The sequence below is a fragment of the Parasteatoda tepidariorum genome, chromosome 1, assembly GCF_043381705.1.
Source record: "Parasteatoda tepidariorum isolate YZ-2023 chromosome 1, CAS_Ptep_4.0, whole genome shotgun sequence".
Classification (NCBI taxonomy): domain Eukaryota; kingdom Metazoa; phylum Arthropoda; class Arachnida; order Araneae; family Theridiidae; genus Parasteatoda; species Parasteatoda tepidariorum.
In genome coordinates this window covers 32151860-32296038 of record NC_092204.1, presented here as the reverse complement: position 1 = coordinate 32296038, position 144179 = coordinate 32151860, and the positions used below count along the sequence as shown (strand labels likewise).

At 28.7% G+C, this 144179-nt stretch overlaps 1 protein-coding gene across 1 annotated transcript; it reads right to left on the bottom strand.

Moving 5' to 3' along the window:
- Positions 1–31804: 31804 nt before the first annotated feature.
- On the bottom strand, positions 31805–142095 carry LOC107443562 (integrin alpha-PS1; the record flags this gene model as incomplete). The annotated part of the gene is given in 26 exon segments (XM_043041376.2): positions 31805–33699; positions 35769–35897; positions 36662–36760; positions 37671–37790; positions 38328–38444; positions 38539–38598; positions 39074–39193; positions 40098–40194; positions 40277–40357; positions 40599–40678; positions 41429–41509; positions 42770–42917; positions 45057–45136; positions 46354–46503; positions 47779–48007; positions 49650–49754; positions 50347–50489; positions 51558–51649; positions 52357–52462; positions 52542–52626; positions 54395–54599; positions 56628–56781; positions 59050–59232; positions 60799–60878; positions 61713–61834; positions 141783–142095. Coding segments are annotated over 26 exon segments (3120 nt in total). The 3' UTR covers positions 31805–33630.
- Positions 142096–144179: the final 2084 nt, after the last annotated feature.

Here is a 144179-nt window from a genome sequence, read left to right as displayed (position 1 = left end):
AGTAATTGAATAGAGGCTCAGTTCCAGACACCAAATTTATTATGTGTTCATTTTGATAAGATTCTCAAAAGATTCCCCCCATCCCACTAAAACTCGTTGTTTACAAGTTTCACAACCGAGTAATTTCATTCGCACCGAATTAAATTTGTAATTAAAAGAAGGGAAATTGCAATTCCCACTGAAAGTGGAGAGACTAAAAAAAAATGGCGCAAAGCTCCGTCGCAGTTAATTTTATATAATTCGTTTTCTCTATTCTGGAAAACCTTAAACAGGATGCCATCTAAACTTAATAAACAGTTTTGGGAAGTTATAATGAGAAAGAGCCGATTCAATTACTGCGTCTGTCAGGCTGATTGGGAAAGGGTGTAATTAATTTTCCGATTTAACGGGAACAAGACTTATTCAAATTATTCGGAAAGCTATAGGTGCGTGAGAAAGGAGCATTTGAGAATATTTCCACGCGCGCGCCAACGCGTCAGAATATCCCAAGCGTTCGCAGGATTTGCATGAAATTAAAAGCCTTCTTTCTCGCGTAACAAATCGTTAGTAAATAAAAGATGAAAGTTAAACTTTTGAGAATCTTCGAATAGACTCCAGGGAATTTGGCGAGATTTTACGTTCGAGGAAGTGAAAAGATGAATTCGGATTCTTTTGATGCCGTATACAAAAATTTTGATTGGAAATTTCGATTTAAAATGCTTCAAACGCTTTACAGCAAATACATATAATAAATAGAATATGATAAATTAAATAAATTAAATTATACGAAACAAATAAAAGTTTGTAATAATGTTTAGAATAAAAGATAGTGTTCACATTTTCGTGTAGCGTCATATTTTGAAATTATATATTCATAAACAAATGATTACTTTATAAAATTAAATTTCTTTTGCGGCTGTTACAAGCCTATGTGGAAAATGAATTTTCCTCCGTATTTAAATTCGGGGAATATTTTTCTTCTTCTATTAAAGAAAATGTAAATTTTTTTCTTAATGCATGCAAATTTCTTATATAAATATTTATATATTGTATTATTTTAGTACAGTATACAATTTCCAAATCTTTACAAGAACTTTAAAAACTAAGATTGATTTTTCTTTATTTGAATGTTTTTTTATTGGGCAAATTTTTCCCCAATAAATATTTAAAGCAATATTTTAATTAATTCTAATGTTGAATGACAGTTAAGTGCCATATATAATGGTCGTTGAACAGCCTACCTAATTTTAGGTTTACTACTACCAATGTTCAACTCCGTAGCTTTGCATTATTGAACCCAATCCAGAAGACAAGAAAACTCCTTGTTCAAGTATTGGGGAAAATTGCCTTTCTGGAGGACTTTTTCATGGAACTCATTTGAATTTGCGTTACATGAAGAGGAAAGCCATGAAAAAATCCCATGGTTAACCTGTCGGCAAGGGGACTCTAACCCATAATCCATCTACCATTGAGGATACTTCAAGTCAGCACTGTGATTGGTGTGAGCAGGTTGCGACCTGGATCAGCTCATTAGAAGGCAAGTGCTCCATCCCCAAAGCTATGGCAGCTCTCTTAAATGCAATAGATCATTTTTTAAACCAAGATTAGAATGAAGTCTCAAAGCTGGTAAATTACTTTTTTAGTTTCGTAGCAATAATTTTAAATCAACACTATTTTTATTATTCCCTACGGCATATCAATTTCAAATGCGTGGCCCAATATTGACAAATACAGGATGTTTTAAAATTCAGGAAAGAAGTAACTTCGACTGTAAATACAGGTTTTTAACTAAAAGCGTTTATTTTTTAATTGATTCGTAAAGTATAAAGACATTGCAGGTAAATGGCCTGCCCATATTTACACTCTTATGGAAATGTTCAATGACCATTTTGCATGACAGGGGCTAAATTTCATTGATGCAGAGCCTTTTTTTCCTCCTTCTATGTATTTTCTTCATTTATCTATAATAATAAAATGGAGAGTTCGTCTGGCTGTGTGTACGTGTGTCTCTCCCTTATAATTCCATAACCATATGTTGTATCATCTTGAAATTCAGACAGCGCCGGCAAATTTAGCCCCTTGTTCTAAAATTAGTTCGAAAACTTCAACTAGATCATTCGAGAGAGATCTTTGAACAATGGTATGGGTCGTTTGAACATTTTTGGCGTAAAACTTTAGACTTAATAAAAATGAAGGGAAAAAAATCCATTGGTGTTAAATCGCTTGACCTAGGTGTCTTATTTCTATCACAGAAACCGGAAATTGCATGGATAGGGAAAGACAATGCCTAGCTGAAAATTTTCCTCAGTAAAGTAAAACCTTTTTCTTTTTTCTGTGTGTGTGTGTCGTCCTCCAATTTAAGTAGCCTAGAACTGGCAGTTATTATGTTATTATCTTCTCTTTAGTAACATTTTATCCCGAAAATGACGAAAAATTAAAATCTTGCGCGAATTTAGGGACAATCTTAATAAATGTATTCAGACGGACAGCAACTTATTAAGTATGTAATATTTTTTGTTATACATTTTCTTCATTTATCTGTGGGGAGTGAGTTGTTATCGACAATGTCAACCTTCATCTTTAAAAAGGTACCCCATCATAGAATCGGGTTAACATATCTTATATACTAGTGAATTGTAATTGTAATTTTGCAGTGGTAGATATACCCTACAGTACTCCCCCACCAGAATTATATCTGTGATAGAATTCGAGTTGATTCCCTGCTGTTTTTTGTGAGAAGCCGGGAGAGCTGTATTAAGATCACCGTTCTTTTTGAGTGCTGAATGTGAGAGGTGCATTAACTTCTCGGTCGTAGTCGCTCCTCTGTTGCCGTTAGCAGTCGAGTGTATGCAAGCCGACGTTTTGTGTGATCGAGATGAAACAGAGTAGCAACAGTGCTAGGAGGTGGATAATGTTGCAGTCACAAGTAGCAAGTCAACTGTTCAATGTGGACCATCCATCGAAGTAGGCGTGTTCAAATCATAGTGGGCGTTTCTGCCAAAGTAGGCGTGTCCACATCACGTTCGAAGGTCGCCAATGTGGGGAGTGAGTTGTTATCGACAATGTAGACCTTCATCTATGAAAAGATACCCCATCATAGAATCGAGTTAACACGTCTTATATACTAGTGAATTGTAATTGTAATTTTGTAGTGGTAGATATACCCTACATAGCTATTATACTAAAATGAAGAGTTCGTGTGGCTGTGTGTGTGTCTCCCTTATAATTCCATAACCATACGTTGTATCATCTTGAAATTCAGACAGCGCCGGCAATTTTAGCCCCTTATCCTAAAATTAGTTTGGAAATTTCAACTAGATCACTGGAGAGAGATGTTTTAAAAATGGAATTTTCTCATTGGTTTATAACTAGAAATTGATATAAATAATACTGCAGAAGATTGTAATTTTTCAAATATTTAAACGATAACACGAATGATGTTTGCTAGCTTAAACCCTTCATTAATCAAAAAGGAATTTGTTACGTTGTTTAACATTTATTTATTTTTTATTCGTTATGACAGATAAATTCAATGATCAGCATAAACAGGTAGCAATGGTGGTTTACGTCGACAAATTGTATTTCTACAGTTATCTGAAATCACATATTTATTTTGTTTATAGTAATACTTTTAAAGCATGTTTCTATAAAACTAATATATTAATAACAACGGTAATCGAAATTAAAAAAACTATGTACTAAAAACAAAACTAATTAATAAATGTTACTAATTCTCTTAGAAGAAACGGAAAAAATCGCCAGACTACTTTGGGTGCCAGTGATGCTTGATTAATTTTGGAAATAGGATTAGTAGGAAAAAAACTAAAAAGTCATATTAATGGAGAAATGATAATAATTCAGTCAGAAGAAGAGTAAAAAGTCACTTATCCAAAATCGATTGTCACAAAATTTACGTAATGTTTGAAGTAAATTTCCATCATTCACAATAAATATTACCACTCAATAAACTAAGCCAATGCCACGGTTTACGTGACAAAACACGACTCGTCCGCAATATATCTCGTTAAATATCATTTTTATGGTTTCAAAAGCACGCCAGGTATAAATGCTTACAAAACCATATAGTTCATTCACGGTTTTTTAAGCATATCAGTTGTAAACGGTGTCAAACCCGTAAAGGTTAATAAATGCTCCAAGCTGTAAACTATATAGTTAATCGGTTGAACTGACTGATATAGTTTATTTTACCGTAATTTCAGAAGGAAAATTCGGACAGTACCGTTGAAATGTGTGATATTAAATTAACGCGGAAAATGAGTATTAAACATGTTTGATAGTCGAAGGAAACTAAAGGGAGGTAAATGGCGATTATTATGAAAAGAACGTTTTATCTGTCAAACACACTGGTTTTTATAGTATCTCCATCTTTCGTTGTAATTATTTGTCTGATTTTGATAAAGACTTTTACTTACATTTGCCTTTTCCCAGTTAATTTTTGGGTTAATTGTTTTGCTATTTTTGATAATTTGAGTCTTTAAATGTGCTTTTTTTCAATTTTTTCTTTAAAAATATTTTCAATAAATATTATGATTACAAAACACACCGCATAGTCTATTGAAAATTAAAGAAAATAATGTGCATAATTCTGTGATCTAATATTATGCAAAGCGATAATTTAACCATTTAAAATAATCGTAAATTCATCTACAACTAATAATTTTGCATCATCAAATTAATTTTATCATAATGTAATCATAATTTTTATGATATTAGATACATTATTTTTAAATTTATATAGAAAAAAATTACGGTTAAATGACCGTAATAACATTTTATTAAAAAATTCCTAATTCTGGTTAATAAAACGAAAATATAGGGAATTAAAAATCACTCATTTGGCAATTTTTTTCATTCATATGGTAACGGTTAACACACACTTAGTAAAAATACAAAAAATAAAATAAATTGAATTGAATAAATTATTTTATGTCAAACTGTGAGCTATCGTGATGAAATTACCGAATTTTATCATATTTACCAAAATTGGCCTCATAATATAAAACTATGCTTATCATTAATTTCACTAAAATCATTAACAAAGCCCTTCAGTAAAAATTATCGATCTTTTTAGAGTTCTCATCGAGGCAAAAAATGAGCTAAATTTTACCATATTCTGATAGTTTGACCATACATTTTTCTCAGAGTAGATATTAAATAGTTAATAAAAATAGCCCAAACATTAAAGGAAAGTTAAGTTTAGTTTTTTAAGTTTACTTTCTTACATACCATAAACATTTTTTTAATCAGAATTCACTCTACTTTTTTCATAATTTTCATTTTATATTTTTATTGTGACGTAATTACCATACCTCGTACTTACAGATTGGTAAGTGCTGCCAAAATCTAAAACTAGTTTCATTGCCTAGAAAACATTTCCTTGGTCATAAATTATTAAAACAGCTTTAATTAATTATGTTTCATTAAATGCAGTTTTAAATATCGACAACCAAACGCATATATTAATAAACTGAAACATGCATCACCTTTTGATTTCTGAACAAATTCTACTCATAATTTCCGTTCGCGAAATGAATAAATGAAAAGAATTCTCTATCTAACTTCAAACAAATTGAAATGAATAAATTAGAGAAAAGTAAAGCTATGTTTCCACCATAATCTCAAGAAATTGAAAGAACTATAGCTCAGAAAAGTTATCAAAGGCCCTTGTTACAATATACCTTTTCCCCGAATAAGAACAAAGCCATTGTTTCCTTCCTTTATTAACAAATTTATTTATTTTTGCATCCCCAATATGCGAGCCATGAGCAAAAAAAATTCTTTTCATCAAGAGGCAAATCTCAGTGTCTGTATACCTAAAATCCTCACAATCAAAATATAAGGAACCACCCGTTAAAACACTAATATACTTCTTACATTTCCCGAAGACTTTAGTTTATATTCTTCGATTTTTTTACTTTCTTTTCGAATATCCACCTGCTTTTGGCAGATGAATTCCTTTGTTCTAGAATGAAAAGATAAAAGAGAATAACCCGGGCATTAAATAATAGTTCGAGCAACCGTCTTTTACAAGATGATGAAAGAAAATATGCAAATGTAAACCCTATGAGCTTTACCCAATAATTAATATCGTATTCCAAGATGTTAGGCACAGACTCGAAAAGCGGATACTGGATTTTGAGGGTATTCAAATTTGAAATATTAAAAAAAAAGGGGAAAAAAGTTATTTCTTTTTATTGAAAAGAGCTTTTGATAGGATATTCAGTCTTTTTAATTTACGCTATGAAAACTTTCTTTGTTATTTGCTTTTATTGTTGTTGATTTTTGTTTTAAAAATAATTAAAAAAAGATGATATATCAATAGGTTAGAAGGGTCATTCTTTGTTAAGTTTTGTGCTACATTTATTTAAAACTCATTTTTAATGAATATTGGAAAAACTGAGTGATTTATTAACAAAATAATATTGCTCAGATCTTCAAAGTGTTATGAAATATAACTTTTCATTTACATTATTTTGACAATCATTTAACTAATCAGATAGTTATTTTGCGAAATCAGATAGATATTTAGCGAAAAAAATTATTTTACGTGTCATGACTCTTAGTGCATTATTTTAATGCTGGGTTGGGTTGAGTTGGTTGGACATAAACAAACATACTTTAACAAACTTTAAACAAACTTTAAACAAACATAAAAATGAAATTTTAAAATGTTAACATATTATTGCGTTTCTGAAAAAATATCTATGTAAAACAAATTAATGTGAGCAGTTTTATGCTAAGTCATAACGTTTCTATAAATGCTTGATCACCATCAACTCTGTTTAACTTTTAAAATTGGCTCAAGTAAGAATTTAAAGAGTTTAGAATTACACATCACCATGATACAGCAACTTTTATACTGGTTATGGCTGGTGTGCATTGAAATATGTTTTAATAACTGTTTAGTTCGACAAAATAATTCATAACTTTTGAATTTTTTTTATATTTGTTGTACCTTTATGTTCATTTAATTTAATTTTTTTAATTAATTTCCATAGTTTTAAAAGGCATTTCATTATGTGAGGATCACAACTGGTTAACATTTAATTTTTTTTTTAGTTATGCATATTTTAAAAATGCTCTGAGCCTTTGTAGCAATCAAAATGTGTTTAAATTTGTTAAAATTATTGCCTATCTTAAACATTATTTATTTTGAGTGTGTGATGTTTAGTCCATTTTTCAACATTATGGCATGTCAAGGGGTTCTAAGACATTTTTGTGCTCGGGGGCCCTACGTGCTATTAAGACTGCCCTGAGAGTGAGTTGCCTAAATCGTATCTTTCTCAAATGGTACTGATTCATTTTTTAAGGAAATATTTTATATAGAACGCTCCAGCAGTGATCGCGGAAGTATCAAAGCAGTGGGGCGTCTCTAGAAGCTTTCCCCATGAAAATTTTAAAGCTAGCTTGAAATAGACATTTTTCTTTTTTTGAATTCAGACACAAAAAGTTATCCATTTTTTTAAGAAAATTGTAAATTTAATTACACAAATAGTAAGTGAAAAATTTGAATCATAGAAGGGGTTAAGTCCCCTCATTCATTCCCCCTTCTTTGGTTCCAAGGTCCCCGGAATGCTTTACCATATAAGTTAGGAAGCGTATTTTACGTAAAGGTCAATGCAGAAGAATAAGTTAATGTGTACTTGCCTTAAGTTTTTATTTAAGTTAATAGGTTTCACAAGTTTTTAATGTAATTTTAGAGCATTCTGTACAAGGATATAGCATACTAATGTACTGAAAACTAATGTAATGTAAATTTGTGAAGAACTTTTTGATGGAACTAACCCGCTTTAACTATAGCTTTCCATGTAACTTTTGAGTTGCACGGAAAGGAAAGCCACGAAAACCACCCATGGTTATCCAATGAGATTCTAACTCTTGATCAGCCTGCCACTGAGGATATTTTACGTCAGCACTGTGGTCAATGTGAGCCAAGGGCGGAATTTGTATCAACCAGCCACCGCTGGGATTCACGTCAATGGGGGCAGAACACTCCTTTCTCTGAGCCACTGCGACTGCTATCGGTACGATTTGGAAACAAAGGATCAACTTCAACTACTGAACTAGTCGAGTTTCAAGCCATTTACGCTAAACTTCACCAAAACTGTCGAAAAATGGCTAAGAAATATTTCAAGACTAAGGTTCACCCAATACCAAAGTTCTCATCTCCAAAGTGAGGCTTAAAATAAAACTACAACAATTGAGAACTTTATCTATTCTGGTGAGTCAAACTTAAAATTAAACTGCCTTTTTGACAGCTGAACGCCTCAGTCTAAATGAAAATCAATTTGAAATTTAGCAAATTCAATGAGATTTAATATCCTTACGATAAGATTTATTTTCCTTATTCCCAAGAAGGAAGAAAAAGTGGTAAAAAAAATCTAAGTTATTAACCTTTTATGGTTCGTCAAATAATCATCAAGTAATTATTAATAAATTCCGTAATTTCAGCAATCCCAATACTTTTTATGTCAAAGGCTTCAATCAAACTAGTTTCCACACTTCTAAAACCTAAGACGAAGAAAGTTGATTATAAATCTCCAAAAGACGATGCAGCTTCAACAAGCAGTTTTACCTTACAAAAGTCACGCTTGAACTTCGTAGCAATTAGGTTTAATTAAAATTTCGTAGGGTTATACTATACTTATGCTACTACACTTGTAAAAATTCAAAACTTGGATATTTCATTTCTTATTATGCTATTAAACAATTATTTGGAGTTACACTTATTCCCTCAGTCATGAATACTCAATAGTTTCGAGGATAGTACGGCTTAGAAAGCAGGTGGTACGAATTAGGCAGCCGGTTTTCTAAATGATACCATTTGCAGACCTTGCAAAAACCATTAATTTTAAGATGTGAAAGTCAAGTATAACCAATAAAGTAATGTAAGTAGCTGAATAACTGCGTTTTATTATTAAAATATTTCTTAGGAAATTGTCAGAGATTTGTTACTGATAGAAATTCGAACATTAAAAGTGGTACGATTTAGGCAACTTTCCTATATAATTATTAGATTTGCATGGATCTGAAGATTTTCAAAATAATATTATACAAATCTATCTACTTTTTTTTCCCTTTACACTGAAAACTTAGTGACTATCTCAGTGACTTTAAAGAATTTTTTTTTTGAAAAACTCAATCGATTTCTTAAAAAAAAATATGCATAAATATTGAATCTCTTAAATCAGGAACAAAAATATTTTATATAAAAAAATAATAGATATTTCTATTCCTTTCCAAAATTTTAAATTTAAAATATGCTTCATTAATCATTAATTCTGACAATATTCCTATTTCTCCCTGATCTTCTTAAACTTTTTATAGCGACCGTTTTTTTCCCCCCAAACTTTCGCTATCGAATCGCCGATTCGATACGCTTATCAAAAAGTTGATAAATGTCGCATTTTCCCCCCATACATTTCACAGAATCTATTCTCACGGGTGTACCAGGAGAAAAGTGCGAAAACCACTTCGGCGTATATTTAGCGACGAAACGATGAGAAAGTATCGATTTTGGAAAGCCAAAGCACCTGCAACTCTATAATAGATAATCGATTTCGCTTTATCGGATTCAAGCATATCGAAATACCCAGTTCCAACAGAAATAAATCATACACTGCATCGGATCAAAGTGCCAATACACTTTAACGGCCATGTGGTTGAATTTTGAAAATGAACTTTTAAAGGACAATCATTATAGTAATTTCTATTTACCTAATTAAGATGTTAAATAATAAGTAATGAACTGAGAGACAAAAAGACTGATATCTGTTTTTAAAGAACTGGATAATAATATAGATTTATTGAAGGAAGATAATGATTAAGAATTATTTGGATATAATTCAACTTGTTTCCGAGAATATTAAAAGTCATTTTACCAGATTCAAGGACTTCTGGGAGTTTTTATTTTAAATAATATTGAAAAAATTGCTGAAATAAGTATTGGTAAGAAACTTTTTTGTCTTTAAGATAGAGCTAGTGTCGACATAGGGCAAAAATGAATGACAGGAATAATTAATTCTGTTATACTGATTAAAGTTTCTCTAATTTTAAGGAGATTAGCAAAACTGTTCATATGGAAGAGAAGAACAAAGCACTTGATTGTAAAACAGCGAGCGTTTTTAAAGTGAAAAAATAAATTCTTCATTTGCTTTCAATTGCCACTTTAACATTTTGTTTTGTTTTTTCAATTATTAGGAGGAAGTTTATAACCTGTGAGTTTGATTATATTATTCAATCATATCGTATTACAAAATTCCAACAGAAATAAATCATGCACTGCATCAAATCAAAGTTCCAAAGCATGTGGTTGAATTCAAAAATGACCTCTTGAAAGGGGAAATATTTAATAATTTTTATTTACCGAAGAATTAAAATGCTAAATAATAACTAATAAACTAAGGGATAAAAGGACTGACAACCTTATTGAATGAAGATAATGATGAAAAATTATAGGTATACAATTCAACTTGTTTACGGGAATACAAATATAGTTATACCAAATTCAAACTTTCCAGTGTTTTGAAAGATAATTTTAATGAAATAAGGTTTGGTCAAAACATTTTATGTAGTTGAAAAAGGAGCTAATATGATATTAATTTTGTTAGTCATTTGATAAAATTCTCGGTAAATTTAAGCAGATTTACAAAGCAGTTCAAGACTTTCATATACAGTAACATGATAACACATAAAATTGTTAAATAGCAAATAATAAAACATTTTTAAGCTTAAAAAATAAATTTTTTATTTGCGCTTAAATTGTGACTTAAGACAATTTTATTTTGGTATTTTATTTGGTAATGTTATTTATATATAGAAGTAATGTTATTTACATATATGATTATCAGATTTAGGCATCTTGAGCAAGGCAGTTCCAAAGGAAATAAATCATACTCTGCAACAGATAAAAGTGTCAATGCACTTTAACGGCCATGACGTTACATTTCAAATAACCTTAAAAAGTATAATTTTTATAATTATTTCGATTTATCTAATTAATATGTAATAAACTAAGCGACGAAGATAGTGGAATCTCTTTTTAAGGATCCTATTGATGATATTGATTTATTGAATGAAGATAATGATTAAAAAAAATCATCTGGATAGAATTCAACTTGTTTTCAGGAATATTGAATGCAAGTTTACGCAAATCGCAATCTTCTATATTGTGGAAAAAGAGAATTTTTTTTTAAACAATTGTTAACTGCAAAGATTTTGAAAAACTTTTTTGGCTGCTTTAAATATAGCATTGCAGTCAAGGTATGCTAGAGTAGGCATACATTATAAAATAGACCAATTAAAGTGTCACTTGGTGAAAAAAAGCAAAGTTAGAACTCCAATTTTTATTTTAGGTGTACAAAGCTTAGAGAAATTAATATTTAAAATAACAACTTTTAATAATGTTTTCTAATATCTAACTTATAAAGCATAATGCTTATGTGCATATGTATAGAACTTATACAAATCCATACCGATTCTGATTTCGAATTCTGAATCAATTCACCCTAAAGTTGATGTAAATGCGTTCGAAGACACGGTGGCCCTAACTGTCTATTTTAAAATGTCCTCCTATCACCAATTCAAGCGTAACATCATATGAAAAGTGTTCTTTATACAGTTTGATATGTATTTCATAATATGAGTGATTTGCAAGTTTTCAGCTCGAATGAATCAAAAATTAATTTATCGCACGTTTTTATGAAATATTTAGCTCTTGTATCCTTCTTTTCCTTTTTTTTTTTTTTTTAATCATAAGTAAAATCAACATTAATAATTTCATGTCATATTGTGATGACGCGGCTGAAATTGTTTCAAAAGGTGGATGAAACGACGTGGTTTCTTATAATAATATTCCTTAAATTTTTAAAGCTTGTTTCTATGAACTCAAATTAGGAAGTCGTAACAAGAACTAATAAAAAAGTGAGTAAGACTTAAGCCATGGAAAAATTGTGGTAAATTCTGAATATTAGATTTTAAATTAGACTATGCTTCATCATTCTTTTAAAGAGTTGAACTCCTGACTCATATTATAGTAAATCTAATTGTATGAAACCACGCCGGAATGTACAGAGCGCAAAACAAAAAACGGACCAGCCAGAATAACTTATGATTTAATGTTCGGATCTTCTCATTCCAGGACTCAATCTTAAGGATTCTAGGAGGTGACCTTAAATATACTATTTAATTAGCGCAGGCTATATTTTAAGTTACGAAATCAGACAAAATACGTACTTTCCCCAAATAAACATAACTTTTTTCAACGGATTTGGACTTCAGACCCCCTAAGGTATGGGGGGGGGTAGTCGCAATCTGAGAAATATGGTCCCCATAGTTTGATTGTCTGATTAGAAGAGCAGTCCAAAGTTTAGAAGAGAGTTAATTTTACTTTTTACTTATTCCTCCATAATTAATAAAATTCGTCTATTCAGAAGTAATTCTATGGAAAAACAACTTTTAGTTACATGTATATTATTTTTTTAAATTTTATATAAGAATAGTAGAAAATTTTTTGAATGGGGCATAAACTTTTTCATCATTTTAAAGAATGTATATTATAAAATACAATATAAAATACAAAATTTGAGTAAAATCGGTCAAACAGCTCCTGAAGAAATAAAATTTTAATAAAGCCGTCTTTTTAAAATTCGATTTCTCACGTACTATCCAACCGATTTTCCTCAAATTTCGCATTCTGTCATGTAAAATTACAGCTTTTAAAATTATGTAAAAAAATATGAACTTTAAATTCAAAATTTCTTCGAATTGCTATTAAATAAAATAATAAAAAAATATAAATATTTACTAAAAGTTATATTTTGCATGGATTAACTTTCGATAAGCGAATTTTATAACTCTATGCATACATTTTTCAATTCATTCAAAAAATTCTTGAGATATGGCGAAATACGCGAAAGTTAAAATTAATATTAAGGGGTCCAAACTTTGACTTGCTCTCCTGGCCAAACTATAGGGACCATATTTCTCAGATTGCAGCTATTCCCTATATTTTGGGGATCAGAAATCCGAATTCATCAAAAAAAAAAGGTATGTTTATTCAGAGAAAGTACAATTTTGTGTCTGATTTCGTAACTTTAAATATCGTCTGCATTAAGTAATTAGCATAATTGAGGTCATCCCCTCAAGCCGTTAAGATTGAATCCTAGAACGTGAAGATCCGATCATTAGATCTAAAGTTATTCATGGTGGTCCGTTTTTCCTTTTGTGCTCTGTATAATAAATAGTAATAAAATTTAGGTCGTGTATTTTTCTGCAGTACGATTTCTGCATTAGGTACCTATATTGGCATAATGGGCTTGCACAGCACTTATAACGACAATATCAGCAATATTTAATAACACTTAAATTTAGTATCGCTGGCGTCAATAATTATTTGGCAATCTTTTGCGACTACCGATATTAGTATTGTATAAGTACCGATATTATAAAAATATTGATATCTTTTCTAATTAGTTTCGAGAATTAAAATTAATTAATTTCGTTAACAGGTACAAAGTGAAATACCAAAAAAATATGTTTTGCATTTAAAAGCTAAATAAATGGAGAAAGGATAGTCGTACATAAGAACCATAAAAATGTGACTCATTGTTTTTGACGCCAGTGAAATTTAATTAATTATGGTAATAGGTACAAATTAAAACAAAAAAAAAGTTTTGCACTAAAAAGATAATCTAATAAAAAACAGGTTTTGGGAAAAATAGCTGTACTTTTTAGACTTTTTTTTTTCCGTAGCATCAATGAACACATCTGTGTCCCTTACATATTTTTTTCTGACTCTAAAGTTATAAGCAAAAATATATTTTGGTATTTTTAAATATAAAAACAGCCTAATAGTTAAAAATCTGTTAAATCATTGGAATTATATTTGTACTAAAATTTAAAATCCAATAAAAGTAAAATTTGAAAATAAGTTCTTTTTTATTCTCATTCAAAAGTTTATCAATAATTGATTTTTTAAATTAAATAATCTTGAATGATGAATAACTGTGTCTCTTAGATCTAAATAACTGAAAATAAGCTCAAATTTGAAAAATTATTGTTTGGTAATGAACCCTGTTAGGAAGATTTTAAAGTTAATGCAGAAAAAGGCACCGGTGTTTCATGTTTTATTTCTTACCATAAATTATTAAAAAAGCCAACTATAATTTTTTTTACTTATTTTTACCTAAATTAATAGAATATAACGAAAAAATATAAAAAATATGTTTAATAAAAATTCTGCGTCAAAAGATTAAGACTACAAATAACATCGGTTTAACATAAAATGAAAGTAGTAAATGATTTGAATATGTGTTTCTTATACGTAAAATTTGTTAAAAAATTCTTCATAAGGGAAAAAAAAGCATAGGAAATAAAATCTTTCATTGAAAAAGGGTTCAAATCTACAGTTTCGATATAGAAAAAATCAGCAAATCAGCAAATCATTTTGCGTTCCTCTACAAAATGTTTATTCTAGCATCAACAAAAAATTTTACAAAATTGGACTTACTAATCCCAGTTGATGGTGTGTTTAAAAACTAGCTGGAAGTCAAAACCTAATATCCTAATGATATGAGAAAATTATAAATAAAAAAGAAACTCTCCTAAAATTCTGGAGAGTTGGCAACTGTATCTTAATCAACCTTCACTAACAACTTTGTTGCTAAGATGCAGTTACTATCAGGAATAAAGAATGCAACAGTAACTTGAATAATAATTCATCCGCTAATAAACACACTATTCGGCTTAAAACAAAATTCTCTCTAAAAGATGCTTAGCTGTATTTTTAGACATTTTTCAAGAAAGACGAATGTTTAGCTAGAAAACTAAATGAATCGATGGACTAATGAGTCTCACAATAATTAATCTTGGATGAGTTTGAAGTGGTGGGTTTTCTGGAAAGGAAATCTTCTTTCCAGTTGTTTTGCCTAATAAGCACCTTCCCTTCGAGGTATTTTGTGAGAAAGGAAGAATTGCTCACTTGTCTGAGAGACTTTCTATACTGCTTCGCAAATAAAAGAAAGGGAATAAAAATTAATTAAATAAGATTGCTAATAAAACTTGAACTTCACGAGTTAGTATATACTAAACTGAATATTTTCAAATTATATAAATGCATTATCTATGTATAATATTTAAAAGTACATTAACTAACTATGCTCAAATTTGTTCTGAAATGGATTCCTATTGTGTTCCTTTAAAATAAACGCTTCAAAAATTTGAATTTCAAGCATTAAAAAAATTGTATTTTAAGAAAGGTTAATTTACTCCCTCTACTCCGTAATGTATGTTTCGGTATTTTATGTTTTTTACATCAAAGCAAAACTACCTGCAATTTAGAAAAGAATATATCTGAAAGAAGGCGAAATAAAATTTGTGAAGTTTCCCATTTAAACAAAGAAATTTTCAGTAAAAAGTTTTCTACTCAGCTACTAAGCTATTTAGCACGGTACCTATTTCGTTGCAGTCTCCAAAAGACATGAACCCAGTGCCCTATATATATATATATATATGTCACGGCGAAAGACCGAAATCGGTAGTTGTTGACTTTCAACGGTGAATGTCGACAAACACCAAATACGTCGGTGAAAGATCGAATATTTCATTACATTCTTGTACACTCGGACCCTCACCGGTGTATGTCGACAATCACAGATATGCTTTGGTGAATGCTCGAAATATTTATTACATTCGATTTGATATGAATTTATTCGAGGATATAATTACATTTATTCGATATTTTAACCCCACACTGATGTTTTTTTAAGGTTAAGTGCCACTGCCCGGTTGCCTACACTGATGTAACTTTAACCATGGCCACTGCCTACACTGATGTTTTTTTAAGGTCAAGTGCCATTGCCCGGTATATATTTGCCCGATACTCCAAACACTGATGTTTCTTCTAATCTATCGTCAGTAAGTATTAAAATATAGAATAACTATCTATACAGGGTGTCCCAAAAGGTCGTTTACAAACTTAGCATGCTGGTCTGTTATATCATGATGAACAAGATTTACATAGGAACTTGTGTCCAAAAATTAAAATTGAGACCGCTAGAGGGCGATAAGTGCAGGTTTGGATGAGGAGAATTAAAATGATATCGATAGCGGTGTTAATATGATTTTTATTATAAAACATCATTACATCGCCGCAAATGCTCAAAATTCCTTCTATTCGCCACAATGCACGTTTCACAGCGTCGGCGCATGGATTCACGAACCCGTTCAAATTGGCCAGGAGTGTCACGGACACGTGCTGCCGCTTCCGCGATCCTGACGATAAGATCCATGTCCAATGTTACAGGTGTCTCGTACACTATGGACTTCATGTGTCCCCACAGGTAGAAATCCATGGGAGTCAGGTCGGGGGATCGCGGCGGCCATGGGACTGGTCCGCCTCTACCGATCCAGCGATTAGGATAAATCCTATCGAGGTATTCTCGAACAGCGTAGCTAAAGTGGGCAGGCGCTCCANTGCGTTTATATATATATATATATATATATATATATATGATACTACGAATGACCGAAATTGGTGGTTGTTGACTTCCATTAGTGAATGTTGACAGTCAGTTTGATAAAAGTCTGAAATATATGCTGGGTCTAAATTAGTGCCACTGTCCGATATACATTCGTTCGGCATGCCCTACATCGATGCCTTTTTAAGGTTCGGTGTCACTGCCCGGTTTACACTTGCCCGGTATACCCTACATCAATGATTTCTTTTAAGATCAAGTGCCACTGCCCACTATGAATTTTAGCTGGTACTTTGAGCACTGATGTTTCACCCGATCTATCCTCAGCAGATAATAAAAAATCAAATAAAAATGACAATATTAACGAATAAACTAATATCGAACTGGATATAACAAATATTTCTGACATTCACCAAAGCGACTAAGTGATAATTAACATTCACCGGTGAATGTCGACATTCTCTTGATTTCGATCATTCACGGTAACATTATATATGATATATGTACATATATTCTCCTTGGTTTTTGTTAATGTTTATTTTTATAAATTTCTTGTTTATTTCTCTTCTTAATCACCTGTACAGGATATATCCTCTGCTAACGAATATATGCTTATTTTAATTATTTTTGAGCTTGTTCATTTTTTGTTTCGTTCAATAAAGCTTGTTTGTTATATTACATTATGTACTCAAAATTTATTAGTAATACGACGTCAACAACCAAACGAAAGCATGTTCAACTTAATTTTATTCTGCTACAAAACAGAATGCAATATAATTTTCATACATTTCAAAGAAAAAAAGTGTTGTTTTTTCAAAGCAAAAAAATTAGTCTTTCAATCACTTATTCACTCGCTATTCTGCTATTCATTTTCATAGCGAAGAGCCTTTCTAGTTATGGCTACTACTATGGCACGCCATTCCTTGTTGAAAAATATTAAAATATAAAATAACGATATCCTATCTCCTGAAGCTTTTATTGGTTTTTAAACTTATTAGAAAATTCTAGGCGAAAAACAGCTTTGTATGTAAATCTCCTGTTAAAAAAACCTGTTAAGAGAAGTAAAAATGAACTAGAAAATTTCCTATAAGAGTTATGGGGATATTTAATTTATATGTATATCAATTAAATGGGTGAGAAATATGTATACTTAGACTTCAAATTCACTTTTTATGTAGATATGTTTTATTTTAACTAATTCTGATTCAGATCTTCCGAATTAGAGAGGGGGGGAGCATGTACACTATAATAATCCAAGATCAAATTACATTAAAATATACCGGCACCCAAAGTGCCGATACTTTTTACTGCAAAATGCATTTTACTGTAAACTTTTACGGAACAAAAACTCTCATATATCGATATTTTTACAGTAATATTTAGTGTAAAATCATTGAATCACTGTAGTTAAGTAATTATTACTGTAATATATACGTTATAAAATTTTATGCTAAAAATGGATTTTGCTGCAAAATTAATTTTGCGGATAATGTATCCAGGGTACCGATACTTTTTACCATATATTGATCCGAAATTTTCAACAGTCTATGCGATGCTTTGAAATGCTGGTTTTTATAGATTAAACATTGCAACGGTTCAAAGTTTTGTTATTCTAATTGTATTTCAATATAACACTTTTCTCCTCATATCTTTTCAAAGATTCATTAATTTAAAACAATTCTTTCTCATCATTAATTTAAAACAATTCTTTCTCAATATGTTATAAGCCCCTACCCCGAAGACAAATGTTTATGAAATAAAAAATCCAGAACTTTCATTTTTTTTAAAAAAAATTTGAAAGATAAACAGCAAATTGCGTCTGTTTAGAAGTTTTATATTCTTTATTCTTCAATATTGTTATAATCTAGTTACCTTTTAATTGTGACTTCTGTTTAACAAACAAATGATAAAAAAACTCTCTAAGAAATTAATAATGAAGGAAAGCCAAAATGAATGAAATGGTATTCTATTTCGTGATTACATCGCAAATATGAACCATAAAATCCATTTTTACCGGATTTTTTATATAACAAAAAGTCTGATAATGTAATGATTAAAGCAATTTTTATTGTAATAACAATAAAAATTGCCTTAAAATCACTCTAAATAAATAAATACAACTGTGAAAATTACGGTACAATATTTTGAGGCAAAAATGGATTTTAAAGTAAATTAGATTTTACTGATGATGCACTAAAATGCCGGTACTTTATACCGTAATTCAATCCGCAATTTTATACCCTGTACTTTCTGAAAATGTTTTTCCTTATTGTAGCATAATTTATGAATTAAAGATAATATAAACGTTTATTATCACACATAAATAATTCAAAAACATGTAAAAAAGGTAAGATAGACAATCATTCATGTTCCTAAGTTCTGATAAAATTTTATAAAAATTCTTTTTGCTTAATAAAAATTTCTGCTTTAGTTTATTGCTTCGGGAAAATATTTTTCAAAAGCCTAAATTAATCGAGGGCATGCCTATAAATGAACCTCTTAATCCTTTCTTTGTCGAATTCTCGGCCATAGATGGCGCCACTGAAAAACGAGAACAATCGTACACCCCCTCCCTTAATGACCGATAACAACAACAACAACAGTCCTTTTTTTTTAATCACTTATTTATAAAATTAAGAAACAACCATGTTTTATGCAAATTTCCTAATAAAAACAATTCGACAATTCTCAATATTTTATTTGAAATATTTTTTTATTTTATTTAGAAAGTTAATTTCAGTTTTGAAACATCACGCCGAGCTTCTTCGTTAACCTTTGACTCAGATTCATTCAGACATTTTATGTATACTCAATAATGCTACTGCTTTTAAATTTTAAAGGACACTGATACACAAGCTCAGATTGAATATAACTGATTTTAAGAAAACGGATCAATTGCATTTCTTATTATAAAATCCTTATTAATTCGTAATCAGTCGAATTTTTTTACGTTTTAAATTAATTGTTTTAAAAGATTAAAGAAAGCTGTATATAAATTGCTTTCAAATAAGTTATTTTTTTAAACTTTTATCGAAAAAGTAAAAAATGTTTACATGTTACTTTTTTGTACTTTAGGTGCCAGCTGTCACACTTTTAAAAAAAAAAATGTTTCTAAGTGATACAAAATTTAACTCTTTTGGTTGTTTGCTTAATTAATGAGTCTTTAATAGATGTTGTCTGCTAAAATGCATAGACAAATCAAACATGCATATAAATAATTTATTACTATATAGTGATTATATTTGATTTAAAAAATAAAAGAATTTCAGTTATCCGTATTAAAGAAATTTAGTAATATTATTGTTACTAGTATATGTCATCCATGTAAGCGTTAAAATAGGTAACTATGCGTTTTTAAAGAGCAAAAACACAACGTGGATAAAGAACAAATGAAATTTCATAATGGACATACTATTTTAATTACTTAAATGAACACTTCCTCAGTGTCTAAACGTACTTTCATTGTGCTTTATTCACGTTTTTTCTTCTTTTTTTTGCGTTAGTCTGCATAGCACTAAGTATACCCTATCACTAAGAATGCCCTATCCTATTACTAAGACCTTGGGACTGTGTTTCCCAGATTGCGGCTAGTTTGGGGGATCAGAAATCTGATTACCTCAGATATCAGGGTCAGATATTTGTTTTCGTAGTTTAAAATATCGTCTGCACATATTAATTAGTATATTTGACGTCACCCCTTCAAACCGTTAAGATTGAGCCCTAAAACGTGAAGATCCGATCATTATATCAAAAGTTACTCAGAGTAGTAAGGGTTTTCTTTTTTCTTTTTTTTTTTTGCGCACTGTACATATTTACGCATTTTATATTGTTATCAAGACGATTTAAATAATGTTCCTAAAGAATTTTTTTCCACTGAAATGAATTAAACAACCCATAAATCGATAGAACAAATAATTTTCTAAATAGTAGGGGAGAGTGGGGTCAATTGTAACAGGGTACGATTGTAACAGAGCAAAAATTTCGAGTGTCGGGTTATAGATTTGGTTCCTAGGTGGCGCACAAGGTGTATTTAATAAATCTACATGTACACCCCTGATGGCAACCATTTTTTTGTACTTTTGAAAGAGTTACATCACAAAAGATATTTTCACGCCACGCAAGTACTTTTTTTGGTATTAGAATATTATATTGTAACAAAGTAATTTTGTTTAAACAAATAAAAATTAGTAACCGAATATGTAAGTGGACACCTTAATTAACATTTCAATAAAAAAAAGATTAGTTTTGCTAATTAACTAGCATTGTTTTTAACAAATGAAGCTGAAATGGCGTCTTGGGGACAATTGTAACAATAAGTAAAGGGACGATTGTAACAGCTGAAAATAAATAATCTTATGTTTACAAACCATTACTTAACTCTTTAAGAACCACCAATAGTTTCCTATATCATTTATATTATGTTGCATGTGCATTATTTTATTTGTCACCTTTCACAGCATAAATTAAAATTTTTAACCCCTTAAAGTTAAAAGTTTAACCCTTTAGGTCTCTGCTCATTATTATTTTTACTCCTAAAATATCACTACTATTTTGATCAATAAAAAAATATATCACAACTATGATAATATGTATAATTAACTATGTTTTAGTTGAATTTATGAACTGTTACAATTGACCCGTAAGTGGGGACAATTGTAACAAGTGCATGACTGTTATAAATTGTTAATAACTAGTATAATAACATGTAAAATAAGGTATTTATTTTTTTTTCCTTGTAGAGGATAGTCTACTTTACTCGTCTGTCGTACTTTCCTGATAACCACATGGATTTTTTGTTAGTTAAAAATAGTTAAGTAAAAAATGTTACAATTGACCCCACTCTCCCCTACTTCCTTTGTCGTGTACTTATGTATACTCTTTACATTGTTACCCAAGAGCTATCTGAACGTGCTTTTCAGTATTATGCAACTTGAAAGTTAGTAAAAAAATTTAGTTTTTGCCATTTTTCTATTCTGAATTTTTTTTTTTTTTTTTTTACTGGATAAGAAATTTCCCTAGTAAGACAAACTATGTCAATTAACTCTTAAATGTGTTATTGATGCTGTTAGCAGATATAACCGCTAACAGTTTAAAAAAATGCGAAGTCCGTAGCTCAATACTTAAAAAATTGTATAATTATGTAATTTATGTTTAAAATAGGCCTTTCTTAAGAAAATACCATCATCCAAAAAGTGTTTTTGAAAAGGACTGTGATCTGTATTAATTTGAAAGCAGTTATATTTTTCAAAAGAAAATTATATTAAATAAATACTTATGTTTGGAACTTTAATTTAAAATTTATAGAGTTTAAGGAAAAATATTTAAAATAAGATAAACTTTATTTGACGAATGTTAAACATAATGCTTTCTGCTATAAGACAACATTTAAACTTGTCAATACCTGTAGCTCATATTGTTATTTTTATTTCCTAGTTTAAAAGAAATTGTAAGAATTGTTGGCAACAATATGAAAATAAACCGATTTTAAACTTTTTGACCTTATTATTTTCGGATTAATAGAATAGTTAACACTTGAAATAAACAAATGTGTGTAAATCCTCGAACAAAAGAATAACTTCAAATTGAAATTAACTGAAAAAAAAAAGATTTTCTCCCCTTTGAGTTTTGAATTTTGACTAAATCTTTTTCTACCGACTAGACTGATTTTTTAAAACAATGAACAGACACTGAGCAAACAAATAAGGATTACTTTAACTATGAAAAGATCAAATTTGTAAAGATTTATTTTTAATCAGATTTAAAAAGCAAGAACTTTAAAGAATTTTATTTCTTCTATTCGACATTTTCTTTTAAAATGTTATTCAACATTTTCTTTTTCGAAACGATATTGCGAAATGTGTCTCTCTTCCTTCCGAATTAAATCTTAAGAATAAATCCTAGTAGCAGTTTTGTAAAAAAAATTGGATGAAAACATTTCTTTGCTTAAAAAAGATTTTTTTTACAAATGCTATTAAATGGTCTTTCTTAAATGAACAAGAAAGATTAAACAAATGAAGAAATGCAACTTAATTTTAAAATTTAACATATATTAGCTATAGCATCTTTTTCTTGGATATATATATATATATATATATGTTATAAGTTGTGAAAAAAAAAGAAAACAATATCAATTATTTTTTTTTAATTTCATCCTTCAATCGCTTGACCAGGAATTACACTATTTTTAAAAAAATTACACTGTTTTAAAAAAATTGCGTTTAAAAAAGTTACACAGTTTTTAAAAAAATTTCAACGCATTAAAAAAAAAATTTTACTTCGCAACAGTTTGAAATTTTTGATTATTTTCTTATAAGACAAAGCAGTTTCGTTCCTAATTATTTAATCGAAAAGATTGGTACAAGAACAAACATTTGATAAAAATGTATCCATATACTATCTGTTAATGGGTTAAACTATTTTGACTAGTAAAATGTTTCGTTTTTTGATTTCAACAGGTTAATATATTTTGGCCAGTAAAATGTTTCGGGGTTTGATTTCAACTGGTTAAAATATTTTGGACAGTAAAATGTTTCGTGGTTTGATTTCAACAAGTTAAAATATTTTGGCCAGTAAATTTTGTTTCGTGGTTTGATTTCAACTGGTTAAAATATTTTGGACAGTAAAATGTTTCGGGGTTTGATTTCAACAGGTTAAAATATTTCGGACAGTAAAATGCTTCGTGGTTTGATTTCAACAGGTTAAAATATTTTGGACAGTAAAATATTTCGTGGTTTGATTTCAACAAGTTAAAATATTTTGGCCAGTAAAATGTTTCGTGGTTTGATTTCAGCAGGTTAAAATATTTTGGCCCGTAAAATGCTTCGTGGTTTGATTTCAACTGGTTAAAATATTTTGGCCAGTAAAATGCCTCGGGGTTTGATTTCAACAGGTTAAAATATTTTGGCCAGCAAAATGCTTCGTGGTTTAATTTCAACAGGTTAAAATATTTTGGCCAGAAAAATGTTTCGTGGTTTGATTTCAACAGGTTTAAATCAAACCAACCAACAAAACCGATTCCTGGTCACTAATTTTAACGTTAGTTTAGAAAATAAACACGGTTCAAATCCAACTATTTTTAATTTGATGGGTACTAATTTTCGCTGGTTCGTCAAATGGATGCAATGAAAATGACCCTTTAGCTGTCAAGCTTTAGCAGAAATTACGTATTTAAAATCACGTAAAACTAATGTTTAAACGAGCCATTACGAAAAATAGATAATTAATCACTTTAGTTACACTTTCAAAGGCGCATTGATGTTTCAAAGGAAGGGCACGTATTTTCGATGTACTTAATTTCTTAAAGGAAATGAACGAACATTCAACAATTAAAAATTACATATGTTTGATAATTTCGCATTTCTTAAATTAAATATTCTTTGACGAAAAAGGTATAAAAAGTTGAAGGTTAAATGAACAAATTCGAAAAGAAAATGTTTTGAAATAACAAACTGAATAAATATTTGAACATGAATAAATATTTCTTAATTATTCCTTATATTTCATGTAAAATAATTTCTTATTCAAAACATAGGTGTAAATTAAGTTCTCCAGCAAAGTTCGTTTCCTTAAAATAGTGAAGTAGCTTCTAAATTCCTAAGTAGTTTGAAGTCATTATATTTAAAAAACAAAATAGTTGTAATTGTAGTTAACTAAATTTATAACATAGTAGTTGTAGTTTACAAAAATAATGCAGTTTTTCCGACCACTGCATAAAGTATATTTTATTTTAATTTTTATTTAATTAATTTTTATAATGAATTTTTTATAATGAATTTTTTATAATTAATTTTTTATAATTATTTTTTTATAATTATTTTTTTATAATTAGTTTTTTTATAATTAATTTTCTTATAATAAATTCTTTTGTAATTAATTTCTGATAAAAAATAAAGCATGCTTTCAAATTATTCAGGATTAATATTTATGTCTGTAGAGGTATTTAAGATTGTTCAAATCCTACGGAGAGATACATGAAACACCTGAAGTCATTTATAGGGCTTAAGATGTTATAATACACTCAATACAGGATGTTCCGTAAAAACAACAATTAATATATATTTTTAGAAACCTTGACAAAAATATATACACATTTACAGATAACATTAGCTTTAAGCTAGATCGAAACGAAAACGGGTTGTGAGTTTCCAGAGCAGCCACTTTCTACGTTTTGGTTAGAAATTTCTTCCAGTGGTAACTAAGCTAATATATTAATTATTAGATTTTTGTTTAGTAAATTTAGTTTAAAGTCAATTTCCACAGCATTATATGTAAATGATTCAAAAGTTCTTATAAAACACCACTTTGTTCTAGCTCTCTCTTGGTGAGACTTTCAAAATGTGGGCAAAATTTCCAAACATTCAGTTTTTAATTGTTTACCACTCTATAAAATATTTTGAAAAAGCTCAGTAGCAGGCAGCTCTATCAAAATCGAGAAAGGTGAAAGGAAAAGCATCAAAACCAGTTTTATTGCCTGATTACATTTTAAAAGTATAGAAATGATCTCCCTTTACAATAATACAGTATTTCATGTTTTCAGTCTTGTCTTCCTCAATACCTTTCCTCTGAAATTCAGTAGCATATATCTGCTACCCCTAATATCTAAATAGTTTGAATTTATTTTTTCAAGGATTCTAAAATATATATTAGTCCAGTGCGGGCTTGCATTGTAAAAATTACTTAAGAAAGGCTTGTTAAAATTAAAATGGTGGTAAGGCATTTATGGTTAAACAGATTTGTTACTTTTTTAGTACATGCTAGCACTTAAGTTTTAAAATATCGCCGCTTCAAATTTCAAATCAAGATATAGATATTTGTTTTAAAAATAGATTTTGATTAACACAAATGTCTCGTTTCTCTAAAATAAATTTCAAGAATGAATTAATTGAGTTACCATTCTTTTAGTTTTTAGAATTATTTCATGGGAACAGTTGCCCTTAATACGTTGAGGATGGCCACTATCAAATATTACCACTTGGAACTTTAATCAAACTAGATTTGTATGTTTCGGTATTATATAAAACAGCATTTCCTAACATACCAAATATTACCCCTAAACATCACTTATGATTAACGCAATTTCGAATACCAGGTGATAATCACCATATTTACGACCGACCTTGGAAAGAGGGGATCTAACCCGAATGATCGATAGATGGACGATTGCACATCCCTGGATGGATACAGCTCATGATATGATTCGTAATCTCTCCTCACAGATATAGAAAAGGGGGTTGATACATGAATGGGGGGAAAAAGGGGGTATATAGGGCCTGCCGTGAGAAGTTAAGTAGTTGAGAAGGATCAAAATTGCCAACGCACTGCTGAACTTGTTCGTTAGTGATTAAAGGGTTCTGAATTTACTTGAAGTAGAATTTAATTAATCTTTGAACTTAGTCTCCTTCTATTATCTATTCTTTAAAGACAGATAGCAGCTGCTAAACAATATGCCTCAATAATTATACGCAGAGAATAATGTTAATCAATTTTGAACGAGAGTGACAGGTCATGAAAAATTGCTATATCGTTGGAAAATCGTTATAGAGATGTGGAATTATCATTATTTTGATAAATAGCGTTAAAACGAGCTTTAATCTTTAATACAATACTGGTGCAAATAATGGAAATTCATTAATTAAAACTAACTAAATTCCTTCTTATTCTTACTGTGCTGCCGGGCAATAGAAAAATCAAAGTATGAGCCAAAAAATTCAAAATTGAGATTTTTATATATATGGCATTTTTATATAATCAGCTACATATAACAAAAAAATTTTAAAAATAAACTTTGTTTTATCAGTTCTTTAATATTCTATTTTAGCCATCATAACATTAACAATAGAAAGATAATAGCTGTCAAGTCACTTTTCTCGAAAACTATCGAGAAGTACTCAACGATGTTTTTTCAATTGCACGACAGTATGATAAAACTACATAATATCTTTCTTCCAGTAACCAGAGATGATAAATTATTTTCTATCTCTTACCAATGAGTAAAAGCTAATAATTACCTATCTTTCTTTTACTGACCAATAAGAACTACTTGCTTTCTATCTTTTACTAATCATAAAAGATAATCATCACCCTGCTCAATTACTATCTATCTTTTACTAATCGTTAAAAGCTAATCATTAACTATCATACTTTTACTGATCAATTAAAACTAATAAATATCGATCTCTTATCAATCATTAAAAGCTAATCATTACCTATCATACTGTTACTTACCAATAAAAACTAATATCTATCTTTAACTAATCATTAAAAGCTAATCATACTTTTACTGATGAATAAAAACCAATTACTATCTATCTTTTACCAATCATTAAAATCTAATACTAATCTATTTCTAATCTTTCTTACACTAATCACTAAAAACCAATGAGCTTCGCTTGAGTTAATATAAGTAACAAGAGCAAAAGAAGAAATAGAGAGATTTGATTATGCCAGACAAAAATTTCACATTTTTATTGAAATTTTTATAAATAAAAATTAAAAAAACATGATACAAGAGCAATCCATTCCATTTTTTAACGATTATAAATATAGTTAACGAAAAAAATTACTACTAATTTACTACTGATTAAAAAAGTTTCAAGTACAAATGATTAGTTAGGAAGTCTTGGTAATAGTTCATTTCTTGACGATTCTGAACTACATTGTTTCCAGACTGATTAACATTTTTTCAAGTACAAATGATTAGTTAGGAAGTCTTGGTAATTGTCCATTTCTTTACGATTCTGAACTACATTGTTTCCAGACTGATTAAAAAAATTTAAAGTACAAATTATTAGTTATGAAGTCTTGGTAATAGTTCATTTCTTTACGATTCTGAACTACATTGTTTCCAGACTGATTAAAATTTTTTCAAATACAAATGATTAGTTAGGAAGTCTTGGTAATAGTCCATTTCTTTACGATTCTGAACTGCATTGTTTCCAGACTGATTAAAAAAATTTAAAGTACAAATGATTAGCTATGAAGTCTGGGTAATAGTCCATTTCTTTACGACTCTGAACTACATTGTTTCCAGACATTTTAAAATTTTTTCAAGCACAAATGATTAGTTAGGACATCTTGGTAATAGTCCATTTCTTTACGATTCTGAACTACATTGTTTCCAGAATGATATCACAATGTAATGGAAGGTATGTATAGATGTAAAAAAGAGCCTTGCTTCCTATGGATCTTTCAGAATCTTTCTTTTTTTTCATTTGATTCTGTGACCACAGCTTCATACTTACCAATTCTGATGAGCGTCAAGCTCTGTCATGCCAGTATATTACAACTTTTGAATAGTGATTGTTTATTATAATTACTATTATAATTACTATTATTATTTTATCAACCTACTTATGTTCATACCGAATTTCACTAAAATCTGTTCAGAAGTTCTGGAAGAAAAAAAATAGACAGCACCTCTTTTAATTTTGAATACTTTTGTATAAAACAGAAAACTGCATCGCGATTTCAAAATGATTGAAAGAAAATCAATTCCGTCTCATTCATTGGTTAAATATTTTTACTGAATCCTAAGAAAATAAAACAAGAAACAAAACGAATATATTTTAAACAAAGCATGTGTATTTAAAAAAAAATCATCGATTTCAGAAAAATTAAAAAGAATATTTTTCAATAATAACCGAGTAGCGGATTTCAAAGAAATTATTTTTCTTCTTCCATCAACGATGCAAAATAATTGTTATTGGAAAAATTCAATTATCTTTTTCCATTATGATACCTTAATAAAGACATAATATTGTCAAATTAAATTTTCAAGAAGAGAAGAAAATCACTTTTTTTTTTGTTAACTAAGACAGAATTATTGGTTTTAAAAAATGATAATGCGGCGTATTACTTTCTACATTTCTCAATTGAATAACATTTATTCTTGTCATTTATTTTCTTAGATTAAATTCAACATTTGTCTCGCTTATATATTTGAGTAGTGTTGAGCTGATTGTTTAGTGATTCAATTTAGTTGTAGCCTTAAATCTCGCTTTCTTTTCGTCTCGACAATTTCTAAATAAATTTTAGGGAAAGTGATTTTTTTTTTTTACTTTTATTCATTTTCTAACTACAATTGTTTAATAAACACTTGCAAAATAAACATGCCCAAAAATTCACTCAAGATCTCAATTTTACTTTGGTATGAAATGGTGCAAAAAAATAAAGAATGCAAGCGGATAGTTAAGAATTTTAAAAAATGGAGCACTACACAAAAAATATCAAATTGCTAACACCTTACCGAACATTCCGACATCGTTGGTCGAATTTGCTACAGCAAAAAAGTGCCCGGCAGCTGGAGTTAACAATATCAACGCTTCCTGGTCAGCATCGGTCACGAAACACATTTTTATCGTATTCATGTATTCTCTATAAACTTGTACTTTCAGACAAACAAAGAAAAACGAAAAATAATCATTTTGTAAAAATCTTCAGCTCTCGGAAGGGAAAAAAAACTCCAGATTTGAGATCCCCCCACACCCGAAAGTTAAGATTAAGTACAAACAACCACAAAAAAATTTCCCCAGTGTTATGTAACAATATATCAATAAATTAGAATTAAAAGAATTTTGTCCACCTCTACATAGAAATAATTTAAACCGATATATTAAATGTCGGATCGAGAAATAGTCATGCTCTAGGTCTTGAAAAATATTTCACACAAATTTTATTGGTTTTAAATACTTTGAATTTAGTTCGTTTCCACAAACTGAATTGTTCGAAGGTATATTGACCTCTTTTCAGTTTAAATTATTTTAATATAGTGGTGGGCAGAATTCTTTAAATTTCTGATTATTAAATTACTTTTGTTACCACAGGGAAAAATGTTTTCGAAAACTATCTAGTAACTTAGTATTATTTCCATAGTTAGTATGGGATACATCTAGACAAAACTAAATTGAAATGAGACATTTGCTTTGAAATAAAAAATATGATTTACCATGCTTAAAAATTATTAGTCTTTAAATTTAGCTTTAAAAATTCCCATGAGAATTTAGAAAATTATCTATTCCCATTTTTGTGAGTTAGAGATGATCTAATAAACAATTTTGCACCTTTAATTTTCTATTATAATGATGCAATCAATGAAAACATTTAAAGAAATAAAAGGAATTTGAAACAAGTGTTGCTTTATCTAATAATAACTATTCTATTATACTGAATAATTTACCACATCAAAATCCAGAATCCCATTCCAAAACTGCTAATGATGCTTATCTAATCCTAATATAGCCTAGCACATTGTACAAAGCGCCAAAAAAAAGAAATGGACCACCCAGAATAACTTTTGATCTAATGATCGGTTCTTCACGTTCTAGGACTCACTCTTTATAGTCTCAAATATACTAATTAATTAGTGCAAACGATATTTCAAGTTACGAAATCAGACACAAAAATGTACTTTCTCTAAATAAATATACCTTCTTTTTTGACGGATTCCGATTTCTTATCCTCAAAATGTAGGGGCCGCAATCTGGGAAATATGATCCCCAAAGTTTGGTCAAAAGAGTTAACAAAAGTTTAGACACCTTAATGTTAATTTTACTTTTTGAGTATTCCGCAATATCTCAAACACTTTTAAAGCGAAATGAAAAATTTTTCACACAATTATAAAATTTGTTAATCCGAAGATAATTTCATGCAAAAAATAAATGTTAGTCAATATTTATTCTTAGTATATTTAATAATAGACGAAAAAATTATAAAAAGTAAAGTATACAAAGTGTTTTTTTTTAATCATTAATGAATTGTGTCAACGATGATATAAACCAAAGAATCATAAAAGCTAGAACATGCTTCAGAAGTCTTCACAAATTTGAGAGCTTCTAACATAAAAATCACCACAAAAATATTTTTAAAGCTGCTGTTCACTCCTTACTTTGTATTTACTGAATGTTGGAGCCTCCGCAAAACAGAAATAGAAATACTGGAGGCATTAAAGACTAAATGTTGAAGAACTATTTTAAGAATTTCCTGATCTATCATTATTTTAAATAAAGATCTACTACAAACTCTTCCTTTAAAGCTGTATAGCCCTCCTAACATCGCATGTAATTGGGCACCTGATGGAAAAAGTAAAAGGCTGAGACTTACTTGGCAAAGATACATGCGCTAGGATCTGTGGAAAGCAAAACTAAATGGATGGGAGGAGGCAAGAGGACTGGCTTAAGACAGAGGTGCCTGGAAAAAGAGATTTGAGGCCTTATGTCCCAACTGGCGCAAAGAGTACAGATAAGTAGGCAATGTGCCATGAAAAATGTGCTTGGTTCAATATAATGTACCTTGATTTTTGGATACTGAAGTGTAAAGTTCTCAGTTTTGATCAGTCAATACACTCCTTATTGATTCTCACTTACACCAGTTACTGACCATATATTAAAAGTAAATGAAAATGGGGTAATTAATTTTCAAACTTTGTTTTACTATACGAACTCAATGATCAAAACTAAATGGATGGGAGGAGGAAAGAGGACTGGCTTAGGACAAAGGTGTCTGGAAAAAGAGACTTGAGGCTTATGTCCCAACTGGCGCAAAGAGTACAGATAAGTAGGCAATGTGCCTTGAAAAATGTGCTTAGTTCAATATAATGTACCTTGAATTTTGGATACTGAAGTGTAAAGTTCTCAGTTTTAATCAGTCAATACACTCCACATTGTGCTCACATAGTAAAATAAAGTTTGAAAATTAATCACCCCATTTTCATTTGCTTTTAATATATGGTCAGTAACTGGTGTAAGTGAGAATCAATGAGGATTGACGGATTAAAAGCTTCATACGCCTCAAAAATATAAAAATAGGAAATAAAAGGCAACATGTTTTAAGCGCTCAAAAACAGGGACCCCATTGTCAAGACTTGCCAGACGTGAATGAGAAGAAACATAAGTGATTTAAAATATTTAAAAAAAAGTTGCCACTGAGAAATTTAAAAATATAGATGAGAAACAAAACTAGAAAAACCGTAGTAGCTGAGAGAGAGGAAAAAGATGAAAAACAAAACAAGAAAAAAAAAGAGGGGCATCTGTTTTAGAGCACTTGAAGCATGTGGATTGTTATTTCCGATTTATATATTTTTGGTGGGAATTAAGTTTTTAATCAGTTAACATCTTGCCATTTCATTTTCCTTCTTATTTATTCAACATGGAATGTACTTGACTAAAAGACATTTTTTCCGCTATAAAAATAACAAATGTTAAATAAATATAGATTTTTCATGATATTTAAAAATTGGTGATTTCTAATTTTGTCTTAATAAGGATAAACTGTATTTTATTTTTAGAAATATTATGAATTTACACATCAATAATTAATTTTATGAGCGCATCAAATGTATTGTATAAAATTTTATTAAATGCACGGAGTGAAAAAAAATGAATCATATCATACAGTACATATCAAATTTAAGTATCAATCTTATTAAAAACATTAAAAAAATAGTCGGTATGCTCAGTCTTAAATATTTAAACATTATCAACTTAATTACAATCACAAAACATTGATAAAATGCTTATTAAAATGCTTAAAAATATGTTACTTAAAATAGATTAAAACTTTACAATATTAAATCATCTACCTTTTCAAAATAGCACCAAATATGGTTGTTTGGGCCTTATGTTAATACTTGGAAATAATAACCACATTTCTTGGCACACATAGTTTACACATAAATTTTTAAACTGAAAAATTTTTAAAACTGTACACATTTATGAACATTACATGTGAAAAAAGTTATCTACAAAGTAAGGCACAAAAGGTTATTTACAGATGATCAACTCAAAATGTATTATACAAAAACATCAATTCAAAATAGAAAGGAGGGAATATTAATTAAATAAACTAATGTATTTATAACGAAAAAAACACATATAACTATAACAAAAATTATGAAATAGTAAGATATAGAAAAAAATTATAAACTGTACAACTTAAACTAGTTTTTTAAACAGTTTCAATCACCAGGAGAAACATGCAGAAAAGTATTATATAAATCTATAAATTAAAATAATAAATTTTATTTGACAATCAAATTAACAAAGAAAAATAAATTAAAAATTGGTTGGGAAGAAAAAATTAAGTCAACTCTGTCCTTATTATTATTATTCTATAATAGTTTATCTATTACTCTTCTATTATAGTTAATTTTACATGAATTTTTAAATTGATTAAGCTAAATTTAAATGTAACTTAGCTATAGAAAGTGTGAGTTTGGTATGCACTCACTTTCAGTCTTAAACATTATTTCTAAATAATAAATTTGAAAAAAATATAAATAATTTTTTAAAAAATTAAAATAATAGAGTTTTTTAAAATATAAGTCATCAGATAGTAAATAGAAATGCTGTATACAACTAGAAAAAATTGAAATTATAAAAAAAATGTGTAAAAATTTGCAAAATGAATAGATATTTTTTTTTTAAAAATTTACAAACAACAATAACCTATCTCATACAAAAGCGAAGGAGAGAAAAATATAAATTTTACGCATTTAATTACATTAAAAATATATAATATGCAAATTTTTTATGCTTTAAAAATTAGTATCTTTTAAAATTATTAAACATCTGCTTTTTTTTATGCATTAAATTAGTTACTTTATTATTAAATGTAAAGTATATGTCTAGTTTAGTAACTAAAAATCTCAAAATGTTTACATACTTAATAAAAAAATTATTAATAAATTCAACACTTTAAAAATTTATTGTAAAAATATATTAAAAGTAATTTTTTTAAAATTCCTTATTTCACAATACAGCCATACAAAATTTCTAAAACCAGTTATTTTTCATGAACATTTTACACAATATATAAATGCTCTCCAAACTGGTTCTTTAATATCACATTTTCAACAACAGGTTCAACAGGTTGAGCATATTGGAAATTGGCTAATTATTGTGGTCTGCTTCAAAACAGGAAAAAGTACTTCACGATTTCAACCAATCACAGCAAGAGAAAAATTCCTCGAAAAGCTCAAAATTATGGCAGCCATAAATATACGTATGGTATCACCTTACACACATCACAGTTTTGAATGGCAAAATCTTGTTCGCCCTGATGTGAAGGAGTGACGTTTTGTTCTATAAACTTGAACACAACATGGGTTCCATTTTGATTATCGCACAATGCACAACCTTCATTAAAAAGCACATAAGAAGTTTTATATATATTCCTTTTCAGATGTGGGAGCCCGTTCATAACCAGGCTTCTTCCTTTTAAAGAATCCACACTACAAGACAAAATATATACATTTAATTTATAGTAATAGCAATAGCCTGACAAGTAATAGCAATAACCTATCAAGTAGTAGCAATAACTAGGGCTGCAAGTTTGTCGTGGGAAAAAAGACCCCAAATTCGCGGAAAAATCGCGGGAAATTTTGAAAATTACACAAATTCTAAACATAAAAAAATTTATTACATAAATGATGCAAAAGACAGAAATTGTGCAAATAATAAAAAAAGCTTAAAAATATACAACAAACATTTAAATGAACATACAAACATTTAAATGAACAGAATTTTGGTACAAAGTATTGTACATTATCAGATTATTCTCATTTATGCTTCGTCTTTCATCACTTAATACATTTATATACTTAGAAAACGATCTTTCTGCGTCAATGCTGTTTTTAGGCACTGACGAACTTCGAATTGCCACTTTTGCCAATTTTGCAGCGTTCGAACTTTGATTTCCAAAACTCTATCAATTTTCCTTCACCAACTCGCAATTCCTTGACCGTTGCTTTGTAAGAAGTAATTGCTGTGAAAACTCAAACATTCTACATTCAAACTACTAGTTACAAGTCCCTACTAACAACTTCATCTAAGAAACTGATCCATATTTAAGAAATCACAAGAAGACGCCTAGGAAAAATTAACTGGATATGTAGAAAGGCAGTAGAAATTTCATTGCCCAGTGCAATAGCATGTATAACAATTTTTCTGTCAAAGATTTGATTTATAACATTTTCCTTCTTTTGTGATTCCAATTTCTTTTGTACTCTTACTGACTTCAGGAAGGTAATTACCCTCCCTAAGTGTAGAAAGACCACCTTAGTTGACAAGATTGCGATTATCTCTTATCTCTGAACTATTTTCATGTCATTTTGCTATTGATTCACTCCCCTAAATATCTAATCAATTTTACATGTTCAATTTAAGGTTCAGGAAAATAAAAAATTCTGTTTAATAAAGATAATAAATAAAAAATGAAGAAGAAAAATTTAAGCAATTTTCGCGCAAGTCAAAACATATTGAGAAATTCGCGGATTTTAGGAAAAAATATGACAATTTCGCGGAAATTCGCACCGCGACAGACCTGCAGCCCTAGCAAAAACCTATCAATTAATAGCAATAACCTATCAAGTAATAGCAATAACCTATCAAGTAATAGCAATAACCTATCAAGTAATAACAATAACCTAACAAGTAATAGTAATATCCTAATAAGGGAATCCGCTATAAGAAAGGTTTATTCACAACAATATAGAAACATTCCCTAACAACAATGATTAATTTAATAAAAAGGAACTTTACACAGCTGATATAAAATTTCACCTCATGGTTGCTGAGCAACAGACATCATTGATACTGCCTCCTCACTAGAGAGCATCAAATATGCCAAAAACTGTAGACAGGACACGAAAATAAAGTTAGCATGCGTAATTTATCATTCCAGAAAAATAAATAGGACCCTATTTGCTTTGGTTTCAGTAAAATTAACAAAAGTAATAATAAAAAAAAATTTTTTTGCAAAATTTCATCTTATTAAAATTAGAAGAATAAAACAATTGCATGAGTATCAAACTATAATGTTACTTTTCTTCAAAGCAAGTGTTTGAGTAGTTCCACATAATTTAAAGCCTCGATTCTTCAAATACAATCCCTTTTTTTGTCTATAAATAGATAGAATATCTACTGATGTGCATAGAAATTAAATGGATAATAAGATAGATAATTTGTTGCCTGCTCACTATGACAGAACATTTGTATCATTTTACTTTAAATCCTGGTGATTTCCTCCTCCCTATTCTAATATTTTAAATATCATTTAAAATACAAATTTATTTTATTTCACTTCTATCACAATATTGTACTTTTAATTGCAATCATTATTAGTAAATTCATTTTTAAAAACTTTGCTTTGCCAAAAACCATGAACACTAGTTACATTTTGAAACTTTAAATCTAAAATATTTAATTTTTAATAATAAATTATTTATATTTAAGCATATTTAAAGTCATTTGCATGTTAATAAGATTTAATAAAAGTACAAAATATGAAAGAAACCCATACCTTCCATAAGATGATGATAAGTAAAATGAGCAAAAGTATTCCAGCACAAGCTGCCAATATAATGATCCATAAAGCAACTTCTTCAGTTTTTTGAAACAACAAGATATCAGGATAAGCTTTTGTTTCAGCCTGAAATTAAAAAGGAAATTATGGTACGATGTAATTGAATAAAAAAAAGCTCTAACATATTATATTATAATAATTTGGGCAATGTAAGAAAACATTTTTCAGAAATTTCTAAACATATAATTTATGTTTAAATTATTTTGAGAACAGAAAATCTCTTCAGATATTGGTTAACAAGTAAAATTCAACACTATTTTTCCAATAAATACTTGATCTTAATTATATTTTACTATATAACTGTCATTAAACAGCCAACCCAATTTTTTGGGTTTATAACTACTAATGTTCAACTCTGTAGCCTTGTAATTTTGAACTGAATCCAGGAGACAAAGGAACACCAGGATCAAGTATTAGGAGATATTTGTCTTCATGGAGGACTTTTAGATGGAACTAACCCGCATTTGGGTTACATGGAGAGGAACACCATGAAAACCTCTCAGGGTTAGTCTGACAGCAAGGGCTAACTTATGATCTGTCCACCACTGAGAAGATTTTATGTCAGCACTGTGGTTGCTGCAAGCCGTGAGCGGAGTTTGTATCGACCAGCCATCGCTGGGATTCAACGTGATTCCAATCGTTGGGAAGCAAACGGTCTATCCCCTGAACCATCACGGCTCTAGACAATTATAGACAAGACTACATATTAATTTTAAAAAATCTTAACTGCATTTAATCTATTTTCACCCTCTCTGATTTGTACTAATGCCATGGATAAAAATCAATATTGAATGCTCAATGCAATTTTAACAATCGCATAAGATACTTACCAAAGCAAAATCATTACTATCTTCTTGTTTTATGTCTTCAGATATAGTTCTAATAAAAGCTCTAGAGACTATGCTCACCCAATCAACATTTGGATAATCCTGTAAATTTAATTAAATATGTTATTCAATTTGAATTGCAAATATAATATCTTCTATAAAATTTCTGACGACAATATATATTAAAAAAATTTATATTTATATTAAACTGCTGTTTGTAGAAAATGCAACACCATGAAAGAATCATCAGAATCAAATGAAATTCGCAGCAAATGTCAATTATAGGATATTANAAAAAATAATCACAATGAAAAATATAAAAAAGTCAATTTTTGTAGAAAAAAAATTTTTAGTATTTAATGTATCATCATTAGCAATAATTAATGGCTACAGTCAAAACAGCTGCAATAATAAGACAATTTAGCATTTTTTTTCTACTTTTACATCTTTGAAGAGGTTTGAAATAGTAAAAACTTTAAAACTTACTGACAAAAATTAAAATTAAACATTAAATATAAGCTATTATTTCTCTCAACTATAAAAAAGAATCATTTACTATAAACTAATATTATTATAAAATTAAAGAATTTATACATCTTAAAACATCTTTCAAAACAATTACTTTAATAACTTAAAAATAAATTTTTAATAAAAGTAAAAAAAAACTATTATTTAATTATAAATAAATATAGAAGCTATTATATAAAAATATTACAAGTATTCCTTAAAATATTAAAATAATAATTACTTTATATACAAAATGTTACATTAGTGTGGCAATGTTTCAAAGAACCCAGATACACTAATCAGAAATACTAATGACTACCCCATTAAAATTAATAATAATTTCACGTCATTCTAAATTTACAAGCATTCTTTCATAACTTGGCTTTCAAATGCTAAACTATTTGCACATATTTTTATTACAAAAATTTGACTTCAAAATGTTTTTTCTAAGCTAATAATTAAACTAGATACAAGTAATGAAAAGTTATGATAATTAATAACTCACTTGAACAAAGGTGCTGTTCCATAACCTTGCTTTAATCCTTATAACAGCAGTGCTATCTCTCTCTAAACTTCTAAACATACAAGTGAATTGAGAACATTTTGCAGTACCTGCATCACAATCCTAGAACATGATATATTGCATAAATAAACAAAAAAAATATAAGTATAAAAAATTTGAGTTGTACACTGAATTTGACTAATTATTTTGACACAAATTCAAACAAATAAAAATTCGACATAACAAAATATGTTAACAATATGCTATTTTCTAAAAAAAATTAAATTTAAAATTAATTCTACTTTAAACATTTTTTATAACATAGAAAAAAAACATACATTGATAGAATTATTTTCAAAGATATTACTACATTTTGCACCCTTAAATTAATTAAAAATTATATATGTCAACACAATTTAAGAATATAAGCAAAGTGTAAAATTAATTGTTTTCCAACACCTTGTTTCAGTACAATATTTCTTTTTATAATTTAAATATAATATATTTAAATTTTAAATAAATAATAAATATTAGTAAATAAAAAAAACTAGAAACAAAAATCAAGAAAAAATTTCATTGAAAAAAAAATAATTTAAAAAAAAAAAAGCAAACTTTTTTATCTGACATTTTAAAGAAAAAAATTTTGAAAAATATTTTTACCAAGTTAACAACTTTGACAATTTTTCCATCCATTCTTAATTCTTGGGGTTGAACTTCACGTTTTGATCTTTTCTTATATGAGCGGTAAGGAGCTAATCTCAACTCTTCAGGGTGTCTCTGAAAGACAAATATTTTTATTTATTAAGATCTATTACAAAAAAATGACTGTGTGCAATTAAATTTAATAAAATCTAATTAACAATTAACTTACTTTTAATTTTAAAGGGTTCAACAGAGAATCATCTAATTCACAATAGCCATTACCAATAACCTACAAACAAATAAATAAAAAAAATTATACACTTCCAGAACACTAAAAAAGCAGTTAATATTTTACACTTCCAGAACACTAAAAAAGCAGTTAATATTTTACACATAAATTTTACTTACATCTTTGCACATACAAGAATATTTCCTTACAAGACATGGATAAGTAATTTTTGTCAACAAATTTAGGCACAGATATGTAAGTAAAGAAAAAAAAAAACATTTTTTTTCTTAAAACACAAAAAGGAGACCATGCAGCTCTGCCATGACAAGTTACGTAACTCTGGGCATTTCATAAAACTATTTTCACTTTTTATAAAGTGAATGTTATAATTGTAAATTATTTTTGCTTTAATTTCTTTGGTTTGATTGATTGATTGATTGAATGTAGGGTTTAGTGGCACAAAGTCCAATTTCTTTGGTTTGAGGCAAATCAGGAACTATCATATAAACAAGCCAGAAGAAAGAAAATTTTCTACCTCTGGATTTTCAACAATGTATAAAAGTCTTTTGCCTTGTTGGTAAGAGTCTGCAGCTTCAACTGGCCAAGATACTACCACTTCAACTCCTGTTGCCAACCAAGGGCCATGATTTATAACCTAGAAATAAATAAACTTCAATTATTTGTATTTAAAAAACAGAATGTTCTATTTTTTTAAAAGTAGATAGTAAATAAAAATATAAATATATAGTAAGCTAATAAGTTTTCAAACTATGTCTAGTTATTTTTTTTTAATTCTACAGTAGTTGAGAGAAAGTGAAGAAAGACAAAATATACATAGAATATATTTAATTAAAGATCAATATTCCCCCAAGATTCGATCTTCCATATGAAGATGAATTAAAATAATAGGTGTGTTTCACAAGTTGATTATCAATTTTCTCATTAACTTATTAACATATTTGAAATTAAAGCCAAAGATTCGAAAAGTACTTTAAAAAAGAAAAATCTGAATAATCATTAAAGTAAAAGTTTATTAAATATCAAATTCTTACTCTAAGTATAAAAAAAAACATATATAATAGACATTTTAAAGCCAATTTTTAAGTACTTGAAAAAATACAAAAGTATAGAGGACAAAATTCTGATAAAAATTCCGTTAGTTTTACGGCAATAAAACCTTAAATCACTTCAATAATACTCAAATTCAATAATAATCAAAATTTTACAAAATTATACCACTAATTCAATTCCTACATATAGAGCAAAACCTTACTTTAAATCATATTTTTTTAAAAATTAAGTAAAAATGCATCTGAAAAGTTCAGGTTGTTTACCAACTAATGAAATCAATGTTTTTTGTCAATCAAAAATATTTTTAAAACAATATTAAGTGCAATTTTCTTGCATCCGATAAAGTTCTATGATTCATAATTAATATTCATATCATAAAAGATCAATATTATAGAGGAAAAAAAGAACTATCGACGATAATTACCTCATAATATAATAATACACGAATATAATTACCTCATAATATATTAATACATGAATATAATTACCTCAAATATGTGGACAACTTCACTACCTACATCATCAATATAATTTGGCACTCGAGTAGTGTCCCCTCCATAGAAAGCTTGCTCAGGTTGAGATGCCCTGGAACACAGCAAAATTAGCAATTTTTATAAATAATCGAAGCATGATAGTTTTTCTTTTAAAATAAAGTCATCTTTCTTACCCTCTGATTTCTAATTCAGCAACTTTCACTATGCCGGCTTCAATTGTGATGTCCTCTCGAGGTAAATCCTCTACGCTTGTCCTAATAAATATTCAATAGTTCAGAATTCAGATTAGAATTAAAAGTGTTTATGTTAATTTCTACACATTTTGATAAAGATATTGAATAATTTAAAAGTTCAGAATGATATGAAACAAAATGAAAAGAAAATGTTATTTTGATACATAATTTTTTAATTTTTTTTTACTCATTCTGATAAAAAATAATGCGTAATTAAAAATGCAAGTCAAGATTTATTGCTTTTAAAACAGAAATAACCTACGTGTTGACTTTCACGCTCATTTTCAAACTTCTTTCATCAGGACCAACATCTTTTGGGTTGAATCTAACTTGTAGTTCCACCTTTAAGAATATAATAATAAATATAAATAACCATAAAATAATGTAATAAAATAATAATTAAAATAAGTTTCCATAGATAAACCATCAAAAATTTTACCATAAATACTTTATTTGAAATAAAAACATTATAAAACAATTATATCAAAGCTAAGGTGTCTTGATTTGAATGCAAAAAATTTTCTATGTATTAAAAAATATAATATTCTTTTCCTTATAATAACTAAACAAAAATATCTATAATCCAAATTAGTATACAACATTTAAATTTAAATGACAATTTATTACATTTTTGAAACAATTTCAACAAGTTTTACAATTGAAAACTAACTTTTCTTGTATTTATTGCTGGCTCTTTAATTAGTATTCCTTCCGAAAGAAAATATTCTTCTAAACAAACATTCTTAACACTTTGTTGATCATCCTTTTAAAGTTTTCTGAGGTCCGTTTTCCAATCTATTTTACATCAAACATACAGTTCCTACTACTACGATTAACTTATTTTGATAATAAATTAATTTTAACAAACAATAATTTAACAAATATATTGGTGTAAATTCTTGAATAGTCTACAGTGAGGTGTAGAAATATAGAGAGTGGCGGTAATTCATTCATGTGAAGCCTAACTTTCAAAAAATATCTCTAGATTATAAACTGACTCAACTATACACAAACACTTCAAAGAGTTCACATTTTTGTAAAAATTTAAGATAGATTAGCATAAATGAGATAACACTAATTAAATTTCCTTACCTCATTATCTTTAAGAGGATTTCCTAATTCACATTTCACAGTAGTTACATTAAAAGGAACACATTCTATCTGATCTCCTTTCTAAAAATTAATATTCCATGAATTAATAAATTCATAATAAACTAAAGTGAAAGTAAAAAAAAAAATGAATATTTAAAAATTAATACCGTATATTCCGGCGCAAAACGCGTCCCGGCGTATAACGCGCACCCGTGATTTCTAAAAACTATTTTTAAATTTTAAGATACACTCTTCGTATAACGCGCACGAAAATTTGGATTGTACATGTGCAATATCTCATCTAGTATCAATAGAAAACCAGAAAGCCTTTTAGTGTGGGACATGTTTTTGTTCCACCTCACAAATACAAAAAAAATTGTCGAAAGAATGTAACACCGATATGGCAGTTATTCCAGGTAGATTAACACCATTTCTTCAGCCCTGCTTAAACAAACCATTTAAAGCCAATTTAAGAAAACAGTGGAACACTTGGATGTAGGAGGGCGAGAAAATCTTTACTAAAGGAGGACATATGCGCCATGCAAGTTTGGAAACAGTGTGCGAATGGATATTAAAGGCATGGGATGAAATTAAGCCTGAAATGGTTAGAAAATCATTCAAAAAATGCAGCATTTAAAATAATCTGGACGGATCAGAAGATGACTGTTTATTTATGGATGAGGATAACACAGATGATGAAGACGAAACAGATTGTGATGACGTGCCTGAAGAACTAACGGAAGACGAATATAATGAACTATTTATGTAATAACGAAAATCAATAAAGTATATAGGTAAAGGTATGTTAGTTCTTTAAAATAAAAGTATTTTTCTATATTTAAATATTTTTTTAATCTATAATTTTTTATATTCGGCGTATACCGCGCACCCGTACATTCCAATGTTATTTTTTGTATTAAAAGTGCGCGTTATACGCCGGAATATACGGTATTTAAAATAAATATTTAAAAATGAATTCCAAATCAATTTATTACAAGCATTATTATTATATTTGCTTAGATTCTGATTTTAAAAGAGAAAGCAAAACTTGTTACGTAATATTAATATTTTACACCAATATTCAAATTTTCACATAATTAACAAAAAATAATAAAATTTAAGATTTAATTTAAAGACATTGATAATTAACTGAATTTAAAAGGACTATCAGACTTATTAGCCAATTGTTAAGAGAATTCCCAAATATTATTTTAAATTTTTGATAGTTCCAACCCATATTTGATGTGAAAAACATAATCTAGCTTTTTCATAGTATTTTCTAAAATAAACAATTGATAATTTTTTTTTATCACAAGAATTAGAGAAAATACAAACACTTACAACCACTTTTTTTCCGACAAAGCTAAGGCTAGGTGGATGAAAAACATACAGCATAGCATCATAGGCAGGTTCTCGGGTATTCATTACTTTGACTGATAATGCAAGTTGCTTTTCACCCAGGAACAATATTGGCTTTCCTTCATCATCTCTAAATCATAAAAAAGCAAACATTTTTAGAACGTAAGCTTCTTAGATTTTAAAATGAATTTCTGTAAAATTGAAATTACTCGCGCAAAATGAAATACGATATAAAAATACACTTTTGAAACAAAAGAATATAACCAGTGGCGGATCCAGGTCACCCCCCAAACTGAAAAAATAAGTAAATAAATAATTTTTTTAATAGTTTAAAAAAGAAATAAAATATTTTAAAAATTTGTTAAACTGTTTCAAGAATCATAATCCAAAAGAGTAATAATCCGAGTATTTTTACCTCGTCAAACTGTTACAGAAGAAGATCTTGTAGTCATTCGTAAAACTGCCGAGTTTTATAAGAATCTCTTAAATGCTTCCGTAAAAGTTGTCGAAACAGAATTTCGTCCTTGGATGGCAAAATGGCAGCTAAAAAAGAAGCAGAACTAGAAGTGCCCAATGATCTTTCCAAGATTATTAATGCTTGTGACATTGATTTGTATCCATCAGTCAATATGTTGTTGAGAATTTTAATAACACTGCCAGTTAGTGCAGCAACAGCAGAACGCTCCTTTTAAACGCTGCAACGTCTCAAAACTTGGCTTAGAGGAACTCAAAATCAAGAACGATTAAATGGACTCGCATTATTAAACATTCATCGAGAAATTGATTTGGATGTTGAAAAAATCATTGACAGATTTGCCAAAGTGTCTAAAAAACACATTACATTTATTATTTAAAGATTTTGAATACTTGAATTATTTATGTATTGTTCAGTATGAAAAAAATAAATGAGAAGACTAGCATTAAAAACCCCAGTTTTTTTTTTTTTTTTCAAAAAAAATATTTAAAAAAAAAATTTTGTAAAAAAAATTTATTGTGGGGGGGATCTGAGTCTATAACCCCCCCCCCTAGAAAAAATTTCTGGATCCACCCCTGAATATAACATATACTACTTTTATAACATAACATTCATAATTTAACTAACAATTAAAATCTTAGTTCTTAGATTAAGACTGAATAAATAAAAAAATTTATTATATATAAATCCATATATGGCAGCTTAAAAAAGAAGGGTTTATTATTTCTTGTCAATGAAAAATAACATTCCAAAAAAATACAACTAATAAAAAATAAAAAATTTTAAAAAAATCCCTTATTTTTTTACAGTAAAAGTATAACTAAATTTATTTCCTGAAATAAAAAAATTTAAATATATACTCTGTTCAGCGAGAGCCAATGGTGAAAGAAAATGCAAAGGTTTTCAGCTTATCACCAACCTTACCTAGATCTGCTAGTTCTTTGCTGTCTAATTCTTTTCTTACTTACCACTGGTCAGGTTAATGCTCCTTGTCTTAACTTAGACAACAAACAGCTACAGCTAATGCCAAGTATTTGGTGATTTCGCTATCAGTTCTCATTGAACTAAGTATAGTATGATAATTTTGATATTGGCAATCATCTTAAATTTTTTATATAAAAATAAAGTTCACTATTTTTTTTCAGATGAAAATTATATTCTTAATATTATTCTGAAAAAAAAACTCAATTTATTTTATTATTTACTTATATCTTTCATACTTAATTTTAAAAATTTAAATATTAATACAAAATTTTAGAAAAAGAAAAGATGCAAAAAACTGTATGGAAATTATAGGTATTTAGAGCTTTATTTTTTCAAACTCTTTCATTTAGAAAATTATTCAGTAATTTTTACTTCTAATAAAAGATTGATTAAGTTCTTGTATTTTCGTTAAATTTTCAATAAATCATCTCATTAGTATACAAATGTTTAAAATTATTTAGAACAAAAAATAGTAAACAATTTAAAAACAAATACAACCAAAGAATAAAACACATCCTATAGTTGCAGTCACCAATCAAAAAACATTTAGAGGTATTTGCGAAAATATTCAGCTCTAATTTCCATACATTTAAAATTAAATAAAGAAGTTTAAAAAAATTCTTGGATATATACCAAAATTTTAATATTTTATTAGTTTTTGTTTTAGAAGATTTATACTATTGTTTCTTGCCTTAACAAAGATTTAAGTAACATTAATTTAAACTACATTGAATTCATGTACGTTTAAATAGGAATTAATTTAAAGGAGAAAAAAGTTAGAACTTATTACTTTGAAATGAGATTACTTACTTTGTTAGATTTATATCAACAATAACATTCAGGTCACTTTCACAAATATCATTTGAGCCACAATCTTTCAGGAATTTAGCCTGGAAAAAATCCAAAAGAAATTGTATTAAAAAATAATTAAGCTTATTTTTCATGAAAAACAGTTTCTCTTAAAACAAAAACTTCTTACTTTTTTTTTCATTTTAAAAGTAAGAATAAAATTAAACCAGACATTAAATCAAAAATATTTTTTACAAATATATCTTTTGCCTAATAATAATAACAATAATTTTTAAAAAAGAAAACAAACTAATTTCCAAACTAGAAGGAAATCAACTACAAATTTAAGAAACAAACTTTTACAAAATGGTAGCACATATTTCCAGAAATTACATTGCAGTTGATTTCTGCAGGTTTCAAATTAGGGGATTTTAAAACTTGCTCAGTATAGTAAAAATTTTATATTAAGAACACTCAAATCAACCACAATAATTTATGTTTTTTTGTTATTAAATTTGTGAATAAAAAAAATTACAAGCAATTTTTTTTTACACTTGAGGATGGTTTAAGCCCTGTTAAACTATGTACTTATGATTTGTAAATTCTTATTTTCACAATATGTTATAATTTAAACTACAACTTTAAATTATAAGAAATATAACAACTCCAGATACTTTCTTTTGAATTCGAGTGACATAAATATGCTAACTACAGGAATGAAAAACAATTTATGACATAAACATAATACAGTTGGGAACCGATTATCCGGAACGGTCGGGACCATCGCTATTCCGGATAACTGATTTTTCCGGTTTTCCGAATCGCTACAAAAAGCCGTTTTTTTTATTGTTAAATCCAAATAAAAAAATAGTTGGAAATAATCTTAAAAATAAGAAAAAACGATTAAGTAATACAATAATGATTATTTCCAAAATGGTAAGGTAAACATCTTTAAAAAAAGAGAGAAAAATCGTAAAATCTTCTGAGTAAAAAAAAAAAATTTTTTTTAAATGGCGAGAAATTTATCGAATTTTGTTCCGGTTTTTTGGTTCTCCAGTTTTCTGATTTCCAGATAACGGGCTCTGTACTTCACTTCAAAAAAAATTTAATATTTCTTTAAGGAAAACAAAAATAATTAAATTAAATTGCAAATATGTTGGTGAACTTGTTTTAAAATATGTTTAATGCTCGGATGACTAATCCACAACACAATGTGACCACAAAAGGTGATATAAAAGTTTCAAAGGTGATACAAATTATTTATTTCAAATTTAAAACATACCGAAAAGTAAAAACAAATAAAAATATAAATATTTACTTCAAAAATTTTGGATGCTTCTTGTTGATTAAGAATAGGATAACCATTCAAATCTGGCAATTCTAAACTAAATGAGGGCTGTACAGGATCTTTTTGTATCAGAGAATACGTCAATTTGAACTGTACTGGATTCTGTATATCACTTTTTTCCTATAATAATAATAAATGATTAAAAATAAGATAAATCAAAACATGTCACATATACTTTTTAAAATAAATTTTGCAATTTTTCTTTCAAATTTTAAGTTTCTTAAATGATTGGTTTAATAACTTTTGTTAGAGGTCATTTCATTTTTTACTTAGTTACATCACTTTCATTTTTTAAACCTAAATAATCTTTTTCTTATAAGTTTTTCTGCTAAAACGAAAAAGCATTTTTTTCCACTTCATAAAATAGTGTTTTAAATTTTTTACACAAAGGCAATATATTGGTTCTACTATGCCTAAAACTAGGTTCTAATAAATATAACTTAGTTCAAATCAAAATAATTAGTATAAAATTTTGGGCATTTCATTTAAAAATACTCTAAGTTCACTTAAAAGCCAATAAAAACAATTTAACATATTCATTAAACTATAGTATACACATAAAAAGATTTGCATAATATAAAAAAACAAACAAAGGAAGAATATAAATTTACAAAAAATTAACATGTTATCAAATGTCCATTCAAAAATGGTCATTTTGCCACAGGGTGACACTGACATAAACCCTTGTTATCTCATAGAGCAGTGTTTCCCAAAGTGTGGTAAGCATACCCCCAGGGGTACGGGAACAGTTTAGCCGGGGTACATGTTCGTATGCGAAATATCTTTCAACTAACGAAAATTTCAAAAACTATTATTTAAAAACAAAGTTAGTCATGAAAATTTATGATTACATATTTTTCTATTGGCTATTTTTTGCAGAGTTAACAATTAATAATTAATGGTGTCAACAGTCAGTTGTTATTTTTAACTTTTGTGCAATTTTTTACAGTAAAAAATACATTAATTTTTTATTAGTGGTACACAGCGTTACGAAAAATTTAGAAAGGGTACAAAAAAGTCGTGTTTGGGAAACACTGTCATAGAGGGTTGGGAAGCAAAGTTAATGGAGAAATTTTCAACCCACTGAGTCAGTGATAAATGATAGAAATATGAAATTTTTTATATTTCAACAATGAAAAATTTAAAAGTTTAATTAAGAATAGATTAGTTTAACAAAACTTTTTACACATATCAGCAAAACACAATACAAAAACATAAAACAAAATACAAACATAAAACAAAAGCAATTTTTAACTGTATAATTCGCACTTACAACTATTTGAGTATTTTTTCCTTTCTTTTTTTTAAAATAGCCTACGAAGAAATGTATTAAACTCTTCAAGTGTGACTAGAATAAAATAATGCAATTAATTTAATGTTATATCATATCCTCACCTTTAGATAAACAATTTCCTCAGAACAATGCATTCTACCGACAGAGCTGCCTTTTAAAACAATTTCTTTTTCAACAATGTTTGGTGTGTCACTACTCAAAGAGGATTTAAAACGAACCCTGTAATATTTTCGTCCAGTGAATGTTTCAGCCTCTATTTTGTATTTAAGCTGTTGTCCTTGAGAAGACGATATAGAAGAATTGAATTGAAAACAGGCTTCAAAAGAAAAGCTGGAAAAAAATATATTATTCAGTTACAAAACTAATTTAAACTTTACACTAAATCATGAACATTAAATTAGAAATTTTAATTTTCAATTTTTACCTCAAATATACAGGATAATATTTTATCGCCTACATTTGTTTTTCTCGTGTACGGTGATTGATTACACATTAGAAAGTCGAAAATTTTATTTAATCTTCTGTCTCAGTTTCTTAGAACTCTCAGGTTGTGGCTTTTCCTGGAACTTAAAACTAGTTTCTTCACAATTACTATAAGAAATTAACTATAAAAAATTAATAACTTGATAAAGTTTGTACAATTTGGCTTAGAGATAAAATGCTTAGTTGAAAAGTCAAAATGGTAGCTAAAACAGTGCGCAAATTTAAACTTAAAGTTCTGAAATTTTCAACAAAAAGACAAATTAGGGAAACAGCGTCTCTTAAACAATTCTCCTAAGAATTTCGAAAAGGGGCATACTCTATTTTACTCTATAGAAAATCTTTCTTTTACTGTGAATGTTTTAAACTAAACTATACGCTAATAATAAAATCATTCAAATATGTGCATTGATCAGAAGTCAATATTTAGTGTTTTTTGCAGTTCAATATTTTTTTAAAAACACTTACTTAGATTTGTGGAGTTTTTTTTTAACTTTCAATAGAAGCATGGTAATAATTATACTTGTAAGAAAAAAATAATAAAATTAACAAGCATAATTTTTAATAGTATTGATAGTAACTGTAACTCCTTAATACAATTTACAGTAACCCTATAAAACAAGAAAAAGCCTGACCAATTCACCTGGTGAAAATTGAACATGTTTATAACCTTTGAAACATTTAAATATTGGACTGAAATTGACTACTGTGAAAAGTTACACCTTTTTTTCTTTTAATTTCAGGTGTTTAACTTTTGTCAAATGATAAAATATGCAATCCTCCATGTATGTTTCAGCATATTCTATATATAGAGAGTTCAGCATATTCTAAATTTTCAAAAAACTGGTCAAAATGTATGATTACACATTAAAATTTGGCTTCCTTAAATAGGAGAAGGTAGGGAAAAGATTGCAATTGTATAAAACTAAACACTCAATTTATTAATATAAAAAATGAGAATTTTTTTGTAAGTGTGATTTAGACAAATTGAGTTATTTAAATAAAAACATTAAAAGTTTGCTTACAAAACATAAATACTAAGACACATAATTCTTGACATGAACATTGCTTATTATTATTATTGTACTTTGATTGCATATTCATTATTTTTGTGTGGAACAAACAATTCATGGTAAATAGAGATTTAATTTGTGTATTTATTTATTATTTTTTTAAATCTTATTTTAGCATTCACAGCTGAAAAACATTGTGTATGCATGTCAGACAACTGTATGGCATCTGTGAATGCTAAAATTAAAACAATAAGAAAATAATAGTAAGAATAAAAACTATTCTTATCATTCTTTTTAAATTTAAAATAGAATGCAAGAATAAAAATTATTCTTATCATTTTTTTTAAATTTAAAATAGAATGTAAGAATCAAATAGATGAAAATGCTACTTTAATCTAGGTGTATATATTTGAATCTTTTACCAGTAACGAAGATCAAAAGCTTTACTATAAACAGTACTTAAAAAAAAAAGGTCATACCACACATTAGGTGAGCTTTTGTCCCTTTCACACCCTTTTTCGTCTGGATCGATATTTTGGAGTTGGCCACTTACTGAAGTCACTATGTTTAACACTGGCCTAGATCTAAATTATTAAGAAATATTATTAATTTTTCTTAATAAAAAAAAACACATAATGAACAACACAGCTTTAATAGTTAATTTTTGTTATGAATGTATCCTTCAAAACAGAGAAGAGATTCTACTTCCTCTGTGCAAATCTACAGATTATCATGATTTGCAATCTACATATTCATTAACTAGCTACTTAAAATTTGTGAACATTTTTTGTAACACATTATTTATGGAAATGTGTTCCAATAAACCTAATTACCAAATTTTAGGGTTGAAAATATATCTGGAAATTTGAACTTCGAAGCTCTTGAAAAACCACATGATAGAAGCGAAATTTTAAAAATAAAATTTTAAATATCTAATAATTTCCTAACAGCTTCGGGCATATGGAGTCAAACATTAGCATTAATGACATTACAAAAAAGTAAACCATGTCATATGAAAAAAATATAAACCATATAAAAATATAAAAACCATCTTAAGAAATTAACAAAATACAAGTGAGATATAGACACAAAATAAAATAAATAAAAACAAATATAAGCAGTTGAATGGAAGGAGGTAATATTAAAAATCGAAATATAATAAATTATTTCTTTTACCTTAACATAACTGCTGTATCAGCTTCATAGCATCCAATTAATAAATCTGGATAACCATTACTATCAATGTCCATCCTCCCATTTAGTGAATAACCAAAGGTGGTTAGTCCACTAGCTTCGGCAACGTCTTTAGGGTGAATAACCTGAAATAAAATAATAAATTTAAAAAACTTCTAAAATCGAATAAAATGAACACAAACATTTTGGAATTTTATTATAGCTCATTATGCAAACAATATTCATAATATATTTTTTTTCTTTAAACTATAGTTTGACTTCAAAAAATTTAATTGTTAATTATTCAACCTTTAATTGAGATCTAGTGATATATAATAAGTTGTAAAATGATGCACTCTGTGTGCCCATCAGATATTCAATTTATAATTTGATTGTGTAATTGATTATAAGAAACACTTGAAAAAGATTATAATCAGGTAGAGATGCAATATTCTGATAACTTTTTACCTAGAAAAAATAATATTTTTCATTTAATGCTTACGTTATTTTAAATCAACAGTGCTTACTGCATAGAAACATACACTTGAATATGCAAAAACTTAATTAGTTTTAAAAAAATTATAGTGGAAAAAGTTAATTTTTGAGCATTCAAAAACAGGGGACAATCCTCAAGACTCACTAGAGGTGAATGAACCTTAGGATTATACAATTCATATAAAAGACAATATTTAAATTTAGTTAGAATTAACAAAATTTTTAATTCAATAATACAGAATAATGTTACATTAAATTCGTTATTATTAGTATTGAAATGCTGCAATAACCAAAATTCCTTAATATAAATCCCTTTTTTATAATAAATAAAAAAAGTTATTCAAAAATTTCAAATGGTGTCACATTAAAACATAAACCACTTAATTATTTATACAAAATCCTGTAATACTACTTTTTGAAATCCTACAGGATTTGTGACTTAAAGGTAAATGCCTAATTTGTAAGATAAAAAATTTAAATTTTTCTAACCTTTATTTAAAGAAATTGATAATAAATTAAAATTAACCAGCAGTTTTTATGCTTTTTCCCCAACATTTTAAAATTCAATTTTAAAACTGTCACTACATTTTCCATCTCTAAAATTTTTATAAATATACTTAGAACAAACAATATGCTTACAAACTTAGCTTGTCTTTTTTTTTAAAAAGCACACATGTAAACATTTAAAAAACTGAATAACTTTAAATTTATATAATCACCTGAGATGGAGTAAGAATAACACCTTCAGATGAGCCTGAATAAATATAAACAGCTCCACCTTTCTCTTCATATGGTGCTCCAACCGCCAGATCTGCACAAGAATATTACACGCTTAAAAATTATGAATAACAACATAAAAAAATATAAGTATTTTGATATTGAATAAAGTAAAGAAAATAGATGTAGAATTTGTGGCAATAAAAAAAATATATATATACTTCAAAAATTAATGTACAAATATTAGAGAGGGATTTAATTATAAACACTATTAATATTTTTTTTCATTTTGTTATTTATTGTAATAACAAATTAAAATTTACAATGCAGAATTAAAATAAAAATGAATATTTCTTTGGTAAACTTGTACTCATAGACTATATTAATTTTTTAAATAAATCCTCCAAAAATAGATAATTACTTAGTATAGGTACTTAAAACATAGTTTTTAATTATTAAAACTCATGAATGCATATTCCCTGGTATTTGGTAACTCGATAAACAATTTATAAAAACTAAATATGGTCAAGGTTGAAGTTTGTAAATGTATTGTTTGTAAATTTAACTTAAACAAATATTATTATTGATAAGCAGTGGTTTTTTCTTGCATTATTACTATCATTGTGCTCAGTTCAAAAATTGGATTTAACATAAACATTACAATAGTTTTAACACACACTATAAAGTTTGTTAGAAAATTATTTACAAGTAAAATTGTCAGTTAGATTAAAGAATAAAGAAAAATTTAAAAAAGTTAAGACAATAGTTTTAAATAAAATATCACATTAAATATTAAAGTACCAGGAAATCCATCTTGATTTAAATCACCAGCATTTTCAACAGAAAAACCAAATCTTGATTCGGGTTTCCCAGTAATCTTAATTGGTTCCGTTAACTCTGATAAACCCTGAAAAAAAATAATAGTTTTATAGCAGACGATTTTGTGAGGGATTTTGAAAATAACATTTTAAAAAGCCCTGATTTACCTCAGGAGAATTCATGTAAATATAGACAGCACCACCTTTGCCCTTCTTAAAGTAAAAAGGTGCTCCCACCACTAAATCTAAATACCTGCAAGAATGAAACATTTAAGCTTATTGAAACAATATCGAAATTTATGCAATGTTGCATAAAGAAACACAGAAAAAATAATTATGTATCTGAAGATGTGATATAACAACAAGAAAGAGTTCAAAATAGAAGAAATGAAAATCTAAACAATTTTTAATGTAATGAGTGTTTGCAATTGGAGAGTCAAACAATGATATTCTGAACTCCGAGAGAGATACTAATTTTGTAATATTGAAAATTCAGGATATCAAAATTCAAATATATTTCTTGAATATTCAGTCAACATTCATTCCTGACATTTTCAAATTAGAGTAACATGCATTCATTTCGAAAAACAGTTAACAGTTACTATAAACAATGTCAATACCTTTGCTTTTATGCTTGATTTTAGGTCATGCTGAAATTATTTTGTTTGTCAGCTTCCCTTTCTGGTGCAAACCCAAATGCTGTAACCTCTCTTAATATTTTTGATTCGTCCAAAGCACCACATACCAAAGCAATATTATCCATAATAATCAAAAATAAATATTTTATAAATAACAGTTTCTTTTGGATTCAGTAAATTTGTAAGTTCTTTCCTATTTTAAGAGCTATTTTATTTTATTTATTTCTTATCTATTACTATGTTTTAAAAGTCTACTTCATCAGAAGTGGATGATTCAAGCAACTTCTTTCGAAACACGGCAATCTCCTTTTTATTAGAGTTTTAAGAACTGGTTCATAAGATTATCCAAGAAAAGATCTTGAGAATTGAATTTCAAGAAAGCATTTAAAATTTTTCTGAATTTAAGAAAAATAATTTATTGGCGATAAAAATATTTCACTAAATCTAGTCACTGATAAATGCATTAAGCTGAAAAAGTTTTTTTTTTCTATTAGCAAAGCAAATGCATAAGGTATTTAGATTTTTTGCTGTCATGGAAAAATTTATGTCAACAAAGCTCATGATATCAAAGTTTGACTGCACTATGTTGCAATATAAACCCAAAAAAATGTGCTCAGTATGGATCCAAAGTAATCTAAAAATAGATTTAATTTTCTGTTAATGACTTAGATTTCAATTTTCTGTTAATGACTTATATTCAATTTTCTAGTTATGAGAACTTTTTAATCCCTATCAAGAGTCAGAAATCGATTTAAGTAATTTGTTTTATAACAAAAGAGTTGTCATGTCCAGAATTATAGCTGGACCCCATATGCTTTCTCACATCGGTACAGCTGCATTTATCTACCATCTGCAGTTATATCAAAAAAAAGGAAAATACATGGTTTTGCTTTCTTTGATACACAATTGGCAAATTAACACAGAGGAAAGAAGAATCAAGAAATCACATCAGTTTATAAATGCTCATAATGATTGTACTACATGAGTTACACAATTTCTTACAGGGCATATTATTTTTTTTACAGTGGAAGAAACTTAACAATCATCAAATAATTTTAAGTATTACACAAGAATACAAATAATTAAATACAAATAATTAAACTGTAATAATTAAATATAAATAATTAAACAAGAATACAAATAATTTTAAGTATTAAACAATCATACTTAAAATTAAACCATAACAAATAGTAATTTTTTTAAAATAAAATAAAAATAATTTTAAACCTGATTATATTTTAAAACTGAGAATAAAATACATTGTTTAAATAATTAAGGATTTCAAAAATACAATACTCAGATATATAAACATGAAATCAAAGTAGTGAAAACTTTCTTAATAATTATCAATCATTAAAAAATCACTAAAAAAAATTAACCTACCCATCATTATTTATATCAATTGAGGTAAGTGAATATCCAAATGAAGAAGCAAAGTTGTCTCCACTCAGAATCAGTTGAACATCAAATATAACAGCTTTATTTATTTTTGTGAAGAAAACAACTTGTCCTGTACCATTTGATCGAGGAGCACCCGCAACATAGCTTTGTTTACCATTGAAAAAGGCGCCGGAAGTCACAGCCATACCTAGAATTCAAAATATCTCATTAGAATTTTTTTAAGTTACAATAATTAAACAGAAAACTAATACTCGAAATTTCCTTCAATGAGAAAGATAAAAAAAAAATTTAAAAAAACTGAATAGTATTGAACAAACAAGAAGTAGTTTGAACATACAATTAAATCATTCACCATACTTTTTGGACAAATTCATTACATACTTTTTGTACTTGAAACTGAAAATTCAGCTAAAGAACAAAAGTTTATCGATTTTTGAATATGTTAAGATTATCAGATTTGAAGGATTCAAAAAGATGATGTTACAAGTTGTTTCAGAATTTTTTACAGCTAAGTAAAGAAGTACATTATTGCAGCTAGCTTAAAATAATTAATAGCTGCATCTTATAAAATTAATGTTAAATTAGTTAATACAAGGGGTGATCAAATGAAAAGGTACGAAACGACAAGGTGGGTACAAGTGTAGACTTTATTCAAAATATACACCATAGGCCTGAGCACAATGATCCCACTGATGAACAAGTCACAGGATTCCTTGTTCTCAGAATTCCTGTGGCCGTGACGAGACCCAGTCCTTCACAGCATCCTTGAGTATGTCGTCCGAGTTGAAGCACTTCCCTTTCAGGCGTTTCTTCAGTGGACCAAACACATGGAAATTGCAGGGCGATATGTCCGGACTGTAGGGCAGATGCTCCAACGTCTCCCACTTGAACTTGGCCAGTTCCATGTGTGTGACTCTCGAGACATGTGGACGTGCGTTATCATGGAGCAGAACCACATCCTCTGTGAGCAGTGGACACCACTTTTGATAAGAGCCTCTGCTCTCTCCTGCGCATGCGGGAGCCCGTGCATGCTCCGATCCCAGTCAGAGACTCCAATCGCAGCCCGAGATCTCTCGCTACGCTCTCCCATGGCGGAATATGCAAATACATAACTGTTACGTTTTCATGTTGTTTCGTACCTTTTCATTTGATCACTCCTTGTAACAACAACGCCAGCACATGATCTACGCAGCAACGACACACCTATGCCTCCAACAAGACACATATCGGGAATATGGTCGTGGCCGCAGAGACAAGTTACAAACAATATTTTTTTCCACTGCCCTTCAAGACATACAAACAACACAAGAGTAAATTTAATATCAAAATATAATATTTGATTAAGCCAAAAATTCTAAGACTAGCAACTGAATTCAATGTTTAAAGTTAAATGCACAGCAATGTTTTAAAAAAAATTGATAAAATTTCAACAGTATTTTGAAAATATTTAAATCTTTACGCAAATGGTGATGAAATTATGAGCAAACAGCGTCGTACCTTAAGCTGATTTTGGGATTGAAAATTAAAGGATTAAATTTCATGTCAGTTATCCTAAAACTGAGAAATTATTCAAAAAATCCTTTAAAGAACAACAGGAAGAGAAAGAATGGTTTGCTGTGTTCTGCTTAACAAACTAAGATTCATTCTCATCGATTTTCTATTCAGTTACTAAGTAAATCATCAGATGGCACTGGGGAAAAACTACAAAACAACATTTTCGGCTGCAAGTCTCATTATTTTAACTGAAATAATTGCTCAGACATCTGTTAATTATGTCCTCAGACTGCTTACATTGTTGTTGCAAAGGGTATTTGTTTCAAAAATATTGTTTTATAGGTTTTTTTAATTAACAGTATTGTCCGTCAATAAACTTTTTAACTAAATTTGAAACTTGGTGAGAAAAACTATCTTGTTTTACTAAACAGAATGCACCAAAACATGTTTCTATTTTTGTCTTCTAAGTGAAATTTATACAGGTTGGCAACTTATGCATTAAAAAATTTTATTTTATACTTCATTAAAAATTTATTTCATTTTTTTTTACATCAGTTAATTTTTTTAAACTTATAAAGTGATCTCACTATACATGCATTTAATTATAATAACCCACAATAAAGTATAGATCAAAAATTAAAATTAAAAAGTCTAAAATTTACAAAGCAGATTTATTAATAATAAAATTAACTTTAAAAAAATCAAAGTCTATTTTACTCACCGAGATAGCTGTACTTATCAACAGGAGAAGCATCTTCCATAATTGGACCATAATACCAACGTTTATCATCACGAATTTTAAATGAAATGCTAGTGGTAAATACTGTACCCCGCCATGTAAAAGGACCAGGTGTACCAACTACTATAGTGTTCCCCTGTAACAATATAAAATAATTTTAATATAAATACAAAGAAAAAGAACACAGTTTTAGGACACTTTTAGCAACTAAATTATTAAAATCAGAGATTTCCAGAAAATTAAATTACTGGCTGCGAAATCAAAAACAGGAAATACTCCAAAAATAATCAGTGAAAAACACTTTCAAAGGCCTTGATAATACACTTAGAGGAGTTCATCAAATGTATGTATGCATTGCTTATAGAAAATGTTTTTGATTTTTTTCAGTATCACTATAATAATACATGAAATTTGAAAAAAAAATACAGTTCAGACTAAACTATACTTAATCAAATTAAATTATAAGAAATTTTTTGGCCTAAAATTAAATACATTAATCAAAATATATTTTTTAAAATTTTTCTGCCTCTGCTTTTCTTTTTAAAATTAACTACAAAAATTGAAGTTATGAATAATAAAATAGCTAATTATTATAGTTAGAAATTATAATTATTCAAAATATTATAAATTAATCAATTTAAAAATATATATTTATGATGCCTGTAAATATTTATAATGTACAATGGATGGTTGGTTGATTGTAAACAAAAATAAGCTTCCTAAAATCCGAAGAAATTTAAAAAACTTCTGGTGTATCCTTCCGCTTATGTTATGCTTACAAGGCGATGTGTGAACAGGCTTAATATTCCAGGAAGTTTAATTTTCGTAATTTTTTTTTTCAAATGCATGTGAAATTTTACCATTTATAGGAGTTTTCTGTAATTTATAAATTCTAAAAGGTCATGACCCTAAAACAAATTTAAGTAATTTAATATCACAGTTTAAGGTTTGCCACATTCTGAGCGTTATCCCTTATTTTGCTATAATTATGTAAAATATCACCATTTGTTATTTTTTGTTTAGCATCATAGCATGATGGTGGAAACTTCTGAATTCATTTGTTATTTGTTTCAGTGAACATTTAGTTGAAAGAACATGTTATATCGAGAACACTACAAATGTAATAATATTAAATGACGCACTTCTCCAAACTAAGGAGTAAAAATCAATCGGCAGTAGTAATCTGTAAGTCTTACAACGAATTTGAATCACTACCACCATCTGCTCTTCGCTTTAAATGGTCAACTATCTATACAATCAAAATTATTTATTTATTTTACACAAATAAACTTCCAACAAAGCATTTTTATATTATCACTCCGGAATCTAACCTAATAGATAAAATACTTAAAAGGTGACCTTAATATACAAGTTTAAAGATTTCTAACCAATAAATTTTTAAAATACATATTTTGCATTAACACACACACATAGATATATATACATATATATAGCATAATTGAAAAGCTTAGAGGAAGAAACAATTAAGTAACACTTAAGTGAATTTGAGTAAATGAATGCTTAAGTTTTTACATTACTAATTTTTCAATAAAAATAATGCAGTTTCATGCAAAAATGACACATTTTAATTTATAAAAATATTTTTCATAATATAGGTTACCGCTTCACAAATTTCTGCCGCTGAGCACTAATCCACTCAGTGAACATGCAGTTTTTTTTCATTCTCAACTTCTTAACTTTGATTTTAGAAGACAAGAGAACACCTGTTTAAAGAACAAAGTCACATTCACCTTCAAGAAGAATTCTTTCAAATAGAAGTAATCAACAATTGGGCAAAATGGAGGTAAGAACTACAAAAACCTTTTGTGATTAGTCCGATGCCAATGGAGCTCTGGTATGCTTCTATCAAAGTATAATTTGCAACAGCAATGCAATTTTCACCAACAGAGAGCAAAAGAAAGTTTAACTATCTATCTCCGCTGAGCCATGCCGATTTTTATGAAAAAGTTGGATTTAGTTTTCTCAAACATATAAGTAAGCTTATCATTTTGGATAATAATTAATAATTAAAAATAATTAAAATTAATAAATCATTTGAAAAAAAAACATAATTTTTCCTTAATGTATGAAAGCTGCTTCAAGTTTTTCATTTTCAAAATTTTTTCTGTCCCCGCGCCTTAGCGTTCAATGCCAAGCAAAATTTTCAAGAGTTGTTTTCTGACTATTTCTGATTATAGTCACTTCCGCCCAATGAATACTCAAATAAAATGTCACTTAGTCAATTCTTCCACCGAGTATCTTCGGAATGAATAAATTTAGCAGTAAATAAATGTTATATATAGCTAAAATAAGAACTTTCCCCAAGAAATCTCAATTTTTCTAAAAATATCACTTAGTCGGTTTTTCCAATAAGCTCCTCAATTATAGTAAACATTATACTTACATCAGCAACCATACCACTTGTACCTGCTTGACAGTACCCATATTGTTCATGAGCTTTATTAACAGGACGATTTCTACAAGGTTCAAAAGCCTTTTCAAGTTTTAAATTTTGAGACAAAGAGTAACAAATGCCTTGACCCCATTGATAGTCTGGACCAGACAACACAAATCGGTGGGCGCATGACTAAAATAGAATTATACAATATTTTAGAACTGATATAGTAATGATAACTAACTCAATGATATAAATCAGTAAGCAATAAAATTTATAGTCAAATAATTGTTAATAATATTGCAATAATAATAGTAACAACAATAGTCAGGATTTGCTTCAGCCCACAGAAACAAAATGCTACCCAAAATCATTTAAATTAGGTACAAATGTAATAAAATAAATCCCAGTCAAGTTACTAAGACACACTCTTTAATAATAAATAAAAATACAATAAAAAAATAATAATTCTAAAGAAAGTGGAACAAAGCTTCAATCAGCCTATTTGTAAGGAAGAATGTTGATTGCTCCAAGTAATGAGGAATTTTAAAATAGAACCTTGATTTTTTCAAGTAATTCAAAGTGAACCTACTTCAGATAACATAAATCTTTGAGCTATAGATACAAATCTACATTTATTCTGAAAATCAAGATTAATTTTTCATTACAGAGCTTTACATTTTACCCAATCAATTCTTTCAAGAACTTATAATACTAAATCTTCTTTTTAATTTAAAATTTATTTTTATATCATAAGATATTTTGTACCATCATTGCACCAACTGACAAAAGCAGTTTGAACATAATAGATATCTTTAAAATTTGTAATATTAAATTTTGAATTCAAAAATTCTCATCTGCGGGAAGGGAGGCTCATTTCTTTGCAGTAATTGGTCAAAACATGTTTTTCAATAAGTGAAAACAGCAAAATTCATCATTTTGAAGCTAAAAAAAGGGTTTAGAATTGAACATAGAAAAATACACCATATATTCTATACGCTATTTTCAAAACCCCTGAAGTAGAATTGATGGCATGAAACTGTAGCACTATCGCCATCAAATTCATCTTCGACCTCAATGCTGATTGACAGAGATTATTGTAAAAATTCATCATAATCTAACGTAATTGTAATAAAATTTGTAAATATATGGCCCCAAAAATTATGCCTAAAACTTTTATGATGTTTAAACTTAAGCTGAATTTTGCACAATGAATAAATAAAATAAATCATTATGCAGTAAAGTCTGTAATCAAGTAACAGAAGAAAAAAAATGCTTTAATATTTGTTATTTGCAGTGAGTGTTCTTTCAATGCAGATGTAGTGATAGTTTAATAAAAAAAGTCTCAGCAATTTCCTCCATTTGATTGTTTGCTTTTTAAAAATAAAACTTAGATGAAAAGTAATCTGCAAATGCTCTAATAAACTGTAGTACCCAATAATTAGCTGGAAAGGTTTCTACTACCAGGAAATTAGAATTCAAAAATTAGTTTCAACAATTGCATCAAAATAAAAAATGGAAATCATTGAATTCGAAAAAAATACATTTTAAGTTAATGAAATTTTTCATTTTAACTAAACACACTGATGAGTTACACAATTTGTTTGCTTGAAAACACTTAAGATGAAATAGCCAGTAACATCTAGTTGTTTTTTTTTTAACATAACAAAGAGCCAATCTACTAATGTACATATTATTAGAAAAATTTCATAAATACAAGCAATTAAGATGTTATAAATAAAAGAAGAAAATACATGCCATCACATAGCTTCCTGGTCCTCCACTCGAAACTGTTACTCCTAGCCATTGGTCGTTTTTAATAACTCCGTAATCGTGATCTAATTTTTTAAAAAAAAGGGATAAGAATCAAAGAAAGCACTTATTGTAGTTCAAGTATTAGGTTATTAGCAATCGAGCATTATTAAAATACAATTCATAAAAATTATCTGACTTCTTAATTATTTCTCTAAGGAACACATGATTCAAAGTTCACCATGACAACAAGATTTGAGTAATTTTTAACAATATGTGTGCCATTTCAAACGTTTGAAACTAATAGTAAACTAAAATTAAATTTACAATTTTTTTAACTGAAAAAAAATTGTAAAAATTTTTTATATTTAGTAAAAACACTTTTAATTAAAATTAGATCAAGATTCATAATTTCGAAAATCTAAATTTTGCTTAAAAATGTACTTTTATCTTAGAACTGGACCTAATATCTGTTTATGGTACTGCAATAATTTTATGAACCATACTATTTTTATATTTGCTTATAATGGTATTTCCTGATCAATATTTTCAGCTTTAAAATAAACCTTATACTTACAACTCTATATAATTTAAATTTTCTAAAAAGAAATTAATTTTAAAATAAGATAGAATAAATTGCAATAAATAATAGTACACAGCGACGAAAATATGTCAATATGAATAACATTAGAAAAAAAATAACAAATCTACAGTGTAAATAAATAATAAAATAACAAATAAAATATGTAACATTCTGTTCTTATTAAATTCAATTTTAATTGAAATATACTTATTGAACAAATCTTAATCAAAAGAAAACAAATTATTTTCAACATTTAACAAACTAAATCAGCAAAAAGGTTTATTATAGTTTTCAAAATAAATTTTAAATTTGTTCTACTTAAAACCAAAATACTTACTAAGATTTTGATCTATTACAAGTTGAGAGCAATCAGTTTTATAATTTGTTAGAGGACAACTATACACAGCACCAGAATGGTTATAGCCAACTGTTCTAGCCTTGGGAGCACCAATTAATAATCTGAAACAAATATAAACAAATTAATATTCATATAAAAGGTAAGAAATGATTTATTTTCAATTTATGTACAAAAAAAATATCAAACTTGCTTTTTTAAAGGTATGTTAAATGATTATCAAATTTCTGTGTGACAAAATAGTATAAGATAGCAAAGCATATAAATTATCCTTACTTAACAATTTGTTTATGATATTTTCAGATACTAGTTACAGTAATTTTTTTGATATATTGAGGAAAGAAATAATAATCACAATTTAATATTTTTGATATAGTGAATTCAATGTTGAATTAGTTTTTTATTATTATCCTTTTGGATTTCAAATTGTTAACTCAAAAAAGCAAATTTTAAAAAAGCCTAGCTTTGAAAAGAGTGTTAAAAATAATCAAATAAATGCAGGATAGAGAGGATCATAACAATGGTTACAAGCAAAACATTATTTGCTTTTTATGCATTCAAAAAGAAAGAAAACTCATGATTCAAAATTATGACCATGTTATTATAAAAATAGATAAATACAGTCCTATTCAGAAGATACAGTCTTACAAAGAAGAAAAAGTACATAAAAATTTAAAAGAACAATAATTAATTTGCAGTCTTACAGAGTAGAAAGAAAAAAAATTCTAGTACGTAATAAGGAATCACAACAGAGATGGCAATGCATTAGAATTTAATCCTAGTACAGATTAAAACTTAAAAAAATACATGTCTCATGCCAAGGTTTGTAGGGAAGCAAGCATGCATCATATGTATGTTCTTAAATTTATCTAACATGTTTTTGACAAATTCGTGAGTTAATTTTTCCAGAAGAATAAGTTAAATATACTTATCACACATTGATAAATTGAATTTAGTCAAAAATATGCTATTCATAGTATTATTTTTAAAAACAAAACTTGAGCACTCATATCAAATACTATTTTTGAATAAAATATGCATTTAATTGAAGGGGGGGAAAATGAAACACTTCAGATAGAGACAAAAAACAAAATACGACAATAAAAATAAAATGGAAATTAAAACAAGACGTTGCTTAAGTTAATCAAACATCGTTCAATTTAATTAAATTCTAATGTCAATTTACTTATTTTTAACACTTTTACCTACTTTAACATACACAAAATATCCAATAAAAACAAATGCTAAAAATCATAAGATTAATTTCAAGGAAAATATTTGGGATATCTCGCTTGTGTCACCATCTACCGACTAATATAGAAACAAAATGATACACTTGATTCTGACACTTCAGGTAACTAATTTTTCCAACGGTAGAACACGTTTTCGTTCGAATATTTCGTTCAATAAATTTGATAATGATTTTTACCACCCAAACAAATAATTGAAAGATTCAGACATACATATGTGAAAGTCCTTAATAAAAAGATTTGTATGTGTAAAAGGGTCCAGACAAAAATTAAAAGTTCTTCTGTTTAATTTTCAAAAATGTCTGCTTTATTTCATTAGTACTGAAAAATTGTTTTTATAAAAACTATTTTGCCATGATTTGATATTATAGTACTGTTGTTGTTGTAGTTCATTTACGTTGCACTAGAAATTGGCGACGGTCTGGGAAACATCCCTAAAAGGATGATCCGAAGACATGCCATCACAATTTTGATCCTCTGCAGAGGGAATGGCACCCCCGCTTCGGTAGCCCGACGACCTGCACGCGAAGTCGAGCACTTCACGGTAGAACAGTTTAACGAGGACCAATATCGCNGTCTATTATTTAATTTTTAAAAATAATTTATTAATAACTTATTAATTAATAATTAATTAATAAATAACTAATTAAATTTTTAAAAATGTCTAGTTTATTTCAATAGTACTGGAAAAAAAATTTTATGAAAGCTATTTTGCCATGATTTGATATTATATTACTGTTGTTGTTGTAGTTCATTTACGTCGCACTGGAGCTGCACAATGGGCTATTGGCGACGGTCTGGGAAACATCCCTAAGGATGATCCGAAGACATGCCATCACAATTTTGATCCTCTGCAGAGGGAATGGCACCCCCGCTTCGGTAGCCCGACGACTGCACGCGAAGTCGAGCACTTCACGGTAGAACAGTTTAACGAGATCCAATACCGCACACCCTCGTTCCCTACGCAGACTGATCCAAGTAGTCACCCACCCGCACATTGACCGCAGCCAGTAATGCTTGACTTCGGTGATCTGCTAGGAGCCCTGTCTTAACGATCAGTTCACTGCGGGAGATATTATAATTATAATAATAAATCCTTTGCATCCATACGTAATTCTCGCATATTCGCGGTTAGAAAGAAGTGGATTTTTTTAAGTAAACCAATTAATGTTTAAATTTACCTCTGTAATTAAATTTATTTCCATTATTGTTAAATATTTTTAAGTTTAAATTTTTCGCTTGTTCCATGTCTTCATGAAAATTAAAGTTAATGACCGAAAACTCCAATTGTCTAGAGTGCATAGTACAAGCGAAGAAACTGACAGTTTTATTTACGCGTATGCTACATTTGAGCACTGCTTATAGGGAGCACCTGAGCCTAAGTACGCTACTAGGCAGTTTGAAACAAGCGGGGCCCAGAGTTTATTGTAAATAACCAAATAGCCTCGTTAAAGCTTTGTTGCATTAAGACAGAAAATTCAGTCTGATTAAGTAATCCTTTACTCATTTTTAATTGGCCGAAAAACAGATAAGCTCTTGTTATAAGCCTAAAAATATCGAGCAGATTTAAAAAATATAGAAGACTTTTAAAATTATCCAAGTTCATTGCATAACGTCAGCGATATTTGCATAAGTCGAGTTTTTCAATTAGCTTATGACATATACAAAAAGACGATCCCGCGAACGCTAAAATACTCTTCTGAATAAATAACCTATTATTATGCAACATTTTTATGGCATGAAAGAAAAATAAAGTAACTGCCCTTATTCTAAGCAAACTGCGTAAATATTCTGCTAGCTAATGTAACCAGAATAATATTGGGATGAAAGTAAAAAAGAAAGAAATTTACTCTTCAAGATAAAAAATGAAGCAAGAAAACAATTGTGGCAATATAGTATAACGCTGAGTCAGAAAAAAAGTGTCATTTACTTCATTAAGAAATAAACGATTCGAAAGCTGCACCCACAAAACTGAATTCGCTTTCTTTCAGAGGAAATGCGAATAGACTGAATATACCATCAAGTATTAACTTATTTAAAGAAGGGTTGGGCAATAAATAAATGATAGGATGTTACTAGGCGTATAATTTTTTTTTCATTGTCTTACTGTTTAATCCTCTGCAAAAAATAATGTGTGAAAGCGTTAAGGACAAAAGACATTTCTAACCCAAGATAATGATAGTTCATTATATGAGGAATTCACAAAAATGATGACTTTCTTGATGGAGTAGCAAGACTAGAGTGACTAAGGCTACACTCAATAATATTTGTAACTAACATATACCGTCGTTGTATAAGTCGACCTTTTCGAACCCCAAAATTGTACGAAAATCTAGGGCTCGAATATTACATCGGCAATAGATTTGGATAATCGTTAATCGCGAAATATCGAAGCATTAAAACAATGAGATAGATATGAATAACTATATATTTACTTTTTTTAAAACCTTGTTTTAATTTTTTCTATACAATTAATTTTGCATTTCCTCCCATCATTATTATTTATTTTTTTACACATAAAGGTTTGTTTGAGAAATATTACTATAAATTATATCCAGAACAAAAAATTAAGAATGTTAAAAGTTAAGATAATTTATTAAGATAATTATTTATATTATAATAATAATTATTTCAAAAAATGCAACGCTATGAAACATATGTAGCTAAAAATTTAAAAATTATAGAACATCATCTATGTCGGTCAACAATCATGCAGTTTTGCAGTGTCGTCATACGAATCCCTCAAAGCAATGATTTTATTTCATCCTCGTCNAATTTATTAAGATAATTTATTAAGACAATTATTTATATTATAATAATATTTATTACGAAAAATGCAACGCTATGAAACATATGTAGCTAAAAATTTAAAAATTATAGAACATCATCTATGTCGGTCAACAATCATGCAGTTTTGCAGTGTCGTCATACGAATCCCTCAAAGCAATGATTTTATTTCATCCTCGTCTGCTAAATCTCTCAAAAATTCCTCTCCATCCCCATCCAAAGAATTGGAAATTTTTCACACTTTTTAAAAGATTTTGCAGTAAAATATAAATTTCAGTATTTTTTTTTTTTTTTTTCAGTAGTCGACTTATACACCCGATATTCTAGAAATTCACTATCTCGTAATTAAAAATAAAAAATCGATTTTTATAACTAGTCTAATCATACACCTTGATATTAGGTATATAATTTTTCATCTATGAATAAATAGACGCAATTTAAAATTATGCCTTTATTGTAACTAACGTTACAGTGGATGAATTTTCCTCACAAATATGACCTCTTTTAATATATGGATCGATTAACATAAATAAAATTAATCTGGGATGATATTTTTTTGTTCAAAAACCACTGGTTAACAAAAATTAGAGTTGGATAAGTCCTCCGAATTCTATAGGATCATTCTAGTAAATATTTAAGCAACTGATTCGAATTTAAAATTTCTCTTCAGTTTTCAAACATTTAGCAATCTTTTTAGACTATTAATTACAAATTCTTTTTAAAAAAACTTAATCAACAGAGTTTTTGCCTCATAATCTAATTCAAGTTACAATACAATAACAAAAACATGTCTTTTTTATTTCATGCTATTATAAATTTACTTAAAATCGCAAGAAACGGAGATTTTATCACGTTTCAGAAAAAATTATCCAATGGCCTACCCTAAATTTTCTTGTGTGTGATAGTCTGTTGATCAGTTTGAAATTACAGAATTAGTCAGTATTATTTAAAATATTTATAAATTTACCTTTAAAAAGATTGCTCAGCAAAGTACAAAAAGTTACATTGAAGAAAATTTTAAAAATCAAATTAATTGTTTCCCAATTGAGAGAGAGAAAGAGAGAGAGAGAGATAAAGGAAACCAATTCATAACATCACTAACTACGCTATATAGAGAATTCTAAAAAAATCCTATTTCTATAGGTGTTTTATAAAGTTTTGTTTCGGGTTATAAATATTAACTAAGCAATCCACAAACCAAGGCATTTAATTGCTAAAAATGAAAAATTAAATAAGCTGAAATTATGAAAGAAAGATTAAATGAATGTGTCAAATTACCCATATTTGGTATGAATGTAAAATGATATTTATTTTTTTATACAAATAATTTTTTCCAGGAAATGATCTTAAGATGATTGCGTGAGATTGAGACATTATCTATCCATTTCAAAATAATGGATGGTTTCAAACCAACTAACTTCTCTGATAACAACAATCTTTGAAAGGGTGGAGATAAAAGAAATCGTTTTCTTGCATTCAGGGGAGGAGTCAGCAATGGATCAGATCTAATAGTCATCAAATTCTCATAACGCCGTCTTAAAATTACAGAAGGTGTATACTTAGTTTCAACAGGTGAGAAGGAGTGCTAATGTCTCAATTTACGAAACTCATGCTTTAGGCCTACTTTCATTCCTTCATATACACATTTACTATCTCAAAGTTTACCTAGGACCAGCGCTATTAGTAAATTTATTAAAACAAAATACGAAAGGGGAATGATAATATAAAACAGTTTTTAGATATTAATATAATATCTGTATTACTGCTCTATCGATAGATCTGGGTAACCTGTCGATGCAGTGTGAAATATCGAACATTACTTTAATATCGTGATTTTAAAAAGCTTTGCCACGAATTCATGCTTTCCGGTAAATGTGGAGCTCACGATAACTATTGTGAACTATAAATACAATATTTTTGTTATAATTATCTAATACGTTAATATTGCGATAATTGTTGTTACAGTGAAACTTGTATAAGTTGACCACTTATGGGACAAAAATTTGATGATATATTTAGACAAATAGTCAACTTATAAAGAGGTAATTTAATTGGGGGCTTTTTTCCAGCCTGGTGCTTGATCGTTGAGATCAACTTAAACAGGTGATCAACTTACAGAAGTGGTGAACTTAACACGTTTCACTGCAACTATATTATTGTAAATGTGCTGGATTCAAACGATAATTTAAAATTGCTGAAGGTAATTTTGTGAAAAAAATTTTTTAACTCGATACTCTAAAATTAATGGGGGGAAAGAAGACTCCGGAAATGTTATAATAGGCTCCATAATCTTAGATTATGTCACATATTCTATGTAAATTTCATTAACCCCTTGACGCAGATGGCACACCTTTATATAGCAGCACCTTTTATATATTTTTCCTCTGACGCTCTAATTAGAAGCAAAAATATATCTTGGAATTTTTTAATTTTATAAAACAGTCAAACAGTCACTAAAAAAATCTGTTAGATTATTGGAATTATAATTGAACAAAAAAAAATTCCAGTTTGCAATTTTTTTTTTTTTTTTAGTCATTCATATTCTAATATTTATCAATAATTGATTTCGCAAATTAAAGAAATTTCAACTATGAATAACTGTTTCTCTTAGATCTAAATAACTTCGAATAATAAAAAGTGCAAATTTGAAAAACTATTGTTTGGAAGAATTTACTTTTAACACATAGAAAGACACCGGTGTTTCATGTTGTATTTCATAACCACAAATTATTAAAATACTTAATGCAACATTTTTTACTTATTTTAACGTAATTGAAAATGCACGCTCTTTATGAGCCAGTTAATTTATTTATTTTTTCTCTTTATAAATTAATATATTTTATTTCATAACCGTCATTAAACAACCGACCCAATTTTTTGGGTTTGCGACTACTAGTGGTCAACTCTGTAGCCTTGCAAATTTGAACCCAATCCAGAAGACAAGGGAATTCCTGGATCAAGTATTGGGAGAAATTTGCCTTCGTGGAGGGATTTTCGAGGGAACAAACCCGCATGTGTGTTACATGGAGAGGAAAACTACGAGAACCTCCCACGGTTAGTCTGACGGCAAGGGGATTTTAAGCTATGATCCGTCTACCTCTGAGGACTGTGGTCGGTGCGGAATTCGTATCAAACAGCCATCGCTGTTATTCGAACCCGGTTCAACTCATTGAAACGCAAACGCTCTAACCCCTGAGCCCCCACGGCTCTTATAAATTACAGTACAGAACCCGTTATCCGGAAATAAGAAAACCGGAAAACCAAAAACCGGAACGAAATTCGATAAATTTTCCCGCCATTTTTTTTTTTTTTAAAAATGTGTTTTTCCTCATAAGATTTCTGGATTTTTCGTTCTTTTTTGAAAGATGTTTACCTTACCATCATTTTGGAAATAATCATTAGAGTATTACTTCATCGATTTTCTTCTTTTTAAGATTATTTACAAAAAAAATTTTTTTAGTTGGGTTTAACAATAAAAAAAACGGCTTTTCGTAGCGATTCAAAAAACCGGAATAATCAGTTATCCGGAATAGCGATGGTCCCAATCGTTCCGGATAATCGGTTCCCTACTGTAGTATAGGCATAAGCATTTGACATAGTGGTTTTAACGTCGGAAAAAAGTAGCGAAAATTTTCACAGTTGACGGGCAAATGGCCAACTACAATAACCGTGAAAATAGCGTGAAAACACCAAGCGTAAGTCTCAGTTTTCCCACCTTGTAAACACACACCACCAACGTGAAGAAGTCGTGCGAAAATCTCAAAATAAGTCACCTCCTCTTACAATGGATATTCCGAAGCGTGTTCCAAAAATGGAAAAGGAGAGAGTTCCGGAAACCACTAAATTACTCAGGTGGGTGAGGAGACTCACTTAAAAAAAAAAAAAGAAAGAAACAATTTATGAATTCGGTCGCACTAGGTGAGAGTAATCTCCATTTCATGCAGAGCGATACTCTGTTAAAGGACATCACGACACAAAGTAGGAAGTCACACGTGAAATCTGCGGTTGGATTTGTCAAGGTTAGCAAAACCTAATCATTTGAGTAATCAACCCAATCCTTAGAAGCAATATGCATTAAAATAATTGAAGGGCGTATTCTGGAATAGTAACAATCCACAAGAAAAGTAAGCTTGTTTTTAGGCGCAGTGGATAATTTTTAGTTTTAACTTCCACTTTCTTTTCGAAATTCATGTGATAAGAGTTTTAAAGTATTATTTTCAGAGCATTTTCAATTTCCTTTCGTAATCGATTTTTAATTCAAAAAAATATATTATTCAAAAATTGGTTCTGGAAAATTTTTTTAGTGATTTTAAATTCTACACATACAGAAAATTAGTCCCCAAATTGACTTCGTAAATATTCGAAAATAATTTGATAATTTTAAAGATACATGCCTGAATATGCAAATTTTTAAATTCTAAAATTTAATCACTTTGAATAAACACATAAATTAAACTGGTTTTCGATGTCCCAATTTTTTTTTTCTTCAATGTTTAGAACTTCCCAAATTGAGAACTTCGTAAATATTCGAAAATAATTTGATAAGATACATGCCTAAATATGCAAATACATGCTAAAGATACATGCCTAAATATGCAAATTTTTATGTTCTAAATTTTAATCACTTTGAATAAACACATAAATTAAACTGGTTTTCAACGGCCTAATTTTTTTCAAAGTTTATTTTTTATTCGGAACAATTTTTTCATCTGACTAATACATTTTAAATGTGGAGTTTGAGGATGACATTAAAAAAATTTAATTTTAACATCAATGGATTTAAATTACAACAGTCTTAATAGTTAATTAAAGTAAATTTCCTTTGTTTTTGTTTTTTTAGCCAGCGCTGGGCAACCAATCTATAAGGGATTTGTGTCCATATCAACGTTCTCCATAACCTTGTAATTTTGAACCCCACCAATAACACCAGAAAACTCCTATATTTAGCATTGAGAAAAACGCTAATATTAGTAAACAGAAATATTTTATGTGCTCCGAATTCAAAAATTTTCATCCACAAAAAAGATAATTATATTTCAATTTTAAAGTCTTAACTTTATGAAAATTTCCAGACCACAAATGCTTATTGATTTCTGCAATTAAATAAATGACATTTTTCGAAGTTAAATAGAGACTGAGCTGAACTGAGTCATTATACCCACAACTAACTCTTCCAGAAATAGAATGCCTATATTTGCATGAATAAACAGCGTAAGCTCGAGCACTGATTTATCGCAAACAACTTTATTTTTGGCCGTTTCTCACGGACCTAACTTTATCATTTCTATATCGAGAGGACAGCGAGCATGTACTATAAATTATACTCAGCAACGAGTAAAGATGAAATATTAATCTGTCGTTAAGGGCATGCCACCTGTGATAGTATCTCATTTGAACGGACAGAGGCGCATTTTTTTATTCTTTTTTTTACATTCCTTTTTACAAAACTACTAAAATTTTGAGGCGAAAAAAATGAATTATGACAAGAAAGAGAAATCTGTGGAGAGCATTTTCTGTCGCATGCTGTGTTGAAGTAATCAAACAGGGCAGCTATGGTTTTTTTTTTATTTTTTTATCCCTCCTTTTCATTTCATTCTTTCCACTGTGTTTGCCCAAAATACCGTAGCGCAATTGAAATTTTTTTGTACAGTTCTGCCCTTATAATTTTTTTTATAAAGAAAAATCATCGAAATCGCGATGAGAAAGGAAAGTCACAGGCGGCCTCTTTATAAGTTAATCTTTTTAAGTTTACCCATCTGAAAAAGAGAAATATAAGCGGGAAAATTGAAACAAAGGATTAGCTTGAGTTTCTCTGTGGTTGAAACATAAGGATAAGATTTAGCCCAAAAATCATAGCCCTTTTTTTATTTACATTCAATAATTAAATCCCTATAATGCCGCGCAGTAAGGCAAAAAAAAAAAAAATGGAAAAACAAATTTTTTGTTAAGCATTTGCGTCTTATATTACGTCTTACAACAATACATTATAACACAAGCTTAGTTACCGCTAGAAAAAAATTTTCAAAAAAGCGTAAAAATTTGACAGCCCCTGTATATGATACAATAACTTTTTGCTAATTTTTTCGCTGCACCCTGTAAAGTGATTTCTTAATATTCGAATATAGAAATCTGAGATACTTGCTTGCAGAACATGTGAAGAATTACTTGCTGAGAAAACTTCAGCAATTTAACCCTTTTCCTTCTGATTTGTATTTATTTATTCGTATTTATTAATCACTTTTTCTATTTTGTTTAAGTCAAAATAGTACCATTTTTTTAAAATTAGATCCTTTTATTTTTTCGATTTTAAGAAAATCCAACCATTTTAGGAACTTACATTATTCATACTTATTACTACACTAGTTGTAATAGCTAAATTCATACTTATAAACTAAACTAGTTGTGGAAGAATTAAGATAAAAAAGTGTTTAACTAAAATAAGGAAATATATTCCTTTAATATTAATTTTCATTCCTTTTAATATATTTGGAAAAAGATTCTCAACGATCAAGTACAACATTTTGTTTACTGTCTATGCAATGCTAGTAAGAATTATTAAAATGTACAAAATCCTTAAAAACGTTTGTAAGAAAGCAATGCATTATATGTTTTATGAACTCAATTCACCTTTTAAAAACAAACGAAAATTATCCCCTCCCCCAGAAAAAAATTCAAATAAGGAAAGTATCTCCTTCGTTTATTGTAATACTTTCTTCTAAAAACTATTTGTAACACATTTCTTATAATCTGGTCTTGTAACCTTATTTATAGAAGCTGTATGAGGTGAAAAGAAATTGAATATAAAAAAGAATACCAATTTAAATGTCAGATCTATCAATACGAAAGAACTATTCTATCAAAATGCGGAATAAAAACTACCATTTACGATTGTTATATATTTCAAATGATGTTTGATACAGAAATATTAAAGATGGAAAAAATTGTACAATATTTCAGAGTATTAAAGCACTGTTACCTGTTATTTACTACACCGTGGAAAAAAAATTTCGATTTACTGATTTTTTAGGAAATTTCATAGAATTTTAACTTTCCATTCTGCACCTCAAATTTTTCTTCTATTCAAAACAAACCAATATCTGCATCACATTTAAAAAAAATAATATTTCAATGCTATTAGTGAGAAGAGCAAAAAGTAGCGTTCGAATATTTCTATTTTCATATATCTATCTTCATATATCTATTTATTTTTAACTTAAGCAACTTTGAAACACTTTTCTAGTAGAAGGGAAAAGTAGAAATAGAAAAGACAAACATTACAAACACTGAACAAATGCAATCCCAAAGAAAAGACAACACATTCTTCTTCTTTTTTTCTACTTTGTTTTTATTAATTCTAAAGCTTCTATAAACCTCATCTCCAAAAATAGATCATCCTAAAATCATGCAACGTGCAAACGGGCGTTGTAAACGGTGACGTGTGCATGAAATGGATTGGAAAAGGTAATCCCCACACATTTATGGAACCTTAGAAATCGTCTCATATTATTCACCATCATATAAATAGAAGGGCCCTTTTCCACCGAGTTCGCAAAAATGATTTATTTGCTCTGAGAAAATGGTGCCTCCAAAATTTCTGCCTCTTCCTGAACTTCCCGAATCTGAATGTTTATGAACATTAATAGCTCAGAGCTTTTCAAACGTGGTTCATAACTCTTGGAAAAGGAACAGGATGAGCTTGAGTGGGTGAACCATAAGGGGTTCTGTGTTGTTCCCCGAAGAACAATTTTAACATCCATTTCTTCTAAGTAAATACGCAAAATAAATGAAAGCCAGGGGTGGTCTAAGGCTATGATGATTAAGCAACAACACGAAAATAAGGCAACTGATTTCAAAACCATTTATTTACATTTCCAAATATCTTTCTGGAAAGATAGAACAGAAAAAAAAAAACTTATTTATCTACATTTAAAATTAAGTTTAAATTTTGGAAACGTTTATTATTATTATTATTTATTTCTAATTTATTTTCTCGTACATTTCAAGTCGATTAGAAATTAAATATTTTAAAAATATTATCTAGAAAATTTGGAGCAGTCGGCAGCTTTTAAAAAGATTATTTACCACTAAACATTCATAATACTTAACCGTCCACGAAACATCTTGTTTGAATTTTGTTCGCACGAACTAAAAAAAGTATTTTAGTGATAAAAACTAAAACAATGAAACATTTATTTTATTTCTTGTTCATTTATTTATCTATTTTTCTTTCTTTCTTTCTTTTTTTTTTTCTCTAAGTTTAATAACCTTCTTTAATATTTTAACAAGGGTCAATAGTAAAGAAAAAACATAAATCATATCTAACTTCCTTTTCAATCGCATTATGTATTCCGTGAAAGTCTCTAATTGAAAACATTTAAAAAAAATTATTGATGCAAGAGGAGTGATTAAATTTCGTTTTCGTTATAAGAAAGATAGAATTTATAAAAATTTTAAACAATAAAAATATTTTTTTAAAAAAACATGCGTTTCTTTCCGAAAATACTTCCAATTAAAACAAGCATTCGGATGCAAAGTGCGCAAAATAAAAACAGACCACCCTTAATAACTTTTGATCTAGTGATCGTATCTTCACGTTCTAGGACTCATTCCTAATGGTTCAAGGGGGTGATTTCAAATAGACTAATCAATTAGTGCATATGATATTTTAAGTTTTGAAATCAATCACAAAAACGTACTTTTTCTGAATAAACATACCTTCCTTTCGGCGGATTCAGATTACTGACCCCCAAAATATGGGGGTAGCCGCAATCTAGGATGTACTTCTTAAAGTTAACTTTACTTTCTGCGTATTCGCAATATCTCGAAAAAATTTTAAACGAATTTAAAGCTTTTTCCACACAATTGTAAAATGTATTTATCAAAAGATGATTCCATGCAAACAATATTATTTGGTAAATATTTATTATTTTATTTAATATTAGTCGAAAAAATTTTGAATAGTATGGAATGAAATTTTCTTCATCATTTTACAGAATATAATTTTACATGGCAAAATACAAAATTTGAGTAAAATCGGTCAAATAGTTCCTGTGAAATCGAATTCTTAAAATACAACTTTTTTGAAAATCAGTTTCTCAGAAACTATTTGACCGATTTCACTTCAATTTTGTATTTTGCCATGTAAAATTATGTTCCTTAAAAAGATGTAAAAAATTGCATACAAAAACTGCATACCCAATTCAACATTCTTTCGACTAATATTAAATAAAAAATAATAAATATTTACTAAAAATTATTTTTTGCGCGGTTATTATAGCAACACCCTATATTTTGGGGGTCAGAAATCCGATTCTGTCGGGGAAAATATGTATGTTTATTCAGAGAAAGTACTTTTTTGCGTCTGATTTCGTATCTTAAAATATCCTACGCAGTCTGCACTAATTAATTAGAATAGTTAAGGTCACACCTCGAATCATTTAGAATGGTCCTAGAACGCGAATATCCTACCATTGGATCAAAATTAATTCAGGGTAGTCCAGTTCTTTATTTTGCACACTATGAAACAGAAAGTAACTAGTATATAATTTCTAATGGATTTATAATAGATTATATACTTATGACGAACAGTGAAAGTATAATATTAATAGCTAAAATAGCTATAAGGGTTAGCTTTATCAAAAAACAACTTAACTAGTATCGTACTAAAAGAAATAAGGAATTTAAAACGTGAAATTGAAACAAAGGTTTATATAATGTAGATTGGTTTTAAAATATACATTAGTGAGGAAGTGCGGAATCACTTTAAATGATTCTGGATCAAATAATATTTTGAAAAATTATGTATATATAATTATATTATGTTCCAACCCTATTTAAAATATTAGTTGATCAAAATGATTCTGATTCTGATCAAAATGATTTAAATGATTCTGGATCAAATAATATTTTAAAAAATTATGTATATATAATTATATTATGTTCCAACCTTATTTAAAATATTAGTTGATCAAAATTTAGAGCGCAAACACTAGTGGCACTATATGTAATTTAAGCTTCGTCAAAATAACTAGTACAATTTAATATCAGAAAACACAGACTCAACGAAATTCCTCTCCCAATAGCAATGTTAAATTATCTCAGCAAAAATAACCTCTCTCCTCCACTCAGTTCTGACTGACTGTTATACATCCCAATTACTTCTGATTTATTTTGAAATTAATTAAGCAAGTATGTATTTTAAGCCATAAAATGTCTTGTACAGAAGCAATTGTATGAAACAATATTTCTTCTCCATCATAAATCTTCAAAATAAAATTATGCATATAAAAAGCATCAAAAAATTCTTTCCTTGCACGGTGGTATCACAAGCTTGTTAAAAACTGTCAGAATAATGCCGAAGAGTCATTCATCCGTTCAACAGATTCGTTTCCATGGCTGAAACTTCGTTCTGGATGTTTTAATGCCAAAAAGTCAGTTCTCGCACCTACTCAGCAACATTTAAGGGCTCTTCTACATATTTTTGCACTCTAGGAGTAAACACATAAACCACAAAAGGCGGCTTTCGTTTGGCAAAGGAAGCAGCAAGCTCAAGATGGCCAATTAAAACCTGCTAACTATGGTAAATCAACAAAGGCGGCTGTTTGGCAAGTCACCAATCTTTTCGACAAAGATTCCTTGGGTGAGGAGACGCACCTATTTCATAAAGAAGACTCTTTGGCTCAAATCGTGCATGCATTCTGGATGCCTATTATATAATAAAAAAAAGGAAATTCCCTCTATGAGGTACATTAAAAAAAAGTTTAAGTCTGAAAGGTCCCAACATAAACGATATCACAACAGGACTCTCATTGAGGCGATGTGTACCGCCATTAAAACTTTTTGCAAATGCAATGACTGTAGGCCTACACCCAAACTCACAGTGGGGAGCAAAATTAAGAAACTCAAAGGGGGTCTAGTTAGTTAAAATCGGTGAAATCGGCTATGGCGACACGGGGTATCTGTAGGTAAATGCTTCTCGAGTTTCCTTCACTTTTTTAGGACGTTTAATAATCATTTTTCTCCTCATCCCATGAAGAGAACTGTTCCTTGAAAGGTTTTTAACGATTCATAATAAGTATGAAATATTAATGTAGTCCAGATCCTTGTTTTCGGTAAAAGACTGAAGTTTGAAGTTTAATTTGATGCGTAAAAACAAACTTTCCATGCTTGTTTCGAGATTTAATTAAAACCAAGAATTTATATAAGAAAAAGAAAGAATAAAGTCAATGTCTTATTTGCTTAAAAGTGTAACAATCTTATTGATATATCTATAGATTGATCTATTGATATATCAGTAAGATGTTTCCATTGATATATCAATAAGATATATCTATTGATATATCTTATTGATATATCTGATAGGCATATATCTTATTGATATAGTTTTTGTTGCACTTTCAACTGTTAAAAATTTTGAATAGCATCGATTGAACCTAAATATTGTTTTAGCTTCAACCTAATAAGGTGCAAAGTTTAAAACATTAGCTTCAACCTAATAAGGTGCAAAGTTGAACACATTAGCTTCAACCTAATAAGGTGCAAAGTTGAACCCTATTATTGTGCGAATTAGGCAATCTTAAATTCGATTGCATGATGCTATGATTTAAATTGAACTGGAGGTTCAATTCATGACCTTATATGGGTTGCAGAAAAATATGCACGGTATTTAGATTCAAGTTTCAGGAAATCAACATTGTGGATCAACGTTTAATCAATTTTTCTGAGAGCTTTCAGATTTTTTGGACAATATTGTTACAAAATGGTGACACATTATATCATGGAATTTTTATCATTTAATTAATTTTAAAAAAAAACGTAAGTGCGGTAACTGACTACAATATGCATGCTTTAGAATTTTAATAAAATAACATGAAATTGAATAAGTTATCACATTTACCAAAAGCTGAATTTTTTTTTCTTGACGCACATGAATGAAACTTGCTTTTAAAGTTTGTTTTATTCATGTATATTTTAATGCAAAAATCATTTTATGTATGATAAATTTATGTATGATAAATATGTGTGATAAATTATGTATGATAAGTTTCTTAAAAAATTGCCAATGATATTTCCTTTAATGATTAATGATAAAATTTCCGTTATTAATTTCGAATAAAAAAATTTGTGTAATTAATGCATAAATTATCCACTATAAGCGAGGCGGCGAAGCTAAAAAGAGGGGGTTATTTTAACAATCGTGCTTAAGCAAAAATTAAGGTTACTTAAATTACAAGAGTATATGTACACTCACGAGTTAGCCTTTGATACGCGTGCTTAATTAATATTCCTTTCTGTTAACGTGATTTAAACAGAATGTAATAAGATAGAAAACAGAAGCTCTTAAGTGACAGATTAAAGTAATGAGTATTAAATTAATCATTTCAAAAGACGATGGAGCAATCGATTTTTTGTTTACAGTGCATATCAATTTTTTAATTTTTGTAAATGGTAGAATGAAATATAATAGCGTTTTCACTACTCAGCCTATGTACGATTTCCATAAGGATACATTTTTTTTTTTATTAATTCGAAATTTGATCCCTTAATTTCTAAATTTGTTTTAAAAACAAATCGAAATTTTAATATTTTCACTTCTTGTATTATTCTGTCCAGCAAATATTTTTTCCTGTTTTGTTTATTTTATTTTGACTGATAAATGCATTGTTTTGATCTAAATTTACTTTAAAAAAATTACATTTAGAGTAAAACAAGTAATTAAGTAAAAACAACAAGTGGAAAAGTACAAACAACAATTAAAAGGTAAAGACTTCATGTAAACCATTAATGTCCATTGATAAAATTATATGAAAAGTAGAAGCAGGAAAAAAAGTAATAATGCATAGATAAACAATCAGAATGCATGGTCATTTCTTTTTATTTACTGTAACATTATACAGTTATCAATGCGAAAATTTAGGTTCCTCCCGATATTTAAAGCTGCAAAGAAATAATAATTATGATAAGCAAAAGTTTTTTTCTCTTTTATTGTAAAAAACATGACAGCATTAATACCAGTTTATTTTCGTGTATATTTCAAATATAATTTGTGACGGTCAAAATCATAGTTATGAAATCAAAAAAGAAATAATTAAGAGTAAACCCTACTATTGATTCAAATATTTAAGAAAAATCTGCTGCCAAAAGAGAAAGAAACTCTAAAAACGATAAATAATTTATAAATATTTATGTAATTTATATGTTTAATGTATGACGGTAAGTTCCATGTAAAAAGGAAAAAAGACGCAGACAGCAAAACATTTGCGCTGCCATATTTCACTTTTTAGACAAAAAAAAAAAAGAGTCTACCTATTAAAAGAATGGTAAGTGCTAATAAGTATCATCCTGCCGTCGGGCTAACCATTGGACGTTTTCGTGGTTTCCCCCTTCGTACAACGCAGAGGTATGACGCAGAAAATTCCCCCACTAAATTAGAATAAAATTAGACCAGGCTAGTTTGCCCCAATGCTCGATCAAGGAGTTCCCTTGTCTTCTAGGTTGGGTTCAAAATTACTAAGCTACGGAGTAGTACATGCGGTGATCATAAAATCAGAACTGGGTCGGCTGTTCAACTGCCGGTAATGAAATAAAATGAAATTGGTAAAATACAAATTTACAATATTTTTTTTTTTTATCTGTTGGCTTACATGATCTAAGAAACTCAATCAAAATAGTCATCGTTATCAATTTAAGCTTTATTCAATTTAAATTCCAATTTTTTCCGATCAATTTGTTAGATCAAGTGTGAAATCTTCTTAGGCGTGGCTAGCATTCTACGACAGCTGGATGTATCAAATAATATTAAATGGAGCCATAATTGGCAGTTTTAAATACCTTTTTATTAAGCTTCATTAGGTTCTGAACAAAAAAAAATTCTATAAAAAATCGCTGTCCTATTAGCTTAAGCTCAACCTAATTTCTTCTGTGTTGTCTTTACCTTCACCCTAGAACAGGTGTGTTTTCGAAAGACAACGATGAATCCACTCACCCTGTTTTTTAAGAAAGAAAAAAGAAGACCGCCAACGCTTTTCTTTTTCTTTCACTTCCCCTTTCTCAAATACACTACCGCATCATCTTCATATCTCCCACGCGAGTCAATATACCCAATCGCATTTCGTCTTGTTTGACAATGACATTGCGAGCCTCGAGCTTCCGGTTAATTGGGTAATATTTCTTGTAACTTGCAGTGTATCAAAGAGTACTGTTGGATGCAATAAAGCGAATTTGGTACGGGTGATAAATTTTCTGTGACAAATGTTGTTTTGAATACTTGCCATTAAATACATGAAAGGGATGCATTAGGAATAATGCTTGTTTAAAATCAAAAGATTTTGTCACATGAAACAAAAATCTTAAACTTATTAGCCTTTTTATTATCGCTGCTAGGCAAAATAGGGATGAATAAACTCTTTCGAAGGCGAGACAATGAATCAAACTGCATTTTTAAAAGTTCTTTAAAATCATGTTCCAACTCCGGTTCATCTTTTCCAAAAAGCGTTTCTAAATGCTCACCTGTCCACCCATTTTTAATACTGATAGAATTTTTACTAGAGAACATCAGAAAAACATGAAACATGTATAAAACATGTTCACATATACAAATATCAAAGAAACATGTTCACATATACAAGCTAAAAAAATTATATCACTTATTTCATGGGTGGGAAAAATTAAATCTTCGATAACGATTTGTGTACAAAACTGATGAGAAACAACAAATTGGGACGATTGGTGTACTTGGGGTAGAACTTTGAGGTAGGTCGTCGATAGAACAAGAACATTTTCTTCTTCTTTTTTTTTGAAGCCGGTTGTACCTGATTTAATTTTTGTGACACATGAAATAAATTTTATTACATCCTTGAAATAAGATTTATTTGCCGCGGTGATCCAAATAGCTTGAATTAAGTTTATTAAATCAAGGAAGAAATATTAGAGCAAAAATTTTGCTGTTATTAAGAAAATATTTTGACAAAACTAATAGAGCTATGATTGTAATATCATCAGAAAATTCTCCGAGTTAACTTCAGCAAAATATAAGCTTAATCAATGCCATGAAATTCATTAGTCTACAATGAGTTAGCCTTTTATAGATCTTAAAGTTAAATAGATTATTGTTCGACGTAAATTGTTTTGACAAAGTTATTTCAGTATAGTTTTTTTCTGCATTTTAGACCTGACTTTAATTTCAAAATCAGATTAAAGGTAAGATTGTATAATTATTTTTAATATAAATTACTTCATCTTAAGTTACAAAAGACAGTTTTACAGCCACATTATTATTATTTTTTTCAGTGAGCAGAAAAACGATGAAATGCAAGTGAAACGTTACTTATTTAATGTGAAATGAAGCTTGTTCTTCATGTGCAAGCATTTCTCAAACCAATTTTTTTCCATTAAAAGCTAACTTAACCGAACTTTTGCTTTTTAAAATTGAGAGTCTAGCTAAAAAACTAATTTTACTAATTAGTCAACATTTTACTCGTTTCTGTATATGTAATAAGAAATTAGTATTCGTTAATTTATAACCGAGAAGTAAAACTAAGNTCTTTGTACATTCGCTTTACTGAGAAGGTATTTATAAGTTAAATACATTTAAACATGAAAAACTTCTAATGAATGTTTCAAGACATACTTTTCTTACTATGCAACATTTATTTATATTTGTACGCGCATTTAAACTGCAATTAATTCCAAAATAGCGAAGAACTACTTTTCAAAGGCGGAGTATTACATTTCCTACCTTTCTCTCCAGTGCCAACTTAAGGTGGAATGGACTATAGTTTAAGCGTGCCAGCGTTAAATAATATTAGCGATAGAACAGAAACATTTTTTCTTTCTTTCTTTTTTGCAGCCGGTTGTACGTAATTCAATTTTTGAGACACATGAAATAAATTTTATTGCATCCTTGAAATAAGATTTATTTGCCGCGGTGATCCTAATAACTTGCATTAAGTTTATTAAATCAAGGAAGAAATATTGGAGCAAAAATTTGCTGATACTGAGAAATATTTTGACAAAAATAAAAGCAGCTATGATTGTAATATTATCAGACAATTATCTGGGTTAACTTCAGCAAAATATAAATTAAATCAGTGCCATAAAATTCATTAGCTGGTCTACAATGAATTTAGATCTTAATGTCAAATAGATAATTATTCCATGTAAATTGTGTTGGCGAAGTTTTAACAGTGCAGTTTTTTTTCTGCATTTTAGATACGACTCAAAGTCATATTAAAAGTAAGATCGTATAATTATTTATAATATAAATTACTTAAGTTATAAAAGACAGTTTTACAGCCACATTTTTTTTTTCAGTGAGCAGAAAAATGCAAGTGAAATGTGATTTATTGCATGTGAAATTCCTTTATGTGCAAGCATTTTCAAAACCAATTTTTTTCCATTAAAAGCCAACTTAACCGAACTTTTGCTTTTTAAAATTGAGAGTCTACTAATTTTACTAATTAGTCAAAATTTTACGCGTTTCTGTATATGTAATAAGAAATTAGTATACGTTAATTTATAACCGAGAAATAAAACTAACATAAAAATACAATAATTTTCACAAAAAGAACAAGGCTTAACAATTTGTCTTTTGGATTGTTTTATTTAATGAATTTCATAGCTAACGAAACACGTTTTTCCGAGAAAAGCAGCTTCTTCTGTTTATGTTTTCTTCCTTTTATTATAATTATATTTTATGCATTTATTAATCTATTTTGTTTTCAATAACTCAGTTACAATTTTTAATTTGCGAGAAAGCATAGGTTTTTAATCTGAAATTCAATTTAATTGGAACATTTCAGCTGTTAAATCCAGTTTACATAACTTTAACCCTAATTAATTAACAACAATTTCTGATTAATTTCTTTTTAAATAAATTTTATATTAGTCTTATAATATTAAAACCGAAACCACAAAATCATTAACACTTGGAAATTTGATGTAATCGTAATATATATAAATGATTGTTGTGTTCTTTTTTTTCATCATCAGATTACAAAAAGCACTTTAGTTCAGGATCACAAATATTATTTGAGATGGTAAAAAAATAAAAAGAAGGTTATCTTCGTGGCAAGTATAATAATTTCGTAAAAGAAAGTAAGACGGGACAAAAAAATGATTTGTTTTAAAATTTTCCAACTCAATGAAAATAACTCAGAGAAAATAGAAATCAGATTTGTATCTTCATTGGAATAAAATCTACATTTTAATAAAATATGAAAACAAATTTATTGATTTATTTTACAACTAAATGACAAATAATCGAAAATCCAGAAAATTATTTTGATTGTTTCAACATAAAAATATTTTAACATTCTTTCAATAAAAATGTTTAAATCTATTTCTAAATATATTGCCAATAATGATAAAATGAATAACATGTGTAAATTTTAAAATGGTTTTTTAAAACTTGGATATAATATAAAACAATAAAATTTCTATCAGGTGTTTTATGAGCAATTTGCCAGCAGCATTTAGTTTATTTTAAAATCCAACTTAAAAAATTAAAAGGTAGAACCAAAATTATTATTAAGCTTAAAAATGGCTTTGGAAATTTTTCTAATGATGCGAAATTAATTGTGTACCTATTTATTATTAACAAAATTAAGGTTTTATTAATATTGTTTAATATATAGAGTAAAGTTCCAGTTTATTTTTTTTCAATAACTGTGTAATCTATGAACCCTGTTTACAATTTCCAAATACTGCTAGTGTTATCGCTCAAATAATTAATTCTTTAGGGTGCCAATTTGGCTAAAAAGGGTAACTTAATTTTAACAAAAATCTAAATTTCTGAAACAAAATTTGTAAATGCACTAGGCTCTTTAAAAAATGTGTTATCATTAAATTCATTTATTGCACTATTCATTTTGTATTTATTATTTTTAAAATTTCTAAATATTGATTAATATAAGACAATCTTATAATAAATATTTTTTAATGCAAAGAGTTAAGTCGCAGTTTATTATTTTTTCAATAACTATGCTAACTATGAACCTTATTTACAATTTCCAAATGCTGCTAACGTTATCTTTTAAATAATCAATTCGTTAAGGGGCCAATTTTGTTAAAAAGGGTAACTTAATTTTAACAAAAAATCTAGATGTCTAAAACAAAATTTACAAATGAGTTATATATAAATTCTTTTATTGCACTATTCCTTCTGAAATTATTATTTCTAATTTTTCTCAAAATTCAAAGAATATTTAAGAAAAACTAAAATTTTAAATACATAAATGAAGTTTTAAAAAAAATAGAAGAAAAAAAGGCGAATTAAGATCCTTTTTCTAGACTTGCTCTTAAATGAGGAAAAAAAACGTAGGCAGAGAGAGGTACAAGGCGAATAACTGTAGAGAAACAAGCAAGAGAAATGTTCCACCGTGTAAAAATCACAAGAACATGACAACCAGTTCCTTATTGGGCAACCTCTGATGAGGAAGGTGTGGGAGCGGAGGGACGCCTTTATGTGAAATTAGTATCGTCTGCGAATAAATGACATTATTTCAGTATTTATCGTCTGCTATTTTGATATATTCAAAGCACAATAAAATAAGTTTTGGAATAAATATTTTTACCGTGAAATTAATTTTACGTTTGGTAATGACAAAATTGAATTACGATGGGAATTCTGTCACAGAATGCTGTCATTTGAAGGCGCGTCTGCTTGAGGGTATTTTTGTGGTCGCCATGACAGAAAGCGGATTTCGTTATTATTCTCTTTTTACCTAGTTGTTTTTCTCGATAACCGTTTTTAAAATTGAAATTTTGGCAGCGGAAACCGCAATGGGTTAAATTAGAGCAAGATAAAGAGAGGCGTTTGAGTTTTATAGTTTTGTACATAGCAATTTTAGGGTTTAGGGGAAGGCGTTTTGAGTCAGAGATAAGAAGAGAATTACTAAAACAGGAAAAAAAGAAAAGGAAAAAAAGAGAGTGCATATTACTCATGTCTTTGATTTATAAGAGATGAACTTGAAATTTTATTTCTTAAAGATCTGAAATCACTTTAAAAGTACTTCCACAATTTTTTTTAAAAATAATTTAAAAGCAAAATGTACTAGCTAACTTTTCGCAAGAAATCTCTGAATAGAGATTAAAAAAAATTAATAAATACAACATATTTCGCAAAGTACAATAAATGAAATTTTAAAAAAATTATAAATTCAGACAATTATTCTATTTTTTCACAAGTTTATAGCCTTAGAAACAAATATTGAAACTGATACATTTTAAGAAATAAATAGGATCATACTTGATTGTGGTTTACGTATTTAGAAGAAAATAATAAAAATAAATTTTAAAACATTAAAAAAAAAAATAATTAAGTGGTTAAGCTATAATCTGTAATCCCGGAAATTTTTTTTAATATTGTAGCAAAATGTTTTTTTTTTATATATTTTTTTTTTCAATTAGTCAATCATAATATTCTATAAAAAGGACTATTCTATTTCAGTGCAGAAAGAAAAATCCTGGTAAAATTACCGTACTGCATAGTAATGTCATTTCTAGTAAAGAAGAAAAGAAAAAAAACATAATTCTGATATTAAAAGCTAAAATATACAGTAATTAAACCATTCATTTGATAATTTTTTCGTTCATATGGTAACGTTTTAAAGGAAAGTTTGGTTTTTCAAAATTATAATTCTTACAACACATTCAATAAAAATGTATGAAACTGAAAACTAAATTTTACCATGTAAATTTTACCATGAAAACTATTTTTATACCATGCTCTATAGTAGGTAAAATTACTAAATTTTACCACATTTGCCAAATTTTATCACACATTATTAAATTTAGAAAATTTTATTTTATTTTTAATTTTATCCAAATCATAACCTTAGCGTTTCGGAAAAAAAAATAAGGAACATTTTGGAGTTCCCATAGAGGCAGTGACACTGTAAATTTTATCATATTCTTGTTCTTCTCAGTTGGATATTTGTGATGTGCAAAAACATATGAGAGTATCGTTATTTTGCCATAATTGTTTTTTAAAAAAAAAAAATCTAATATTTTCAGGCATGCAATAATTTTTTTTTTTTTTTTACTCGACAAAATTCAAAAAACTAATCAACTGCCCTTCACTTAATAATTCAGATGCATCATATTTCGGAAGCTACTTTATTTTTACCCCGAAGACATTAACAGATAGTAGTGTAAATAAATAAAAAATCTATCCCCAAAAGGAAGTACCAAATATGATTTACATTTCCAAACGATTCATTCAATCTTTAGAACTCAACAAGGATTAGTTTTCATGACCAAATCAGCGAATGAAAAAACAGCTATCAAAACTAGAAAACAAAGCTGATTGCCCTCCTACACGAGTCTCATTTGACGCCTATTCCATCTTTAGGAGTAAATTCATCTTTATTCATAAGAACTGGACTCGCCCCCGAGGGCTTGAGTTCGATTCGGCGCCGGCTAGAGCTCAAACAGGTCAAATATGCGTAACAACTCAGAAACGATTACGTGAAACATGTTCGTTCGTTATGCCCACATAAGGAATTACCTTACTTTAAATTGTTTTTTAACTTAGCGTTAATGAAAGAAATGAGGCGAATTTGACATGAAGTGCTTCACGCATTTGGGGCTTTCACTTTTTCTTTTGTCTCTAATTATTTACAAGCAGACGATTGTCGAACTTAATCTCGTTGGAAAGTTCAAGTATTTGCTACCATATCTTAACATAAATGGTAGCAATGTTGTTATTTTCTCGTTATTTATTTCTTGAATTTGGGATTTAGTTAATTTACTTAATTTAATCACTAGAATAATTCCTGAAATACTTTGTAACACTAGATTGACTAAGGAAGTCATTTTGACTGCTTTTAATTTCAATTAGAAAAATAATTTTGCATATAATGACACAATTTCTAAGAATTCTGTACAACATATAATTTTTTTATTGTTAATATTTACTAATAACTTGTAATATAACTGTAAATAATGTAAAAAATATTAAAAATTAATTTTAATCAAATTTCTTTACACATTATTTATTCTTTTACAATCCAGTCATTTTAACTGCTTTTTGGCAATATAGGTATATACTAAATTTCAGTCGTTCTAGTGTTGTTAAAGTTGTGGCGAAGTATTTGATTCATTTACCAATTTTCGGATTAGTTCAATTCATTTCAATTCATTCATTTTTTTCAATTTTTTTAATGAAGAACAATTTTATAAAAACGTAAAATTTTTAAATCCCATTAGGCTCACTATCGCTCCTATAAATGTTTATTAAATTTCAATTTTATATTTATTTTATTTATCGTGTAATGTTATTATGCACTAATTTTATTATGTAATAATGTTATTATTTTAATTTAATTATAGACATTTTAATCCTATTCTAACTTTTTTGAATTTACATAATTTAATGACCATAAATCTTCATATTAAAAAAATGCTTTATGCATGCAATTGAATGTTAAATACAAATTAATAAACATATTGATTTGCATTTTAAAAAAATAATTGCGTGCATTTTGATACTGTTAATAAGAAAAATGAATTAATTTAAATTATTACTTCGACACGAAACTTTAAAATTTAAGATTCTATGACATTATTATAAATATGAAAAAAATATAGGATTTTAAATTTTTAAAGTTATATGACAACTTTTAATTTGCTTTTGAATAAATTTTAATGCGGTGATTCGTTTTTTTCGTAGAAAATATAATATTGAAATAAAAAATAATTAAAAAAAAAACCTCAGTTGAATTTCTCGTTCAGGAAGGAGTCTTGTCCTCGAATTAATTCATGTAGAATAATAGGCAATGACAACTAGAATACAATTTCGTCATTCTAGTAAACATGTTCGTCTTAATACAATTTATAACTGCAAAACTACTTAAAGGTTTTACAAGAAATTTCAAAAATCCATTAATCCGACCTCAATAGCTTTTTAAATCCCAACTTTTTCTCAAAATAAAAAAAAAAACTGGCAAAGGAATTATTTACTAGCATCAAGTGAATGCAAGAAATATTACTTCCAAAAATAATAACTTCATCAAAATAAGACAGTGGGTTGGCGACTCGTTTTCTCCGATTGCTTAATTGATACTTGAAAAACAATAAACGGAAACAACTATATAAACAGATGATAAAAAAAGAAACCATTTTGTCACCATTTTGAAATAAATATGATTCAATATTATTTCATAAAGCATACTATGCATATTTATCTTATCGGGAATTCATAATATTGTTAATTTCATTCTAGTTGACTTTTCTCATTAGAAAATTCAGACAAGAAAATAAAAACATGTATAACAATTAACAAACATATAACAAGTGACATATGTAGTACATGTTTTATATACAAGAAATATCGTATAAAATAAATAGCGATTTTTCTTTTTGAAAGACGAAAAAGAAATAAATTGCTTTAAAATTGTTTATCGAGCTTTATTCTTTTATTCAGCTGAAAAAACAATGTATATTAAAGCAACAAAAACAGTTCTTTTTCCATTTATTCAGCTGATAATAAATTCAGCTAAATATATTTAAGGGCATCTTTTCCCTAAAAGTCATGAAAAAGCTCTGGGCTGTCTTAGCTAAACCGCAGAATTAATCGAAAGCAAACAAATTATAATCCAATAAACAAATGAGGAAAAAAAATGTGTTTGCTTGAAAAATTGCAAATATGTTGGTATCAAATCACGCAGAAAAGAAAAAAAATCAGGTTTAGGACAAGAAGAAAAAAATATGCAATCATAGAAAGCCGAAGTTTTGAGAGTTGAATTGAAAACAAAAGTAACATTTTTTAAGTAAGAAAAGACATTTTTTCCTCACTCAAATTATAAATTAACAATAAAATCATATTCTTGCTCGACTAACAGTTGAAAGAGAACAGGTTTCAGTTTGTCCTATTCTGCATCTTATTTTTATTTATTTTAAATTTTATACAAATACAAAGCTTGACACAAAATTTTCAACTATGATTTTTTGCTTTTTATGTGATTTCGCGATAAATTCTATTGGGGACAAATCACGTCTGCAGTGTAGAGACGCGTTAAAACGATCAAAGATCAAAAGATTCAGCAAAATGAAATTTACCTTGTTTTAATTTTAAGTGGTACCACGTGCATAAATGTTTATCTATTCCTGAAATGGTTCAGTAAAACGATTAGAGACCTTGTAACAATTTCAAAAAAAATTTTTGATTCTAAAAATTTTATTAGAATTAAATGAGATATGACAAGGCAAGTACAGGATTAAAAAATAAAACAATAAAACTTACTAGAATACGCACTCAGAGAAACTACATCATACAGTGTTAGAAACTATATCTTACGCGAAAACCTCTGGTGCAGAACCTATATAAATCTATCTAAAATAAATAATTTAAAGAAATACCCAAAAGAAAATTTAAAGTAAACGTTTCAGAGTCATAAGTCAAATCTTTTAAAATATGCGCCATTTTTCTGTATAATTTTAATAATAGTTCTTGATCACCGTAACATAAGAGAAAAAGATTATTATCTAAATTTGATTATTATAATTTATCTACTATTTGAGTTTAAATTTTTTCCTTTAATAACAGAAATTATTTTATTTTACCGTTCTTCAAAATAGGCGAGATAGTACAGTTTCAGGTAAATGCTAAGCATTGTTTTTTCTCTTTTTCTCAGAAGTAAGGACTATTTTAACAAAATTTAGACTTGTCTAAACTTTGCAATATCATTAAGCATATTCAGGTTAAAAATATAACTCTAATATTACATAGTATTATTCTAAATGGGTAAGCCACTGTGATAGAAAAATTTTTTTCGAAATAAATGAATAAAATCATTATGGCAGCATACTGCATGAGAATTATTGGTCGGAAAATACCCTAAACGACATGCTTTTAAAATTCGATTTTTTGTTAAATAAGTCAGGCATTTTGCTGTGTGAAAAGCACTTTATTGAGAAATTGTTATTCATATATTAGAACTTATTTCCAACCATTTACGCATTAGTATAAAAGCTGTCATACCAACGAATTTTCGTGATTTTTTACTGACGCATATGACTTTTTAACTTTTAGGAAAATATTCTTCAATATACAAAACAATAAAAATAATTTTTTTCTTCGAAATTTCATTGTATTTTACGGTTGCTCTCCTGAATACTATCACTACAATCTGTTTCTTGTTGACTTGTACCCACTTTAATTGCGTACTTCTGTTTCGAGGATAAGGGATTGGATTTGGTCATATCAAAAACACAGCGTATGACGGCAAATCTTTCTATAATGTTCTGACAAAAATTGTATTAGAAAGGACCCCATAAATAATTTTTATGGTGCCTACAATAAGGAGAAATATGCAGTTGAGAATGGGTGAGTGGATTGAAGTAGTCTTATGATCAATTGAACCTCTAACCTCAGGTCAGTCATATCCTCATTGACACGCCCATTTTGGCCCAATCTTCAAATTCACCCTTCTAAGAAATTGAGATCAGTTTTTCCTCGCCCCACTCAAAGCCATATTTATTGCTCCATACTTCATATCTTTCAATTGAAACAGATGGTAAAAATCTTAGGATCAAGTATTATAAATAAGTTGTATACATAACTACAATGTAATATATTCAATGAAGTTTTTTAATTTGGAGTAATTTTTATGAAATTTATTTTCAAATCCAATATCTAAATTTCTGAATAAATTCAGAAATTTTTTTATGGGAAAACAAGTTTAATTATAAATTTATTCTAGATAAAGCATTCTTAAAATTTATTTAGCGCCAAATATATATTCATATTTGACGTTATGTATCTTTTAAATATCTGTTATTTTTATTTAAGGCGCTAACTCTCTTAAATATTAAAGGGTAAGAAATGAATTTTCAACTATCTAACTTATTCACAGTTGCAGAATTATTTTTTTTCTTTCTAAACTCATCTTCTATTCAAAAATGCTGGATAAAACTTGATACAGAAACAATTTCAAACATGCGTTATTGATAGAATCGTTTGCAAAAAATATTATTTTTATTCTGATTTTCGAAAATACGAAGTTTGCTTTCGTAAATAAAATTAACCAAATTGAAATGATTTTTTAAACTATAAGTTATTTTGAACTTCTCAACTACGTAAATTTAACAACTGAAAATATTCAATATATGAAATTTGTTCCAAATTACACATAACATACACACTAGTGTTGCAGAATCATTTGCATTCAAAATCCATCTGCCATTCAAAAATAAAGAATTAAACTTATTAAGAAAACGATTTGAAAAATATATTATTTATAAAATCGTTTGCTTAAACATTTTAATACTTAGGATATTTTAAAAAATATATATATTACAAAACTAGTTGAAATCTTTAGGGCTATTAATTACTCTGCATTTCTCAATTAAAAACCTCAATTAAAAAACTCAATAAAAAACCCAATTTAAAAACTAATTTTAACATAATTTTCTTCAAAAAAGTAAATTTTGCGTTTAATAAGAAAAGATAATCTTGAATCAAGAAGTGAAGAGAAGATATCACAATTGTTGCACATCTTCAAATCATAAATCAAATACGAGGCTGGTGGCTTCGACGATTCCAATTTCCTTATCACCTGCAAGGTGTGCAAATATGCCTGTATACCTTAGTCATCATCTATTTATTACTTCTAGTTTATTTGATTTTCTTTTTGAAATAAATCCGGAAAAGAAGATATCATGGAAAACAAACGTCGCTTAATGTAAGGTCAATATTACCTAAGTTGTTTTTTACTTATTTTCCAACTTAAAATAATTGGAAATGCAAATAAATGTTTTAAATTTAAATAAACATAATTGGAACAAGAAATTTAAAACAGAATACAAGTAATGAATTTCATTAACATTGTTTACTTTAAAAAAATAATATGTCAGCCCGTAAAATTTAAGAAAAATTCTTTTTCAGTTTTCTATCTACTGTGTTTCACTTTATTATCAGTATTTTTTATTCTTTAAGAATCATAACTCTAAATAACAATATAACTATGTATATCCTAGTAGCTTAGGTATGTTTAATTCTACAGTTGCCTGCGATCTAATTACATTTCTTTCACTAGATTTCTCATTTGTGTTACTTTTTATCAACAAACTTGATTTAATATATCTCTCATCCTGTTTAAAAGAAACGCTTGTCGCGGTCGCTACTTTTCGATGTTAATGTTAGTTGTATGGAAAGAACGCGAAATTCTGTAATAAATAATTCAGAAATCTTCAATATACATTTTTTTTATCTGATATAGCTGGCTTAAATCTAGAAATAAGTTTTTTTTTCTTCCTTTTTTTTAATTTCAATATCATTTTTTATTGAACTTAGAATCTGTTATTCGTTTATGTAATTGAAAAATATGTATTTCAATAACAACAAATCCATCCAGTACAAGAATTTAATCGATTTCATGAACTGACTAAAATCTTGGGTTTAATATCTTGAGAGCACAATGTATTTTTTTGATTTATTTTTTTACCGATCTACAAAAATGCGTTGTGTTCGCCGAGTTTTTTTTTTTTTTCTTCCTTTTTTTGAAGAATGTTTTATTTAAAGCAAATCCGCACATCACAAGATTTCAGTGAAATTCTTATTGGTAACAAAAACCTTATGGTGAGCGATTTAATTGCTTGGATGATTTAATTACTAGGAATATCACAATTAATTATTTTTTTCTGAACATTAACTGTCTGGTGCACTTGCACAATTTTACAAAAAATCTTTTAATAGAAAGAAATTACACAGTACGATATTTTAGTAAGCATTATCAAATGAAATAATTCCCATCAAACTATATTACACTTTTCAAAGATATTAGTGAGAAAAAAAATGAAGAAAAAGAGAAGAATAGGGACACAAGATTGACGACATGCAATCCCATTGTAAGAAAACAAAATGGCATTTTGAAAGAAGAAAAAAATTATAGATCAAAATAATCCTAAATTAAATCTAAAAAATAATAATAATAAATAAATAAATTACATAAATGACCTTTTTTATCAGCATTCATTCAAAACCCTCAGTTGTTATAAATCTTTTAATAACATATACCAATGCTACATATCACACAGCATAAAAAGTGTTATAAATTATTCATTTAAACAACTAACCTTAAAAAAAGTAGCATCAGAAATAAAAATGAACAATAACTCAAAGAATCATCGTTTTTAATGAACAAGGGGGTTACCGTGAGAATAATTATTTGAGTTCCTTTACCACTTAAAATGAGGCATGTGCTTTGAATATCAACTTAGACAAGCTATCATAACTTGGCATATTCATTGAAATGTTTGTCAACTTACAAGACATGTGAGGGAAGAAAAAAATCTTAAAAAAATTAAGCTAAGCCTTGAATTTTAAAGAACCTTGGTCAGATCCTTTTGTTTATTTGTTTTTATTTTATTTTTTTTTAAATAAAAACAAAAAGTGTGGTCCCGTCAGTCAGACCATTTGGCGAGAATAATTCTGCCCGTGGAACAGTAGCTGAGAACTAGTAAAAGTTCAGAGAAAATCGCTGATTCATGAGCTATTGTGCGTGACTGTGAAAACAACAGCGTTTGCCGTAACTGGCGTAATTTACAATGTGAAATGCGATAATTCATCAATTCTAAGGCACGGATTTTTCTGATCCACCGATAATAATTAGATGCAGTTCACTCCAGATCGTGATTATGAGTATGAAGGTTTTCTCTCGCCTCTTGTATTTGTTTCCAAACTTCGTGCCTTGGAAACAAGTTTAAATTTCACCTTCTTTTGGAAAATTTTACCATTTTTGAAATAAATTAATTTTAATTGATAAAACTACAAAGAGATTTAATTAATATACTTTTTGCCGGTAAACCTTATATCATTCATAAATCTGAGAATAAAATTGTTATTTGTTTATTTCTGGGAATAAAATTGTACAAGTTTAAATTTCACCTTGTTTTGGAAAATTTTACCATTAATTAACTCAGCCTATCCAAGGGAAATAAATTAATTTTAATTGATAAAACTACAAAAAGATTTAATTGATATACTTTTTGCCGATAAACCTTATATCATTCATAAATCTGGGAATAAAATTGTTACAAGTTTAAATTTCACCTTCTTTTGGAAAATTTTACCATTTTAATAATTAACTCAGCCTAGCCAAGGGAAATAAATTAATTTTAATTGATAAAACTACAAAAAGATTTAATTGATATACATCTTGCCGATGAACCTTATATCATTCATAAATCTGGGAATAAAATTGTATAAGTTTAAATTTCACCTTCTTTTGGAAAATTTTACCATTTTAATAACTAACTCAGCCTAGTCAAGGGAAATAAATTAATTTTAATTGATAAAACTACAAAAAGATTTAATTGATATACTTATTGCCGATGAACCTTATATCATTCATAAATCTGGGAATAAAATTGTGCCATAAATATGGAATAGATTAAGATTAAAATATTTCACGTCATAGATTACAACCATGTGAACGTTTAGTTTCACATAATTTTTTTCAGTAACTTTGATATTTCTAAGCATGGAGAATAATATTAAAATAAATATATATGCTCTTGTTTGTTATATGATCAATAAATTTACTTAAAGCAATTACGTAATCAAAACATTTGCTTAAATACCTATGCAACCAATGAATTTTCTTAAAAATACTTTTTTTCAATAAATTTGCTTAAAATTACAATGTGATCAATAAGTAGGTCTGAAATTACTATGGAATCAATTAATTAGCTTAAAATTACTACGCAATCAATTCGTTTGAAATTATTGTGCAATCCATAAATTTGTTTAAAATTACTATGCAATCGATAAATTTGCAAAATATTACTATGCAATCAATAAATTTACTTGAAATTACTAAGTAATCAGTTAAAGGGCCTGGATAGCCTGGTTGGTAGGGAACTGGGCCCATGTCCAAGAGGTCGTGGGTTCGATCTTCAGCCAAAGACTCTCCGTGTAGTAAATGGTGACTGATGCAAGTTAAATCTGTCGAGTCACAAAGTCCTCCATGTTCCCATAACAAATCATACCTCTGGGTTTAATGATTCATGAGTTTCCTTGTCTTCTGGATTGGTTCAAAATTACAAGGCTACGGAGTTGAACATTAGTAGTCGTAAGCCCAAAAACTGGATCGGCTGTTCAACGACGGATATAACCCATTATTATTCACAATTCCCTCTGTTTACTACAACCTTATGTTTACTACAACTGGCTTCAGCGGTACATGTTACTGCCATCTACCGGCAACTGCTTAAATTAAAACTTGAATACTTCCGGAATAATTTCATATGTTCTTTTTTTGTCATATTCGTCTTCGTTTTTTTACTATAACGCTTCGAAATCCCGGAGGGAATTAAGAATAACCCTGTATAAAATATAAAATAAGTAATTAGTAACTTTGCTTAAAATCAGAGTGCAATTCATTAATTAATCAATCAAAAATTACTACGCAATGAATAAAATGCTTAAAATTTCTTTTCGATCTCAGTGTAAGATATTTGTTGAAACAACTGGCACAGCGTTTGCCCCTAGCCCTAACTTAGCTATTTTTTTCTCTCGCATAAAGTTAAACTTTTTTATAAACCAACATGCATCAAACAAAAGGAGGCAATTAGTATCATCTCTGTTCTTCTCCCTCATCTGACGAGCCAATGATTAATGATTTGCTCATCTCAAGTAGAGTTAATATTCTAACTGCACCCTTCCCTATCTCGCAGTCCTCCCACCATAACTTACTATCTTCTCAATTTTTCACAAAACCACCCACATAGCTTGGGCGCTATTTTAATCCACTAACTCTTGAGCACTTAATCATCTGTTTCGTCTCCCAGTGGAGTTGAAGATGTTGGAAGATTTGCATTTTTTTTCTGGGTCATCACATTTTATTAACTTGTTTATTTTGTTAAGCTTTATGAACACATACATTTGGTGGCAAAATAAATTTGTTGTTTTTCTGTCAAAACTTTTTGACGTTTTGTAAATAGTCTTAATTACTCAAAAGTTTATTTTACATAGTAGTTATCGGAGTAAAAATAATGATAATAACAGTGTCAATTTTAATCGTGTATTTCTTAACAACAAATGTCTTTAAAAAAATTAATTTAAGGAAAGTATAAGCATTTTTAAAATTTAAATTTTATATGTTTAGTACTTTTTACGTAATAATTTTATTCTACCTAGAATTAGAATAGTAAATAACATATTCAATATATCACGTGTCATAACATAACATATCAATAAACAACGTCTTACAATCACATTTGGTGACACTCAACTTAATCCAGAAATTAAAATAAAAGATTTGCTGGAAAAAGAAGATTGCTTCCAAAATCCACATTTTATGAAAAACGTCAAACAAATTAAGAATTTATATTATAAGATTGTCTTAATACACTTCCTTATTTGTGCTTAAAAATTAAGACAAAATCTTTCATTCAAAACTGTATCCTCCGTTTGACCAATCAAATTCATGAACTTGGATTTCAATGGCGCATGGGATTGACTACACTGCTAAATATTTGAATATCAGTAGTATTGTAAAAATGTGGTTTTCTATATTAAAAGAAAGTAAACTTTAGTTAAAAAATATCCAACTTTTTAAATTTTCAATAGAATTATTTCATTAGATTTGCACTTAACATTTTATTATATTTTTTGTGGTCAAACCTCTTGCAACTTCTACGCAAAAAGTGCACCAACTCCCAAAATGGCGCAATGATCTTTTTAACCCCCAATTTAACTCCTTATCGCTCAATTTTGAAGGAAAAAAAATTAGCTCGTTGTAATTTTGTAATAAATTTCTACCTGATGGCATCATGAATTTCGTTTACCAGTCTTAGTCATGGTTATATAGAGCAATCAAAAATTTAAAATGATAAATTGTCTTCCGTAGAAAACTCTTTTTAGTGCTTGAAAGAAATGGCATTGATACGTAGTGTCTCCTTTTTTCCTTGTTAACAAAACAATAGATCAGCTGGTGTAACAAACGAACTCAATTACCTTTAACAAATTGCGGTAAACTTGCAAGAGACTTTGCTCAGTTGGCATAACTTAATTGTCTTCAGATGTCTCTTGTTCGAGGGCGCTAGACACCCAACAGAGTGGTGTCAGCCAATTCCTCTTTTTTTCTATCTCAGCTGCCAGTTCACATCTGTGAGTGCTGCTGATGACAGACTCTTTAGGGCCACATGACGCAATGTGCTAATTTGAGAGACGAATCTGAAGGAAGAGAGCCTCGCGTGGTGACTTCCATACCACCATCTATTCTACTACTCAAGTGGCTTTGTAATTCCACCGACATTCTTCATCACAATATACTGAATGCTCTGCTATATGACTTCGAGATTTTTATGGAATGAAAAAACTTTTAGCTGATAGAAATAACAGTGAGTGACGGTATCAGGAGGGGCCACACAAAGAGGTATTCCAGAACAGCCTACCAGATATCAAACGAGCTGACATTAGATTACAAAAAAAAAAAGAATCTTGATCTAGAAGAAAGTAGTTGCAGCAATCTGTATATTAATTTACTTGTCTTGCCTACTTCAGGTACCTTTGAATAGTAATGGACGACATCTAAATTTTAATGCCACCATGTTTCTCCACGTATGTTGATAATTCACGATATTTTTTTTAATTCAACTAATTTGCATTGAACAATATTTCTGTCACTAAAATGAAATTTTAAAGATAAAGACACACGATAGTATCGTATTTTATAAGTATTGTTATCGATAACACAGGCGATATTATCATACTTGATACACATACCTGCCAACATTCACTCTTTTCGAGAATGGATTTTCCCAGTGGTAGTAAAACAATTACCGAAAAACTATCCCCCTCAAAAATATATTTGTATTTTAATCAGGTTGAAATTCTATATCCTGAGGAATAATATGCTTTTATATATTTGTTGTAATTATTTATATGTAGTGGTGGTCAAACTGACTTAAAATTATTATTATAATTCAAAAAGTTTAGTGAAATAACATGAATTTCGCTAGCACTTTAAATATGAAAATAAAATCTTCCTGGAAAACCGGAAGAGTTGGCAGCTATGGATACCTATAGTTGTCAATAATTATTGCAATATTATAATTATCACATTCGATTATTATTCTTTTTGATAAATTTCACTACGTTATCATAATCAATATTTTTCGTTGTCGATGGATTAACCTTAAAACCGATAATTATTGAAAGACATGGTACTGAAAATACAAAAGAAAATACTTCTTAAATACCGTTATAACGATATTAAAATGACATAGATATTTCAAGGTGTACATTGGTATAACACACTGATCCAGTTGCAAATATAAAAAAATAATTATAATAAATAATAAAGGTTAGATATAATACAGGGTGTTACAAAATTATAAGACCATCCCAAATATCACTCATTTTTGTTCTCAATACTATTTACAATACTCAAATATTACTCAATTTTTTTAAGTGTTTATTCCATTTCATATTCGAAGCACATTCTCTCCCCAAAAACTAGGTAACAAATTAACAATGATTTACTTTACACTGGCCATTAAACACTTAACACATAATAAATAAAACGCTGTCATTGCGATAAACCCCGATATCTTTTAGACAACAATTTCAAAATAATCGAAATAGGCTTTCAAGACAACGTGAAATATCTATAAATGAGAAGATTGAAAAAGATAGAATTCCTCGATGAGATGTTTATGTAGGTTTAAACAGTGGACATCCGTACAGAAAAATATTTAGAAAACTATCAACGTCTCAAAAGATGATGCCTCCAGACAAGTTGAAAATCCTAATTGCTCCCCCAAAACTATACCTCAGACGTCGAAACAATAATTCAAGTAGATAAACGGCTTTTGAAACAAAAGTCAGTGTTTCCAGTAAGCGTTGAAAGGCTGTTGCGATTTGGCGAAAGGGTCCAAAACATTGGCGTCTTTGTTCTTTTTGAAGAAGTGTCACAATAAAAGAATCTCCATTGCATGACAGAGGTTCATATCTCAAACTTGGTGAAGTAGAGTGGGCACCTGACAATAATGATACCATTTAGGTTCTTTTGACATTTTGTAAAAGCCTGAGATGAGACTATAAAAACTTGAGATCCGAGCCAAGCGGATATATTTAAGATAAGGTTTTTTCTTTTTTTTTCCTTAAAAAAATGAGAAATATATCTTGTTCTTCAAATAGAAGGATTTTTTGGTAACTTTCATTCATAGCAAAAGAGATAAACTCATGATTCTTAGATTAAGTGCAATTATTCCAACCGATTATGTGTAGCTATTTTTCTTTTAGGATTTTAAGTCACATTTCTGTCACATATACTAATTTGATTTAAATTTCAAAAAGTTATGTTTTATTTGATAATTTGATTATTAATGAATAGCTAGAAATGGATCAAAATGACCTGAGTACACGGTACAATTGTGTGGGTAGCTATTGAAGTAACCAACTCAGAAGAAAACTCGAAATTTTTCAGCATTATATTTTTTTTCATTGTTAATTCTGATGGGTGGAATATTAAACAGTGTTCGATACAATTAATCGCTGTTTAAGTGTTCTACAGATAGAAGTATAAAAGGATTAAAATTAATTAGGTAGCTATTTTCGGGTTTTCAGATAAATACGTTTTTCAGATAAATCTTCAAAAATGTAACACTCGTGTTTGTGAAAATTGCAATACCATGAAGGAATTATTCAAATTGAACCAAATTTACATGAAATGTGAAGTGAGGTAAGACATGCATATGACTAGAATTGCACAATTATATGTACCACTATTGCTCTTGTTTTTTCATACACTATCAGTAATAAGTGGAATACATTTCGCTACATCAGACAATTCCTTCATTATGGTGCAATTTTCACAAATATTATGTGTAGGGCAGGGATAGACTTGTTGGTAGGGCACTGGGCCCATGTCCAAGAGTTCGTGGATTCGATCCCCGCCGGCCGAAGTAAATGGTGGCTGATGAACTTTAAATCTGTCTAGTCATAAAGTCCTCCATGTTCCCATAACAAATCATACCTCTGGGGGTACTAATACAGGAGTTTCTTTGTCTTCTGGATTGGTTCAAAATTACAAGGATATGGAGTAGAACATTAGTAGTCGTAAACCCAAAATTGGGTACTGCTTATATTTTAGTAATTAAGCACTGTTCGTAGTTTTTAATGTGAAAAAAATTAGTGGAGTAGCTTGACAAGATTCAATTTAAGAAAAAAAAGTTTTAAAGACATCTGTGTGAATAGAGAGATTTTGAACCTTTAAGAATTGCATAATCGGAAATATTTTTTAACAAAATGAAAATAATAAGTTGAAATATATGGACAGAAAAAGAAAGCGCAGATGAAAATAATAACACTAGTGAATATTTTAAACAAATTTTGAAAACACAAGTTCTTGTACTGAAACATGATTTTTTACTTAAATAATCAATGGTAAAAATATTGCATGCAACACAGAATTTAACACGACTTTAGTTAACAACTAAAAAAATTAACGACTATAAATAATAAAAATTTTCAAAATTTTATAAATTTTTGGAAAAGAAAAGGAGGTAAGTTGTAGAAATTTACGATAAAAAATTATTTTAGGATGGAGACCGTATTCTAAAAATATACTGATGAATTCAAGTATCTAACGAAATGAAATTGTAAAGGACAGTTTATAAGAAAAATGTTATACACACAAAAAGAAAAAGTTCTTTTTCAAAAACTAAATTTCTATACAATTCATCAAAACAAAGAAATTTCAAGCTGTTTTATTCATTATGCATTGTTTATAATTCAAAAGTACGCAAACACCATGTTTTCTAATTATACTAAACGTAAGCTTAAAGCGAATGATAGTTGTTATAGTATCATAGAATCGTTTCTCTAATTCTAGGAATAGTTCCTAAACTATTAAAATTTACTGCTCTATTTTATTCTCAATTTCAAAAAAAAAAAAAAAAAAAAAAACTTCTAATTTTTTTCTAAACGCAATTTTTTACGCTTCTCATTAGACTTGAATCAAAATTCAAAATGAGACTTGGCGGTTAACTAAAATAAACGTGAATTGATTTCTCAGAAAAGATGCACGAGGTTTTTAACGGAATTCCAACTCGTCAAACATTGGATATATAATCTGTTTGTGAGTGTTTAAGTATTTGATGAATCATTTTCACCAACAGCATACCAGCATCATTTATTGACAGGCAATGAATTATATTTAAATAGTAAGCGAAAACAGCTGTTGGGCAAGAGATGGAGAAAAAAAAAGGAAATAAACGATGGCTCATATTATTCTACTACACTGTTCATATTTTCATTCAACAAAAATGAATGCAAAATTGAGAATTAACATAAATTCTTTTTAAAAGTCTGAGTATGTTTTCCTTAAAGGGAAAAATAAATTAAAACCTGATTTAAACAAATATAAGTTCAAAATAATTATATGGAGTTAGAAGGAATCCGAACTGTAAAAACTAAATGAATGATAGAGAAACAAAAAACTTTTTATAAATACACCCTGTAATTGAGAGTGAAAAAAAAAAGTAATTTAAATGTTTATAAGTGTAGCAAAAAAGCATAGCAAAATCTAGGAATTTTCTCAATCATTTACAATTTTTTTCCCCTTTTCTGTACAGTTACAAAGTGTATTTAAAAGAATTAATTCATCTTTATTTTTTTAAGTCTTTCATATTAGCTAGTATTGGGATCATTTTTACACTTAAAATAAATTGACTTTCGGCTCGTATTATCAGTCATACCATAAAAATCGCTATAGTTATAAAAATTTATATTAACTTAACTAGTAGCTCTTCAACGTGAATTCTTATTTCGCATTTATTTATTTTCTAATGAAACATTTTACAAAAACGAAACATAACTTAATAAACTATTCAAATCCTGAGTGCGTGTAGTCCTGTTTTTCTTCTCGGTTAGTTCTTTACCAAATTGTGGAGAAGAATTACATTTATGATGTAAGGTTGCTACTTTTAAATTGGTTATTAGACCATCATATTAACAAACGATTGCATTGGTATAGTTCTATTTTAATCTAATTGTAACACTAAGAGTGGAAAATGAAATTTGGTCAAATAATTTCATATTATTATATATAGAAATTATTTATTAGTTTTTTGACATTAACATAAGAATAATATAAGATTAATAAAAACCTTTTGGTTAGTCTTAAAATTCGTGTGACAGATTTTTTTTATCACGTTGTTGTTTAAAAAATTATTATAATTTATTTCAACTTATTTTATGTTATGTTTTTTCAACTTAGTCTTCTTTACATAGATAAGTGTTTGTTTCCTCATTATTTAAACGAAACTTAAAACTTCAAGTATCAATATTTACTAAATAATATTTGATAAAAACTAATTTATTATATAAATAATTATAATTTATTAAATAATTAATTAACTATATAATTTATCAGAATTATTTACTAATTTATTAAATAAGTAATTAACTATATAATTAATAATATAATTTATTATAATTATTTATTAATTTATTAAATAATTAATAATAATTAATTATAATTAATTATTAATTTATTACATAATTAATGAAAAAATAAAAACCGAGATTCAAAACCTCCACACAAAGGCGTTAATTAAATGTTTTTAAAATTAAGATATATTTGAGATTTTGATTTCCAAAGTCATATTGATATGATTTTAAATATTTTCATTCTATGAAGCGGAACTGAAACGACTGAATCTCATTGTTTGCTACGAACCTAAATTTTTCAGTTCTTATAACGTAAAAATATTTTACATTTATTTCTCAGTAATTCACAAATTGGTTCAGAATAAATTTTTCTCAATTAATTCACTAATTCTACAATTTAAACTGAATTCTGTGTTTGACCTAATCTACTAATCCTAACCGTTTTAGTATGACGGAATCAACCAATGACATCACATTGTATACACAGACTTATTTTTACAATACTTGAAAATTTGCCATCGAGGAGATGAAAATAAATTTTAAGGACAATTTCAGATTAAGCATACTATGAAAACGACCTTCTATCATCCCTTTTTTAAGATAAGATTGCATTTTCTCCTAAGTCGCGTACCCTGAACAAACACACCTTATCAATGTACTTATCTTTAGTAAGTATGGAGCCAGATGCTACAAAAGCTCTAAATCGTTTATACTCTTTATTTTCACATTTATTTCTTTTTCATAAAATATATTCCTAGTGAAGCACCTGATACAATATTTAAATTATTTACTTGTTTCCGTATTTAGTCAGTCAGTTGGAAAACTTGATCAAAACAAAAACTCCAACCAAAGCTATTGAAATTCTTTAATTGACAATCAGACCTTGCTTTATTCCAAAAATCCTTTTTTTTAAAAAAAAAAGAATGTATATATATTACATCATAATGGGTGTCTACTATTCTGTTCTTTCTTTTCAAGCGGTCTCTTTTTTTTTCATTGTAGAATATAAAAAAAAGCATATCAATGATGGAAATTGAGGACACCAGATTGAGAAGGGGAGTTTAAAATGAAGAGAAACTAAAATATTGTTATCTAAACATATAAGGATTTGTTGCCGAAGTTGTGTTTAGGCTGACTCGAGTAAAACCAACCCCGAGTGGATAGAACTGACAGTTTAGAAGTTATTGAAGTTTTGAGTATGAAACGTACAATTTGGATATTATACTCATTTAATATATTGAGACGTTGTTGCCAGTGTTTATTTTAAAGCCAAATCGAATGAGATCAAAATTAAGTTGATACACTAGTTTAGCATACAAAGTGCATGCATACAAAGTATTATTATAGACTTATACCTATCTTCACGTCTAATATAGCTATCTATATAAGAGACGTATTGTTTATTATACATTTTATACACATAATTTACTTAAGTCAAAAGAACTATGCAGAAGTAATGAGACATTGGTAAGAATACAAAAGAATAGGTAAATGTTAAGAATTATGAATTTTTTAATAAGAAAATTTATACATTTTGAACTATCAGTCATATCAAATTTGTTTTGGTCTCATTGAAAAACAAAAACATATTATAAATCCTTGCCTGTTGACAATCTCAGATGTATGGAACGTTGTGAGCATAAATTTTATGGATAAAACATGTATAACTTTTAATCTATTAGTTCTATAAAATGGGGATTGATTTTATACAATTCAGTGTAAGAGATTCACTGAAAATACATTTAATTTTTTATTATTTACTTATTTATTCATTCATTTATTTCCCCGGATAGCATATTTTAATTTCTCTCCCTTTTAATCCCTCTCCTACCTTCTATAGCTGTGGGTCTCGAATTCCCACCTTTATTTTATTTTTCTATAAATACTTTATAAAAAGAGAGAGAGACTACTCATTAAACTAAATCATGTAAATGCCCCCAGCGGGATGTAATTGTAAGTCAATTCCTGATTAAAGTGGGACTTTATAGTGCTCATTTACTCTCACCTAAAAAGATTGCAATTAAAAACCAATTTTTAAAAAACTAGAGTATTGAAACATATATTTTCAAACATTCCCCAGAATCAAATAGGAATCATAATACAAGTTTGGTTACAGTCTTATCTTTACAAGCAACAACTACTTCCTCAATCAATTTTTTTTCCAATTTTATTTTTCGAAGAAATAAGCTGAGAAACTTTGCTTTAACTCCCAAAGACGAATAACAATGCTATCGACAAACAATGCGGACGATGATGATTCATATTTTGAATTGAAGACACATTTCTGAAATATTTAAACAAAAGATGATGTCCAAAACAAGAAAGACGGCATATGTGACACTTACAAGCTAACTTTAAATTCTGTTCGGTTAGTATTAATAATAACTAACTATTCACATTGACCATAACAAAGTATAAACCACTAATGGCTGACAATATATTTCAGATTAAAAGTAGCTCCACTCGTGTCGGTGAAAAGAGAACAGCAAATATTCTAAACTTTGAAAATGTTTTTTACGTGTTCCAAAGTCACAGTGTTTTCAAAAGAAATGAGCTTTAAAAACTCTGTACGACAAATCGCAAGTATATTTTTTATAGTTCAGTCTATGAAAACTGGTTCCGTTTTAGCTGTTCTTCCCAGTAATAAATTATTTTCTGTTTGCTTATCAGTTCCAATTAATGTATACTTCTCGATGTCAAGCATTTAGAATTTCAATTCGACCTTAACATTTGATCGTTAGAAAAGAAATACTTCTTTCTAGTTAGTTATCGTCGTTGATGAAGTTGAATTCCTTTTTTAAAAGAAAAGTTCAAATAGTGATTCTTCTCCAGTTGAAGAACTCTGCTCCATTATTATGAATCATTAATTAGTGTAATCATCGTCTCAACTTATTAAAAAATTATGACTATTTCTTTATTTGCTTTATGTGGTTTATTTGGAGCAGGTGTGTTCTCATTTGAATAAACGTGGAATGATTTTTTAAATAAGTTTAAGTATAATGTTTACGTTTTTCATTTACTTCATTCAAATAGAATTTATTTTGTTATTCACATTTGAAGTACGTTATTTATTACAATGAATGAACTGCCGGATAAGTATATAAAAATTTCAACCGAATGATAGATGTTAAAGAGACCATCCAAGAGGTAGTTAAAACATCCTATTAATTTACCAATTACAAAGAATCATAGTAGAGGTAATTTTATTTTATTTTATTACCCACCGTTGAACAAGACCCAATTGTGATATTACGACGACCAATGTTCAACTCCGAAGTTGAACATTGGTCGTCCGCAGTCTTGTAATTTTGAGCCCAGAGCAGAAGACAAGGGAACTCCTGAATCAAGTATTGTGACAAACTAACCTTTGCGGAGGACCATTTGCGTTGAATGGAGAGGAAAACCTCCCAAAGTTAGCTCGACGGCAAGGGGATTCTAACTCATCATCATTCTACCACTGAGGATATCTTAAGCCAGCACTATGATCGGTGCAAGCCAGACAAAATTCGAATCAATCAGCCACCTCTGGGATTCAAACCTAGGACACCTAATTGGGAGCGGACCTATATTCAAATCCCAGAGCAGCCGTAGCTCTATCCTCTGAGCCACTGCTGCTCAATAGATGTAAATGAAACCAATAAGAAGGGATTCAGAACTAAAAATTATTTACTGCTCCAGCTTCGTTCCCAGATAATAAACTAGAAGTCCAGATCCGCCAAAGCTGTGCCAAATGTACTATATATTTATGCGCTTTTGAGTTTCATTCATAATGAAGTACAATTAGAATAGTTTTACCCCAATTGCTTTTTCTTTCAATAGTCGTATACACAAGAATTTATTTAAATGCAATTAATATTTTAATTATGTCTTTTTTAATTATGTACGGACTCTACAAACGAATATTCCGTAGTACTCCTAATTAGAATTTTCTAGAACTGTGCACGCATGATCAATATTTACCACGAGATGGACAGGAACACACATCATTTGCAATTTCCAAACAAAGACAATTAAGCTGACAGACTCGAAAACATGAATTACAAGTGCACAAAACAAAAGCAATCCTAATTTACTTTAGCTTAACATTCGTATTGTAAATAAATTTCATCGTAATTAATGACCACCAACCACGAACGCAGCGACCAAATACGAGACAGGACATACTAGGTGCGATTTTGAGTGAGGGTACAACGGCAGACATTCCTCAAGGGCTCAAACATCCATCCTGTTAATGGAAAAAGAACGCAATTTGTTATTTCAAAAATTTAGAAAGATATTTTATTCCGTTGGGCCACCAGTCAAGCAGAGCACACGCCCCTCGGGGTGGAAACACACAGGAAGACATTAAATTTCCATTGTCGCTTTTTTTTTTACATTGTTCCTTCTTTTTTATTTTAATAAATGATAGCAATAAAGTAGATAATGTCAAAAGAAAATAGATACATCAAGTTATCATTCAATTTGTGACAATATGGAGAGTTTTGTGTAATGCCCTCATAAAATTTTAAGTTTTTCTAACGGAATAAATCAATCTCTTTCGTCATTCGTAGCCATCTTACATTTAATAAAGAAAAAAGTAACATAAAACAAAGAAATTTTTTTTAAAATGGTTTGTGTTTTTCTGCTAGTAATTTAGAAAACTAATTTAAAATGTTCAACCAAGTAAAATGCATGAATTTTATTGTATATCATTTAGCTTAGATCGTTGAAACTATGAAAGAGTGTAAAACTGTAGATTATGAATTACATAGACCATGTCAACCTTCAACTTTCAAAAGTTAACATGTCTTATGTACTAGTGATTTGGTATTAATATTTCTAGTGGTAGTTACGCCACAAAACGATGTTTGTAAACTAAGGTTGCTGCAAAATTTTTCGTGCAATTGTCTTCCACATTTTATTGAGTAAGACATCTCCAAAGAAACGTTCGTAACCTGAATAAGCACAGCAATAAGTTTATTGAAAAGGAATTCTTCTGCATTATTTAATGTAAGATCTAGCGCGATGTCCTAAAAATGCAAAACCAACAATTCGAAAAATAAAAAAAATATATAAAAACGGAAGAAGATAGAAACGTACTGCTTGCTGCGTTCTACTTAAGAAACCAAGTTTCAAAGTAACTTGTGAGGTCAGTCAGCAGATGGCACTGCTAATTGGAAAAACTATTTTAAAAAAATTTCAGTTTAATGTCGTAACATTCCAACTGAATCAATTGTGCAGCAGATCTTCGTTAATTTTGTCCTCAAACAACACCACTTTGCAGTAAAAAATAGTTGTTTTTAAAAAAAAAAATGTAACAAACTTTTAGTTCTCAGCTCCATCTAATTAATTAAATCAATTAAAATATTTCCAATCAATATTGGAACTTAATGAGAAATTGCTCGCTTTCCAAAACAATATACAGAAAACCATACATTTATATCTACTTCTGTTTTCTTTTTTAAATAGATTTTTCAAAACGCAAATTATTTTTGAGACCCAGAACATAGTATAAGTAGGTCAGTTAAAAAAAAAATGGTTGAACAAAAATTTATTACTTATTGCTTTTATTGAATGATGAAATGATTAAAAGACTTTTATTAACCGCAATATACTTGACATTAAATTCTAAAATTTACAAGTTTGAATTTTTTAAATATAAAAATATTTCTAAGGGAAATTTTAAGAACTGCACACGTTGAATATTCGGAGAAGAAAAAAACTGACATAAAAAAAAGAAATCAAGTTTCAACTGTTAATAAAATGTGATGTTATTTTTTATAAACTTCTCTGTCTAGCGACAAAATTCAATGCCATATAAAGTTTCATACAAATAACGCTTGGGAAATGTTTGCTTTTGTTAACCTGTCAATCAATACAGAAATAAGCAATGTCAGCTTCGTTCAGACGCTGATGTAACCGCACATTACAGTAGTCTCAACTCGATGAAAAACTTTTTAAGGAAGTCTGGCGATTGAGAGATAGAAATCGCTCATCCATAATGCATAAACAGAGGGGTAAAAGGACCCGAAATATCCGGTGGATGACGGTCGTGTGGGGTATTTATTGTCTGCTTGGGGGGCAATTTGGGCTAAGTAAAGAGGCCAAAATGTTCTTTTTATTGAGATTCCTGCCATTTTGATAAATCAGATCAATTTTTACGAATTCGAATGACAGACTTTTGATTCGATGGGATCATTTTTTTTTTTTTTTTTTTTTTTTTTGGAACTGACAGATGGATCAGAAATGAAAATATTGTTGGAGGCTTGGACTTGCTAAAAATTGAAGGGAGAGGAAATGGGTTTGATGGTAAAATTTTATTCAATGAATTCTTTTGTATTTCGACTTAAAAGCTGTAATAATAATATTTTAAGGGATGATTTCCCCGCCTGGTAATAATTAGGGGAGGGTAACTTTGGTATTTCCCCAACAGTAGCCAAAAATTCTCAATAATGGGTCATAATCAAACTTTACATAAATGTCTCATACATTTTCTATGTAATATTTTTTTTCCGATGCATATGTTCTTGTCTTTCCGTTATTTCCGTTCCATCATAAATGAATTTTTTAGAATTTTAAATATGGATATAGTATTATTAAATAAGTAAAGAATAAATTCAATACATGGAGAAAAAAATTTTGTCGAAATTACGGTATTGTATGGTAAAAACAAAACAGGTAAAACAAATGCATAATTCTGGTAATAAACATGATATATGGTATTTAAACCATTCATTTGGTAATTTTCCTGTCCATATCGTAACGGTTTACCAGAAATTCTAGTTGTTGGAATTCTAATTCTGATTAGTACATATTTCTGTACAAAGATAGGAAAATGAGAAGAAAATTTAACCGAATAGATGGTTTTTATGCCATGCTCTAAGGCAGTGGTCCCCAACCAGCTGACAACGGACCAGTACTGGTCAGTAGATTAAATATTATTGGGCTACCCAAGGAACATTAAATTATTTACATTTAATTTATTTGTCTCGGTTTTGTGTAACTTTCTATGGAGGACGGGCGAACTGAGAGCTGGGAGATGTCATTGAAAGTTGCACGAATACATTATAGCACTGTAACCGTATATTCTTTTAAAGGCATGTTTAAATACAATTAAATTGAAATTATTAAATCAAAAGCACCTAATATCTAAACAATCAACGTCCGTCCCACCACCTAATCGAGTATCGGTAAAATTATCAAACGTTAGCAGGTTCGCGGCCACAAAAATGTTGGAGAACACTGCTCTAAAGCAGCATGAAAAATCACAATATTTTATCACATATTATAAAACCATATTTTACTGTTAATTTTACTAAAATCCTTACCAAAGAGCTTCAATAAAAATACCGCGCTTTTTGGTGTTCCTATAGAGAAAGAAAGGAGGTGAATTTTAATATATTCTAGTAGTTTTGATAAAAAAAATTTCTCACCGTGGGAAAAAAAATGAAGAATAATGTTTAATCTATTAATTTCCATAAAAACTACCTTTAAAGAATCTCTCAATTGTACAATATAAATGTCCATCTTTAAAAAAAAATTTCTTTCCTTGTTATTTTATTGATTTTTAAAAAAAATAAGCATTATATATAAGTTAATATGATAAATTTTGTATATTTTAATCAGAACAATATTTAACTTAGGTTAAGAGATACAATGTGTCATCATGCTTTTAGCGTGTAAAAAAGCTACTTTAACGTTAGATATTATTTATAAGAAGTTAAACGATTGATAGTATTTATATACAAATACTTTACAGTAGCTACAAATCCATTGCCGAGAACGTGCACTTTTTTCGAAAGTGGGCCGCAAGAAAAAAATAATTGTCAGGAGCCGCAATGAATTTAGTTTTTACAACTTAATTATTTCTCTGTGTAACAAGAACACAATCAATTAATCTTGAAAACTGAAAGACAAAGAATATATATTATAATTTTGAATTAGAAATATTTTGAGAGAAAAAAATGCGTTAATTTTATCATTAATCAAATTAAATTATAGAAGTTTTGTTAACTTTCACTGTGGAGGAATGGATTTTATTAATTTTGCATTGCATAGAAACTACTATCATCTTTAATTTCCAATTAAATTCTTGAACTATATTTATTTCGAACATGTTTTTATTAAATAAATTTTCCTTTAAAAATTTTAGAGTGGTGAAAAATGTGATTATTTTTGGCCAGACAACTACATTTTAAAATTTTTATGGAACATTTTTTTTAAAAATTTCAATAAAATAATTTAGAAATAGAATTATAAACTTTCTTATGCTAGTCCTATACTTTTGTCCCTCTAATATTTGGTTGATGACGACATTTTGACTCAGAGCCGCAAGTATGCCCTCATCCATAATGAGGATAACCTCCTGTTCATCAATGGCAAAAATTAAAGTTCTCAATTCTTACCAATTCACCGAATTAAATCAATCAANGGGCGAACTGAGAGCTCGGAGATGTCATTGAAAGTTGCACGAATGCATTATAGCACTGTAACTGTATATTCTTTTAAAGGCATGTTTAAATACAATTAAATAGAAATTATTAAATCAAAGGCACCTAATATCTAAACAATCAACGTCCGCCCCTCCACCTCATCGAGTATCGGTAAAATTATCAAACGTTAACCGGTCCACGTCGATGAAAATGAAGGTATCATGGAAAATTGCAAAATTTAATCACATATTATAAAACTATATTTTATTGATAATTTTACTAAAATTATTACGAAAGAGCTTCGTTAAAAATACCGAGTGTTTTGGTGTTCCCATTGAAAAAGAAAAGAGGTAAATTTCAACATATTCTAATAATTTTTAATTTTTTTTTCTCAGCTTGGAAACAAAAGGAATGAAGAAAAATGAAAGCCGAATATTGCTTAATCTATTAATGTCCATAAAAATTACCTTTAAAGAACCTCTTAATTGTACAAAAACAATTTTCCTACCTTGTTATTTTATTGATTTTTTTTAGAAAAAAGCCATTATATATAAGTTAATATGATAAATTTTGTATATTTTAATCGGAACAGTATTTAACTTAGGTTAAATTTTTAAAAAAAAGAAAATAATACAATACAAGTATCATTAAAGAGATGCAATGTGTCATCATGCTTTTAGCGTGTAAAAAAGCTACGTTAGCGTTAGATAGTATTTATAAGAAGTTAAACGACTGATAGTATTTATACACAAATACTTTACAGTAGCTACAAATCCACTGCCGAAGAGGTGTACTTTTTTTGAAAGTAGGCCGCAGGAAAAAAATAATTGTCAGGAGCCGCAATGAATTTAGTTTTTACAACTTAATTATTTCTCAGTGTAACAAGAACACTATCAATTAATCTAGAAAACTGAAAGACAAAGAATATACATTATAATTTTGAATTAGAAACATTTTGAGCGAAAAAAAATGCGTTAATTTTATCATTAATCAAATTAAATTATAGAAGCTTTTTAACTTTTACTGTGGAGGAATGGTTTTTATTAATTTTACATTGCATAGAAACTACTATCATCTTTAATTTCCAATTAAATTCTTGAACTACATTTATTTCGAACATGTTTTTATTAAATAAATTTTCCTTTAAAAATTTTAGAGTGGTGAAAAATGTGATTATTTTTGGCCAGACAACTACATTTTAAAATTTTTATGGAACATTTTTTTTAAAAATTTCAATAAAATAATTTAGAAATAGAATTATAAACTTTCTTATGCTAGTCCTATACTTTTGTCCCTCTAATATTTGGTTGATGACGACATTTTGACTCAGAGCCGCAAGTATGCCCTCATCCATAATGAGGATAACCTCCTGTTCATCAATGGCAAAAATTAAAGTTCTCAATTCTTACCAATTCACCGAATTAAATCAATCAATGCGAAAATCAAGAGTTAAAAAGAAAAATGTAAAATTTTTTTTGAAGTAGTGATAAGAGGTCAAAAGATTAAAAGTGTGGAAAATATAAACCTAAAGTGATTAACCATAAATCCCACAAAATCGACATGTGGGATATGGATAATATCCCATCTTCTATGATGGAACAACAGTTGTGAAACTGAAGTCAATTTATGACGATATGTGAAAATTGACATCCTATCAAGGGGTGGGGCATATAAAAAGAGAGAAACGTCAATTGCGAATCGATATGGCTCGTTACTCACCCCTACAGGAGGGGGTGGTCATGTCATCCCCCAAATCGTGACACGTCATGCTCTTTAGGGGTCAGAAACATCCCAAATGAAGAGGGCTTGATTTGTATTGATAAGAGTTTGATAAAGAGGTTTTAGAAAGGGCTGAACATGGACTGAAATGTAAAATTTCCTTTGAAATTCGACTATTTCGAAGATTTTTATCAATTTTTCAGTGATGTTGGATGATTATAATGATTCAAGATATTGAAATAAATGATAATTTATAATATGATTCCAAATGTTAATTTTTTAGCTGTGTTTTAGAAGCAAAAAATTTAAAATTAATAATTTCTATACATTTGCGAAAATAAAAGCAAGTTTAGGACTGAGGTTATATCCCTGGCGGCGGTTTGAACCTAACTATCTTCCTTTGATGATTACCAGCTAGTCTGAGGAGTAAAGGAGGGTGGTGCTCAACATCAACTACATTGCCCCTTTCATCATTTTGGTGTCGAAATTCAGGCACTTTAACTTTAACTTTCTCAGGCCGACAATTGGCTGTTACGGGAATGCTTTTTAGAAAACTAATATAGAATATTACGCACAAAAAAATTTAAAAAAAAAAAGAAAAAAAAGATGTAAATAAAGGTGAGGAAGTATAATGGTCAGGTGAGGAAAAATAATGATAAGTCACATTTTCAAATCATCCAGGGAAGCTTTTTAATGAATAAAGACCCCAATTTCCATGGCAATTAAATTTTTTTTTTCTGATATGAAGGGGAATTATCCGAAATTTGTTTGGTGCCTGTCTAGAAAAAATACTTAAAACAGTTTGATGTTTGGAAAAAAACTTAAATTATCATTATATCGAAGTAATTTTTACCTTCAAACGTAAAGAATCCGCAACAAGAGAGAACACAAAACAGCCGTAATGTAACTGATAAAAAAAAAACAAGTTATTTAAAAACTAAATCATATTAATCAATGATAGAAGAAAAAGAAAAATGTAAAAATTTTATTAATAGTTGCTATAAAATTTAAAGTAGAAAAATTTTAATAAAAAGAGATGCATTTACAATTTTAACAAAATATTTTTTAATGTGGTTAATTATGATATTTGAAGCATAATCTCAGATAATGGAACATCTGTTTCAACAAAATCCTGCAATAAATTTATCTTTATACCTTAAACCACAAGTCGCAAAATATAACAACCATAAACACTTTTTACTGTTGTTGAATAGAATAAGGTAAATTATGACAACAGAATTAAATGATTCAACGCAACAGTTATCTTTTAAATTATATGAAATAGAAAAAAGTGTGTAACACACTAATTAAAGGCCCTTACATATTGATTTCGAGAAAATGAATAATTTGTGTCCATTAATTCAGTTAAAGTATAACATGTTTAAATATTATTAGAATAATTTCATTGAACAAACTAGTTTGTTCCAAAATACTACAAAATAAAATATTAAAAAAATTAATAAGAGGAAGCTTGTTTTTTTTTTTTTTTTTCTTTTTCAGGCTACCTGATTAACACTTTCGGATATTGATTTTGAGAAAATAAATACCTTTATTTTATTCATTTACTCTTAAAATATCGCCGTGGTAGCCCATTAGTTACAGAATCTTCCTTCGTTTCGGAGGGGCCGGGGTTAGATACACGACTTCACTCAGATCCACTTAGTACAGGCGATATATCTGCTAACATAAATCGCCTGTACTAAGTCGTGTACTAAGTTGTAATTTTAAGTCCTATATTCGGTCACGGAGCAGTGCCATGGATACTGAAATCTGAACAAAATTTCTTTCCACTCGAGATCTATGTCAACATTGTAAAAGTGACATCACGAATAAGTGATCGGCCATCTATCTGGTAGGTTTCGAGCTAAACATACTTTCGCTCTTGCGGTGCTCTCTTGTCAAACGAAAGGCGCACCTTCCTGACTTAATTTACAAAGACCCTTGACTGGCGTGCTTGGCTTGTCCAAGTATCACAAAGAACAACAAAACTTTTAAAATATAATCAGAATAATTTCATTAAACAAAATTTTGATGAGGAAATTTAATGAATAATTTGTTATAAAGATTCGCTTAAGTTTAAACAGTTACCAGGGTTAAAAAGTGAATAAGTTAGGGTTAATATTATGCTAAGAATTGTATATTAAAGTTAAGAACACTCGGATGCAATGGAGGCGAAAGAGGCAGCAATCCCTGCCATGCAAAAGGGAACTTTCATTTAACGACTGAGGATATTTAAATTTTACAATAATTTTTATAACCAGCCGTGATGGCTCAGAGGATAGAGCTCTCGCCTTTCAATGAGGTGACCCAGGTTCGAAATCCGACTCGCACTCACCACAGTGCTAACGAAAATTATCCTCAGTGGTTGTTGAATCTTGGGTAAGAATCCTCCTGCCATCTAACTGTTGGAGGTTTACGTATTTTTCCTAACAATATAACGCAAATGTGGGTTAGCTCCATCAAAAATCCTCCACGAAGACAAATTTGTCCCAATGATCCTGAAATTTCTTTCTTTTTTTATATATATCCGTCGTTGAACATCTGACCCAACTTTGGGTTTACAGCTACAAACGTTCACATAGAGTGCCTTGTAATTTTGAACCAATCCAGAAGACAAGGAAACTCCTGGATCAGTACCCCCAAAGGTATTGATTTGTTATGGGAGCACGGAGGACTTTGTGACTTGAAAGATTTAACGTGCACCAGTCACCATTTACTACACTGCTGAAGTTTCTTTGTCTTCTGGGTTGGGTTCAAAATTACAAGACTACAGAGTTGAACACTGATAGTCACGAACTCAGAATTTGGGTCGGCTATTCAACGCCGGTTAAAAATAAAATTTTTACAATTAAATTAAATTTTTGAGACATAAATTTAATATTATTACAATTTTAAATATCCTCCACATTTAAGAAAAATTTTAAAGCACTTTAGGTGGAAATAATAGACTTATTACCGGAAAATAATGTCGGCTTATGTTTACATAAAAAAGAAATGTAAAATTTTTTTGTTTTTTTTTGTTTTTTGTCGACTCTTACTCCTTTTTTTCTGGGGTCTAATCGACAAAACACTTCTGCACGCCACTAGTTAAGAAACCATAGATATACCGTGACTTGGTGAGATAAAAATTGTCTCTTTCGTGTAACAAAACCTTTTTTCACACACCATGTTTGTCAACGAGCATTAACCAAGGATATTCAGAAATGTTTTCCTTAATGCGTCTCTTTCAGCACTCAAGCTTGAAGTTGAGTCAGGGAGGAAATAAAAGGGGAGAGATGTGGGATGAAGGGAGAAATTATAAGCTACTCCTCATCCCCCAATTTACACTTGGACAGTAAATAAGGAACGTCCGGAGATGTCATCTGCCGCTTTAGCCTCTTTTATGATAATTTTTATATTCTCTTGTCATGGTTCAAAGAACATAAAATGAAATTAACATACTTGTCTTTATTGTGTGTTGAAATTGGTTGGGGAAACACTTATGACTCTTTTTCTTAAATCAATGCGTAATAAAATATACTTTATTAGATTAAGCAACGGTTTAAAAACAGAGTGGCTGCAAATGTTATACATGACAGCAAGTAATCTTATTTTCTATGGACCTAATTTTCTTAAAATAAATAAAAATGAAAACGAAAGAAAAAAGTTAGTTTTCGAATTTTAAACAATTAACAATCAATATTGCTGTACTTTACAACGTTTTGTTACTTAAAAAGGCATTTAATTTGCCTTATTTTATTCCTTTATTTCATTTTAAAAGTGAAAATCAGAAAGATATCCCCAAAACAAAAGCTTTTTAAATCGTTTTTAAAGAAATTGTGTGTGTGTTTTTTTTTTCTCATTTCAGAATGTTATTCCAATATAAAATATTTTTTGTTTTCAATTTTAAACTACCTAGTAACAATATTACAGTGCAACGATCTGTGACCTAAAAATGTGCCTCAATTTGCCTTATGTAATTATAATATTTATTTTAAAATTAGAAATTTAAAAAAAAAGATTCCAAAAGCAACCACTTATGAAATCGTTTTCTTAAAAACTTGTGGGTTGTTTTTCTCTCTTCAAAATGTTATGTTACACTTATTTTTTAATTTAAAAAAGTTTACAAACAATGTTACTGTACAAGGATTTGTTTCCTAAAAAAATATCTCTCAATTCGCCTTATTTAATTCGATTATTTTATTTAAACATTGCATAACAGAAAACGATTCCAGAAACAGACACTTACAAAATCGTTTTCTCAAGATAAGTGTGTTCTTTTTCGCCCTTAAAAACATTATTTCTACATAAAATATAAACTAGTCAGTTTTTAATTTTAGAGAACTAACAAATAATATTGTTATATAAGGCTTTGTAATAATGATTTTCAATTTTTTTTTCTTTTTACGAAAACTATTTTTTTTAGAATTCAAAATATAATCCATCAGTGGACTCTTACCATTATTTTAAAATAGATAAATGGGTGTGAAGAACTTCGATTGACTGATTTATATGAAACTTAATTTTTATTGGGTTACTTACAAGGGTGTAGCGAAAAAATCATGGAGATGACAGATAAGAAAGAGATTACTTTTGACAAGCTACAAGTGGTCAGAGGTCAGAGGCTATTATAAATTTCTTCTAATGGAGTCATGCATTCTCTTCCCATCATAACAATAGATATAAATGCTATTAAGGTGTTTTGATTTCTTATTTTTCCACGTGTTTCAAAGTTAAAAGCTAACTTGTTTAAGGTATGTAAAGTAAGGGATTTTTTCTTTTTTGTTTTTGTAAGGATGAAGGAAATTAAAGTATGTAGATTGAAGAGCTTCAAGTGGTTTTTCATTGTTTGCAGTGTCTGTTTGACAATTATTTTCGCAACATCTCGTTAAACGATAATAATCTCAGATTAAGTGTGTAAATATGACACGCCCTTATTGCTCCATGGATTTTGCTGGGAAATTTTTTAATTAATTTAAAATTATAAGACTCGTTTTTTTTTATCACTTACGGATTTCATTTTTGAATACTACTTTTCTTTTTGATATAAATGTAAGAACTGAAAATTGGCTCTTAAAAATGGTAAGCAAACAGCACAAAAACTATTGGGCGAAAAATTGAAGCTCGGGGCAAAAAAGCATGTCAAATGACACTGATTTTAAAAAAAAATCGTTACCCCCTTTTTTTAAAAAAATATTTAGAAGTGTGTCCCAATAATGTATATTTAAAAGTAACCCCTAAATGTATATTTAGAAGTGTATCAAAATATAATTTAAAATGACCCTAAACTCCAATATGGAATTTGGCCGAAAATTGGATCCCGAATTAAAATGGGTCACGGATTAGTAACACAATCTTACTGAAATAACTATGAAATAGATACAAGCCAAAAGTATACCCTTCAATGGATGAAAATGTTATACATTTATATTCTCGATGATGTAGCATATCTTTTCACACGGAGAAAAAAAAACTCTGGTAAAATTACCATACCGTATGGTGGTGACATTTCTAGTAAAAATAAATAAATAAATAAAACATTATTCGAGTTAATAATACTAAATTATACGGTATTTAGGCCATTCATTTGGTAATTTTCCCGTTCATATGGTAACGGTTTACTGGAAATTCTAATTATTAAAACTATAGTTCTTATTTCCACACATTTAGTAAAAAATTCAGAACAGAAAAATAATTTTAACCGAATAAATGGTTTTCTTGCCATGCTCTAAGATATCATGATAAAATTACCAAATTTTACCACGTTTACCAAGTTTTATAACACATTATAAAATCGTATTTCTTAGTAAATTTTACTAAAATCATTACCAAAGTGCTTCCGCAAAATTTACCGAGCTTTTTGGTGTTTCCATGGAGTTAAACACGGCAAATTTTACCATATTCTGGTAGTTTACTTTTTTTCTCATTGCAGCTTTTCAGAGGTTTGAAAATTATTATTCGAATTGTAAAATTTATCCTACATTCATTTTTCACTTCTTTTACTGTAATAACTTTTTTTTTCTTTGAAGTACTAAAGCGAGTCAAATAAAAAATATATTCTTAGTGTCAATTAAAAAAATTTACATTTCTGAAGAAAAGATCTGATTTTAATCCTATTTAACAATACAATATTCTATCATTTTCCCAAAGCATTACATTTCGGAGTTCTCAGTGAATAAAGTTAATAAAGTGACAGTTTTTGAGTGTTATATGTGTAGAAGACCAACTGCAGTTGACAGCAAATAATATAGGAAAATCTTAGAAAGACTCTCTTTTGGTTGCATATTAAAGCTTCAAGAGTGACAACGTTAAGGCTTGGATAGTTCAAAATAGTGATGGCGATTAATAGTTTTTGTCAATTGTAAGCTTTCGGGCAAGCCATAAAAGCAAGGTACAATCTTTATGTCCTCTCACACAAAACATAGCAACGTATAAACTTTAAATATAATTCACTCACTAATGTGTTCTTAAAACCATCATCAATTCAGTTTTTCATGAATGATTGACAACAACTATCAAATAAATTAATAATAATCTGAATAATAATAATAAACTAAATATTTCTTGAAAAGGACTTCTGGATAACAATTAATTCATTTTCCAATATTTCTAACTTTACAACTAAAATTAACAATCGATGGAAAATAGTTTCCGGCAAAATTATGAACTTCACACAGGAAAAAGTAATGAACAGCAAACAAGAATAAAATTCTTAATATCTAGATTCTTAAAAAGCTTATCACATTTTTCACTTCCTATTAGTTTTAAAAATAACTATTTGAATATTAATTCATTTAACCGATTTAGTTATTATTCACATGTGTCCTACCTATTCAGTAATTTGCATTATCTTCTAGCAGTTGTGCTTCCTCAATAGTTTATCTGAATTTTCCAACATGTCCATTAGTTAATTATTTTTTCGATATTTTTGTTGCATGATTATTATTTATGTCTTAATGATTAATGTTTATTTTGAGTTTCTTGATTAGTATCAGGCATGAAAGTTTCGGCAAAGACGCCGGCTTATGTAAAAAACTTGCCGTCCACTCTTAATCTGTGTCTCTGATCGACAACACATGGGGCAGATGATGACATCACCATCAACTACATGAGTGGGATTTGCGACACGTGATACGACAAAATCCGCTCTAGGTCCATCACTCAAAAAAAAAAAATTTTTGCTCCTTTCCTTGTATTCTTGTTTTTCAAATAAACTAGGTACGTACATACAAACTGTATCAAGAAAATAATCCATTTTAATGTGCGGGAAATTTTTGGAGCCGTGGAGTGCCTCAAATAAATATTTTAATATAAATTTCAGAAGAAGAATAAAAAAATCGTTTTACACACATCATTATCGTTTTAAAAAAATAACTTAAGAATTTCATTTTATGATCATTTTTAGCAAACGACTTTTTCGTCGAAAAATAATGTTTAACTTTCAATTTGCATTTGAAAATTCCCAAATAAGAATAAATAACACCATTAGTATTAATTAACTATTACTAATTTTAACTAATTTAACATTGAAATTTAGTCTCTCGATTGGAAATAATATTAAAAAAACGAATATTACAATTAATTAAGAAATATTTGTAAAAAATCTAGGAAAATTCACAATTAAAAACAAAATTTGAGAAATACGATAATTGAAATAAAAATATTTAGATATCGTAGTGTACTGTAATTATCAGTTTTTTTAAATGGCAGAAACATTCTAAATGCTGAAATAAATTAATAAATTGTCCTCATTTTATTTTTTCAAAAAAAATTATTTTTAATTTTAAAGAGACGTACCGTTCATAATAAGTCCTTTCTACAAAATATGTTTTGCAAGGTATTCTTCACATTTTCTAGAAAAATTTAAAAAATTTTTTTAAAAAATCACATAAAATCTTCGTACAATAAGCAAATTACCAAGACAATGCAATCAAAACAAGGAGTTATTAATAAATTACAGCTTATCAAGCAAAATCTAACAAAATGTTTAACATCATTCATATAATTATGCATAATTAGGGGCCACTCATAAATGATGCCACACATTTCTGGTCATCTCCTTTGTCACAAATTGTTACACATCAACATATCTCCATTCACCCCTTGTCACTATATTATATCAACAAATGCTACAGTTCAGAAATTTTATCTTTCATATTCAAATTTTATTTTTAATCTTTAACTACGTTTTTTAATGGCATGTGTGAGCATAACACTAATAGTGATTAGATATGCATTTATTTTGATGAACAAGACTAAAAAAATCTATCTATATTATATAAAACGCTAATACGTACGTATGTATGTATCAATACAACGGATGATATTTCTTTTCTCGCGCTGGCAACAGTTTTCATTTTTAATTGATTGGATTCGGCGCGCAAGAGCACGTAGTGAGCAACCAGATAACAATAACCAGAGTGAGCATTATCAGGTTGTTCAATACAGATTCATGCACTAAAAACATGACAATATTTAATTTAAACTCAATTAGGAATTAATTAATTAATTGAAGTGAGAATGCTTTAAAAGGCCGCTGTTGAATTGATATTTTTCTACTGGGAGCTACCTAAACGTCTAAAAAAACGTTTAAGTGTTTGTATTGAATGCATTGAATTTTTTTTATATTTCGCGTTTATTTATGCATTGAATTTTCACGCTTTAAAATGCAGAATATTAGTGAAGCAATNATTTTAATATTAAAGAGACGTAACGTTCATAATAAGTCTTTTCTACAAAATATGCTTTACAAGGTATTCTTCACATTTTCTAGAAGAATTAAAATTTTTTTAAGAAAATCACATAAAATCTTCGTACAATAAGCTAGTTACCAAGACAATGCAACCAAAACAAGGAGTTTTTAATAAATTGCAGCTTATCAAGCAAAATCTAACAACAAAATGTTTAACATCATTCATGTAATTATGCATAATTAGGGGCCACCCATAAATGATGTCACACATTTTTGGGCATCTCCTTTGTCACAAATTGTTACACATCAACATATCTCCATTCACCCCTTGTCACTATATTATATCAACAAATGTTACAGTTCAGAAATGTTATCTCTCATATTTACATTTTATTTTTAATCTTTAACTACGTTTTTTAATGGCATGTGTGAGCATAACATTAATAGTGATTAGATATGTATTTATTTTGATGAACAAAACTAAAAATTTTTTAAATAATATAAAGATGCTTGATTTTAAAGGTTTTATTTTAATCCAAATCACACTTCTTATTACTCCCTATTTCGCCATTGTCACAATTTCACAAAAAAAACTATTGTTTATTTATTTTTGCGTTTTTTGAGTTACTGTACACTCAAAAACGTAATTTTGTATAATTTTGTATTTATTAAATTAATAACGAAAATGAAAATAAACACTAAAATAAAATGGAAATAAAACTAAATTATTTTCATTAATTTTTACATAACTAACATTTTTACATTACTGACAATGCAACATTTACTTTTTATCACGTCTGACTAATATTTTTGAGGCTGTGACTTTAAAAAAAAAATTCTCTCAAAACTCGTAATTGTTTTTCCAGGTACCTTATGGAATAGTACTACATTTTAGAGTCATCAGGGAGAAAGGAAGGAAAAAAAAATGTCTCAGTCAAGTTCACGCCAAATAAAATTTGACAGGGCATTACAAGTTGGCGCAAACGAAACGGCTCCGTATCTACTTACTTCTAATCCATCACTGAGTTAAAAAGCGTGCCAGGCACTAAGCCAAACAGTCTGTAGATATCATACAGTGAGTGCGAAACTTTGTTCCTGTAAAGAATACTTATTTCTTATTTTTTAACAAATTGCAAATGAGCACTTGAAAAATAAAGAAAAATGCTGAAAGCAATTCATTTCTATAACTCGATCTCAAGAGAGGAATTGGAGAAAAAAAAAAGAATGAAGAAGAAAGATAAACAACTGTCGTAAGGTTAACTCCGTGTTGAAGGTATTGAGTTAAAACACGCTATATTTTGTTTAAATTTTACGATTTACCAATTCCATTATGTAATGATGGAAATGTTTGAAATTTTATCAAATGCTATGCTACACAAATATTACAGAAAGAGCTATTAAAAGTCCAATCCCAATATGTAATACAAAGGCTTAAAATTTTAACAAATCTTATGACTCTCAAATATTATAGAAAGAACTATTAAAAGTCCAATCCCAATATGTAATACAAAGGCTTAAAATTTTATAAAATCCTATGCTTCTCAAATATTATAGAAAGAGCTATTAAAAGTTCAATCCCAATATGTAATACAAAGGCTTAAAATTTTATCAAATCCTATGCTTCTCAAATATTACAGAAAGAGCTATTAAAAGTTCAATCCCAATATGTAATACAAAGGCTTAAAATTTCATCAAATCCTATGCTTCTCAAATATTATAGAAAGAGCTATTAAAAGTTCAATCCCAATATGTAATACAAAGGTTTAAAATTTTAACAAATCTTATGACTCTCAAATATTATAGAAAGAACTATTAAAAGTTCAATCCCAATATGTAATACAAAGGCTTAAAATTTTATCAAATCCTATGCTTCTCAAATATTATAGAAAGAGCTATTAAAAGTTCAATCCCAATATGCAATACAAAGGCTTAAAATTTTAACAAATCTTATGCTTCTCGAATATTGTTGAAAGAGTAAATAAATGTTAATTTTAGAGACTAATCCCAAAACGTAATGGAAATGCTTAAAATGTTAACAAATCTAATGCTTTTCAAATATTGGAGAGAAAGTTATTTAATGTCGATTTTAAAAACCGATACCAATATGTAATGGAAGTGCTAGAAATTTTACCAAATCCTTATGCTTTTCGAATATTGGTGAGAAAGTTATTTAATGCCGATTTTCAAGACCAATCTCAAAATGTAATAGAAATGCTTGAATTTTTAACAAATCCTATGCGTCTCGAATGTCGTAGAGAAAGTTATTTAATGTCCATTTTAAAATCCAATCCCAATATGTAATGGAAATGTTTGAAATTTTAACATACCCTTTACTTTAAGAATATTGTAGAGAGAGTTATTAAATGTCGATTTTAAAGACCAATCCCAATATGCAAAGTGAATTCTTGAAATTTTAACAAATCCTATGATTCTCAACATAGCAGACAAAATTATTTAATATCAATTTCACAGAACAATCCCAATATGTAATTAATGGAAATGCTGGAAATTTTAACAAATCCTACGCTTCTCGAATATTGCAGAGAGAGTTAATTGTCAACAATATCATATCAAAACTAATGAAACTTGCGAAATGATACTCTAAGCATAATCTGTGCATAATGATAAATGTCGGTGTTTCTCTTTAAATGCCCCATCTCCTTATATTAATAGCTTTGGCAGTAAGTAAAGAAATTTTGAAAATGCATTTATTTATTTCGAAATTTATACGAAAATATGTAATTTTGTAGTTTCTACTTTAATTGCTATAGTAAAACACTTATCAGTTTCAATAAGCAAAGTGCATCATCAGCGTTTGCACCGTACATAAAATTTTCTTAAAAATGTGTTAATTTTGTTATAAAAAAGATTTTAAAAAAATCTCATAATATAATCATATTGTACAGTAATTAAACTTTTTTACTGCTATTAAATTTTTCAGAAAAGTTATCTGCACGTTGCATTATTAAATAAAGGAGAGAAACAACGTGTAAGAGCACAATTAATATAGTTAACAGAGAATATAGATGATCGTTTCCGTACTATTTCAAGTACCATCATCAGTGCTGACACACAAATGGAGCTGCTCTTCTGATTCTGTGTCAACTTTTTTACTACGATTAAAATTTCAAGAACTATCTTAGCGAAGAAGGAGAGAAATAACGTATAAGATCGTAAGTAATATAGCTAACAGAGAATATTGATGATCGTTTCGATACTACTGCAAATACCATAGCATCAATCCATCAGATTATTTTCGTCTCGGCACTGATAGCGCACTTGAGTTATAGAACCGAAGCATTCATTTACCTCTCTCTGTTAATAATGTTACTTGCACTATTATACATTTTTGGTTTTCTTTATTTAACACTCAATATTCTCTAATCTATATATATATTTCTCTTACACGGCGACAAAAAAAAAAGCCTCATTACAACTCCCCGAATGGCAACGCTAGAAAATCAACCAATGATTGCCGCTAAAAATGTCACATGCCAAATCTAGCTGGGCTGGCTCAACATATAGCGCTTTTAAAAACGGGAACTGAAATAACAATTCAGCTGCAGCAATCTCATACTATTAAGCTAGGCAGAAGTGAGTAGTCTTTGTCGATAGATCTCTATTTTAGTATTTTGTCGAAAGCGCTTTTTTTTTCACGAATTTATGTATTACGAATTTATTTGACGATTTTTGATTTATATCACGAATTTATTTCGTTTATTATTTTTATTAGTTAATCATTGAAAAATGAGTCTCAGTCAATGAGTCTTTATTTGAATTCAAATTTATTTTAATGACTTAGTATTTACTAAAAAGATGTAATTTAAAAAAAAAAAAAAAAAGAAAAAGTTGTTATATGGATTTGAATGATTGCTTTGAATTCTTAGAATTTTGTGCATTTGAATTATACCTAAGTTAGTAGCGAGCGAAGCAAACCATATAATTTTCGGGGGTTGGCGAGCAGGGGGAGCAGCCCACTAGTTAAAACTAAAATGAAAAATGCAGTCAAAGAGTTAAATGCTACAATATAATGTGCCATTTCTTCTAAAGAATCAAACTAAAACAAATCAAAAGCATAATTTTAAAAGAAAAGGAAAGATGAGAAATGTTATTGAGCACTGTCGTCGAATCTTCTGCTCGGAAAAATTCCAACAGAAGGAGGATTCAAAAATAAAATTCGGATGACGAAAAACGGACAAGTAAAGTACCACGGAAAGTGTTTCCCGTTTTAGAGAGAGGACACGCATGAGTAGCTTCTTGCCTTGCATCAGCTGTGTACCTAAAAGCTTTTAGGATCTCCATAAACTACGGAGACACAGATAATAAAGGAAAGCATGTATATAGAAAGCTTCCTTTTTTTTATTTTCAGGGCCATTATGGGATTTCAATATCACGTCGCCAAAAAGAGTCCTTCTCTCGGGATTCTGACCTGAAATAGATCATTATCAATGAGTGCGAATTTTAAGAAGACTCGTAAGAGATTTTTGTGAATGGTTTGCGTTCAACCTACAGTTGGCACTCGCCAAAACAAATACTTCCATAAGAGAAAAGCGTGTCAATGTCTCCGCCAACGCTGCCGAGAGCCCACGCTGAAAATTTACCTCTGTAATACACGAACTAATACAAAAAGTTTAATTATCTAGTCATTATATATTCTTATCTTTATCTTCCTTTTTTTTTTCTCTTTCTTTTCATTTCTACGTGCGGACGACTTCAACGTGTAGCAGATAGTTTGAATCAAAAAGAAAGAGAGAGAGAATTTCAATAAAGCTAAAAACAAGTGGCAAGTCATAATTTTATTTTTTTTCTTCTGAAATTTTAAATAGAAAATATTTTATTCTAAATAATTGCAAAAATATTTTTGTTATAAAAAATTAATCCGACGTACATAATACAGCTAGATATTTTGGTGCGTATTGCATAAAAAAAAAAATTAATCCTCAATTTGATTCCTATATTCAAAATAAACTCAAAAACGGCACAATCGTCATATCAATAACGCAACATTGCACCATTGTAGAGTTAAACGTTAAACCTTTTTTTTCACCTTTAAAAAGTGTCGGTAATTGCAGTTTAGTGGCTTTTCTTTCCCCATCTTTTGGAAAGAAATTTCCCCTTTTCAAAAAGAAATTGAAATCATTTTAAATTCCTCTATATTATTTTGTTTTATAACCGGCGTTTGAACAGCCAGCTCGATTCTGAGATTGCGAATATCAATGCTCAACCCCGTAGCCTTGTATTTTTGAATCTAACCCAGAAGACAAAAGAACTCCTGGGAGCCGCGATGGCTCAGGTGATAGAGCATTCTCCTTTCAGGGTTTGAATCCTAGTCAATATGAATTCCGCATCCGGCTTGCACCGACCACAGTGTTGACATGAAATATCCTCAGTGGCAAACGGATCATGGGTTAGAGTCCCCTTTCCGTCAGGCTGACCGTGGGAGATTCTCGTGGTCTTCCTCTCCATGTAACGCAGATTCCGGTTAGCTCCATCAAAAAGTCCTCCACGAAAGCAAATTTCTCCCAATACTCTATCCAGAAGTTCCCTACTCTTCTGGATTGGGTTCAAAATTACAAGGCTACGGAGTTGAACATTAGTAGTCGTAAGCCCATGAAATTGGGTCGGCTGTTCAACGACGGTTATAAAATAAAAAATAAAAAGAGAACTCCTGGATCAAGCATTGGAACAAACTAACGTTCGTGGAGGACTTTTCGATGGAACCACCCCAAATTTGATGAAAACCTCGAAAACTTCCCGTGGTTAGCCCGATAGCAGTTGGATTCAAACCCATGATACGTCGACCACTGAGGGTATTTTATATCAGCACTGTGGTCGGCAAACCAGGAGCAGAATTTGTATCAACCAGTCACGGTTGGGATTCAAATGGGGGGCACCTCATTCGAAATAGTGATATAGAATGGTGAAAAAATAAAATATTTCCTCATTCATTATATTTCCCCTGTCAACATCATTTAGATGAAACATCTCAACAAATAGATACTATTAAAATATAAAACATTTTGTTTCAGAATAACGTTCTAGAATGCCTTGAAAGTAAAGTAAAATTTACATAAATTATAAATTGACATATTTTTTGCATGCATTTCGTCGACACCATAAGCATATTTATTGTGACTTAGATAAATCCTGATATTAAAGTTTAATTTTTTTTATGTAAACCGATACGGAAAAAATTTTTTAAATATCAATCTTATTGTTATTTAAATAAAAATATTTCTAGAAAATTAGTAATCCGTTACAAAAAATTAGTTCTGGAAATAAACTCTTATGTTCAAAAAAGGCCAATAAAACTCCAGACATAATCCCTGAAGAAAGTGAATGCGAAACTAATCAGCATGTGGCGCCGCCCGTTTGTCGCCACAAATTATTCACTTTTACCTGTTCTTGAAAAAGCGTCCTTTTCTTATGGGCAATACAGGAGCAGTCCCGCCAAAAACATTTACATACCTAGAAGTGTTGGGTGTCGTTGTACATTGGCATGTTGGGCCAATTTCTTTTCCCTCCGCAAGCCCCCTTCATAAACTATCCCCCCAGCAATATAAGNTTGAAATACAACTGGTCGATACGAATTCCGTTTCCGACTTGCACCGACCACAGTGTTGACGTGAAATATCCTCAGTGGCAGACGGATCATGGGTTAGAGTCCTCTTGCCGTCAAGTTGACCTTGGGAGGTTCTCGTGGTCTTCCTCTTCATGTAACGTAAATGCTGGTTAGCTCCATCAAAAAGTCCTCCACGAAAGCAAATTTCTCCCAATACTCGATCCAGGAGTTCCCTTGTCTTCTTGATTGGGCTCAAAATTACAAGGCTATGGAGTTGAGCATTGATAGTCGTAAACCCATGAAATTGGGTCGGATGTTCAACGACGGTTATAAAATAAAAAATAAAAAGAGAATTCCTGGATCAAGCACTGGAACAAACTAACGTTCGTGGATGACTTTTAAATGGAACCACCCCTTATTTGATGAAAACCTCGAAACCTTCCCGCGGTTAGCTCGATAGCAGTTGGGTTCAAACCCATGATATTTCGACCACTGAGGATATTTTATATCAGCACTGTGGTCGGCGAACCGGGAGCAGAATTTGTGTCAACCAGACCACCGTTGGGATTCGAATGGGGACACCTTATTGGAAATAGCAATATAGAACGGTGATAAAATGAAATATTTCCTCATACATTATATTTTCCCTGTCAACATCATTTAGATTAAACATCTCAACAAATAAATACTAGTGTTAAAATATAGAACATTTTGTTTCAGAATGACGTTCTAGAACGCCTTGAAAGTAAAGTAAAATTGACATAAATCATATATTGACATATTTTTTGCATGCATTTTGTCGACACCATAAGCATATTTATTGTGACTTAGATAAATCCTGATATTAAAGTTTAAATTTTTTTATGTAAACCGATACGGAAAATTTTTTTTTAAATATCAATCTAATTGTTATTTAAATAAAAATATTTCTAGAAAATTAGTAATCCGTTACAAAAAATTAGTTCTGGAAATAAACTCTTGTGTTCAAAAAAGGCCAATAAAACTCCAGACATAATCCCTGAAGAAAGCGAATGCGAAACTAATCAGCATGTGGCGCCGCCCGTTTGTCGCCACAAATTATTCACTTTTACCTGTTCTCGAAAAAGCTTCCTTTTCTTATGGGCAATACAGGAGCAGTCCCGCCAAAAACATTTACATACCTAGAAGTGTTGGGTGTCGTTGTACATTGGCATGTTGGGCCAATTTCTTTTCCCTCCGCAAGCCCCCTTCATAAACTATCCCCCCAGCAATATAAGATAACCCAGCCCTCTACACCTTTTAGGGTTGCCAATCGAAAAACTTCATGTTGATGTTTTGTTTTCAATTTGTTTGATACTGTTTCGAATTTCGATGCATACCAAACTAAACCTTCTTGAAAGAAACACAGAGAAGGAAAAAATTTCTTTAGATTTTTGATTTGATGTATAGGAAATATTCTTAAACGGTATTTTTATTGTTAATTATTAATACTGTTTGTAACTAGTGTAAGGAGTAAAAGCACTAATTTAAAAAAGTAAAAGAAGTAAAAGCACTAATTTAATTATTTTTTTGGTGATAAAAATATAAAGTAAGAACTTCAATACACTTGAAACAAATTCTTGAGTTATTATTTGGTGAAAAAGTTAAAATAAAAGACAACAATGAATCTTAATAAGTTATAAACAACTGTTTGAGTTGTTATTCAATGCAAAATGCAAGATAAAAGAAGATGTAAAAAAAGGAAAGAAAAGAATACTGAAGAAAGAAATTATTATTATTTTCTTATAATATTTTTGTTTTATTAATTTTAAATGCAGTTTCAAAATAATAATCATTTGAAAAATAAACTCAGAATAACTGTTATAAAAAAATTTCATACATTTTTTCCAACCTTGATTGTTATTGAAATATGTCTAGCATATTATCTCTTCAATTACAAACTTAAAACTATTTTCATCAGAAAAAAAAAAAAAAAAGAAAAAGAAAACATGCTTGGATCAGAAATTTTTTTTTTTTTAGAGAGTGACTTAATTTGCTTTGAGAAATTAATGAAATTTTGCTATTAAAGTGAATTAAAGTAATTTAGAAAGAGTAAAAAGAAGTTGCATTATTTAACAAAATTTTGTCATTGATATTTTAAGCAAGCATTTGCTATCTACAGTCAACAATCTATATAGATATTTAGAAATAAATTGAAACAACTAATTTAAAAAAAGAAACAGAATATTGGTCTAATTAAAAGGAACAGAAACAAATATCAAGATGAATTTATGCTTTAATATTCAACTTCTAGATTACTTTTATAATCTATGAAAGCATTTGAATAACAAATTTTTCTCTGACAAGATGAAATGTGATGAATTAATGCAAAAATAATTTAAAAGTAAAATAATGTCATATTTTTAAACTAAAAAAGTCACAAAAAATGACAATTTTCTTATAAGCGTTTCATAAACGTTTAATCTTAGAGTTGTGAAACATTTTTTCCTTAAATTTTTTTTCTCCATTAAATGAAAGATTCAGATGTAAAGTAACATAAATATAAATTAACTCAATCGTTATGAATTTAAAAATATAAATATGTATAAATTTAAACGACTTTATAAATTCAAACGAAATATATAAATCTAAGAAATTGTCAATTTCTGTATAAAACATAGTGGCAGCCTTCACCTAGTTTTAGGTCGATAGATATCAGCTCATCTATCCATCGGTGACCACATTGCCGCCATTGTGCCTTTTGCTTTAAATTGTGGAACTTACCCACCCCAGGCCTACAACGGGCTGTTGTTGAAGTGATTTTTCTTTTTATAAGACTATCTAAATTTAAATGATATCAAAACTTAAAGAGTTACGAGCATATTTGTTCAATAATAAATTAAAAGTCTTTATGTATTTTAAAACGCTGGGCAATTTTTTTTAAAGTCTATAAATTTTAAGAAAACTTGCAAATTATCATTTTGAAACTGCACTGAAAATTACTAAAAAAATGATAATAAAAAAAATAATATTATAAAAAATAATATTATAAAAAATAATAATGATTTCTGACTTCTTTTTTTTTTCTTTTTTCATTTTTGCTTTTTAACTTCTTTTTTTAAAATCTTACATTAAAGTCTTGATCATCATTTTTTATTTACAAAATACTCATTTTGCAATATTATAAGCATTAAAAATATTTACATTTTGCGAACAAATGAACTCTATTATGGATTACACCAACATGAAAATATTTAACATTGCACAGCTTACTATTAACCTTTTCTCTTCTATTGCTATTATTTTGCATAATTTTAAGTAAGCAGGTTACTTTTAGTTGACGCAAAATAAATAAAGGCGGGAAAATAACAGAGCAGAAAAAGCTATAAAAAAAATCACATATTTATTCTAAAAAAAATTTTCTTGTGAAAAGAAAAGATAACTTTCCTTTTATTGCAGCCTGCTTCACAGGTAAGGAACAACACAGGGGGCTTTCCTCACTGTGGGCGGGAAACCAAACCTTCAAAGGTCATCAAGGTTAAGAGCGGGGAGAAAATAAAAGGTATTTGAGGGGTCTGCGAAGAACATACCTTCAAATCTAGTTCCCCCCTCCAGAACTACATTTCTTTCTTTTTTTTATTCCAAGAAACAAAACGTTACCTTTATTATGGAGTCAAAAAAAGAAGAAAAAAATTTTTTTCACTGATCTTATATCATAAAAATGTTCACACCTCCTTGTTTTCAGGTAAAAAATATTGTGGTAAATGTTTGGTATAATAAAAAGAATAGTTCTTGGATGCTACAAACATGTAATATTTCTCCATCATTATTTATTAAACTTACCTTTATTCTTTTGAAGCAAATAAAGAGCAATAGAGTAGCAATAAAACTAGAGATAAGGCAACAGCGTAGTCCTCTAATAAAATTAGAGATAAGAGAAAGAACATTAGATGCTTTTTTTTTTTTGTTTGCTTCCTTAAATAAGATACTGTAGTTTTCTTGGTATTAACAAAGCTGTTTTTGAATTCTGGTAGATTTTATGATGAAAAGTTTGATTTAACGAACTACTAATGTGAAAGTTTTTCCATTGAATTTAATAAACTAAAACTAAATAATCATGGCTAATGTTATTAACTTATGTTATTATCTAAGCATGCAATAATTCTGGTAATGTCAGGTCAAGAACCTGTAGTTAGTTCAGTTTGAATGGGGTTTTTTCGTCTCCTAAAAAGAATAAATTTTAAAAAAAAATGTTAAACAGCAAGAATTATAATGAATTAGAAACATCCTGCATTTATTAATCTACGGTATCCTAATGATTGTTTAGATATTAATTCAAGTTTAAATCTATTACCCAAAAAGGCTACATTTATAATATATAATTTATTGTAATGAAAGTTGTATCGTACCATTAAATTAAAAACTTATAATTAATTTCAAATTAAAAATAAAACATACATATATGCATATTTAGAAGGAAAAAAACTAGTCAATTCATTATTATAAAAATGAGTTTTTGGAAAATTTAAGGAAGAAAATTATTTATTTTAATATAATCAAAACAGGTTAGAATATTTCTTTTGGTGTTAGAAGAAAACAAGCCTTTTGGCACACTTAAAAATTAATTATTTTGAGAAAAGAAAAAAGCTGTAATTAGATTTGATTAAAGTGCTCTCTGATTAAAGTTTAATTATAGTTTCTCGTCTCGTTATAAAAAAACTAATTAATTCTAATTCCACATTACATATTTTTTTAATTGAATTGCCATTTTCTTTCTCGTTGTTAATGGAAAATATTCATCACAATTTTCACCAGTTTGAAAATGCAGTTGTTGAAAAGTTAAAAAATCATATTATAGAAAAATTTCATAGAATTCGTGAAGACAGTAACGGAGAAAGTTATAGTCTAGATTGCATACGGTGTCAAAAAAAGAGAGCGTTATTTCGAATAAAACTATTATTATGCAAAAAAGCTTCCCCTAGAAATGTTCCACAAAATCCAATGTAGTACAACTGTTGAACTCATTGGCAAAAAATAAAACGATTTTCTACCATGAGGGTTAAGCCACGCAACTATAATCTCGTCTGAAATGTTGTGAAAGTTGAGGTAAACACTATTATTCTAAGTGGTATTTTCGATTACATATACAAATCCATTCTCCAAAGGCAAAACCTCACCCCAACCTTCTTATCTTAGAAAAGAACACCCACCAAAATAATCTGAAAAATTCCCGCGCAGAAGTTTTAAAAAAAATTCTTTTACCAACTGCTATTATCGTTTGACTTCGCGAACAATAATCATTTTGAATTCTCACTTTTCTGCAACCGCAATGCTCATGAAGCATGAATTTATTCCACTCGACATTTTTGTTTCGGTATCAGTTACCTTTTAGAAGATGGGGGTTCAATAAAGTAGGATGAATGAACTAAACCTCTTATCTTCTGAAACTTGAAAAGTAGCAACGGCGTCTTTTGGATATGTCGTTGGCAAAGAGCTTGCCGCCACCTATGAAAGATTAATCTTATGTTTTTTTCTTATTGTTGTTATTAATTTATCAAGTTACTGGATGGAAGAACTTGGGTGATCCTCATCACTAAAGATGCTGCCAGTTGACACGGAAGCTTTAGAACTTTTTTAATTAAGTGTTTAGTAGTTGTAGTACGTTAGAGCAAAGATTTAGTTGAAGCTACTATGACTATGCTATAAACGTTCGTTTTTACTCAGATTCAGAATTTTGTTAATGGGACAACCTTACTGATTTTATTTTTACTGAGCAGGAATTAAAATTAAGAGGTTGAGTAAACGGTTCAAATTCGAATCTTGAGTAAGACTCCAGGTTGCATTGCCAGGTTTTGTACATTACTGACTATATTACCAGTAAAACATTTAGTATAATCCTTTAAAAAAATATCGGAAACCTCTCTCAGTTAGTTTGATGGCAAGAGAATTCTAACACATAATCCGTCACCCACTGAAGATATTTTATTTCAGTACCGTGCAAATCGAAAGCATAATTCGTATCAACCAGCTATCGCTGAATTCCAGTAAACATAACTTAGATTAAACTTTTCCCAATAAAGAATTACTCAATTTAAAATGTTACATTTAAAAATTTTTTTTTAAGAATGACGTATTACATTGTACATTATAAAATTGGGAGGCTTACGCTCTATTCTCAATCATTGTACTACCGTCAACCAACAGACACTGCAAAATACAGATTCATGTTTTCATATTATAATTCATAATGTACAAATGTATAAAACATAATGTATAGTACATATATTTCATGTATAAATCATATTTTTTATGAAAGTTTCGTTCTAATTCATTTGTTTTCAAATGGGGCATCAACTTTTGCAATTTCCAAATGTGTAGTAAAATTTGTACCAATTGCTGAAAGAGTTCAATCATGATTGATTCCTTGTGTTCGAAATTACAATATATGTGTAGCTTTAAAACAGAAAACGTGCTTACACATGTATCTTTGCATCTCCATAGATAAGAAAGCAAAAGTGATATATAAAAAGCATTTGTAGTGCCTCTATCCCGACACCCCGGGCACGTTCTTTACACAGAAGTGTCCCCTATCCACTTGAGGGCTCTATAGACGAAAGGACTACAGGACGTGACCATGCGGAGTAGGTTTTGTGAATAAGTCGTGCAACTAAATCATGGCACGTGCTTTATTTTTTGCACCACTTCAGAAACTACCACAAGCTGAGAGGCATTTTCATTCTTTCGTGAATTGAACTGTTTCTTTTTTGGCGAGAAAATCTCTTTAAAGGAAACTCCAAACGCAAATATTGAAATGAGTTCTGCTTGAAATGTTTGAATTTCTACAATCAAATTATTTGCTCTTTTTTTTTTAGTTGACGCACTTGGATTTTTATGACTCTTTTGAGGAATTCTGTTATTTATTTAGACATTTTTGTTTGAATATTTCCAGAGATTAAGATTTTCATATTTTTGTAGCGTTAAGGTGTGACCTTTCTAGGCTTTGCTCGTTTGAATCATGGGAACGGGGGTTTTATTTACAAAAATAAATAGCCTTCACCTGGAATATTTTTAATTAGTCGTTGGGATATAATAATCACTTGTTACACACATAATAATAAACTATAAATAAGCACCTGAGTGATTCATTTAAGATAAATTTTAAGGATGCAAAAACCATACTCGGCTATACTTCGCCCAATGAAAACAAGGTTGCGTAATCAAAACAATGAAATATACTTGTGTCATGAACTAAGTAGGAAATTTGTTTTAGCACCTGAGTGATTAATTTAAGATAAAATTTAAGGATGCAAAAGCCATACTCGGCTATACTTCGCCCAATGAAAACAAGGTTGCGCAATAAAAACAATGAAATATACTTGTTTCATGAACTGAGTAGGATATTTGTTTTATTTACTGTTTGAGAAAAATAAGCTAAGTAAAAGAGAAAATAATTTGAAATGATAGCTAATCTAGAAATTGAAAAAACTCAATGCTTCTGGGATGTGGATTCAATGTTAGTGAGGTTCTCTATCAGCTGAAGTTTAAAAGTTGTAAAAGGTTAAAAAAAAAATTAAAAAAAAAAACTCAAATTTGTGTTAATTTACGACATCTTAAACTTTTAATTAAAGTGAGCTTTCTTGAGCGGGAGTTATAAAAATAATAAATTCACTCTTCAAAATTGTTGTTATTATTATTTTTATTGAAACCTTTCGTTGCTTATAAATCTAGTTCCGTCCTTTCATAATATATATTCGCTCACATAATTGTTTATCCACAAATCTCAGAGAGCCAAAATAGATTCTTGTTTCAACGTTGTAAGCAAAGTTTTTATATAGGAAATAAAAGCGTTGTTCCAAAATAAAACGAAGCCAGCTACAGATGAACAACCAATAAACTCTTCAATCGAAAACTACTTCTGTTGAGATCGGCACAAACATTATTGCCAGGTGAAAGAAATTCGAGACGTTCATCTGACAGCTGTTGACTGTATAAAGTTGCAGGATACGAACGCTTACTTCAATAGGTGGGTGACCGTTACGGACAGTTCGAATGGGCCAGGGAAAAATTCATTAAAACATTCGAATACTGAAAACAAGATGAGTCTTTGCAAATGGAACATTATGCACTCTGACTAAACCGGAAAACAACAATTCATACAAGACAAATAAAAAAAATTCTCAGTTTAATAAACTTTTAGAATAAAGTGTCCATCTGCCACGATTAAAACAAAAAAACTATGTTTTTTGAAGTAAAATCATAACATTTGGTATGGAAGAAAAAAAAGTGCACAAGGAGTTTTCTTAACAAAAGTAGAAATTGACTTAAACGGAGTAGCGATCTTACTCTGATTTTCGGTCAAATTTTTTCGTACGTAATAATATTCTTCACTTTAATTCATTATTCTTATTCTAATTAATTTTAAAGTCATTTTGTTGACCAATTCATATAAAATGCCATTTGTGATTCAAGTTTCCAGCTATGTAAACCTTAATAAATGAAAAGTAAACTAACCGACATGTTTGCCTTTTTACTTTTTTATCTTCCATAATGTAAAAACTTTAGCATAAAGCGTAACAATTAGCCTCTGTTTAGACAAAATTTCTCGGAAGCATCGAAAGTGGAAACATGTTAACTTATATGCTTAGAAAAAAAAACTGGTTCGAAAACATGTAAACGGACTACATGTTTGCAACCAAAAACGAAATATAATTTTTTATTTCATATTAAATTTGAGAACTCAATTTCACAAATCTAAAGAAATTTTTTTTATTTTTTTCTAGCTGCATTATAAATATGTTCGTAATTTTTTAAAAAAAACTCTTTATGTCACTTGTTAATATTGCTTTTAATTAGGGTCGCCACAGGCGACTATGCATGCAAAAGTGCTGACAAATAAAGTTCAAAATTTTCTTATTAAAAAAATTTAAAATTAGCAATTTCTAGAGCTTATATTATTTTCAGTCACTATTGAAAGTAAATTTTTTTTTTTTGAATATGAATAATTTGAAATGCAAGTCAGAGTGGTAGTTACGGTTGAATTATTAAAGAATAAATAAAAATGAATTGAGTTTCTACCACTTTTTACACACTTATAGTCGCCTGTAGCATCCCTGTTTAGGTGACTTTTCTTTAAACTACAAATTTTAAAACAAAAGGAACATTTTTTTTAAAACTACTGCTGTAATAAAAATGAATTTCGATATTTTTAACAAGTATATGTCAAATGTTTTCTTTTTATAGAACGTTTACCCAAATATTTATTAAAAACTTTTATCGATATAATTGTGAAGCTCTTTAGGAGTCTTTTCAGAAATTATCAAGCCAAACCTAATAAATATTTTTCAAAAAATTTCTCAACAAAATATTTAAAATGATCTTATTTAATTAATAAAGAGTATATACATGTTTCTAAGAAACATCAAGCTTGAGAGAGCAGTCAATTTTTAGAAAATTTTCTTAAGAAAATTAATCTTCTTAACATTACGGGTATAAGAATTCAGAGAAGTGAAACTTTCTACCATCTTATTCAATTATTAATAAGTATTGAATTAAAAGAAGAATAAAAAAAAAAAAAAACGTTTTTAAAATTTGAAGAAAAAAATTATGTTCTTTCATAAGTATAATTCCCAATTCGAGTAGGAAGAAGCTAATTAATATTTTGGAAAATTTTAAATGCTTCCAAAACTTTATTCAATGAAACCTAATTAAATGAGAATAACAATTTTTTTAGAAAAATTTAATTCGGAGATAGCAATTAAAATTTCAGAATCTTATTTACATAAGATATCTTAATATTTGTTATACGAGATGGCTTTTTAAATTATTCTTTTCTGAACATATTTTTTCCTAAGAAGAAGGTTTTCAAAGATATACAGTACGGAACCCGTTATCCGGAAGTCAGAAAACCGGAAAACCAAAAAACCGGAACGAATTTCGATAAATTTTCCCGCCATTTAAAACAAAACAAAATTTTTTTTTCCTCATAAGATTTTAGGATTTTTCATTCTTTTTTGAAAGATGTTTACCTTACCATCATTTTGAAAATAATCATTAGTGAATTACTTCATCGTTTTTTCTTCCTTTTAAGATTATTTCCAAATATTATTTTTTTTAGTTGGGTTTAACAATAAAAAAAACGGCTTTTTGTAGCGATTCAGAAAAACCGGAAAAATCAGTTATCCGGAATAGGGATGGTCCCGATCGTTCCGGATAATCGGTTCCCTAGTGTACTACACTAATTGCCCCAGGACTTCAAGGTAGGACAGGTTGTTGTAAAAGTCCTTATCTGAAATAAAGTCGCCCAACTTAATCAGTCCTGTGCTCCCACGTAATATCATCTTAGTCGCCCCCGATCGATAGCGGAGACATACCTCTGCAGATACGACATTTGGAATTTGTATTTACTCAATAAGAGAAGAACTTTGTTCCTTTTGCACCATTTCCTGACAACCACGCCTCAGGAATTTGATGAACATAGCTTTTCTTACCTTTAAATGAAAAAAGAAAAAAAGAAGAACGGTACTCAATGTTTTATCGATAAGTTATCACGGATACGATATAAAAAATTGAATCATCTTACGCGTATTATTTTTAAAAATCGAACCATTTAATTCATCTAATTTAAAGAAAGATAATGTATATAATTTATAACCATCGTTGAACAGCCGACCCAATTTTTGGGTTTACGACTGCTAACGTTCAACTCCGTAGCCTTGTAATTTTGAACTGATTCCAAAAGACAAGGGAACTCTTGGATCAAGTATTGGGAGAAATTTGTCTTCGTGGAAAACTTTTTGATGAATTACATTGAGAGAAAACCTCCCACGTTTAGCCTGACGGCAAAGGAACTCTAACCCATAATCCGTCTACCACTGAGGATATTTTACGTCAGCACTTTGGTCTGCGTGAACCGGATGTGGAATTCGTATCGACCAGCCATCGCTAGGATTTGAACCCGGGTCACCTCATTGGAAGACGAACGCTCTATTCCCCCCCCCCCCAAAAAAAAAATTTAAAATAAGAGCACATACTGTGCATTTTCAACAACAAAAACGGCGCGATTGGCAACTATTTAAGCACTCTTTGCCCCATATTATGCAGTGCTACCTATATAATGTATATAATTAGAATTATATAGGCAGCACTACATAATACGGGCCAAAGAGTGACTAAATATAACAATGGAGATTAAAAAATTGTTTGCCTATCACTCCGTTTTTGCTGTCGAAAATACATCACTTGTGCTTTTATTATAATTTTTTTTAATAAACATGGAATTATTATGAATATCACATAATAGTATTTTAAAATTACTTTATTAAGCTTCATGTTTAGTTCGAAAAAAAATTTCATTTTAGAATTGTAACGATTATCATATCTTGGAAAATGCTTTTAAAGAAATTTCTTATACTCGTATTATAAGCAGTTTCTTTAATCGATAAAATTTTTAAAATTTTTCTGACAAATTTTTTTTTATTTTGTATTCTATTTCTATACAACATCAGGGTTGGCAGGTTTTTGACATGTGNTGTCAAAAACCACTTTTTGACGTCAAAAACCCAACCCTGTACAACATAATGCATTGAAATTTAAATGTTGTTAGTATTATTAGATAAATAAATACAATTAGCATTTGTAGATTGGGGACAGAGGCATCCAGCCAAAAGGAGCATAAATTCAATCACTAAATCTTCCAATATTAAACTATTATTTAAGTTATGAAATTTAATTACTTGTCACTTGAATATGAAACAAAATATTTAATGAAGAATAATCTGAGATTTTCAAAAAATTAAATGATAAAGCTTTAGGTTATATAAAAATATAAATATTCTTCACATTTGAGAAAAATCTGATGAATTACTTCGTTAAAAATCATAAATTTTTCAACCATAGTAGAAATTCTGCGTAAAATTTATATTAAATTTTGAATTTGGATTATTAGAATAATGCATCATTCTGGTGTTTTGAATAGAAATGGTTTAAAATTTAACAAAATTAAGTTTTGAGTTAGAATTAGATTTAGAATTTTTAATTTATACTCTCATATATATATATTATATATAGATTTTCAAAGCTACTGTTATCTTAATGAATTTTAAAGGATGTGGTAAATCTTTAATAACAAAAACAAATTGTTAATTTGTACTTTTTTTTAATCTAAAAAAACTTTCTTCATAGACAGTTGAATCGATAATAATAATTATAGATTACCAACTGTTGATTCTTCCCATCTAGAAAATTATTGCAATAAAATTTTTTTAAAAAATCACTTAATTTTTTACTCAATTTCTGTCACTCCCCACCCAAAATTTGTTTTGTACTAGTTACTTCCAATATTATTTTCAATATTACAGCATTAATATCTATATTTAGAATTTATATAAAAAAATGAATTCAAAACTTTCAACACATTCAGTTCGCAAATTAATATTTAAGCGGAAAAAATAACCTTATAATAATCTGATAAAACACTTTTGAAGAAGGCTTGATTAAACACACCAAAATCAGCTTGATTTCTTGATGAAACTTGAAAGTGTTTATTATAGTTGTATACTAATTCCTCTCTATGTGTTTTAATGTTTTTAAACTCGTTGTTCACGTTAATGGTTCGTAAGGTTTTGACAATGTTTTTCTATTTTTCAATCTAAATACACAATATAATTAAATATGGTAATTCATTAAAAATAGTATTTCATATTTCAAATAACAATATAGTAAATATTAATAATACGATATATTTCATCCATCAAAATTTTAAAGTCTGTTTACAATTATCACAAAATCTGATGATATTATGTCCCAAAATACATTTTTTCATAAATTCTCTTGAAATCATCTTCTTCATTAATTACTTAAGTTCAAAACTTTTAACTATTTCCCCCTTTACCCGAAAAAAACTTTTAAGAGTTTATTTCGAAATATTAAAACCATTATTTCAATGAAATTTATACGTATTAAGTAAGAATTTTTTTACTCTTATGAACAGGGTAAAAGAATTAAGAATTGGGTGTTCAGATCTTGAAATATAAAGCAACAAACAATAGTATAATTACAAAAAAAAAAAAAAAAAAAAAAAAAAAAAAAAAAAANTCATGTCAAAAACCACTTTTTGACGTCAAAAACCCAACCCTGATACAAACTGAAAACTGAATTCGAAATTAGTAGAAGAAATGCATTTGATCAAAATATTTTCCAAACAATCGTGAAAACATGAATAAGTATTGTTATTTAAATTTTCAATCAATTATTTTTGTTTGAGGATATTGAACCTCATTGCCCACATCTACCGAATTAATGCAATACGGATAAACCACTTTTCATATCATTTTTGAAAACGAAATTCTTCTATTAAATTCTCAGTTGCATTTTATTCGGTTAAGATTTTCAATTGTGTAACATTTAATTACAGGATGACTTTGGATTTAAGTGGCATACAACTCTGACATATTCTGATTTTTTTAACAAAAATAGTCGAAGTTAATTTTAACCTAGATGATTCCACAGAAAAAAAGGGAGTAAGTCAAAAAAATATGTAAATGTGATTCTATATTAAGATAATTCTTTTTTAGGGGAACTGCTATTAAAAGGAAACTACTACTTAAGGGGAACTGCTATTAAAAGGAAACTACTACTTAAGGGGAACTACTATTATTGAACAATTACTTTAATAATTCGTAATGTAATGCATCTTGAGTTAAAACATTCCTCTTTAGATTTCATATTTTAAACGGAACTCCTTTGTTAAAAAAATATGCATAAAAAGTTTTAAATCGAAAAGTATAAGAGATTAGATATATTATAACATATTTTATAAGTCACAATAGCATCTAATAAACTATAATATGTAAAGGAAAAAATGTAAACTTGTACGCTCAGTGATGTTACGTTTTAAAATATTTACCAATATCAAGACCTACTTCAAATTTACTGTAAATTATAACAACATGTTGCAACAAGAAATAGAAAATAAATTGTGAATGAAGCTGAAGCGACGAAAACTATCATAAAACTTCCTCCAAGTGGAATATTGCTTCTCATTTTAAGAATAAATAATTTTATTACAAAACGAATTTCAAATTCATTTTTAGTAACAAAAAAAAGTATTAATGATACACTTTAACAAAAAAAAATCTAAAGCAATAGTATTATTCATGTTAGAGAAATAATGAATGTGAAATGAGCAAGGATATAATATCAAGCGATAAAAAAAAAATTTATTTTAAAAAGCGAACGATAATGAAATTTCAATTTCGTAAAAATGTAATAAATATTTAAAATTTGTTTTTACTTACACACTCGTCCTCTGGCCATTTTCATCAATTATTTGATGTTGAGCTACAGAATATCCAAAATAGGAATTTTCAGGTCCCTTTTTAATTACAGGTAAACGGGTTTCTAAATTAAAACAATTTATATAGTTTAAAGTGGCAACAGTCAATATCAGTGTTAAAAACTGAATAAAGTTCGTCGGTAACATTTTCGTATTTCTATTTTATTTCTGTTTGATATGTGTTTTTATAAACAGCTGTCACAGGTGAATGCAAGCACGTGGGTTAAACAACAACGGGAGATGCCGCACGATCTCCGCTCCTCTACTCAACCCGACTTCGGAAGATGGAATGAATGGACAAACATTCCAGCCAAAGCATGGTTAGAGTTTGCACTGCTGTTTATAGATGGCGCCACTACTGTTCGCGAGGAGTGCTTTTGAAATTGAATGAATGCCGTCTTCTCCCTCTTTTGTGTGATATTGAATGGAGTGGGTGGGACTCTGACAAATCGGAAAAAATTGAAGGATTGAATTCCTTTATTAAGTTTTTCTCGTGTTAGAGATCGAAGACTGAATTCTAGTTTGGTTGAAGCTGTCGCAAGTAATTTAGTGTTTTCGAATATCAAAGCTCCATGATTTTTTTTATTAAAATCTAAGGAACAAAAAATGAATTCCCAATTCAATGTTTTTAAGATATTATTTTAATACTGATAAACATTTTATGATAACAATTTTTAAAAAATTGACACTTCACTCCGATGCGTTTTCCGTTTTAAAAAATTTCATTTATATCCAAGAAATCAGTAATAAAGGAATTAAAAAAATATTTCCTTTAATGAAAAATGTGTTTAATAAAATAAAATAAATTTTTAAATACGAAAACACCTTTTAAAAAAAATTTTTTTTAATAATTTAATTTTTCATAGTTTGTAATGAATATAAATCGGGAATAACAAGTTTCTTTCATGGTGGAAAAATCGATGCACAAACAGTTTTTCAGTGGAAAAAATGAAAAAAAAAAAAAAAAAAAGNAAAAAAAAAAAAAAAGCTCTTTAAAAATTAAATATAAAATTTATTAAACAAAATAAATATTTTAAAATGCATTTTTAAATATCAGGTATTTATTTTAAATAGTTAATGTAATTGTTTTTGAAAAAAATGCTTTCAATATATAATCTTCTCATTTATTCATTTTATTATTTATTAATTATATCTATTTATTTTATTTATTAATTTTTTATTCATTAATCTTTTATTCATTAATCTTTTATTCATTAATTTTTTATTCATCAATTTTTTATTTATTAATTTTATTTATTTATTTATGTTTAAACAATTTTTTTATAATTTTTATCGCTAAACAATTGTATTAGAGCGATGAAAACTTGCTCCGCTTTGTAGACAATTTCATTTCTTCTGGTAGAAAAATTTATGTTTGCATATGTTTAGCAAAGTTTATGAATGATTTTTTGATTCAGAAAGTTTGATTTAAAATTATTCTATCCACCACTACGTATAAATAAGTCTTTATAAAATGCAACTTTTTCTTCCAGAAACCACGGTATGAAATTTTCAAGATGTCAGTTGAATTAACTGAAATCCTGCAAGTTTTAGTTTTTAATTCTCTACCACTTTTTAAAATTTTTCGAAAAACGAGAATCAATTGGCATCCCTGGTTATGGTCATGTTTCAACGACAACAATATTGAAAGTTCTATCAAGCGTTTCCTCACGTAGACTATCAACCGGTATCCAGTTCTATAGCCACACATAGTTTGAAGCAAGCTGCTTTGTTTTATTTTCATTATTTTTATTTATTCAAGCAAGATGTTTGAATCCCCCTCATAGCTACCACACTGCCTACTGACCACAAAGAACTCACACAATGCTAAATAACTCTCGATGGATCGGATAGGGGGTGCTTCGCGGCCCAGGTGCCCAGCTAGCATAGCTAAAGAAGAAGTTATGGTCATGTTTAGTGTCTTTTATTTCGCCCAATTTCTTCCGGGTTTCTTTTTTTTTTCTTTTCGAGTTTCTTTCAGTGCACTGAAAGAAATAGGTTTTTGCAAGAAGAAATCCCAACCCTGTAAATTATCCAACCTTGTAAATTCTATTAATTTCATTTTATAATAATTAATGTTTTCTTTTCCAACGTGTCGCCCATTAGCATTGACGCATCGAATGTCTCGTATTAGTTCCAATTCTTCCATTATGCTTTATAAGAGCCGTGGTGGCTTAAGGAATAGAGGCTCGCCTTCCAATGAGGTGACCTGAGTTCGAATCCCAGGGATGGCTGGTCCATACGAATTCCGCAACCGGTTTGCACCGACCGCAGTGCTGGCGTAAAATATCTTCAGTGGTAGACGGATAAGGGGATTGTGTCCCCTTGCCGTGGAAGATTTTCGTGATTTTCCTCTCCA